The sequence below is a fragment of the Dermacentor andersoni genome, chromosome 5 (genome assembly GCF_023375885.2).
Source record: "Dermacentor andersoni chromosome 5, qqDerAnde1_hic_scaffold, whole genome shotgun sequence".
In the NCBI taxonomy this organism is placed as follows: Eukaryota; Metazoa; Arthropoda; class Arachnida; order Ixodida; family Ixodidae; genus Dermacentor; species Dermacentor andersoni.
This window is the reverse complement of record NC_092818.1, coordinates 158,387,571-158,530,926: the sequence shown is the minus strand read 5'-3', so window position 1 is coordinate 158,530,926 and position 143,356 is coordinate 158,387,571. Positions and strand designations below refer to the sequence as shown.

The 143,356-nt window shown below is 45.6% G+C and overlaps 5 protein-coding genes and 2 long non-coding RNA genes across 20 annotated transcripts in view; 5 read left to right on the top strand and 2 right to left on the bottom strand.

Moving 5' to 3' along the window:
- Ube4A (Ubiquitination factor E4A) overlaps nt 1–19,158 on the bottom strand; it is a 35,595-nt gene extending 16,437 nt beyond the window's left edge. Inside the window, exons 1-10 of the mRNA XM_050179002.3 lie at nt 19,005–19,158; nt 18,290–18,570; nt 15,661–15,758; nt 13,374–13,529; nt 12,461–12,596; nt 10,807–11,024; nt 8,712–8,897; nt 7,541–7,658; nt 4,299–4,514; nt 1–17 (exon numbers count right to left, since the gene is read on the bottom strand). The exon at nt 1–17 is cut by the window's left edge and continues 164 nt beyond it. Coding sequence (XP_050034959.1) covers nt 1–17; nt 4,299–4,514; nt 7,541–7,658; nt 8,712–8,897; nt 10,807–11,024; nt 12,461–12,596; nt 13,374–13,529; nt 15,661–15,758; nt 18,290–18,566 — 1,422 coding nt within the window. The 5' untranslated portion in view covers nt 18,567–18,570; nt 19,005–19,158. The remainder of the gene's footprint in view (nt 18–4,298; nt 4,515–7,540; nt 7,659–8,711; nt 8,898–10,806; nt 11,025–12,460; nt 12,597–13,373; nt 13,530–15,660; nt 15,759–18,289; nt 18,571–19,004) is intronic.
- A 391-nt stretch (nt 19,159–19,549) lies between these two features.
- U2af38 (U2 small nuclear riboprotein auxiliary factor 38) lies at nt 19,550–45,100 on the top strand. Of its 2 annotated transcripts, XM_050178992.3 has the most exons (9): nt 19,550–19,654; nt 20,044–20,131; nt 20,236–20,302; nt 23,306–23,385; nt 23,770–23,841; nt 26,884–27,017; nt 37,208–37,246; nt 40,766–40,861; nt 44,736–45,100. In XM_050178992.3, the coding sequence occupies exons 1-9, from the start codon at nt 19,611–19,613 to the stop codon at nt 44,875–44,877; spliced, it is 762 nt and encodes a 253-aa protein (XP_050034949.1). In that variant the 5' UTR covers nt 19,550–19,610; the 3' UTR covers nt 44,878–45,100. The 2 variants fall into 2 exon arrangements, with proteins under 2 accessions (XP_050034949.1, XP_050034950.1); XM_050178993.3 differs by lacking the exon at nt 37,208–37,246.
- An 8,695-nt stretch (nt 45,101–53,795) lies between these two features.
- On the bottom strand, nt 53,796–112,599 carry LOC126531457 (uncharacterized). 8 transcript variants are annotated; one of them, XM_055071187.2, is made up of 9 exons: nt 112,523–112,599; nt 82,711–82,855; nt 80,483–80,668; nt 59,570–59,731; nt 58,762–58,947; nt 57,523–57,615; nt 55,756–55,845; nt 54,951–55,067; nt 53,796–54,131 (listed from the first exon to the last, which is right to left on the bottom strand). In XM_055071187.2, exons 1-9 carry the CDS (start codon nt 112,535–112,537, stop codon nt 54,076–54,078), a joined length of 1,050 nt encoding a protein of 349 aa, XP_054927162.2. In that variant the 5' UTR covers nt 112,538–112,599; the 3' UTR covers nt 53,796–54,075. The 8 variants fall into 8 exon arrangements, 7 of the variants coding, with proteins under 7 accessions (XP_054927162.2, XP_072144542.1, XP_054927166.2 ...); XM_072288441.1 differs by lacking the exon at nt 112,523–112,599 and adding an exon at nt 84,930–85,189; XR_008612691.2 differs by lacking the exons at nt 53,796–54,131; nt 54,951–55,067; nt 55,756–55,845; ... (1 more) ...; nt 58,762–58,947; nt 112,523–112,599 and adding exons at nt 74,663–74,783; nt 76,249–76,365; nt 77,240–77,329; nt 78,701–78,793; nt 84,930–85,092 and having other exon boundaries at nt 59,709–59,731.
- On the top strand, nt 61,281–80,537 carry LOC129385119 (uncharacterized). Of its 5 annotated transcripts, XR_011894823.1 has the most exons (6): nt 61,281–63,777; nt 72,157–72,310; nt 75,263–75,374; nt 75,891–75,948; nt 79,210–79,367; nt 80,448–80,537. It is a non-coding gene; the product is annotated as an uncharacterized lncRNA (long non-coding RNA). The 5 variants fall into 5 exon arrangements; XR_008612694.2 differs by lacking the exon at nt 75,891–75,948 and having other exon boundaries at nt 61,281–62,722; XR_008612692.2 differs by lacking the exon at nt 75,891–75,948.
- Nucleotides 80,569–132,091, top strand: LOC126531471 (uncharacterized). Its single transcript, XR_008612684.2, has 3 exons — nt 80,569–80,657; nt 92,272–95,348; nt 131,891–132,091. It is a non-coding gene; the product is annotated as an uncharacterized lncRNA (long non-coding RNA).
- LOC140218618 (uncharacterized) lies at nt 100,171–104,228 on the top strand. The gene is made up of 3 exons (XM_072288440.1): nt 100,171–100,492; nt 101,300–101,393; nt 101,588–104,228. The coding sequence occupies exons 1-3, from the start codon at nt 100,340–100,342 to the stop codon at nt 103,999–104,001; spliced, it is 2,661 nt and encodes an 886-aa protein (XP_072144541.1). The 5' UTR covers nt 100,171–100,339; the 3' UTR covers nt 104,002–104,228.
- Nucleotides 132,092–140,268: 8,177 nt separating the features above from the next.
- LOC126531456 (uncharacterized) overlaps nt 140,269–143,356 on the top strand; it is a 227,145-nt gene continuing 224,057 nt past the window's right edge. The window contains exon 1 of one of the 2 annotated variants that reach the window (XM_072288438.1): nt 140,269–140,582. In XM_072288438.1, the coding sequence (XP_072144539.1) occupies nt 140,409–140,582 (174 nt within the window). In that variant the 5' untranslated portion in view covers nt 140,269–140,408. The remainder of the gene's footprint in view (nt 140,583–143,356) is intronic. The other variant, XM_072288439.1, reaches the window with a different exon arrangement.

The following is a 143,356-nucleotide window of genomic DNA, read 5'->3' as shown; positions in this document are numbered from 1 at the left end:
TGTTTCTTTGGTAAGCCCTGCATCATCCAGGCTGCTGTTATCATAACACTGCAAGCTTTTGTAACAGTTCTTCGGCATATAACTATGTAATCATCATTTGCAAGACAAGAGATAAGGTGTACAGTTGGCATCAAAATTTTACGGACTGCAGGACCTTATGAAATGCTGAATTTCCAAGCAGTCTGGTAGTTACATAGCCAGTAAAGCAGTGCAACAGTGTGTTGCTTGCATACACTATATTTGCGAGCAACATTCTTGAGCTGATAAAAGGAAAGCTATGGAGACAAAGCACTAACAAGAGGGCTCCTGAACATAGTCCAACATCTTCATGCACATTAGTTTAAGTGGGGAAGAGAAAAAAATTAAAAAAGCTTTTACAACAGAGGAAAAAAAAATTGACCACAGGGTATTAAATTTAACTTGTTCTTTTGCTTTTCTCTTCTAGGTTTAGGGAAATGGGAGGTTGTCGCATGTGGAAGCTAAGCTGATTGAGTTTTTTTAAGAAACCAAAAGCTAAGTAAAATATAAACCCCATGTAAGTGATTTTGCACACGACGGTAACAAACGACGCAATGGACGACTTTGAGTGACAGCTCTCCATAGTTGCTGGTATCAGGGCAGCAAACAGGCACCAAAAGTGGCGTGATGCTTGATCCCATAATTTCAGTTGATTTCGTTTGCTGTGCAGTGCAGCATAAAATATTTCTGAAGGTCTTGCAGCAGGCTCTTTATCTTTTCACATAAAAAAATTCGGTTGCTTACTCATTCTGTACGACAACTGGTATAGTACTTAACTGATGTACAGGCTCGTCCACTCTTAGGGTGAACACGGCTCACCGTGGCCGCGCTCCGCGGGGCGCCAGTGAGTCCGGCGCGGCGGCGCATCGAAGCGAAGCGACGCAGGCGCACACGGACCTAGGGGAGGCGCTTCGCGTCGTCTGCTACAGCGCTGGAGCGCGCCGCTCTGGCTTTGCTGTAAAGTACACTTCGCTAGACCCAGGTGACTGAGCGACCGAGGCGGCGTTGCGGGAAGGCGCACTTCACTAACTTGAGCATTTTCCAGCTGGTTCGGTCTACAGCTTGTGAACAGCCTGCTTAATCAATATACATAAACAGAAACAAGCTTTTCACCACATAAATCACTTAGCATGTTTTTATAAGTGATGAGGGTAAAAATACGGTCATTTTCTTGCACTCTTTATTAGGCTGGGGCGTAGAGGCGACGGTTGATAGTCGTGTCAGAGACGTCACCCAGCCTGAGGCTGTTCTTAATTTCCTGAACGGTGGAGGTTGGGCTTGCAGCAGCCGCCGCAACAATGGTCATGTATTCAGCTTCAGTGGTCGCTCTTTACGAGGAGCATTTTTCAGTTTTCAGTGGCCTTTTTGTCATCTCCGATATAACGCGTTGAGAATAGTTTTGTAGGCACAGATCTACAATGCGTCGTCTTTTTTTTTTTTTTCGGTACCCGCGACATGGCTAGTTTCCGAAAGTGCACCGGGGAAATAAAATTGTCCTGCAATGTTACAGCGTTTTTATCGCCGAAGTACCATGGCAACCAGCAACCGAACAAAATGCAATTCATCATGCAAGTCGACAGAAATGCGTCTAATGGAGACACCTCTGGTGTCTTTCGATTTGACGAGTCATCCCAGAATGTTTAACTCATGAGCGGCCAGTCACTCACTTGAGCAGCCGTTGGCTGCACCGCATCCCCATATTAAGCTAAGATGGGGTAGCATGACCTAAGCAAACAAAAAAAAAAGCGGGGGGGGCGGCTCGGCGGTAGACTGGCCCGACCACAGCAATCTGGCTTGGGTCGGACTTGGCTTTTACAAATGTCGAGCCCATTGGCCGACCACCGGCATGCTGTCCGCGGACGACACCGGGCCGGCCTCACGACCGCCGGTTTAATTACCGTGGCCGCGTTCGTCCAACACACGGACCGGCCACTTCCCCACGACTTCAAAAGCATCGCTTGTTCGCGGCAAGGGTTCCTGTGCCGTATTCATATTTGGGTTTTACCCACTCAGCCTCGCCGCCCACCCCTAACCTCTTTTAAAAAAAAAAAAAAAAAAAAAAAAAAAAAAAAAAAAAAAAGAGAGAGAGAGAGAGAGAGAGAGAAATCAATTTTTTCTTTTCTCCAAATTTATCCGATGCTCACCCATATTTGAGCAACGCAGAGGCCACGTGTCGCTTCGGGACGTATACTGCACAATTAACAAATTATTATATGCTAGTATGCATATGACCTATTCCGAGGAAGTACTGAAATGAAATAGAAGCGAATAACGACCTAATTACCCGGCAAGACGTAATTTAAGCTAGAAAACAGACATGTAGATTATAGATTTTCCACTCCAATTACCTATTCACAACGTACAGAAAAAGCGTTCGCATGCGGCGTGCATTAACTCCAAGGAGAAAAAAAAAACAAAAAAAACTACGGCGCCACATGTTTTACTTCACCTAATCAATGTAATCAAATAATCGACCGACGATTCATCTAAATGAGAATGTTACTTCTCGCATCAGGTAGCCGTCAAAGGACTGGCACCGCTTCGGTGATTTTACCCAAACTGTGACAACAAAAATGAATTTAGTTTTTTTATAGGATGTAGAAAGCTGAAACGGGGGAGTAAAATTGCCGCCAAATTAGTTGCTATGCCGGGGAGAGTGCTTTCCTACATCGCGTAAGCGCTTCATGCACCCCTACCAGAGACCTTAACGCGTCAATAAGAGTCGCGAAGTAGCGGATGTCTCTTCTTGGTTGCTGTCGAAGTAATATTATTGCCCTCCTTAATGGTAAAATCGATGGCAAACATGATGATGCGTGATTGAACAATCGCTCTGTAAGTAACTTTCTGTGGAATTTATTGCGGGTTTCGATCGCTTTCTTAGGTCAATTAGGCAAATTTATTCTAGCATCAAGACATGCGCGAAACGGCGCGCTGGGCTCATCACATGATGACTCCAACGAAGACGAGCGCGCCTAATAGGTTTCTCGGTATGCACTACACCAAGTGCTGTGAGAGTAAAATAAAATGGCCCCATCCTAATAAAGAGCGCGAAAAAATGACTATTTTTACCCTCATCACTTATTAAAAACATGCTAAGTGATTTATGTGGTGAGAAGCTTGTTTCTGTTTATGTATATTGATTAAGCAGGCTGTTCACAAGCTGTAGACCGAACCAGATGGAAAATGCTCTAGTTAGTGAAGTGCGCCTTCCCGCAACGCCGCCTCGGTCGCTCAGTCACCTGGGTCTAGCGAAGTGTACTTTGCAGCAAAGCCAGAGCGGCGCGCTCCAGCGCTGTAGCAGAAGATGCGAAGCGCCACCCCTGGGTCCGTGTGCGCCGCGCCACTTCGCTTCCATGCGCCGCCGCGCCGCACGCACTGGCGCCCCGTGGAGCGCGGCCACGGTGCGCCGTGTTCACCCTAAGAGTGGACGAGCCTGTACATTCTATTCCGGCCTTGCGCTATTGGCTAGTCACACATAGCACTTCCAGACAAGGAAAACTTCTAGATTTCCATAACCGAGTGACAAGAACGAAACATGTGCTTGAGCAACGGTCTGTTTCATCACTCGAAGGCATTGCTCTAGTACAGGCTGGAAATCCATATACTGGGTCGTATGCATAGACTGTGTAAATGTTCAGCTTTGTTGCAGATCTCAGTCTGTAAACTTTCGATGCTGACTGTACTTACCGGCTCAGTGAAACCATCACACAGCTGAGGTTATGGAATAAGTCACAAGCAGCAGAGCAGGATCTTCCTAAGTGGAACAAAAGGAAACATGTGCTGTCCTGTTCTTGCAGCAATCACTTGCACACATTACATTAAGGCAGCAATTTCTGGCATGTTGGAAATGTGGCAAAGACATCAGCAACATGATTATTGTAACAGGAATATGTAACAGGTTAGTGTTTGACAAATACTTGCATGAATGCTTCATACCGTCACACTACTGAACTGTTGTTTGAAGTACTTAGTAGGTTTTTGCAGTTATGATGCTGACATTCTGAAATTTTAAGGTAGTCAATGTCAATGAATGGCCCTTACTACATTATACTGGGTAAATACTTGTTAGAATACCGAACAAAAGAGAACATGGAAAGTACATCAACAGCAACGGTAGCATAAGCACTACAAAGGAAACACATTTGAGAATGACACCGTGTATTTGCTAATACATACTACCAGCCATTTTAGCCCTTCAACCACCAAGCCCGCACTATTCCAGTCATAAGATTCCAGTATGTGGAGGTCCCAGTTCATGCTTTTGAAGTGCAAGAGCTTACCACGAAGATGTAGGCTAAGGCTTGAAGCTTGTTCCTCTGATTGCGGCTCGACAGAGCAGTACCGGTAATCGACCTTGAGCAGCTTGGGCGAGCAAGGCTCGGAAAATGGCCGCGCTAGCCGCAGCAGCACAGCGCCCAGGTTCAGGGCAAAGCCGTCACCTCTCTGCATCGTCAGGAACAGTTCCGACACCTGACTGTTCCACAGCTTGCCTCGATCTGTGTGCAGGAGGTAGTTGGGATCAAAATGTCAGACGGCAGACATACGTGGCAACACACTTAGGCACAAGTCTGTCACCTTTGAACATGATCGATTGATTATTGGTTCATGAGGTTTAACATCTGAAAGCGACACTGCGGCCATGAGAGACGCTATTGCGGATGGCTCCAGATTAATTTTGACCACCTAGGTTTCCCTAATGTGAACCTAACTCTAACTACATGAGTGTTTTTGCCTTTCATGCCCATTGAAGTGCAGCCACTACAGCCGGGAATTGAACACGCAACCCCAAGGTTAGCAGCAGGCTGTCATAGCTACTGCGCCACCACTGCGGGTTGAACATAAAAGCTTCATACTAAGACTACTATAGGGAAATATGGCACTAGTCGTCGCATGCAGTTGTAAGAATGGCTCTGCAAGTTTTGCAAGACATGGGAAGATGTGCCAGTGCATGGTGTTAAGCGTCACCCATCTGGCTTTCAACGACCTTGTGCATATTTGTTAACCTTCTTGATGCTCATTTTTCATTGCAAAAGCATTGTGCGGCAATCATTAGTCTCATTTAGGCTGTAATTATGATTCAGTGCTTCTAAGACATAAAAAAGAAGAGTAACTGCTTAGAATATAAAATAAATCTGTATGCATTGTGAGCATTACTAACCGAATATCAGCTAGATTTAGTGACACATATAGCTCAAGCTGTGTGATTTATGCACTAGAAATTACATAATGAAGCGAGTAAAATTTAAAGCACTTCACTGGTAGCATTCAGCACAAGTGAACTACAAAGGCAAATAAAAGATGTTGCAATGTACAATGGATCCATGACAAGTTGTGGACGAACCTCTGTATTACTAGTACTAAGTAGGACACCGATTGTGGATGAATGATTATAGTGCCAGAGCTCCCTTCTTTTAACAATTGTAGTATAAAGCTTTATGCTCTTAAAAACTAACAAATTGGCATTCAGTTCTATGTCACAAATATAACTTCGTGGCACATAAGGAAAAATGACACTTCTTACTCCCTCAAACTTACACATTTATCCACCTTAGATAAAAGAGATGCCAAGTAAGACCTCCCCATTTTTTGTTTCAACTGAAACAGAATTTTTACTTAAATAAAGAATAGCCATCCACAGTTCTAGTCCACTTTGTTACACCTCGTAATTTACTGCGTCGGGCTTTGTTAAATACTATAGGTTAAACTTCAGGTATGCTGACAAAGTGATTACTACGGCCTATAAGGTACACAGGCTTCCAGCAAAAGCAAGCATGCTATGCAGCAATGTATGTCTAGATATCAAATGGTAAGCTGGGCCATCTGGGAAGCAATGATAATTCAAAGTGTGGAAAAGATGAGGGTAGAGACAAAAACAAACAACATGCTAACAAGTACTGAAAAGTATGTGTTTTTCTAATGCTGTTATTTTCTTCTTTCTTCATGCTGCAAATATACAGCCTGTGCCATGACTCAACACAAGGTGGACTTTTTCTGGGAAAATTCACTAAGTTAAGGCATACCCACTAGAATCGAGTATAAAACCAAAACTGCAATAGGTGGAGTTGAAATATCACCTTCCAATCTTGAAGGCCATACTGCAAGGTCTATAAGGAGTTCAATGAATGCATACTATTCCACAAGTCGAACCAAACGTGACGTCCTCTGGGCAGTTGATAGTGAAAAGGAGGCCTTGAATAGTGACAAGTAGTGCACGGTCTAATGTGGCTCGGATGGAAAACGTCTTTTTCCAAGTGCCAACAAATTGCTAGTTCTCTCTCTTACCATGAATTTCTGGAAGGGAATAATCAATAACTAACTCTGCATTTCTTTAAATATAAAAAATTAATATATAAAAATATAAATATAGTGAATAATAATGAAACAATACAGTAATTCATTTTGCATTTTATAAAATATAGAAACTGGAGTATGCATTTCAATCATGGGAATCGCATTGTCCCTTTCTAGCCATCAAAAATTGGCTGCATATTACAACAGAGGGTGTGTTAGAATAGAGTAATTGAGGTGAGCATCATATGTTTCCATCTGTTAAGCTGGATAAAAAAATTGAATGCGAATACAGCACTCACGGAATGAAATGAAAGAGTCAAACAGCTGTGACAGTTGGGTCTGTGGTGAACTACATAGGTACCCGCTTGCTGGCAAATAGAAGCAGTCATTTTGTTCCAGAAACGCTCTTGCCCTAGCAACAGACCACAACAAAACATCCTCCTTCCAGAGGCATCCACGGGCATCACTGCATGTGATGGAAGCCACATGCTCCACCTGTTGTGTTTTATTGTGCAAGTCATAGGCATATTAGTACCCTTAAATGCAGTTTTGCAGCAATGCACTTCAACACGAAGCAACAGCAAAAGTGGGTATGGCTGGACATATGAAAAGCGATTGTTTCTACCATTTTACCTTGCACAAAAAATTGTCTCAAGTAGCTTTTGTAAAGATCTAAATGGCGTATGCAGTTATCTGTACGGGTCATGCTGGCCAATTTATTTCCCCAATTATGAAATATCAAATTATGGGGTTTAATATCCCAAAGCGACTCAGTGACTCTCAGTGAATTATAATTTCCTGGTTTTTTTTAATGTGCACTTCAAGCTGAGTACATGGGCATTTTTGCAGTTTGTCCATACCCCAGTGTGGTCGCTGTGTCCAGGAATCAAGCCTGCAGCCTTGCGATCAGCAGCAGAGCACCATAGCCACTGCACCACCGTGGCAGGTGGTTTCCGTGCTTCGAGCAATGACCATTAAAGGTATGGGTTAAATGTTTAAATGTGGGGGAAGGCTACATGTGCGGAAATATGGTACTATGAGTACCAGTTTGGAGAAATGAACAGAAACTTGTGAAGCATTTACAAAATACTGGCCCATACTGTATATTCCTTAGTGTTGCTGACAGTGCTGAGGCAATGTTAAAGCAAAGCATGATCAAAGAGCACAGGTATGGCCTTTGCAAATTGTGCATTTCGTTTCAATAAGTAGATAGTAAACTGTTGGCATTCACCTGCACAGGATTCGATGCACCGACCAAGCCACGTCAGCGTCTTGTTGCGGGTCTCTGCAGACAGTCGCAATAGGGTGTAGAAGATGTTGTGCATGTCTGCAGCGAGCCCTTTCAGCGGCTGCAAGCATAAAATTTGTTGCCATAGCCTCTTTGACACCTCTTGATGACAGAGACACAAAAACACACAAAAAAATGCAAGATTTGCCATAACTGCTATTTCTCTAAGTACTGTACAAAAAAATGTGGCTTTGCCCAGTTGCATGTCAAAACAACACTAGTTTTTCTACAGGCTCTTACCAGTGATTGACACCGCGTAAGGCATCCTAGAAATCTCACTGGGAAAAAGATAGTTGCTTAGGAAGATGAGAAGGTGTTACCCGAGAACTTGAGGGTACAAGTCAAACACTCTACCTCAGAGATATGAGTTACCATAGAGCATCGCAAGAAACCACTTGCAGTTTGTGCAACAGAATTTTACCCCCATGAAGCTTGCCACCACGTGACAAGATAACAACTCTGTTGCTGAAGCACGTGTCGCTTCAAGTACAGAGTGCTGCTGTAGTCTTCAACAAATGCAAATGTATAAAAACGATGCTCTTTCTACAAGGGGTTGTTAGCATGGTCTCCAGTACAAGTTCTTTTCGTGTCTAAAATGGTATTGTCATGGAGTTTACAGACTGTCAAAAAGGACGTGGAGCACAAACAAAAGGGAAGAATCGCAAGATGGTGGTTCTGCACAGTTGTTAGCAGTTGATGTCACTTCTTCGCACTTAGGGTGAAACTGCTGACATTTTGTTTCTAACATGAAGGCAGCCATGAAGCCTTGCTCAGGCTCGATATTCTGGTTTGATATTTATTTTTCTCTTGTACGGAGTCATTGCCAAACAAGATAATGATCAAGACAGGTGCATGCAGGCAAAAGTTATAATGCTGTTTCCCACCTCAGAAAAGATTCAAGCATCTCTGCACAATGCCATAAAAAGTGCAGTGGACCATTCAAGCATAGTGGCCTGAAGAAATTACCTTTTTGGCTCTTTTTTGTTTAAGCTTTAGTTTTCTTAGTCAAGCCCTCGTTATAATGTTTCAATTTTCCTGCAAGAGCATTATTCTATGCACAAAACACTTTACACCAAGAACGTCCCGACTATGCCATATAAAAAGGACTACTTACCAGCCAGAGGTTACTTTCTGTGATGGAATGTTCCTGCATGGTGGACTGAGAAGGTGTCTCAAAGAACTCAAAGGGGTCTGTTTCCCTGCGTGGCAGGCACGACACGCAGAGCGGTGAGCCCAGCAAGCTTTCTTGGAAGCTCCGAAGGTCACCTGTGCCCGACGGGGTGCTGAAGTCCAGCATTGCCTGTGAAATGTTGAGCACAGCCCACTTCACAGGAATGCACCAAGCCAACAAAAAATTTGGTACTGGGAAGGATGACAATGCACTTGTAACACTTATGATCATTATTATAATTAGTAGAAAGGCCTTTCTTACTGCTATCCAATTCTTACACCAGTGGTCTGAAGTCTAAAGATAAACCTCCTAAACCAAACAGCAAACATTTTAGTTCGGCAATAGCTATCTCATACAACCTTAAAACACTGTAAACCGGTTACTGAAACCAAAAAATTAGGAAACTATAAGCAACATGCCAAATTCAGGTTCTGATTTCTATCATGTGAATATTCACAATAAAATGAAAAAAGAAAGAAAGCCACAACCAAGGAACTGAAGCAAACACTACAGTGCAATAACATTGACTAAGACAATAAATGCTGCTTTTTCATAAACCACAACTTTTATTTCTGCTAGATTAGTGCTGTTTGTTCAACCATTATTTACAAGGTAGCTATTTTTGTTATTCAATTACAATTTAATACACAGCCTTGTAAAGTTCGTCAAACATAATCAACAATACCCAACCAGAAGTGCGTCTGGCACAAATGAGTAACGGCATACCTCTATATTTACAAACAGTGACCATGTCAATTCAGTGGACAGGCAACGTGCTAAGCTGGAAAGAGTTACATGCACTGACCTGCCACATCGTCTTATTAAAACTCAATGAACCCTGTACAGCGTGTTTTTTCCTCCTCCTGTTATCTTTAAGCGGCACTGCTGGACACATGCCAGTTCTAGTGACCTTCAAGGCCATTGACACTCAGCAAGCTGCAGAAGTGAGCCGAATAAGAATGTTAACAACCTAAGGCAAAGACCTGATCTAAATCACTCATATTTTTGCTGATAGTGCTGGCACATAGGAAAAAACGAGAGGCCAGACGTTTTACTGACGAGGACCAGCATGGCGACAATATCAGATGACCAAACAAGTGAGATCAAAACTGTGAGAGCAAAACAAGTGAGAGCAAAATCCATGCAACCAGCTTGCTTTACTGTTGTAAAATGGACTGCTAACAAGGCACGGTTTGATCATGCTGAAGCAGCTGAACACTCACCAGTCATTAGGCACTATGACATTTCAGTAATACACTGATTTAATTTAGAACATACCTGCTAGACCTAAAGGAATAAAGCACTGTTCTGTAAACTGCATGAGGTAACACTGAATGGCAACATGCAACAAGTCATCAATGGCAGAAAATGAAAATAGCTTATTACTTTAATACACAGATGATACTGCTGTACATGACTGCATATTCAAAAAGGCCACAGTTATTTAAACAAAATAAATTTTCTCTTAAGAACTAGCATTTTTCATTCAAGGCCCCCCCCCACCCCCCTTCTCATTGTTGTTGATTTGCTCAATATTCCACAGAGTGTTGCAAAGGTGAATTGGCTTGGATGCATGACTGAAGCAAGCAGCATTAAACATGGACGCTAGAATGAACAAAAGATGTGACAGGACACGCGCAGTACTCTCAAATGAACCTCTCACCCTAGGCAATGGTTTAAGCATGTAGATTAGAAGATGAAAAGTAACAAATTCATATAAACTAATAATTAAAAAGCCAATTGGCTACCATCATCTTCAACATAAGGTTTAGTTTATAGTACAGCAAGTGCTTTGGCAGCTTTCATTCTTTATGGTATATGTCGTAAGGTATATTTTAATTACAAATCCTACACTTTTACTACAGAGCAATTACAGAAAATAGTCCTTCAACAGTAGATCAGGAGCCTCAGTACACGAGTAGAAAAAGCAAATAAGTTCTATCTTCAGGCAGCTCTGACTAACTATATATATAGCGTGCACCAAAAGCTAGATATGCCCCAGTAACAAAGATTGCTGAATAGCTGCAGCAAAACTCACTGTTGCCATGGATGTGGACTGGGTGAAGTATTTGAGTATGTTGAGCAGCACAAAGAGATCACGACTGGCGATGGACACCCTTGCAAAGCGTGCCCGGAGAATGTCGAATGAGTGCGACAGCACCTCCAGAAGAGACACCTGTTCCTCCCCAGCGTCAAAACGCTGCTTTATGCAGTCGGCACACTTCCGCAAAAAGCTCTCCAGATGTTCCTGATGCCCTGAGGATTAAAGCCGCATTTGCGTTTGTTAAATTTTAGTACTGAAAGTCCATGAAAAAAAAAGCACTTTTGTATTTTAAACCAGCTCACACTGAACCAGCCCTAAAGGGGGCTATTGGATGCATCTTTTGTTTTTATTCAAAAGCCTTTACAGTTTACTGTATATTGCTATGATGACATCGCATCAGGCTGTAAAAACAACATACAGAGTGTCCCACATAACCTTAGCCACACATTAAAAATATGCAAATACGACGTAGCTGGACAGAGCCAAGGTAATGTTGTTTGCCATCGCCTGGAGATATTCAGATTACTTTTTGCATTTATACTTATTACATAATTAGTCTTAATTAATAAACTTTTCAAATATTATAATTAGATGAAAAGTGTCAATGAGAAAATTGTAGAGCAGCATGAAAAACTCCCGATACAGCTTTCTGTTACGTGCAGCATAAGAATGTTTTTCTGAGCATGAGAGAAGCCTGTGAATACACGGGCTTGCAAACGGCCAGTCACGTAGAAACCTGTCATACAACTCCTCCTTTTGCTCAGAATGTGCATGGGGGTCTGATTCATTCATATCCACAATGAAGCACTTGACAACTGGCTGCCTCCCACCAGTGGCAAGTGACCTCTTCGGCCACTTTCTTATCCCATTTTCTGGTTATTTCTACATTTTAAGTACGTATAAGGAGAGTTAATTTTCCCTATTATTTCCTGGGCTTAATTGTCTGTTTGCTTCATGCAGTTGTAAGTAACAAAAGACCGAGTCCCTCGATTCTGCTTGTCCTTCGTGCTTAGAGTTCTGGAAGGATGCCACATTTACCTCTGCTAGAAAAATACAAAATGTGCTATAAGTGTGCCTGATAGGGCTTATGTTGCTCTTTGCTTAAAAGAAAATAAACAGTATAGGTAACACATATTTAAAAAGCTTTCCAACTTAAAAAAATTATGCACGAAAATGATAGGTGCATAAGTGCTCGTGAGGCACCATTAGAAGTGGATCTGCCTTTTTCTTCCGATGTCAGATGACAAGGCTACTAGTGACCACAAAGGTTTAAGTCTTTGTTAGCCACATTAGTTTTAGCTCACTTGTATTTTATGCTATAAGGACTACTACTGATCATGAAGGGTGAAGTCTTCAATTAGTCTTGCACATTTGAGCTGTGCCATAAAAGTACAAGCTAGCCACCTAGTCAGCCTGCATTTTCTTAACCCAAAATACTGCAGCATATCCATCCTTCTAGAAGGCAATTATGATTAGCTGGCAACACACTTTCCCAAAGTTATTGTACTCATGTATTGTATGTGACGTGAAGGTGTAATGACAGCTTTTGCTCTCACATTATTATATGTAAGCCAATGCACATACAAACTAAAGGAAACCTTTCAACCTACATTTAGTTAAAAAAGAAAAAAATCATCCAGCTACTTGCCTGAGCTATCATGGTACTCTTCCAAAAGGTAGAACACTTGCTCCTGTATCTTTTTGCCAGGGTAAATGTCACAGTGGCAAAGGCATGTTGAAGCTTGGCAAACAATTGTTTTCTCAATGGTTCTGAAATCTTCATTCTGTAAGCAAATATTAAAAACTAGGTTGGCCAAATGATTTGGAACTGTAATGAGCAATGTGTCACTTTAAATGCATCACAAGCCGATCTTGTGAAAAAGACCGAAACAACATTAGACAAAGTGCAAATAATACCGCAAAAATTAGATCTGCTCAATAAGAAACAAAAGGAAAACAATGTTCTTGGCTAACAGGCATGTATCCAAAATAAAAAGCATTTAAACTGGAAGTTGGTTATGAAGGCAGCTAAGCCATGCTAAAATGAATTTGCTGCTGCAAAAGACAAAGAAGTGGACCTGGAAGACAAACACATTGGTACTAGTACTTTTTGCCATTCATTATATTGTGCCTACTGTTGTTCTGTTTTCATCTTTACCACATTCAAACAAGCCTGAGTTATTACATTTTAGCACCAGTGTCACATGTTCACACAGTGGTCATAGAAGGCCATTGAAATTGCCGAGCTTGTTCACGAAGATCTAAATAGATAAAGTAACCAGGGCACAACTGAGTAAATTACTTGTTCTACAAAGTCTTCATTGACATTATTTCACATCTGTGTATGATTGTGCCTGCTAGTCGAATGGTACACCCCTGAGTATTTCAACATAATGTGTTTGCACAAGCTGTATCCTACAGGTACAGTATTTACAAACAGTATTAACAAAAAATTTCACATAGTATGTGCAGCACAGTTGCTATAATAATAATAATAATAATAATAATAATAATAATAATAATAATAATAATAATAATAATAATAATAATAAAAAACGCACCTTTAGTTTGGACACTGCTTTTTGAAGCCTGAAGTAGCATTGGTACAGGTAGAAGAAAACCCTGTGCTCTGATGCATCAGCAGTTTCACTCGCAATTGTGCTTTTGCGTACGATGTGGTGCTGGGGATCGTCTAGGACAAGCCTCTCGAACACCACCTGAAAAAGGTCAGTTTATGTCACATAAACCTCCTGTCATACGAAACATTGTTAGAAATTTTACTCACAAAACCATGGCATGACCATCACGCAGAAAGAAATGCAACGACTTCTTTTTTTGGCAGACTTATTAGCAAAACGAAACTATTGTGAGGAGTCATAGGATGACACTGTCACTACACCAGCTAGTACAAAACACACCGACGCACTACTGTGGGAAGAGTTGCATGAGTAAAATGATGGGCTTGTCATATTTGTGAGAGGAAGATTCCTATTTTCACTTACCAAGATTAGGTGGTGCAGCTTATGAAGAAGTAAAATTTTAATATAAATTCCTTGACATTTTCAAATTTAGACTTCAATGGGGCTGTTGTAAGGTTACGGCCATTACACAAGCATATACAGGAGCACAAGGTTGCCAGGGGAGTGCCACAAGGCTCAAACAAAGCTCTGGTCACACATAGTAGCCCGTATGCTTTTGATAGACAATGCATTTGTATGAACTGCAGTAGCTGTACAAGAGCTGTTGATTGAGAACCAGTGCCACAAGTTTTACCAACATTTTAGTAAACAGGAGGAATGAAATTATGAATGCAGTATTAAAGAAAAAACTTGAATGGTTGGCGAGTAAACAATTCGCTGATACTAGGAGCACAAAAATTAACTGCTATCTTTTGTTCTCAGTTTGTGCATGTTTTATTTCGTCACAATGTGCCATATATTAAAAAAAAAAAAATTCAAGGGGCCCTTAGTTATCACTGGATGAATGCGAAGGCATTGCGGCCATGTCAGCAGAAGCACGGCGACATCCGGTGGTGCCACTGATGGAGTCATGTGACTCGAGCGGCCATGTCAGAAGTGCGGCGACGTGCGGTGGCGCCACTGGCGGTTTCGCGTGACTCAAGTGGCCATGCCAGTGAAAGCACCATGACGTGACCAACAGTGTTCATCACAACGTGTGCACAACGCAAGGTCGTAGGTTGGACTCCCACCAAATGTCGTGGGTTCGTATTCCTTAATTACCTTGGCCTTCATTAACACTGAAGGTCATGGGTTTGACTCCCACCAAAGGTTGTGGGTTCGTATTCCTTCATTAACACTAAAGGTCGAACTTTGCCTTCATTTACACCAAAGGCCATGGGTTTGACTCCCACCTAAGGTCATAGATTTGAGTGCCTTAATTAGCACTATCTTAACCGTGCCTTAATTAACATCACCTTCAATGACACCAAAGGTCGTGGGATCGATTCCAACCAAAGGTGAAGGGTTCATAGCATATTTGTACTATCATGTGATCATGCCCACAATGCCAGGTTTTCCGCCTCATGAGCCATTTAATGCTACCGCATTAATAATCTTGCTGCCATAAGCATGGACTTTGTTATTACTTGTAATGATTAAAGGAGCATTGCAACACTCTTTCAAACATATAAGGAAGTGTTTGCAATACGTAGACAATACGGCAATGAACACGCGAGCCAAATATTATTCCACTGTGTGTAGCAAGGAAGCCACAATCTCTTATAAAAGATGTCTGACTCACTTCTGCAGTTTTCAAGGCACCCTCTATTATGCCCCATGTGTGATGTCGTAGACTCATGCGACAGCACACGGCCATTGAGCGATTGCTCATGATCATGAGTCACTCCTGAGAGAAAGCTTGCACATGCATGCGCACCCTTCCAATCTTCTAGCAAACAGGAAAGCAGCGGCTGTTAACGTCTGTCCTGTCAATGCTCCTCTGTTGCCCCCGGGCACTCTCACAGATGCCAACATTGAAGGGTTATCATTAGTGCATTGCAGAGAGAAGAAAAAGTAAGGAAGGAGCAACAGGCAGGGCACTGCTATCAGCACTGTCCCAGCTGAGAAGAAACACCATGTTGAAAAGAAATAAGGAATGTAAACACTGCACTCTTCATACCTGCATTATGATTGGGTCCTTTTAAATTTTTTTTAATATGTTATATATGATATATTAATAGAAAGGCATCACACTCAATTCAATGCATTCTAATTTTTGAGAGAAAGGAGTTGGAAGGCAAACTTCCATATGCACCTCGAATGTCTACCTAAGCACCTAAAGTGGCAGCGACACAAATACACATGACTGGTACAAATCACCAATTCTTACCTCGTCAAGAATATCAAGTTCAAGGCACTTCTTGGAATCCCTAAATGCCTCTAGGAGAACGCAGCAGGGACCCTTGCTAGGCCTGGAACCGATGTCACCTGAAATAAGTTTGTGTGAATGTGCAAAGCAAAGCACAATCTTTTATGCCACACATTAGCAAGGAGACAGAAACAGAACTCAGGTGATTGTGATTCTATGAGAAGAGAAGTAAGACTGATAATTTACTAAAGCATAAATTCTGCCAAATACTTTTGTGTTTCCGGGTAATAAAATGACAACAATGCAAGTACGAAACACACATGCCTGATTAAAGAACAAAAATGTGAAAGTATATACTCTATCCCGCAAGTAATTTGCGGTGCTGCCGAAGGCACGAGGCATACACGGGCAATACACTTCCACAGTGGAATATAGTTTACAAGCATAACTATAATTGTAATTATTTGCAATTGTAGATGTAATTCATTGTAATGTAATTGTAATATCTAATTAGTGGGTTTCGTTTTTGCTTGGTACATGACATGCAAGGACCTTGGCCCATGCATGTTGCATGCTGCGAATTCAGCAACCACTCAGCAGGCATCGCAGTCCAAGTGAACACGTCTCGAGGGGCATTGAGCCTTCCTATTTTACAAGGAGTCCTGCAGCTTCAACAGTGCTGCGAATGACTTGCGAGATGGAATACAGGTGTACAGTGCGGCAACATCAAATTAAAAAAAAACTGACTCGCTATTCCGGCCCGGCAAAGCTGTTCAAATCCACCACTAGAACTGCTGAGGGAGGTATGCAATGCTTTATTGCTTTAGAGTAATAGGACTAATGGTAATTTTTGCAGAACACTGCCGCTGCTCGTATTGCCATTTCTTTTCCCTTTGCCGCTCCTCGGGAGTCTTAACTATGCGTTGCCTACCTATAGCAGCGCTGCAACAACAATGAAATCAGTTGCTAGGTTGGGTCTTTTATATATGAAAGGCTGGTGATGTCACTCCTCACATCACAAGCTGCCATTGCCACGGCAAGTTGCACAACAGTAATCTTTACCGAGAAATGTATGCGGGGTGCACTACATGCTTCACATTAACAGGAGCGCCTTATCATCAAAGATGTGTTTTGGATGCTTGTTTTGTGCTTGTACTTCACTGGAATGAATGCAGTGTTGTATGTTGTATGCATGATGCTATATAATGTATGCACTTATTGCTTCAATTGCTGACGGTATTTTTTTTCCGCGAGCATGCGCCGAGAAAAATTCCGACCAACCAGAGGCTAAAAGCTTCACTGTAAAGTGTATTTCTCATTTTCCACACAAATGGCCTTTCACTTTTGCTAATCATATTGTTTTTTTTCCATTCATAACCACACTTGCTAAGCTGCTGGTAGATGTGTGATTAAATAAACAGCTTTCATGTGGATTTTGGTTACTGTGGAAATCCATGGTTAACCGTAAGCAACATGGTATGTGTCAAGTGAGACAATAACAAATGCAATCTGGCACCGTGAGCAGCCTAAAGACATGTACAAAACTTTGCCTAAATGGCCACAAGCAAGCTTTGACTTTTGTACTCAGATAAGAACCTAATAAAGATATTCAATGAAGACTAGGCAACTCCTCACAGACATACAAAAGAGGGTATGTACAAGCTCTGACTTGGGAAATATCATGTTTAGAAAAAGTGCCATAACTCAAACAGCTTAAATTGTTCAACATCAAAACATTTTATGCAGTGAATATTTCAGCCATATCTAGGCTGAGAGAATAAATGAGTGTATTGGGAATATGTAAAAAAAGAAAAGAATATCCTTACTTTCTGTGGGTCACAAACATGGCGCAAGTAGAGGCTAGCCCCCATATAAAGTGCAAGTGATGTGTGTGTGTGTACACGTGTCAAACAAGACTTGATAGGTCGCCAATTTCATGAGCAGATTTAAGGCAGGTTTATTTATTGATATATACAGAGTGATAAGTGATAGTTGTGCTCACGGGTTGGTCACGATTAAACGCGTGATGATCCCATTTATATTCGCACCAAACGTAAACTCTGATTTATGAAGCTGGAATGGAGAAAACCGCACTGTTATATGACAAAATATGAATTACAACACTTGCGTCATAAAAAACGCTTTGTAGTTGCTGTGCAAGCGGAGCACAGCAAAACAAACTGCGCAGCAAATCTCGTTTTTCATGTTACTCGCTCACCTCGTAATGCGTCACAAACGCGAGGAGTATCCTGAACTGAAACGCTTCCCTGGCAGCGCTGTTTTGCAACTTGACTGAACAATGTTAAATGAACCGTGCGTTACGCAATTTGTTCTGCCCGCCATAACTTTCTTCGCGGGTGTTATGGGTCAATGCCACAGCACGCGTCGCAAGCGTTCTGCCGTCGAGGGTTGTTTAAAGCACAGCATCGCATTTGGCCATATCCACTGGCGTGCTTTCGTGATTAAAATCTGGTTCCGGAGTTTCGCAATGGACCTGCTGACGCTGAAGGCAAGCGACAATCGCGCAGTCTGACGCCTGCACCGCGGCTAGTTCCGATACGATCGCGCACTTCCGCAACGCTCCCGTACAAGAAAAAAAGAAAGGAGAAGGACAAATACAATGTTGAGCTTAAATACGTGGGCTCCATACCTGACACGACGACCCTGAATATATCCTCGAGTGCGGCCGACAACAATTGCTGTTCGTCGGGCACGATGCCGCTGGTTACGTGGCTTCCCGACGTGATAATTTCAGGTGGCGAGCTCTCGCTGGACTCCATCCGACGAGTAGCGAGGTCCTTCTCGGTGACTGCAAGTGGGAAATCCCGGGAGGACACCTCGGCGGAGTTCTGGACAAAGGCCTGCACGTCCACCATGGACGGGAAGAGGGCCGCGAACGGGTTCCGAGCCATGTCCGAGTCCGACATGGTGCTGCGGGAACGCAGGAACGGTCAAGGAAGGCGGCTCGACGGCAATTCCGTACATCCAACCGCGGCTACTTTCACTCCTACACTTTCTCTCAACGAGGCCACTGAACTCAATGACCTAGAAGCAACTGGGAAATCCTGCGCGCACAGGTGTTGTTTTGAGAGGAGTCTAGCGACCGCCAGCGTATTGTAGGACACCGGGGCCAAGGTAGGAAGTGAATGAGCGAATATGGGTCAGCCACTGCCGCCTTGCCTTGACGGCAGACTTGGTCTTCCGTGCCTCGGTAGCTGATTTCGCACAGTGAAATTCGTGTGCGCACTACTCGCGATATCTGCAAACAGCAGCTCAAGCTGCGTTCTACATGTTCGCGGTAGTTCTGAAGAAACAGACGATGCGTTAAGCGGCGATCAGTGCCTTTCTCGCTGACGTGTACTTACTTAGTTTGTCAGTAGAGGTTACAGAAACTCCCGCTAAAGTCTCCCAAGGACAGACGATGAAACAGGTGTTTACGCACCAGCTCAACTGCCAAATCCTACCCCACTGCCATTCCTGTGAATCCACGCACTGGTGGCGAGGAGAAGCAGCAGAGTGAAAGCTATTGAAAGAGAGAGTTTGATGAATCAGCCGCCACTCGTGTAAATGCGTGTGAAACGGTTTCGTATTTCGGGTCGGTCTCTCTCTCTCTCTCTCTCTCTCTCTGCGCATTTGTACACTTTGCACTTACAAATGCAATAACGCAACAATTTGTATATTTTCTTGCAGTAATTAACTTTTTTATTGGAGTTTGTTTATCTAGGCTCATTTTGTTGTTCGTCATGCAAGGTGATTTTTGCGTCTTTGCTAAGATGTTATGTAATGTCAGTTTGTAATTTAAAATTTGAAGGCGGTTGTTACGTCTTACTAAACACAAAAACAAAAATGTTCTTGCTCTATCTTTTATTTATTTTTAAATAATATAAAGTTTGTGGCGTTCTCTATAAATCAGTATAAACGCAACATGACCGGTAAGAGCCGTCCTGAGTGAAGAGAATTGCGAGTTCAAGATGGCGGAGTATCTGGCTTCGATTTTCGGCACTGAAAAAGATAAGTAAGTTACTAATTTCATGCCCTTGCTTGCGTGCTTCGCAAGCACAACTCGCCTTTTTTAACCAAGCAACACGCCCGTGTTCATGCTTGGTGCTGCTGTTGTTATTTATTGGAGAACATAGGCAAACAAACTGTCTACGTTTCAGCAATGCCTCTGTTCATGGCTTCATCTAGCGCTTTCCTTTTTCTTGAGGGTAATACTCGCAAATCTGCAGAGCATTATGAATATTTACTTTTTTTGCATTGGTTAAAAAGCACAATGGGTCGCGCTCTAGTTTGCTTACCGCATTGTTTGCTCATTGCAGTATATCGCCTACTGTGTATATGCTCGTTGCGTGAATAAACCTACTTGTCGCCTTGGTTAACTCGTACGACGCTTTCTTTTTGTAGAGTCAACTGCTCCTTCTACTTCAAGATTGGAGCCTGTCGACATGGCGACAGATGTTCGAGGATTCACAACAAACCTACATTTAGTCAGGTAAGTTTCCTACACTGTCGCGGATGCCGGTGACGCGCCCGCCTTTGCGATTCAAGCGCGAAGGCATTCGGTTTATCGATGGCTAATCTTCTCCTTTGTCGCAGACTGTTCTGCTGCAAAACCTGTACCACAATCCTCAGAACTCGGCGCAGACAGCTGATGGATCTCATTGTAAGTGTCATTTACCCTACATATCCATCGCAAGGCGCTTTGCGTATTTAACTAAACAGCCTGGGCCAGTCAGCACGCACGCCATAAATGCAGGCGCCTGGGTGTCGCCGTTGTGCGTAGTTCACTGAAGTGCAGTCGTTGTGCACTTTGATACTGTTTCGCTATCGCTTACTGAAATGGGATGTGGTAGTGTTTGTATGTTTTATAAAATTTAACTATTCTATAACTATAGCTACTTTATAAGTTTAACTATTCTAATGATTCATGCACTTTCCAACGCATGTTGTATGTCTTGCTTCCGTGGGTTTTGAATATGAGAATATGCTCGCTGTGCAACACAGTTGCAGCCAGCCCTTGCAGTGTCTTAATAGTGAGCGAGTGTCGACCGCATGTCATGTCAGCACCTTATGATGGTGAGATTGGCGGCAGTGTGCACAAGTGTGCAAATTTCCAGCTCGAATGCTGCCTGCTACGCACATGCCTTGCCTTTTGTTACTGTTGGTTCCAGTAATACAAAGAAAAAAAAATGGAAAGCGCGTCGCAGATGTGATGTCTTAAACTACACCTATTCTCAAACCTTCTTGCTAACAGCATTGTACAGATAATCCTAGCAGGGCTTGTGTCCTCCCGATGTGAACACTGTAACAGATAATGCTCACACTGGAGAGTGCTTTCTGTGCTTGTGCATGCTGTTGCAATTGTAAGGTGGCATGCCGCACAATTGACGCTATAAATGTGCCAAGCTGTTTGCGGTCACATATTCAGTAAGAGTGGTTTGGATCAGAGACAAACGGGTATAGCTGATATTCTAATTGACATTAAGAGGAAAAAATAGAGCTGGGCAGGTCATGTAATGTGTAGGTTATGGTGAACCATTAGGGTTATAGAATAGGTGCCAAGGGAAGTGCAGTCTAGGACAGCAGAGGACTAGGTGGGGCAATGAAATTGGGAAATTTGTGGGTGTTAGAATCAGTTGGCGCAGGACAGGGGTAATTGGAGGTTGCAGGGAGAGGCCTTCAGCCTGCAGTGAACATAAACTAGGTTGCTGCTGCTGATAATTCAATAAAACATTTATTTTGTTGTTGCAAGGGTGTACCCAGGCAAAAGCAGCCTTGTCTAGAATGCACCACTGGGGCTCTGCTGAGCAAGGTAGTGCTGTATAACATTAACCACTGGATTCAAGATAAGTGTCCACTGTGCATGCACGGCAGAAAGATTGCTTCCTGCCACCAGAGCTGTGCTGCAAGCCTATGTGGCTTTAATATGACGTTCCCAGTGCAGCCCTGTGCTGCCGTGTTTTATTAGTGTAACAAGGCGGCCAGGCAAGCAAGTGCGAGTGATAGCAGGTGACCGCGCATTTTAATGTACGCACCATGCTCGCCAGACGTGTTGTCTGTCTGCTTGCCTTAGTGCTGCGTGTTCAGCAACAATGGATGACATGTTTTGTAACCGTAAAGAACATCGAGCTTGGCCAACTCTCCGAATGAGTGCGCAGGCGCGCGGATGATTATGTTGATGAGGCTACAGGAAATTAAATGACTGCAGCGAGACTGCTTGAGCACCGCCTTTGAACGCATCTTCTCGGAAATGGTGGAGAGAATGCCAGCACACACTTAAAAAAAATGGCACATTTATTTAAGCGATACAACTGTGCCAGTGTATGACTGAAACATAACGAGACAGATCAGGGACAAAGCGGCAGAATGGGCCATATATGCAACAGTTCAGTAGCAACACAAAAAGGGAGGACGATTGATGAAATGCATTAACGAATGAAATAATTATTGCATGAAAAAAAAAAGAACTAGTGCAGGACAGGGATGAAGCAAGGCACGAACAGGACATGGTTAAGGAGTCGGGAGGAGGTTTCCCTACAGGAGTTCTAGAAGTATCACTGAGTGGCTGAGTGATCGCACAGTGCTCCGCTCAGTATGCAATTGGATTCCCCGGAGCTGCTTTAATGTTATCAATTTTGCTTGGCAAGGAATTGTAGAAGGCGAAGACAAAGTTGGGCACGACCCGCTGGCGATTTCACTCTCCCTCAATTGCTTGCCCGGCCACCTGGCTATATGTGTAAGAAACACAGTGGCATGGTGCTGCGCTGGCCGCCGTGGCAGCATCATATTAAAGCCACATGGGCTGCAGCAGTACCCTATGGCGGGATTGCACAAGGTGGAAACTGGAACAAGGAAGCGATGAGCAATAGAAACCTGTCTCGAACTCGGTGGCACGTTCTAGACGAGGCTGCTCACCTCTGTACATGATTACAATATGCAGGAGGGATCATTTGTAATTTTCAAGGTATTAATACAAAGTATGTTGATATTACACCATGTTAAGTTGGAATTTACGTCGCATACAAAAAAATGTGAAGTGGTCAGTGTTGAATGAAAAAAAAAAGCAGTTTTGTCTGCAAGTAAAGTGAGAAAGGTAACAAGGCAGAACATTAGTATGCAATAAAGGTAATGCTAATGTAGCACTTTGAAACACAGTGATGTTAGCACTCATGGTTGAGAGTAGACATTCGAAGTAGGAGCAACCCAAACACGGTTTCATAGGTGGGTTTCTAGTAGCAAATGAATTTTACTGTACATGTTAATTCATTGCCTCAAGTTCACCAAAAGAGATGCTCCTAATTAATAAACTCAAAGGACATTACTACAACAATAAAAATTGCTGCTTTAATTTGTGCAGCAGGCTTGTAAGTGCGAGCTGTGTGCAGTGCTCTTAATGAAATTCAAGTTGGCATGGCGAAAGGATGTTAAATTTCAAGGTGTGTACTGTTAAGTAAGCTTCATTTAGTTTTCAGTAAACATGCGGGACAGGGGCAGTATACATGTGAGCAAATAAGCGCCCACTCGTGATAGAACATTTCCCGACTTGCAATTCTGAGTGTTAGAAAAAACATGTGATCCCTTCTTGATTCTTAGTCTATTTGAAGATTGTTTCGCGTCAAATTTTCTGCAAATAGTGTTTCACGCCAACACGTTTGTTTCGTTCCAGTGGCCAACATGACTGAAGAAGAAATGCAGGAGCACTTTGACAACTTTTTTGAAGACGTCTTTGTTGAGCTAGAAGACAAGGTATGCCATATTCTGTGGCGTGCATTTCCATTCATTTTTGGTGGTTCTGTCACTTTTGTAAATTTGATTTGAACTGAAAAGTGCTCGTGCTCAAACTGTGAGCCTATGCTTGGACTAGCTGTCGAAGGTTCCTTCAAAATATTATCTGCTGCTTAGTCGCAATTTAAAGAATAGAAAAACAAGGGGAGCTCAGAAACAAGACAATTTACAAGTGTATAATCAGTAGTGCTCACATATACATGATACAAAAGCAAAGATCTGTCCATATTAAAGTTCTTGTTCTGTGCATACATCAGAAGTGCGTTCTGCCGATTACTGGTGCTGCTTGTTTTTTTAGTATCTGGTACTCTGGCCTTCATTTTATTTATTTGTTTGTCGTTACAGTATGGAGAGATTGAAGAGATGAATGTGTGTGATAACCTTGGTGACCATCTTGTGGGCAACGTTTATGTCAAGGTGAGTGAAGTCGGTTTATTGTGTCTGTGCAGTTCAATCAGACCTATTTACAACAAATTGCAGAATGCACAAAAGTTAGTCATGAAATATCCCTTATCTCAATATACAGTTAAACCTCAATTTAACAAAGTATATTGAACTTTTTATCACTTCTTGTCCATAGAACACTATGTATTTTGAACCTCAATATAATTGTTCATTTATGCACCAGTTCAGTATAACGGCATTCACTGTTGCTGCGAAGGTATACTGAGGCAACAAATGGAAATTGTCACAGACACAGATGATCACTACGAGCCACTATCAAAGAACGCCATCAGCTGTGGCAGCTGAGTGGACACAAAAGCTTCACAGGCTTTGCTTCACACCACCGATGCGAAAATATTGTCGACACAGCATGAAACCATATCTCTGGTTGCCGACTCTCAAGTTCAAGAAAATGGAATTTTTTTTTTTCCATTTGCCAGATAATCGGAAAATTTTAATGCCCTTTCCTTGCAAGGTGATTGTAGTTACAGCTTAAAAAGCCAAATTTATATGCAGTCGCTGACTGATCTTCCGGACCTTGTAGGGCCTGAAAAATAGTCGGAAAGATCGAACAGTCCTAAAAACTCTCTCAGCCAAAAATATAAAATTTATTAGGTGTAGAATGACGCCGTGCCTCATACTATGTTTCGAGGTGATCAGATCCCGCATTAAGTGATTATGACGATAGGGTTGACCGAAAAAAGGAAACAAGAAAAAGTGCCTTCCCCTAGAGCATTTCTTCAGCAAAGGAGCAGCGGGCATGACCTGCGATACTGGAGGATATCGTGTGTTCTCTATTGAAAGCACGCACGTCCCTATCTGGGAGGCTATAGAGTGGGCCACTGGAAGCCAAGCCAGCGGAAATCCAACGTGGTGGCTTGGTATGAGCGATTTAGTGTGGTGCCTAGGATATACTGGCTAATGTGCCGAAAACACACACCCGCATGGTCACCACGGTGATGCCTTCCCCCAGCCACCGCACAGCGGTGCTGCCAATCCCTAAGTTGTAAAGCCTGTGAACTAAGGTGCAGCTGCGTGCGTTTGCAGCATAAACCTGCATAGGTAGTACAGATGCACTGCGCTCTTCACTGCAAAAACTGTCCTTCTGCTTGCCTTGGCAGCCCTTTGTCTAAATGCTTTACTGGTGGGAGACATAAACTTACCCACCTAGCCCTATGAAAAAAATCCTGAACCCAACAGCACGACGAAGCACACGAAACTTGGAACACCTACTACCACCGGGCTAGCTGGCTAATCTTTATTTTGTCTGTTAAATAAGATTGAATTTGGAGCATTCACCGAAAGACACAACTTGAAACAAACACTGAAGGTTTGTTTACACATTGAACACAATAAGTCATTGTGGATGAACATGCTTTACGGCAATTTGGATTGCGGTCCGGTCACTGCAGTCATGCTTGTCAATCCCGGGTGTAGCATACACAGTCCTTGCTGATTGAACTCAATCACCTGTATCCTGGCTACCATTGTTAATGGCCAGTGGCATTTAACTAATTCTTAATGGCCCGATTGACACTAGTATAAAAAAAATTTTTTTTTCTTTTAGGACATTATGTGTTTTGTTCGCTTTCTTGTTAAATATCAAGGGATCTCAGTGCTGCAGTCCAGTGATGAAGATAGCAATATGGGTCTCATATTCTGGATAGGTATATCGACGTTTTGGTCGATGTAATACTGTGCTTGCTGATTCAAAACGTTAATATATCTCTAAGTAGATATTAAATAGTGTAACATATATGCAAAAAGAAAGCAAGGACACCTTTGCTCTTTCCGAACATGTCACTGTCTTCGATGATTGTATCTGGTAATTAACACAAGTCAGAATAAGACTCATTATTCATGCATTTTATTTAGAAGGCACAACCTGCGTTACATAGTGCCGATTTTACCTACTTTGTTATACCGAGGTTTAATTGTATTTGATACAGATCATTATGGATTTTCGTTCATATGTTGTGAGTTCATTTCCTGTGGGCTCATCAGAATAGAAAATCCAGAGAAAAGTGCCCACGTAATTACTCAAAATAAACCCGGATGTTCATCGTGCAATGATTGCTGTTAAGTGCACTCACTATAGTGGCAACAATATTATGCTACTAACCTTTCGAGAGTCAGACATAAATATAAAGCACCATCTGTATGTTTGAGAAACAGGGCAATTTTTCATATCTGTTGCCCAGCAAGTGCTGCCACTCCGTAGTCTCTTAGTTTTAATTCGAAGCCGTCCTTACGCTGGCATTTCAGCAACCACTTTCATGGGCGTGCGGTGGTTAGTGTTGGTTTCATCTTGCAGGCTGTTTCCGTTCTTTGCGCTCACACAAGCTGATGTCTGTCTCGTTTCTAATCTCTGAAAGGGTCACTGCTAGATGCTTGCTCGTTTATAGCTAACGATTTCCCCGTATACTTACGATGCTTCCATGCTTGTGTTTATTTTCTCAAGGCTCACGAAACTGATTGTCTCTTGTTGGCATTGCGATGAAAGATTATTACAACTTTCCAACCCTTTTGGTTTTTCTGACGGGTGCACAACCATAGTTTTCTTGTGTGCTCTCACGTACACAGTTCGACTACGCTATGCGCGTGCGTGCTGGTTGCTCCTCTGCAAGTGGGTCGAGTGGTGATTCCTCCGATGCGGTCTGCTGCCCAAGTGCCTAATCGGAACATATCTATTTCAGCATGTCTATCTTTTTATTCTTATAAGTATTTATGCAAGCCAATCCGCATTCATGAATACACAATGCATGTTTATCTACAGAAAATATTTTTTGTCACATTAATGGTGACTCTAAAAAAAATGCAGTAACATTTTTTTTTAGATAGGTCAGTGTGAAGATCTTAAATCTGTAATAAAAAAAAATCAAACCTGATGTGTTGCATTTGGAAAAGAGAAATTGTCCTTCAAAGGGCTAAGCTCTTCAGTGAAACCGGTCTGGCAGCTTCAAAAATAGGTTATTGTAGCACTAGTCAAAGCTTCTGCTTTTCCTATTTGCCTAGTTTCGCAGGGAAGAAGATGCTGAGAAGGCTGTGGCAGACCTGAACAATCGGTGGTTTGCCGGTCACCCAATCTATTCAGAGCTGTCACCAGTCACCGACTTTCGTGAGGCCTGCTGTCGCCAGTATGAGATGGGGTAAGTGACCTGTTACATGCTGAGCTCGCTTAAAACAAACTGTAAAATGTGCAGTGTTTTTTTACATACTCGGGGCTCCTTATAGCTGAGCTCATACATAATGACCTTAGGAATTGTTTGTTGTATGCTTATTTGTCTGTAAGAATATCAAAACCAGAAATCAGAATGTGCACACTTGCAGGTTTTCCCCTGTTTTCACATATAATATTGAAAGAATGATGGCACTATACTTTTGGTTGCAGTTAAGTAGTTTCGTGAAAATTTTAAAGTGGGTACTGTAACCTCATCTTAGCAAATAAACTTGCAGGAACATCTAGTGCTGCCAAAAATAGAGATAGCTCACTGCACCTTGCATTTCCTTGCTTTTGTTTAACTCTTTCGTTACCAGGGGAGGATTACCATTTTGAGAAAAATATTGTTGCCACATACCATGCTTTAGCGTATAGTTTGCATTAATAATTTGTCAAAATATAATTGGTGTTTCTAAGGACCTAAGTTGCAAGGAAGAAAGCTTTAACAGATAATAGACAAAACTTTGTGAAGCCTTTATTGTAATGTTCCAAGAACCCTTTTCTATTATGAAGACTAGCACTCATTTATTTGGATACAATTGCAAAAAAGTAAAAAAGAAATTGTGAAGATGCCCAGTTCTTTGTATAGGGCAAGTGGAAGACCTTTTTGAATGCGCTTAAGAGGAATAAAGCTGCTCAGGGTCGAAACTTAAGCTTACCAGCGGACAGCTGCCAATTTCTTTTTCCAGTCATCACTATGCAGCACTGCGAGATCGTAAATCCAGCAACGTAATGTTGTCTTTTGACTTACTGCTGGAGCTCTGATCACAAAGTTTCTGTGTTGATGTGCCGTAATCATGAGCAATGTGCTTTCTTTCGAATACAATGAAGGCAAAGGCCATGCAAACTGTCGCCACACTGCACACGCTTCAGTTTACCAAAAGTTGCGCCTAAAATCACAGTTCTGCCACAGAAACAAAATTAAAACTGATTCTGAAAGCCCTTTTCCTGGACTACCAGCTGGGTAGTGTTATGTATCGGAGCACAGCTCTTAGGTGCTTGTTCCTGCGGCAAGTGTCAGCGTTGTCCCTCGTAACTGAGCGAACGAACACAGCAAAGAATGAAAAGGAACGCGGAACGCAACAGAAGATGAAAGATGCCGACAGCAGATAGTGTGGAGGAAAGCGGAGGAGGGCATGGCAATAGTGGGAGAAGAAAAGTGTAGTGCCGCGCAAGAAGGATATTTGCAGCAACAATGGCTACGAGATGCACCAGAGTAGCGCACGCCGTCTGTGTGGAAACAAAGCGCTGCATGAACAGAGGTCTGCGGCGGCTGCTGTTAATCTCGCCCACACATTACCCGTGCGCCACCTCTCACGATCTCCCAATTAGCGAGGCAGTCGCGCCACACTTTGATCCATTTACAACATGGCGCATGAGACAGATTGTCCGTACAAGCCAATATATTGCGAAATGAAAACACCTATGCAGCTGCGCTCAAATTTAGCATTGGGGAGTATTGTAAACGTCGGTTAATTTTTTGTAAGACAGCTTGAACGTGCTAAAATCGGCACTTAATATCAGATCACTGGTGATCAATTTCAATATGCATGGCAATGGAAGAGTTAATCACTGCACATGCTTGGTTGAGGGTAGACGCAGGTAGCTTTCATAAAACAGTGTCACACATGAAGCAAGGGGTACTGCATCTTGTACTAGGGCAAACGGCATGATGCGACATCGCAACTGCAGCCCTGTAACAGGCATAGTGCAAGACTCGTGAACACAGCTGTGCTCAACACGTGCAGTTCTTTTTGTGGTGCATCGAAGCAGCTGGCACGGTTCTGTGTTACACTCTAAAGACTGTACTCTCTTCAAGGTGCAATTTTTTCACAGAAAAATCTGCATCAGTCATGTGCACAATCAATATTTACTATTTTCTGGCCAGGAACAAACACCTTGCACCTCTCGTCATTTGTTTGCATTCCTGACAGCAAAGTAGCATGCATGCAGCATGGGGAAAGAAGGCATGATTGATAATGATTAATGTGTGGCGAATTGCACCTTAAACAGTGTATGATTTTTAAAAGTGCAGCATGGCCACTTCATTGCTGCACCTTGTGTTGAATCCTGAGAAAACTCAGGTTCTTTGGATTTTCCTTCTCAAGCATTCAGCAGTATTGATGACAACTGCTGACAACGTAATTTCAAGTCATGGGAAGAACCCTCAACAGTTGTCACTTTGAAAGTCTGTATGTAATGTAAGCCACAGCCATCTTCAGCCCTCAGCCACAAGGTTGGTGCGGCCCATTTGTTGAGCTTATGTACCCGTGAAAGTGTACCTATGCATAAAAGCTGATGAGAACTGGGGCCAGTCTCTGGCGTCCCTTTGCTTAGATCGAGATCACAAATGCCATTGTGGCCATGATGACTGCATTTCAATGGAGGCGAAATGCGAAAATGCTTGTGGGTACTTAGATTTAGGCACACTTTAAAGAACCCTAAGTGGTCAAAATTAATCTGGAGTCTCCCATTACTGGGTGCCTTGTAATCACATTGTGCTTCTCTCACATAAAACCCCAGAACTTATTATTATTATTACTATTATTATAGTCAGTGACAAATCAAGAATGCAGGATAGGCTCCTTTCAGGCAAGTGTGCGGCACATACCATTTATCCCTCAACACTTCAAGAAATAGTTCTCTTGAAAATACCATCAGCACAAAGAGGAGCTGTAGCTGTTCAGCAGCAGTGGGCACACCAGGTCATGTACCCCATTTACAAGGAGACCAAATCATCCAGTGGTGGAACAGCTGCGCCAGTTGTGCCAAACTATGCCAAGCAAACCTTTGGGCCATCCTGGACCAAAACGACGACATTTTGGTGGAAAATTTCACCGAGCCTGCACCAAAGCAAGCATAAAAGCGAAACCCTCCTTTCATCGATGCTTTGCAGCTAGCAAAACCAGCAGCATGCTATCATCATCATCATCATCATCATATAAGGAAGCAGACAGGTATCCGTCCAAGAAGTTTTTCAATCTATATTGAGAAACTATGGGCTGTTGGCTGGTTAGTCATTCGTGCATTTTTCTCTGACGGATGTACAACGTAGTGCACGACACTTTATTTCGGTCTTCGTCGAACCTGTGTGGTACCGCAGAGTTTGCTGAAGGAGGATGTCATATTCTAGGATTAACGGTAAACTTTTTCAATGTTTATGGGTGATAGCGGAGCTTTGCAAAAGAGCCACTGAGATGAGAATTGTGCATGGTGCATAATTAAAGGGACACTAAAGGCAAATATTAAGTCAAGCTGAAGTGATAGATTAGTGCTCGAGAATCTCTAAGACGTCAATATTATTGCGAACAGAGCCCTAATAATCGAGAAATTGAGGTAAATGCAGGACATTAGAGACACTCCCGGGACATTCATGTGCTTACCCGATGATGAAAGCACTCAGTTGAATTCTGTGACTAGTACTCAACCACTCGTTGCAAAAAACATCCTTGTATTGTATTATAATATGAAATAAAATGCTACTTGTCCAGCTCTATTTCACTTTTAGAAAGAACTCATTGAAGTTACCCTTGACGACGACGTGGGCTGTCGAGAGGTTTCATTTTCACTTGACTCCGCACCGCCCATGCATTCGCGTTTCAGTAGTTTCATTACCGCGTAGCACTGCATTGCGCTGGTTTTTCTGGCTTGCGAAACTCGCACAAACTGCATGTAGCAGAGAATTCAACTTCCATGTGATGTTGCGGGATGCCCGAAGGGTCTGCGCCGCTTGACCAAAAAGCAGCTGCAGCGGCAAACTCACCACTCCATCTTGGCTCGGTATCGCAGTCTGTTGGGCGGTGTTTTACTCACCGACGACAGCAAAGGGTGCTGATGGCGTATGCAACGTCACCACTCCCCCGGTTGGGTGGCGGGAGATTTGAATTTCAAAGAAGGTATTCGGATGCTTCAGATGCAATTTTCTCGTAAACTAAGTATTTTATTGGCACGAAACAAGCGTTGCGAGGTTTCTGGAATGGTATTTAAACAGTTCACGTCGACTTATATTTGCGTTTAGTGTCCCCTTTAAGAATTGCATTAGCAAATGTGGTACACGGTGAGAGCCGCCACTTCGATGGATGCCACCATGTACGTTAGTGCAATGCTTTTGCATCGAGTTTGTGTTGCTGTGCTATTTCGGTCAAATATCATCGCTGACGCAAATGCAAACCTGTATTTGCATCTCGCTCAGTGTGCAGGGGCGCTGACTCTATATTTTGCGGCCGCTATTTGAAAATTCCCTAATGTGCATGGCATGACATATTGCATGATGTCATGTTCAGTGTAGGCATGCGTACTCGTTCAGTCTTGTGGTGAGCCTTTGCCCACAAGCCATGACTTTCGCACTGTGTTGCATCCTAAATAATAAACACGCATTTGTTCACGATCTGTCTGTGGTGCCTTCTCCGCACCATATCAACAAACCCGGCAGTAGCACCCTTTGTGCATCGCAATGGGGAGTAGCGTCGAGTGCTTTCCTGACCGCGCTTGTAGGGTAAGCCTTGCACAAACCCGTCTCCACAACATATTGACTCTATCAATTCATATTTCCATGGTATTTGGTAAGCACATGTGCATTGGACCACGTGCCAAAAGTCCTTGCTACTGCGCCAGGACCTGCGCCGAAAGGTGAAATTAGCTGTTCCACCACTGAATCACCAAGTTTAAGGTCAAATAAGAGTGCACAAGCAGGTTGCTTGTACTGTTATTTGTTTGAAAAGGGAGTAAGAAGGATTACATTTACCTCGTGTACAACTACCTCCTTGCTGACAACTCTTCCTTCCTTCCACTCCATTAGCTTTGTGTGGGTGCAAGCACCACTGCCAAGATGTACCAGGAAATGCTGAATCGACCGATTGATCCATTCCCTTCATAGATTTGCTACTCACTTCTGACACACAATAAGCTCTGCAGCAGGGCTAGAACTTGTTCCGTGCTACATGGAAGCACCCAAGACAGTGAAAACGAGGCGATGTATGCATGTACTATGAGGAAGGAGCAGAAAATCTGGACAACAGATTTACTGGCACATGTTCCCTTTTGAGGGTTGCTTGCCGCTAAATTCTTAGCCTGCCACTGACTGTAGCTCAGTGTCGTGCCAAAGACAAGGAGGGCTTGTCACTTGCTTAGGCAGGCAGATGCTGGCAGAAATTGAAAGCAGGCAGGTTTTGGTGGTTGCAATACACATTCCAAACATATTGTTATAAACTTTGTTATAGGTAGGTTTCACTGCACATGCTTAGGTGGCTGACACGATCAAGCTGATAGAATAGGCTGGTTTGGCCCTGTTTTCTGCAATTATGCCTTGTCTGCCTTCCATGCAAAGCTGTCGTCCCAAGTCCCTTGTCTTCATTGTGCCTAGCAGTGAAGTTACAGTGAATCACTGCAAATTTTCAGCTGCAGCTTTTATTGTATGCTTTTTATTGCAAGCTGGTAGCCTCTGGGGACAGAACTTGAGGCTGGTTGAATGTGTGAATGTGTGAAGTGCAGTGGCTGTTCGTGTTGCATTGTGTATACTTTCTTTTTGTATGTAGCTGCTTTAGACAGAGAACATAACCAAGGTCACATTTAATGACCCTGGCAAAGGCTGTATTGGTTAGTAGTGTAGATGAGGGTGTTTGTCATGTCTAGAATCGGGGCGGTGTCGGAAGATTGTCTTGAGCGTATACAGGGTGTTTCAGTTAACTTTAGCCAGAGTTCAAAAATATGCCGATGCACTATAAGACCACGCGACCAAAAGCATGTTGCTCACTTTTGTACGTAGTGCGTCGCACTATATGTTGTATTTTGCTGAATTAGATAATTAGTCAAGATTAATTAACCAACTTCTGAAGCATCGAAGCTGTGAAAAAAATTCCAATTAGAAAGTTGCAGATTGGTTCGCAAAACATCCAAAATAAACAGTTTCTGTCTTTCTATCTATTAATAAGTATTAGTGCCTTTCAGCTTACTGTGGATGTCTGCGAAATACAAAAAGAACACCACGTGACTGCTCCCAAGCGTTCCACACGCAAACAAACATAGCATTTAGCCGGGTGTGCTGCTGCTATGTCTGCTTATTGCTGTCATGCACCGCCACGAGGCAAGCACTTGGCTGGCGTAAATCGCACAGTCAACGGCTTTGTCACTGCCCTGTTGCCTTTTAAGCGGCGGCACACCCTGCTAAATGCTATGTTCGTTTGTACGCGGACAGTTTGGGAGCACTGAAATCGCGGCATGCAAGTGGTTATGTCACATATCTTTTGGTATCGTATTTACTCGCATAATGATCATACTCACGTAATGATCGCACCCCTGAATTTTGTCGTCAAAATACAATTTTTTTCCTTTCCCATATAATAATCACACCCCGAACTTGTCGCAGCGATATGTTGTGTGCCAAGTCTAGCTAATGATGATAGCATTTACCATCTGTTGAATGCTGTCAAATGATACGCGAACGACTCTTGAAGACATACCAAGCAGTCTGCACGCACCAAACATTCTTAAGCAGATGTCCAATTTCATTCCTTTCATCATTTTCTGCACTCCCATGAAAAAAAAAAAAAGCTACAACCAAACTTTCCTTGACTTTATTACTTGTAGGCTTCATAATGGTTTAGGCCAACAACAAAAAGGCACCTTTCGATTCTTCTTGTCTGCACTCGCGAGCACGCAACAAATCGCGAGCGGCAACTATAGTGGCCACGTTTACACTAATACATTAGAAGTGTACTCTGTTCATACGCCGACGCTTGTAACACAGCTAAGATATTCGCCCACCCTTAGCGGAAACGTGCCGTATTAGGATAGTAGTGAAGACAAATGCCGCAGTCTCCGCAGCATGCCCGCCATGTGTTTCTATGTCACTGGCAGCTACGCGCGCCCATCTCTGTTTCTGTCCCCTCAAAGTGGACATGGCTGCGGTATTGTCGCAAACTTGCCAATATTAACGGTATTATTCATTACTGATACGGAAGAAACTGTTTCAATGCACGTAATGTACTCACGAGAACAAAAATCGCGTTCGGCTTGCTCCGCCGGCCGCCATATTTGTTTTGTTGTCCCGCACTGTTACAGCAGCAACCGCCTGCTTGTTGACCTGTTGTCATCCCGCAGCAAACGCAGGATGAAAAAAAAAATCATTTTCGCGGGAAATTTAACCCGCGTAATGATAGCACCCCTGAATTTGCATCAATTTTTTTTTACAAAACAGTGTGATCATTATGCGAGTAAATACGGTATTTCGCGGGCAACCACAGTAAGCTGAAAAACACTAATACCGAATAGATAGAAAGTTGGAAATTGTCTAATCGGACGTTTTGCAAAGCGTTTTTCAACTTTCTAATTGGAATTTTTTGCCTAACTTCGTTGCTTCGGAAGTTGGTTAATTAATCTTGATTAATTATCTTTTTAAGCAAAATACAAAAGATAGCGTAACACTACATACAAAAGTGAGCAACATCCATTTGGTCACATCATCTTAGAGTGCATCAGCATATTTTTAAACTCTGGCTAAAATTGGCTGAAACACCCTGTATATTCATTGCCCAGCTGTGTCCTTGTGCAGCTGAAAAAAGCGGCACTTTCAGCATTGACAAAGAACGTTTTATGAGAGACACTGATTCAAAATTTACGGGTAAGCACATTTCAGACTCCTTTACTCAGGTTTTTGCAGCTTTTGCTACAAGACATGTGTGCTCAGCCCTACAAATTAGTACACCAGATTTCAGTGACACCTAATCTACCTAGCTGCCCGACATGGCCTCATTGCTTTCTTGTCATTGCCAGCCTTGGTCATTAACTAATTAGTGGCTGCAGTTGTTTCTATAAGAATTCATTAACATAAGGTAAATGCCATTGGGGATTAGCAGTTGAGTGTTTTTCAGGTAAGTAGCCACAGTCCTAGCTTATGTATTGCACAGGAAAGCACAAGAATGCTTTGCAGTCGTGAGTTTAATGCATGGAACTTCTTACTTTAAAATGCAGTGTAACATGGCATGATACATGGCATATGTTGCCATGTATCATTCACCTTGTGCAGCAGAGATAAAAATCTGTGAGGTTTAAGTGTTTCATTGAGGAATCTCCAGTTTGTTCATGCCTGATGTGCAGTCCAAGACATCCGCACAAATTCTGAGGTTTATTTCCAATTGAGGAAGTGGTTCTAGCGTAGCTTTCTTTAGCTTGGTCTTTACACTAACATAACATGCTTTATTCTGATAAAATACCAAGCACTAGGAAAATTGCCACAATACCAGCTTGTCTTTAGAATGTAAGCTGAAAGTGTGGTCTGTAATTTGCCAAGTGTTTTCTGTTATTCAAGAAGTTCTGCTACCTTCTGTTGCTGTCAGGCTTATGAATGGTCCACTTCCAATCGACAGAGAAGTATTCATTCAAGCTCAAAACACAATATGAGTAGTGTAACAACTGAAGCTGTGACTCTTACACACCTTCATATTAGCGATAACTGTAGCTGTTTCTTATCCATACTTCATTTTGTATTGTTATCCTGCTTGATATGTCCTGGTGGTCTCAAGCTTTCAAAGGTTTTATTCAAAGGATTTTTGTGTTTCCTGATATGTGGCATGTTGACGTATAGATGTGATGCCACTGGTTGAGTTGAGATGTAATGCAAATAGCAGGATTGGGGAATTGGTGGGTTGGTCCTCTGTCAGGTTTCTTTGACGCATCGTTTGCTGATAGTGGGGTCTATCAATGAACTTTTATGCAGTTTTCTGTGGCATGCCTGGCTAAGGTAACCCTTGTCGGTTATTTCCTGCGTGCACACCCTAACCCCTTACCTACCTTAAACCTTAGTATTTCTCCACTTCTTTTTTTATGACTCTGCTACTGAACACAAGTGTCAATGTGAAGAATTATGTTCATCTATAGATGGTCCCAAAAGCAATAAAACTTCTGCTAGGAATTAACTCTGAGACAGAGGGAAATCACATTTATCGTTGTTGGCTGTTTCCCATACTGTAAACATTGTACAAAAATGGTCTAAAATATTGACTGTGAGGACGTTCTTCACAGTCTGAGCAGGTATTAGAGTACAATTTGATTGGTGTTGTATGACAATTGGGAATAGCCTCATGAGCGTGCTGGCAATTGCTTCACCTGACCAATGTATTCAGGATTGAGCATACTTCACCTATATGGTTTGAGTGTCCTGGAGGAGACGAAGTAGCCAACTAAACATCACTTGTTGCAGGTGATAAGATCTTTGAAAAAAAGAGCAGATTGTTAAGCTCTTTACACATGGCATTGTGACTGCTTTACTGAATCGGTTCAGTATGTGCTTCAGAAACCGCTACAGCAGATGGTGTATAACTCTCGTAAGCAGGGAACAGAGATAAGCATCTTGACCAGTCCTGAGGAGCCTTACTGGGGCTATTATGGTATCTCTGTGATAGAGCTGCCATAGTAGTTTTCAGTTATAGAGCTGTTTGATGATTGTGTGATGGACTGTCACTGTGTGTCATTCTGAAAGTCATTTTAAAAATATTTGGGCTTCCAACATTAGTGGCTCTATCTAATATGGCAATTGGTTTACTACATCATGCGCACTAAAGTCTGTTTTTCAGTGTTCTAGTGTGCACTTTTTAAAAGTAAGCTTGCTTCAAAGACAGTTGAAGTACATGACTAGTTTTGAAGGAAAGCCAGATTGTTGTTGCCAAAACTTTTCACAGTGTGTTATAATGCGAGAGGCATGTAAAAAGAATAATTTCTGGGAATTTTATGTTTGTTGCATCTGTCAACCTGATAACGAAAAGATAGTAGTTTGAGAATGCTTTTCTGAAGCCAACATAGTAGGTGAAGGGTTAAAAAATCGCTTGTAGCATTTTCTGATCAGCTGCAGCAGCAGCTTTCATCATTTACGACCGTTTCCCCCTTTTCTCAGACAATGCTAGTTTCATTCAGCCACACATTCCCTGGCATTATTAGCCGTATGTTCAGATTCCTTGCCGCTCGTGCATTGGCAGTGAAAGTTTCTGCTAGAATCAAGTCATATCTGGAACGATGTGCAGATAATTTTTTTATTTACAATAAATTCGAGAACACGGAAGCCATTAAAAAAAGCTCGCTGCCCCGTTTCAAAGCTCTGAGGAGTAACCCTGTGCTCTGTCTTTTTAGCTTGAAAGCAAAGACTTGGCGTTCCACGGCAGCTACTGAGTAAGTGGCATTTCCTTGGGTGGGTGCGTCAGGTTGTTGCGGCAGTTGTAGCCGTGGTCAGCTTCAGCTCTTCACATGTGGGGTCACCAAGAAAAACTCTCAGCCATTGCAGAATTGCACCTTTGCCTGCTAGGTTTTGCCAGAAACTCCTTGCGGTTGCTAAGAAAAGCTGGCTTTAATTAATGAAGTAATGGCTGCCCCTGGCTTGTCTTTTTCCTGCAGCATTTTGTTCCAGCTTTCTTTTTCCTAGGTGAAAGAGCACTGGGATCCCTCTAGGTGCCTCCTAGTGAAAACCGTCAGTTTCGTTTCAGCTTGCGAGTGTCGCATGCGACTAATTTCTTTTTTTTTTTTTCCCCTTTGCCGCACTGTATAGCACAGTCATCAGTTGGCGCGGAAGGCACCAAAACATACCACCATTTCTGACGCCGTCTTTTCCATTTCAGTCTTCGTCTTGAGGTCATCTCTCAATTTAGTTGGTCAACGTTTGAGCTCTCCCCCGATACATTCCCTCCCCTCCTGCATTCAGCTTTGTTTTTCAGCTCCAGCTGCAACATGAAAGTTGTTGGCTTTACTTTTCAGCTCTGGGACCTTCTTTTTCAGCTCTCTCGTTTTTATTTCCTTGCGGTCAAGATTTCTTGATTCAGGGGTAGCCACAGAGCAAAGGCGATTTCGCTACCTGTCACTTGTCCATCGTTGAGCCGATAATGACATTTGTTTCGTCTTTTATGTATAGTTGTGTCTCTTGACAGCATAAAACCATTTGACGTGACAAAATTTGTAAGGTAATCTAAGTATTGTTGGCTGTAGGGTACCTGGCAATGCAGTGTGGGCTCTGGAAGCCCAACGCTCGTGCTAGTATGCAGTTATGAAGTGCCCGTATATATTTAACAACTCTTTAGAGCGGCTCAGTCTGCTTGCAAAGAAATGCAATTCATAGTGTCCTTACATTGTAAACAAACGGAAGTGTTATTTAAAGTGTTTTACTATTTCCTGAAGTGTGCAAGCAGTGCAGAGTGTGCTTTCCATCATGTGGTATGAAAATAAAATGGGTATCAAATAAAGGCTCATAACATGCTTTTAATGCAACAAAAGGTGCAGTCATGTAAGGGCTTAAGAATCGCAAATATTTTGATCCGATGGAAGCAGGAAAGCTACTCGACATACGGGCTTTGCTATAGCAAATGATACATTTTCACAAGGATTGTTGTAACAGGAAGGGCTTCTAAGGCCTAGTGCTTTATTTGGGGGTGCTGTTGCCTGATTTGCTTGTTTAAGACACCGGATGTGTTGCACATTACAATCAAGCACTTCTTAGTTTCGAATTGAAACTTTTATTGCGCGGTCCAATGTTTTTGTGATGAGGGTGATATATCTAAAGCAATCAGTGCAAGCTCACTGCTCCAGACTGCTTACAAAACTTACTTTAATAGTTAGCCACCAAGGTATAACTGTTAGAAGAGGTCCTGCAACACTTTTTTCAATATTGTAAATAAACTTGTCTAGTAGGTTCACAATGCTCTTAAGGAGCCAATATTACTTTACACAACAAGGAGCATAAAATTTCACCAAAAAGACTGCCTGCCTTTTTCTCTTACTTCTTAAGATCGTTGCCATTTTTCTTTCTACTATGGTACGCAAATACACGTAGTGGTTATTATTTCTACCTTACCTGCCATGGTTGCTTAGTGGCTATGGTGTTGGGCTGCTAAGCACAAGGCCGCGAGATCGAAGCCTGGCCACGGTGGCCGCATTTTCATGGGGGTCAAAATGTAGAAACACCCCTGTACTTAGATTTAGGTGCACTTTAAAGAATCCCAGATGGTCCAAATTTCCGGGTCTCCCCACCGTGGCGTGCCTTGTAATCAGGTCGTGATTTTGGCACGTAAAACCCTATAATTTAATTTTTAATTTTAGGGTATGTTTACACCATAGAATTTGTGAACATGCCTGAGCAGCATGTCTATACTTAATAGCACCCACTAGAAATGCCCATGTGTGTGCAGTTTCCTCTGTATTTCTTTGCTACATTCTTCATGCTGTGTTGTTCCAAATGTGCTTTTCTAAGCAACTGCAAGGGTGTTTCATCTACTGTATTGATGCCACTCAGGTTTTTGCTGACTGGCTCTTTGCTTAAAATTTTATGTTTTAGAAGTAACAGTTTTAACAAGAACAGTGTGTGCATATAATTAGCCTGCTCCAGCATATCGAAACTAACTCGTTTTTCTTTTCTTCTGAAGAAATTTTGTGAGTAGTGCTGTTATGTTGTCTTAATATTGCAGCTTTGAGATTGTTTATGAATGTTGTCCGCTGTTATGGCTGGTAACCGTAGCTGTTTGAGAGTCCAGAGATTTTATCACAATGCACAAGTGCAACTGCTGATTGTATCCTTGTGGCTTACTATCTCTACACTGATGTAAGCTAATTGCATAGGTACTGTAAACAGACACATGTGATTATTGACAATTAATTTAATAACTAAGGGGGAACGCTAATGCTCAAAGTGATACTTGGGCTGCCACCCTGACTGAGCTGAAGGTTCTTCATTTGTGGGTAATGTTTGCATGAGGTAGCACAGATAATACCACATCAGCAGGAACCACAAGTTTCTTTGCGAAATGTGCTGTAGCTTCGTTTCACTGCAAGCTCATATAGTAATATTACACCCTAATTCTTTCAGTTGTAGAAAACAAGGGTTATCTGTCCATAAAACCTCCACAACATAGCATTGGTGTCAGTCAGGAAGGCATTTACAACCTGTTATTAAGAAAGTGAGGCTTGAGTGCAGTTTCTGTATACTGCCTAAAGGAGCAGAAACGAACATTTTTATTGCGTTTTCCATCTTGAAGTAGGCCACGTTCACAGGACATGATTCATGACTCACTCGTAACTGTCAGCAGTGTGGCATTGCAAAGTGTGTGCAAGCACACTGTGCGAGGAATGCACAGTTGGCTTTTGTCACCTGCACTGGAGATCAAGTGCGCACATTGTGGCTTGCAGTGAGCGTGGATTACACGTTGAAATATCTGTTTAACACCATGTTATTGACACTAGGCCTTCTACCATTCTCAGACATACTGTAGGAGCTTGGCACCACAGTTTCTGGAAACGGCATACTGTAAGAAATGTTCCAATATCCTGAATGTCTGGCTCATTCTCTTACTTAGTCATGGTGCTCCATGTCCTGCAGTTAGCTAAATTTTATTTTTCCTTCCAAAGGGAAAGGTTATAAAACGTTTGAAGCTGTGCAGTCCCTACTTAAGAATTAAGTGCTTTCTTTTGCCTGTAAGAAAGCCACTTTTGTTGGAGTTGGATCCCACCAGCCTCTATGGAATCCTGTGTTCCGGTTTAAGCGCTTGCTTTGACCTTGCCGAAGTGCAGTTCTACAGTGGTGGCCCGAGTACTTCAATAGTGGCATGCATAGCTATTGGTGTGTCGAGCATTGCCTGGCCTTGTGTCTGGGGCTGGGGGGGGGATGTGCATTTTCATCCGGGACTGCCTTCTTTTCCATGTTGTATCTAGGGAGTGCACTCGCAGTGGCTTTTGCAACTTCATGCACCTCAAGCCCATCTCGAGAGAGCTGCGTAGGGAACTGTACGGCCGCAAGCGCCGCAGGAGGTGAGCCATGTCCTTTGTGTGCAGCTGGAAAGCACGGATCGGTTGCCTGATTCATTAGTGAGAGCATGTGTTCTCTTCTTGAGTTTTGCACAACTAGGCAGTTAGCAACAGCAATCATCTCTTTACTCATTGCAAAATTTAGGGTGAGGAGGCAAATAAGGCAAGAACTTCAAAGCAGACTTGCAAGGTCTCTGTTTGCTTACACGTACATGCCAAACAAGCATGGGGTTTTATTTGAATGTACATGTTTCTAGATTTTTGGCTGCAAAATAGTATCCTGAGTATGCTACAGTGTACTATGCCCCATCCAGTTATTCTTTTTCTTTATGATTATGATTGAAGGGGTTCTGATATCTGCAAAATGTACAAAAACCTTTTTGACATGTAAAACAGAAATTGCACTCAATGCTAAGAAGGCCAATGCATGAAGAAAAGCCTACATGTCTACAGAAAAAGCATGAAGCTCCTTTTTTTTTTTTTTTTCAATGTAAAGTGAGGCTGCCTGTGATTCATCAAACTAATAATGTTTTTAAAAAAAAAGCTAGTGCTCCAGAATCTTGGCTGTGTGTGTGAGTGGTGATCACATTTAAGTTTTCCAGAATTTTCAAAGGTCACCTGTTACAGATAACATAATTCTAATCTTTGAGCTGAATTATTCAAAGAGGTGGACATTACTTGCTTGAGAAATCGAAACACATATTCAAGAAGTTAAAAAAAGACAAATCACGAATTAACTTTTTTGCAGCGCATATTGCAATTTACTAATTGTAGCCACTGAGTTTGCGAGGTGTATCCACTTGGAATGAATTTCCAAATTGGCACCAGTTTGGAGATATGCACCATCAAACTCGCCATAAGAATGCATTGTTGTTCCACTTAATTTTTTAAACAAAGCTGTTTCTTATGCATTGAAGCACAAAAGTAACTGGAACACCCATGCATTTCATCTTACACTTTGGGAAATATGTTGAAACTGGTATCATCCTGGAGGTTCATTTCATGTATCTATCTCTTGCAAACTCGCTGGCTGTATAAAAAGGAAAAATTGTCATCCACCTGAATGTAGCACAAAAGAAAACTGGTATAGGTTTCCTTTATAGCTTGAAGAGGGGACGTGGCAACGAAAACTTTTTTATTTACGGGAATAAATTGATAAAATTTGGCATCCAGGTATGATTTGTTATGCTATCATAACTGAAATCAGTTTTGTACTATCTCTTATAGTTTTCGAGTTACAACACTTGACAGCCTCTAATGGTCATCCCCAAATTAATTACACATAAGTTCACCAAGATTTTCACATCAGCATGTTCACAAAGGCCTATTCTGTGCAATAAAGCTATTAGTTTATTTTTTAAATGCTGAAATGAGCAAAATTTTTTTAGCTTTTTTATGCATATTTATCGTCTTATTAACGACTTTTGCAAAAACCCCATTATCAATATTTTTATGAAGTGCAGATAAAAATGGACAGCTTTATTGCACTCAGCAGTGTTTCAGGATCTAAGTGCAAAAGACAGAATGATTTTCTGTTCATTCGTTGTGAAATGGCACTGGGATGACTGGAAGCAACTGCATAAAAAATGAAAGCTGACAAAACGGAGCTCAAAGTTTCATTTGTTGTAAACATTAAAATTTTTACTTTGAACACCTAAAACCCGCCTGGGATGTAGTCCTTTGCCTGTGAGGACACATTTTCTTTACGTTTCATGTAGTTTTTCGCTTCCTTGCAGCAGTTTCGTGCACCTTAGTAGCCTTTTTGATGCGTCGTGCATTCATGCGTCATGCATAGGTGGATGATAGAGCTTGCAAAATGTCCGCTCTTGTCTCCTCTCCCTGCGCAACTTGTTCATTAGTGAGAGTGGGAGCTCAAACCCGCAGCTAAATATTTGATGCGAAAACTTCTGCTCTCGCTGATGTCATGTTGCCATCACAACCACACGTGGATGCACCGCCACCATAGCCCACGGTCGCATAGTCAGCACCTCACGCGGACTTGTTTCTAAGCAGCTATGAGGAACATTCTACATTTACAGTCTGTGGCAATGAAGGAAACATGCAGTGAGAACACATGTGGCAGCATCCTGAAGATAATCCCACAGTCTCATTTGCTTTTGTTTAGGCTGGGCAGCAAGAACACAGCAATTTTATTTAGTGCAGTACTTGTAATGAGGCATAAAATACACCGCACAATGTTAAATCAACGTTTTGACAAACGCAGTCATTACAAGTATATTGAACCTTGGTATAAAAAACAGATATAACCAGTTATCGGATGCAACGAAGTAAATTAACGAATTTGGTTGACAGTGCTTTATTTCAGTGGGTTAACCTATGGCTATAATGAAATCGAAAGTACAAGGTCCAATGCAATATCAGATATAGCGAAGCGAATATTTGCTCACTTGCAGTTCAAAACATGTTTCTTGGTAGGCAGGCATTCCGGAGCAGTATTCTCGATCAGTAATTTTTGTGGATATGATCAGGGTGTCGAACCAAACCAACTGAACCCCGTACCCAGACTACAATTTTTGGTGGAACCCAAACCGATATTTTTGGAACGTGCCTGAACCGAAACCCAAGCCAAAAGTAACAGCAGTTACCGGTTCGGCACAAAACAGTTCAAGTATATAAGCCGACAACGGGTGCTCAACAGTTCGCACGATTCTTCGAATAACTACTTCTTCACTTGGCACACCCTACTAGCAGATTGTTACGACTCAAGAGTTGCCTTGTGTGCGAGAATCACGATAGACAATGGGTATGTGATGGTTACTACGGCCACCTCAGCAGGGGCGCTTGCACTCCTGAAATCGGCTATGCCGGTTGTGTTCTGTGGGCGAAAAGTTGTTTCAGGACTCTGTGAAGTAAGCATTTCTCATGGCGCTCCCAATTCAGCCAAACCGGTTTGCGAACCATTATAAATTTTGATTTCTTCAAACCAGAACTAAAATGGAGCGCATTGAGCCTAAACCCAAACCGCTATTTTAATTTTTTTCACTTCGACACCCTGGATACAATCACTTTCACCTTATTGGGCACTCTACCTGTTGGGCGAGCATCTACAAATAGCAGCTTTCCTGGCAGAGTGCGAAGATAGCGTACCCAGCACTGAGCAAGAAGCGCCATCACCCATAGACACTGATGCTTCCGGTGCCAAGTCCCGAAATCTGTTGCAAGTGGTCATATCACCGACCGACATGCACTGCATATTATTGCTTGTGTCATGGGAAGCAGTGTTCATAACAACAGCGTTGTCACTACTAGCAAACTAGAGCTCCAGCCACGACCAGTCTGGAGCGAGTGTCTGGCATCTGACCAGACGCATGCTGTGGACTGGACATGTGACGCACCGTCAATAGTCAGTGATCGCAATTGATCAATGTCAGTTTTGCTGGGCTCAGCTGCACAGTAACAAGTAGCAAATAATGTTGGTGCAACGACTTGTCAGTCATGTCGGACAGCATGCGTCGCACAGTGCGAGGAAGATTCTGTCCCCTGTCCACACCGATGAGTCATTTGCTAGTCGCATGAAATGTTGTGAAAGTGAATTTATCTCCGAAAGTGAATGACCGACAGTATCGCCCTTGATGGGTGGCTTGAAATTCTGACACACGGTGTCATGAATGCATTTCTCTAACATTGTGCTTTTATAATGAATGTTGCATACAACAAAGTAATTGTAGCTGTTGCTGGGACTTCATAATAACAAGGTTTGGCTATAGTAAATTATGCTGATAAGCCACTTGGTGCAGTAACGCATGAAGAAGCCCTGCCTGTATATCTTTCCTTCATTGCCACAGAAAATTGTGGATGTAGCATTAACATCAAAGTTGGTTTGGCCACTGTTCATGGAAACAATTGTGTTGGGCAGGTCTCGGTCCGGATCACGAAGTCCCAAGGGACCCCGGCGCCGCAGTCGAAGCCGTGAACGCAGGCGTCGCAGCCGCAGCCGTGAGCGCAGGTCCCGATCCCGAGACAAGAAGGACCGAGAGGAGCGTGCTGGTCGCTTCTGAACCTCCATACATTTCTCTGAAAGGGCATCTGTGTGCCCCTCTTTTCTCAAGTTCATTTCCTTTTCCTGCTTTTTCATTCACTGTCCGCATTTGATTTCTGACCACCTTTTATTTCTCTCCCTTCATCTCACTTAGCAGCCTGGTAAACATTGATGTACTTTCTCCCTCCCCTATCCACCTCCGGCAGAGAGAGCTTGAATAAAAACATGCTGTCAAGGTCGTACCTTTTAGCCTTGCTGCTTTCACTTTCGCAAAATTGACATCAGCCTACACATATTCAGTCTACTGCAGGACAGAGGCCTCTCCTCTTGAAGCTTCAGTTGCCCCCGTCTGTCAGTTTCTACTCTTATCAACCCCTGTCACCCTCGACTATGTTTCACTTCCAGTGGCACCTATATTGTTACTCTATATATAGACCACCTGCTATCTCTTTCATGCATTACGTGACGTGCGCAACTCCACCTCCTATTCTCAGTTGTAATATTAGCTGCCCAGCAACCTGTGTTAACTCAAATTACTGAAGAAAGCAGTTGCTGAGGAATACTGTATTCAGTCTGACAGCCACTCTAGGAAAATCAAATTGGTTTTCGCTATCAGCAGTATTGTGTACTGGCAGAATTTTTTATATTATGCATATTGTTTCTTAAAGGAAGCACTTCAGTACAGTAATACAGTATAAAGCCTCAATTTTTCAAGATTGCAACAAATGATTATGTCGCCTGTCAGTATGACCAGTTCGAAATGCATGTTGTGAGGTGAAGCTCTCCTTCAGAAGAGTTAGATGCACTACATAAAACAGAAGTAGTCGCATGGTGCCTTACACTGCCACTTATGCCTGCCATGACTCTGCTGCCAAAAGCGGGGTCTGTTGAGCATCGGAACATGTGTGCCCTATTTTTCAATGTAGCTTCAATGAAATATAAACAATTCTCGCAAACTTCTTTATGTGGCTACGTTTCCATGCCTCATAAGAATGAGCAACTCTTAGTCCACTTTCATGTTAAGTCATTATAGAGAACACTTCCACCAATTGTTTACTTTTTCTGTGTTCAGCTGCATTCTACTGTCTCCGCAAATAGTATTTAAAGCTACCACAGAAATAGGGTCTCACTTGAATAAATTTCCTCCTTTTGCACAAAAATGACAATCGGTGAATTTATAAAATCTGACACTTTGAAGGGGCATCCGCTGCTACAAATCCCCCTCTTTAAACAATTGTGCAGTAGCATTTGGTGCTGCTTTACTCTCCAATCCTGTGTAATCCATGTTGGAAGCTAAATGTACTATGTCCTAGCATGCTACCATTTGTGGCAGATGTGGTGAGAGGCTAACCATACTCCATGTCTTGGAGTATCGGAAAGCGGAAGCTGAATGAAAAAAGCACTTTTCTGTAGCTTACTATAAGCATATCCCCCCCCATCCAACCATGTTTCTTGGTGTGGAACCATTTTTCGAAACCAATGCTGTTCTAAATTTTTTAAGTAATATTGTGCTACATGTAATTATACCTTAAAGGGCCCCTGAAACGGTTCAAATTTTGTAGACTCGTAGGGTAGAGCTAAAATTAATCATTCGCACCACAATTTGTGTGAAACGTCTCATATTAAGAGAGCTGCGGACAATTACAAGTTACCCTCCTCCATAGTCATGCATTTTCAGCTTAACTCGTTCGCCGAGTGACCGGGGCTAAGCTCCGCCTTCACTTGCTCTGCGTCATGATGGCACGTCGTGTCGTCTACTTCCGATTCTCTAGGAGCGCACACGCGAAACCTCTGCAAACTTTCCGCCAGCTGCTTGGCAGTCAACCCCAAGCGGGAGCAATCGAAGCAGCATGCGTTGGGAGCATTCTGTTGCAGCGACCGCAGGCGAACTGGGCATTTCGACGAATGCCTGGAGACATAAACTCAAGCCGATGAAGGAACTTTAACGTAGACATACGTGAGCGTCCTGATCGGTCTGCACGGTCCAGCCGCCCATTGGTGCAGAGCTTAACCAGCCAAACAAAGCGTTAATATTTCTCTAACCAAGTGTAAAACATCTTAAACATTTACCAAAACAACGTGTTTACAATTACACTCCTGCCAAAAATTTACACCAGCAGCAAAGAAGAATACTTCTCGTTACTGCTACTGTGTGTGGTTGAGCTCTGTGCCACCAGGTGGCTGCACCATGCAGACCTTTCACATTTGCGCTTCTGCTCATCCCTTGTAACGACACAGTCGAACGGCCAGGCCCTGTCTCCTTGCGCTTGCGTTTACCCTAATACCGGACTCTCAAACGCTGTTGCGTTAGTGATCTTGCGGTGTAAAGTTACGGCCTCAAACGCGCAAATCCTGCCGCCGATCGGATAGCAGCAGTCCGATGCGCTGCAGCCAGTCCGCTCGTCTGCTGTCTTGCAGAGGGACACGATTTCACAGCTTGACATATTGCCAGTCGCTATCTTTACTGTCCGCAGCGCAAAAAAGTAGAATCATAGTGCTCGTGAAGAGACAGACCGACTCTGACCACGGAGCTCTCATCAAAATGGAGCACGTTGTAACACAAGCAGACGACGCTTTCCGTGTGCTGGAAGTGCTTAATTGTAGTGAGAAATTGTTCTTGTGCATTCTCTTCCTGTTAATTTCTTTTTATAGAAACAAATTAAATAACATTCCAACTATTACGAACATCATTCGTTCACCATAAAGGTGGAAAATTTTAGGATGACGTGCCCTGGGCAGCCAATCGGATAGCTCGCCCTAGTGACGTCAGTTGGGTGATTTACGTCATATGGGTAGGGGAGCTGAAAATTCCGCCGAGCAGTGTGCTGCGATCGGCAGCGATGTACATTTTTAAAACCTTATAATAAATTACACGCTTTACGCGGAGCACTTCGATGCATCAATTAATGATCAGAAGGACCTACTCTAATGACTCTGTACGTTAGTACAAAATCATCAAAATCGTTTCAGGGTCCCTTTAAGATTTGTAGCACATTCTCTTACTAGCGGCTCCTGCTGCAATAATAGCATTTTGTACAAGCACATGCTTCCAGGCCTTTGCATTTAACAGGGCATCTAGAAACCTGGAAAAGTCTGGGAAATTGAGCACCTGGAAAAGCCATGTAATTGTCAGGGAATTCATTTTAATGAGTAAGGTTGTGGAAAATAAGATTAAGCTACCCAAGTCTCAATTCATGCAAATTGGTTCCCCACAAAGTTATTAGGCTCTTTGCAGTGCCGCAATCAGCTTTACTGCAGAATACATAACTCTGCATTCAATTGACATAATAAAGGGATTTATAAAATACAAGCAGTGCTGGCTTCAACACGAGCGCACGTTTAGACCCTGCATTCACTTGCAAGGCAGCTGGCCTTCTACCACCTGCCATAAGGTTGCTTACGTGCAGGGCTTGCCGTGCGTGAAGAATCTTGCTTGTGGTGAAGGATATCCATAGCGCCAGGTGCAAACCTGGCATGTGGAGTACCAGGGTGTCTACCAACCGGGAAAACCGGGAATTCTCGGGGATTTTGAGTAGTCTGGAAAAACTCGGGGAATTTATGCCTCTATCAGGGAAAATTAGCGGTAATTTTGTTGAAAAGGTCGAAAGTCGCGGTAATGCTAGCTCGAGTAACAGACAGGAAACATAATGGATCGTCTTTGATGCCTTGTCGTTGACTGGAGGAGTTTCCAGTGTACAGTCAACGACCGACTTTCCGGATGCCCGATAATTTGGACGGCTTCGTGGCACCACCACGTACCCCATAGAGTCAATGTATCAGAACATCTGAAATTTTGGACGCAGGAACCCTTTGCCGTCCGATTCTAAAAAATTTTTGCCATGACCGCAGGTCCAAAACGGCACTTCTCAAAGCCACCACCGCTGCCCTTTTGATTACCTCGCTGCCTCGAACCGGCGCTCACACGCAGATCTGCTGGCAGCCATAGCCACCACTGCGGCAACGCTATACCTAGCTGCTTCGACGTCCGCTATTAAGCTTCTTGCCGTTGGGTGCCGTGTTTTTCATTGAAAGAATTCGCTGCTGTCAGCAATGGTACCGACTGCACCTTTGTGGTCCTCGCGATTGGCTTAGAAGCTTGGAAAGCACGGTGTGTTGCATAATGCCGGTTCCCAAAATTCAGCTTCGCCTCTTTACAGAAATGTTACTTGGAAACGTTACTTGCATATGCAAAAGTATTGCAGTGAAGCGTAACAAGACTGGAAAGGGGGTTATTGCCACGGGACACAGTATGCATTCCTTAATTGTGCACGCATGCATCCGGTATCTCCTGTTACAGTACGGACACCGATATGCCTAATACGTGTACCAACAGGCCTTCAGAGGGTTTTCGAATGTGCCTGTGGCAGTTTGAGCCCTTGAGGGCAGTAAATAACATGCATTTATTTTTTTTCCAACTGGTTGATTTTTCTGACGTTTTCGCGGCCCCTAGGGAGTTCAAAAAATTGGACTTGGACTGTGCAACTGACCAAGAAGATGCTTCAAATGGTCCGTGGGGCGAACAAGTGGCGGAAGGAGGACAAGAACAGAAAGAACCTACCTATTGATGAATGAACAGAAAAGGAAGCATGCTGCCGCCGTTTTGAAGGAGCTTGAGCTCAAAAAGAAAGTGTTGGCTGATGCCGAGATGCGGGTGTCCCTCGTCCAAACCAAAATAAACTCTTCAAAGCAGTGAAACACAACACTGAGGCGTCATGCGTGGGCTGAGAGTTTGTCAGGACAGTTGAGGTTGACTTACGAGCTGTTGAGAGAGAATCTCAATTGTGACAAAGCTCGGGCCTCATACCACTGAGCTTGCCATCAGTTGATGGAAATAACTCATATTCGAAAATATTTGCTTTTGTATGCATATCCTTTTTATTCATATTTGAGGATGTCTGACTTGATTTGCAATTTTTTTCGAAGACATCTTATTTGCTGTGCATTTTACTAACCCCTCCTTTCTATTCTCTTTTTGAATAACATAAACACTACTCCTTAGTGTTCAAACTGAATTAAGTCGGGTTTTTTTTTCATATGCTTACTTGAGTGACAGCATGAGCGACGTGGTTTCAACCCGTCTTGACATAAAACATTACCCGCCGTGGTTGCTCAGTGGCTATGGTGTTGGGCTGCTGAGCACGAGGTTGCGGGATCGAATCCCGGCCACGGTGGCCGCATTCCGATGGGGGCGAAATGCGAAAACATCTGTGTGCTTAGATTTAGGTGCACGTTAAAGAACCCCAGGTGGTCGAAATTTCTGGAGTCCTCCACTGCGGCGTGCCTCATAATCAGAAAGTGGTTTTGGCGTGTAAAACCCCATAATTTAAATAAAACATATTTCTGTGTCACTCAGGGAATTTTGCAAAGGCACTCAGGGAAAACCTGGAAAACAATGGAAATTTGGAAATGTCAACTTGGTAGACACCCTAAGGACACACCAATGAAGAACTGAATACTAGTTCACCACAAAGCAATATATTTTTTGACTGTGTAGACACTGCATAGCTATTAAATTTTGGCAGTAGAAACACATGGATATTCCAGTTTTTGTTAGTGTAACATATGCAGTGGGTTGCACTGTTACACATGGGGCGCCAACATGTGGAGACCATAAATAGAAGGGCCTGTGACTGACTTCAAACGCAGAGCTGCATTAATGCATTTTGTTATGTTATTAAAACCTTCTTGTATTAAAGACTTCATTGGCTACTACATGGCCAAGAGATGTAAGAGCCAGGAAAAAAGCAGAACTATTGGGGGGAAGTAACTGCTTTTTCATTATTTTCAGCAAAGAGAAAGTGGGAAGAAGAAAAAAATAATTCTCCATACAGTTGCAGTTGCCATTCTCTGCTGTGCAGTATACGATTCTAGAAGCAACAAGGACAAGAAAATGGCAGCACAGCTTTCAAGTGTCTTCATTATATGCTGCCTTTTCCATTTTGAAAACGTAGTCTAGCTTTTAAACATAGTGGAATACAGGAGGGCTATTCTGTAAGGGTCCATTTAGTGGACTGTCCATTTCGGCCACTGTTGATGTTCTGATTGGATGGAGCTGTGAGAAGGAGGAGGGGATGAGCGGCGCCAGCCAATCAGCGGCATTTGAAATGGACAGTCCACTAGGTGGACTCTTACAGAATACCCCCGCAGGACACCCTCTGGGTTTTGGTCGATGACTGGCATTTGGGACCCGCAATGCACATGAAACCGTCAACCTTGGTGGCCAGGGTTTCGCACTTATCTGCCGTTGACTCCTATAGCTTCTAGGCTGCTACAGATACCTTCACCATCCGCCAGCTGTGAACAAAATGTGCATGTACAAAAAAATTTGAATGTGGAAGCGGCCGCAGTCGATTCTAATGAGAGTTGTCCAGTGAAAATTACTTTGACATTTAGTTGCCTTCATCTCAGCTATCATATCGGCAATCTTTCATGGAAGAGAACAAGACGTTCGTTCCATTGTCATTGCATTCTTTTTCTGAAATTTAAAGTGTCCTCAAAATTTCTATATAAAAAAAAATTTCATTTGCAACATATCCTGCAGCGCCGAAGCATTATAGCAGGAGAGTGTGTACAAAAATATGGTAGGCGACCCTAATTATTGATTTGGGTGTCTCCTAGTGGCACACGTACCTCGGTGTGGGTGTTCTTTAGGTTAAGCGAGCGAATGTCTTTCCCCTCGTACGATATGCAGGCAAGGAGCGAGGGAGGGCAAGGAGGAAGCGCAGCGCGCACCACCTGGCTGGCAATAGCCCCCTAGCGAGCAGTGCACAATGCGCATGTTACACGCCCTCTCTGGTGTTGACATTAGAGCATGTAATGAGATGCACCTGCTCACTCGCAACAGCTGCGTGCTGGGAGAGAAGTGAGAGCGGAGTGAGTGACGCCATACCCGCTCTTCTAGGCATATGTTCAGTCTATGCCAGGCAACTGTTTTCCATTAATTGGCCAGTTAAATATGCCACGTTCTTGTGTGTGACGTCACTAGTGATGTTATTACTTCCGGGTTTCAATAATTTTGCCAAAGTCGTGCTCACGTGGCAGGTCTCCAAAGTCGACGATTCTGTGCTTTCGTGTGTGGTAGTCAGTGATGTCCAATTCTAATTGTTCCAGACACTTCAGTAGCTTAACTTGTTACTAAACTTATGCTCTGATATCATATCTATAATGAAACCCATGAATTTTGTACTGTACTATGTTTTTTAAGACATTTTCTGATTTATTTTGAATTCATCCCCGATCATCTTGGGGTGAACTGGAAGTGCTGTGCAAGAAACAAGTGTCACTCGCTGCTCGTGCCACTAATAATAAAAACAATACAAGCAAACAAACAAACAGTTGAAGATATGATTATAAAATGAGGCATTCTCTATTTCAGAATATGCTATACAAGCCATAAGAGCACAATGCAAGAAAAACTAATAAATTATTGACCACTTGAGTGAAGTGGACACTGTCAGCTGTGACCACCTCTGCTGGTAGTGTTCCATTCTGATAGTGTTTTTGCAAAAAAAAAGAAAATTTAGTGTAATTTGTATTGCATTTTTATTTCTCAAATTTTACATCTGTAAACCCTGCTGCTCGAGAGATAGTGGAGAAGGGGGGGGGGCTTGATATATTTAAATTTGTCCATACAAGTTGCGCTATTATAAATGTGTGCATTAGTTTCAGTCTGTTTTCCTTGTGTCTTCTGTCGGGAGATTAGATTCTAATGCTAGCCTTCATATGTGTGAAACCAGCTTCCCGGGGTGTTGATTTAATATAAACCTCACAGCATGGTTCTGTATACCTTCAATTTTATCATTGAGGCATCTTTTATGGGGGTCCCCCAAGCTGGATGCGCATTCTAAGTGCGGTCTTGCTAGTGATCGGTACACCGCCATTTTCAGTACTTAAGCTCTGCGAAGATTCTGAATAACGAGGCTTAAGCATGCTGGCAGATTTTTTTGTGGCGTTATTAATATGCCGATTAAATGAAATATCTGAAAGAAGCATGTCTAGATATTTGACTTCTGGGACTTTTCGGAGTACTTTATTACTGTATACGTTGCGTTCGGTATGCACTTCACTTTGCTAAATGTTACGTGGTGACTTTTATCTGTGTTTAGATCTAGTGATTGCATGTCACTATCAGAACTGACTGCCCTTTATATTATGACATTGGCAAAAATATATGCAATGTTATTGATGAAAAGTAAGAATAATAATGACCCTCAATACCGAGCCCTGTGACACAACCAAAGTTATTTCCACAAATCCAGATTATTTGCCCCCTCCCGCTGGACAATGCGTTGTTCCATTATTAAGGTAATCTGCAATCCATTTCAAAAATATTTTGATCGGTGTTGTCAGCAGGCAGTTTATGCTTTAATAATTCGTGTGAAACAGGATCAAATGCTTTTCTTAAGTCCACGAATATTGCATCAGAGCGCAATCTACTGTCACACGCAGTGGTAAGGTCATAAAGAAGCTTATTAATTGGGTTTAATTGAAATGAACAGTCTAAAAAAACTTTTCTTTCTCCCGCTCAAAATTTCAGGAAATTTTACACCCCTAAAGGGCATCTGTGGAGCATACGCAGAATCTGTCGTGATGAAAATGTCTTCTTCGGCTGGATCACAGGAAAAGGTCTATTCTTTTGAAGACTCGTCTGTCTACAGCATATAAATTTCTACCCAAACTTTGCAGTGCTTAGTTTGAAAGTGACTGAGTGAGTGAATGAGTGAAAGCTGAGTGACTGTTTTTAGGTCTCTGTATAGCCACGTTACATATGCCCTTTGCAATTGACCATACCAGCGACTACATTATACCATTGCTTGGCGCTCTGGCCATCATTGGCCCTCGCGCCATAAAACCCCCATCTATCATCACAAATACCATGTGATGTCTTCAAGTAGTTTGCACATTTAGAGCAGTTGAAATAATGCAACACACAGGCAATTCTTATACTGAGTTCTTAACAAAATACTTTTATTGCAATTTCAATAAATCTGGATGCCACAGTGCTCGCACGTTACATCTTGTGTCTGAAGCGTGATGTGGGAAAGATTTAACCAGCATACTATGGAATGCTGTCAGACAACAACAGTGAACGAAGCAACTGTGGCTAAAATATGCGCTATTTTATCATGTGTATAACATATAATTACCGACACCCTGAAAGCTGTTTCTTGTAGGCATCAGTAACGTGTGTATTGCTGTGCTCTTGTAACTGGGTTCATTACGTCTCGGCAAAATCGTGAAGTCCACACACCATGTTGGCTGGAACGGCCTTGTCTGGAAAGCAATATATACTTAACCTGTTAGAATACATCACATTTTAAGTGAAAACACCTTTAGATCTTGTACTAGTTATGTTGGTAGAGGATAATGCCTCTGTCAAGAGCTTGTCAATGCCTTTGCTCAGAGAGTTGTCATGCTATACAAGCAGCTACACTAAAACACTGGTGATCAAAATCGATTGATTTTGATCACTAGTGCCAGGACAACTTCTTTCATGTCCATGAAGGCAAAGTTATGTCATTGGACGTGCATGTTGTATAAGCCCTGCTAGAAAAGCCTGCAAATTTATAAAAATGTGGAGAATAGGCAACATAATTGTTTTATTTCTTAGCAATAAAGATATGTAAGTTTTGTTTAATTTGCATACAATGGAGCTGCACATTTATGCAGCTAAAGAAAATATGGTAATTTATGTGCTATTTGGTTTTTCAGTTCAAATCAGAAATTTGACACTCTTCAAGAAGAAATTATTGTCAAAAGAGATCAAGCAAATGCCATGTGGCATTTATACCAGGTTAATTGTGGCTGTTTTTGTAGAAGTGAATAAGTTGCATTAAATATAGAAGTCCTTTTTAAGCAGCCTGCAAGTTGCAAGAACAGTGTCTTGTAGACTATCAAAGCTAAATAAACTGTGACCAAAAAATGGTGCATGTGATCATTATGAGAATAGTTTGGCACAAGCATGCGGCTTATGGAGGGACTGACTTTTTGTTCTGCACTTATTATGAAAGTGCATATGAAGGGTTGTGTAAAGACGCGAGTACAGGTGAGCACATGGTAGGTACAAAACAAGTTTGCAGTGGTCTTTCATACCTATCATCTTGGGATAGCTGAGGTTGAGATTGTTCATAATATCAACAAATTCTTCCTTAGATTTTGTCAGTCGAGGGTTGTACTTGAGCTCTTCTCCAACTGTAGTGGTAGTCTGACCTGGAATTGAAGTCAAAATGTACACTACAGCACTGGCATGGAAGGAGAATTGCCCCCTTATGCACATGCCTACAATGTCAAGGGAGATTCAAACACAAGAACCCAAGAACATTGAAAGGTACCTCGGCTGATAGTTTCATTACGAATATTCTAGATTAATCAGGTGCAGAGTTTAGGGATTAACTGCCACAAGGCCGAAACACATGCTGTTGTTTTTCCACAAGTGTTTACATGGCCCTGTTGACTCGCGGATAGTGCCTGCACAACCGCCATGATAACGCAAATTGTGTAATGTTGAGAAGCTGTGTCTCAAAGACTTTGTGAGGTGAATGGGAATTGTCGGTGAGGTCAACAGCATTGTAGCACTGTTGGCAGACTTGTCTCTGTTAATTTAGGTACGTGCTTATTCACTAAGTGAATTTAGATTATTGTTGAAAGACTAGCCCATTGTTCAATGGTGTACTATTACCTAGGCATGAATGGACACAATAAATAACAAGGTCAAGCGAAGGGAACTCTCCAAGGCAGTGACTATATATAGAGATGTAATGGAGCTGGCAAAGGAAAGCAATGCTTCAGGGATTTTGCAAGACACGATGACTATATGCAAGTATCCTCATGGATTTGATATCCTGCAATGACACCTAGCTTGCATTAAATACAACAGAGAGACAGTATGAGCACTTACCTTTGTAGTCATGGGCAGGGTACAAGTTGTAGTCTATAGGCAAGCTGAGTATCTGTGAATGTACTGAGTCATAAAGGCGCTCTGGGTTTCCTGTGAAATGAGGTTCAGTTTTTACTAAGCAAGTAGTGTCGTGGCACAGGCAATATGTTTACATGCAACAACTTGCGCAATAGTAGACAATACAATGACCAATAACAACCAAAGAAAGCATGAAGTGCGAAGGCTGTTCTAATATATCATGTAATCGTAAGACAATCACAACACTAATATGTAGACTTCCGACCTTGATGCATGCCAACAGAAGAGATGCAGTACGGTCACCTCCTTGAAACTATCTTAGACATACTGTACACTTTCCTCACAACCTATCAAAGGGCTCGTCAGTCTTGCTGATCGTGGCATGGCATGCAGCCTGTGCTCTGTGTTTTACATCTTATGTTCATCATCAGCCTATTTATGTCCACTGCAGCACAAAGGCCTTCACCATCGATTTCCAATTACCTTTGTCTTGTGCCAGCTGGCTCCATTCTGTGCCGGCACTTTTCCTAATTTCATTACACCATCTAGTTTTCTGCCGTCCTTGTCTGTGCTTCCTTTCCCTTAACAACTGCTCAGTAACTACGAGGGTGAATCAAAGTCTGTCCCTATTTTTTTAGCCAAGTTATGGCTGTATATGTGAAGTCAACATATCCATTTCCAGCGGTGGACCTTTCTTGGACTGGCCTGGCCTTATCTGCCGGCAGCTCCACGGTACGGCACTGCTGTCAGTTGTTGAAGATGGCGGTTGTGCTTCACATGTCCATGGCGTATGAGCAACAAAGTGGGATCCGTTTTATATGGAGCAAGAGACGAATGCCCATTGAAATCCACAGAGAAATGCAGCCCACATACAGGGAGCGGTGTCTCGGTTTGAGAAGTTCAAGGTGGTGGTGGGAGTTCACAAAAGGCCATGAAGTCTTGCATGACAACGAGCATTCGGGGAGACCGCGTGCCTCGCTGGCTGACGATAACATGGCACAGGGGCATCTCAAATTTAGAGCTGCAAGGTACACAGGTACATTTGCAAGGTACATTTAGAGCGTAAGGTACACAGAATAGTATGTATATTTGTAATTGCCTGTATGTACCTTATTTTACCTAATAAAAAATTGGGGCAATGACTTTATAATTCACCCTTGTGTAATAGACAATCGTTTACCTGCGCTATGCATTAGTGCATGGCTTGCTGAACTCTATTTGTTCCTGTTAACGTCAACTTGAATGTCAGCTACCCCCATTTGCTCTCCAATCCACACGGCTGTCTTCCTGTTCCAACACTCGTTGCGCAGTCCTTAGCTTCTCAAATTTCTGCCCCATATTTTAGTACAAGTAGAATGCTATGATTGAACAATTGAATGTATAGTTAAGAAGTAGCAAATTAGGCATATAGTTAAGGCCTTAACTACTGAATGCTATTATCTGTGCCCATGTGACACGGGTATAACTTTCACTTTTTTCTTTGTTATATCAGAGCGGGGTGGAAGACTAGTGGCCATGTAAAAAGTTGAGTGTCTTCTGCAAGCTGTTAAATTTTTTTTACTTACACATAATAATACATGCCTGAAATAAAGGCACAATTTTCTTATGTCCTTGCTACTCAAGGCACAATACTTTAGATTTTATTACTCAATCAGTTTGGTAAGTACAAAGTTGCCTCAGTGTGATTTCAATATATTTGGGAATATGTTTGTGTCATGTAATATGATCAATTTAAGTCGGCGCACACACCTTCTTGAAAGTCTGTTCTTCCACAACCACGAATGAGCAGTGCATCACCTGTGAAGGCTTTTCTTTGGTCGTGCCACACATAGGTCATGCAGCCTGAAAACAACCATCCAATATGAGAAAATGAGCCTCATGTGCCTTCATGTTGTCTGCTATAACTTGACAGAAAAATCTGTTCTCATTTGAAGCATTTGGCAAGTTTTCTTGCATAGCGAAAGTCACGCTAAGGTATTACAGATGTGAATTATTTATATGTAGGCTTCCAACCCAATTGAAAGTACATATGTGTTGTGCGTCTTAAAGGCAAGAGAGGGGCCGTAGCTGACATGCCATACATTTTTCTGGCTGTCACATCAATATACACTTTATATCCTTCGGCCGTGTTCCTCTTGCTTACACACACACACTTTTCAGAGTTCATTTCACCCACAGGGGTGGCCTGGTGGCTTTGGCACTGTGCTTCTAAGCCCAAAGGCGCAGGAGTGAATCCCAGCCACATTGGCCACATTTCGATGGGGGCGAAATGCAAAAACGCCCGTGTACTGCGCATTGGGTCCATGTTGAAGAACCCCAGATGGCCAAATTATTTCGCAGTCCCCCACTAGCTACAGCATGCCTTATAATCATATCGTGGTTTTGACACGTAAAACATAATAATTTAATTCAGAGTTCATTTTCTTAACTGTTCTCTGTGCTGTGGTGTGACAAAGTAAAGCAATTATACATGAGAAAAATTTGGAACAATATGTGCTTAATGAAGGACAGGGATGGATATTGTGCAAGATTGTGCACATTCATGTGAATATCTTCCAATGACATGTTCATAGTTGCTTATAGTAAATGCATTGACAAGCTGAACTTTGTCATCAAGCACCCAGAGATGCAACATGTTCCTTCCCTCAGTAAGAAGTGTACAAATGCAGAGATTAAGCACTTTTGCTTAGTCTTGGTTAAGCTTTCATCTTTTCACACGTGAAAAGACTTTAAGCCTTTGCAGAGAATGCCCATTATAAAGAAGTCATTTTGATGACAAAAGTTTAATTGCCATGTTGCATCAAGGGACAGGTCAAACTTGAGCACACTTATTGTTACTGCTTCTCCATCTAGACCTGATGATTTTCTCGACTTAACTATCCTTGGTATTTCACTGTTATAAAATCAGCCATTAAAATGACTGAGAATGTAACATTTACATGAATTGTACCTTATATGGTCTACTGACATGTGCGAGGCGATGCATACCATTCGTATGGCCAGGAGTGGCCCTGGCTTCCAGCTTAACGCAACCAACTCCAAACATATCTCCTGGATTGAGGTAATCGTCGGCTTTTGCCTTGGATGCAGCAGAGATGATGCTGCGGCAGTTATCCAGAATATCTTTCAGTTTCCCAGAGCCAGTTATGTGGTCAGCATGAACATGAGTATTCACTGCAAGGAAAGGTTACAATATATGCTCATGTTGGCACCCAATAAATACTTGAGTACCTTAAATATACTATATATATATGTATATATATATATATATATATATATATTAAATATACTTAATGTATATACCTTGAGTATACTTAAGTACCAGCAACAATGAATACTTGAAGTGCTCTGAAAGGTATCCTATGTTGCCTGCAGTATTTTTCCCTAACATTTTTTGAAGGAACACTTTATAATCTACATTCCATTAAGTAGCTGATAATTGAAGAAATTACTTGCTACTGGTGCAGACTGCACAATAGTAGATCGGAACTGGTACCTGAAAATAATGTTTCCTCTTTTCCTTCCTGTGGAATAGTATAATTTTTAATAATGTGCTCCATTTGTCTGTGTACAGTGTGCTCTTAGCAGCACACAAGCACCACATGGTATCACAAGTTGAATGCATAATGGTAATCAGTTCCATTAGACACATATACAGCTATACATGCTAAAAAGCTTTTTCCCGCCCACCGTCACTTACTTTAAACACCAAGGATGAACAGTGGTGTAATTGTAGAGCACGTCTAAAGGGTAGACATACAGTGGATTAGTTTTATATTTATTTTAGCCCTCGTACCGTTAGTGAACCCACACCTGCATATGCTAAGCGAAGACCAAGTTCGTTGATCAGCTTGGCATCTCTCTCCACCTGCTCGAGTACCGGGTCGATCAGGAGGGCTTCCTTCGTGTTCAGGTCGGCCAAAAGGTAGCTGTAGGTGCAGCTCTTCTGGTCGAAGAGCTACAAGGACACACGAAACCATTAGCATTTGTGCCAAGGCGAAACGACGCGCAACGCGATAGCGGCGCTGCTTGTGCAACTCTGCCTAATATAGCGGACCGGAACTTAGAACAAGAAAAGGGATGTACCAAATGGAGAACTTGGAAGCAATTAGAAAGTATGTTGTTCAACGTACGCAGGGTCAGTAGCGCGATATCAGGCTTTTCGCGTATGATGCCTTCAAACAGCACCGCCTTTGTTTTCGTATGAGTCAGTGCAAGTAGAGAAGGAAAAAAAATTGGGCCACTGCGAAGTCAACTTTAGAGGGCACACGTGGGAGTTATGTTTGTTTATCGTAAAATAATGTGCCGTTATCATCAAACAACGCTATCATCCGTTAGACAGGCTTTATAGTGGCCGAAAAGAAACTGAAATGAAGGTCGTCACGCTTGCGCAATGTGACAATATGCACTCTCGCGTTCAAATGTGGCGACGATGCGCATGATCGCGGGCAAGGTTTTGACTGGTGTTGCAGAAGTCGCGGACGCTTTTTTTGGTTGCCGGGTGTACGTCGGAGTTATGCCGGAATAAATCTTTCTCGCGCCTTACGGCGCTCTAACTTCAATATAACATCACTGATTTCCCCGGGGGAGCAGTACAGTCCGTAGTAGAGACCGCGCCTGCTTTCCTGGAGAGGTATCTTCACTCGTGCCAGGCTTTTCGTATGCTGCTCTCTGCGACCTTTCGAAAGCATTTTTAATGATCCACTTTCAGTTAAATAAACGTCCTTCTGCAAAAAATATGGAAAAATCAGTAGGCGTGAGCCATCGAGTTAGCGAAACGGAAGCAAAGCACCCATCTTTAGCGACATACCTTTAGACACAGCGTTATCATAATCTCAGTTGTTTTCCTGAGGCCTCCGTTTGCCGGTTACATGTGCCCTCCTGGAGATTCGTCGCGACGAGAAAAGCACCTAGCAACGAAAAAAGCTCCCTGCGACTTCTACAACAGCACTCACAACCTTGCACCGACAGCAGCAACAGCTGACCGTAAATGCGGCGCACATGCCGCGCATGTCGGAATCCAGGAAAACTATGTAAGCTCAACAATCTTGTTTCGTCCGTACAACTATTGAAAGCTTATCCAATTGATAAACACGCAAAAGGAGCTATATGTACCGAACTTTCACACGTTGCTCTGCTACATAAACACAAACTTACCTGCCTGAACAGGACGTTGCTTTTCATGCTCGCGTTAGCTGAGAGCAGTCGCACGAATCGATGCACCACGTTCACGGTAAGAACCTTCGCGCACCGGTCTCGCGAGTGTCCAGGTAAAGACGGTCGAAGAGTGGGCGAGTGTGCTACTACCTGTCGAAGTTTCTCTACAAGTAAAGTCCGGTACCTCAATGACATCGCAGACTTTCTTGGTTTTTACTCTTAAACGCCGACGCGCTTGTGTAAATACTTACAAGATGGAGCCACCAGTTCCAGGGAGGGAGGGGGGGTGCTATAAGAGGCGTTTATTTGGGGAATCGCCAGCCGTTTGTGCGCAGGCGCGAGCACAAGCGGATGCGAGAGAGAAAATTTGGGGGCTTTTGCGTCTCACTTTGCCTAGATAGCACGGAGAAGTTTCTTCGCTCGTTTTGCACACGTTTCTCCTTAGCCGTGCCGGCATTGCAGGCGCGAGTAAGAGCGGGTGCGAGGGAGAAAATCTGGGGTCTTTTCGTGGGTCTTTTGCTCGGACGTCGGACACTTTCAGGTACGTCGGACAGACTTTCTCGCGCTTGCGGCGCTGGTGCTGAGTCAGTCATGCCGGATTAAACCTCTCTTGCCCCTTACGACGCTATATATTAAAAAAAAGAGAGAAACTGATTTTTCCGGGGGTGCAGTATGGGCCGAAGTAGAGGCCCGGCCTGCTCTCCTGGTGCAGTATCTTCGCTCTTGGCAAGCTTTTCGTATGCTGCTGTCCGCGACTTTTCAGAAGAATTTTTAGTCCTCTTTGTGTGAAATAAACGCACAGCGCCTTATCAACCGCGGTTGAACGCCACCGCCTGGTGTCACGCCGTGAGAATTATTGGCTTTGCGTCTCGCCCACGTTGTTAGGTAAGGTTAGCTTAGGTTCTTAGTTAGGTTAGCGTAAATTTAAGGCGTTACGGTGGCGCCGCGTACTCTCACAGCGGTTAAGCCGCGCGGATTATTGTCTTTGTGTATCGGCGAAGTTAGCTTAGGTTAACGTTAGGTTACGTTTTTTTAGGTTAGCTAAAAGGCGTCAGGGTGGCGCGGCGCATTCACACCGGTTTCGCCGTGACGATTATTCTCTTTTCGTCTCGGCCACGTTTGGTTACGTTACCATTAGGTTATGTTTGGTTAGGTTAGCGTATGAGGCGTTAGGGTAGCACGACGTATTCTCGTAGCGGTTGCAGGGGCGTCGAGCGTCACCGGCGACCTTTGCGCCGCTTGCGTTCAACCGCGGTTGCTAAGGCGCTCTGCTCTGCCTTCTAGATTTTCAATATATGCGGCCCGAGCTCTACTACGGTCCCCACTGCTCCCACGGGAACATCTGTGGTGTTATTTTCATGGTACATCGTCGTAAGGCGCGAGAAAGGTATGATCCGGCACGACTGACTTAGCACGAGCACCGCAGGTGCGAGACAGACTGCCCGACACAGCGGTCGCCAAATGGGGCGTCCAGTACCCGCTGCTTCACCTATTTTACCGCGCCGGCAGCCAGCGTCCGAGCGTAAGCAAACTCGACTCCACTCAGCAATGCCGGCACGCCTAGGGACAAACGCATACAACACGCGCTAAGAAGCCTCCTGCGTAGTGCCTAGGCAGAGTCATATATATATTCAAGGAGCAAAAGCCCCCACATTATCTCTCTCGCGCCCGCTCTTACTCGCGTCTGCGCACAAACGTCGGGCGATCCCTCAAATGAACGTCTCGTGGGTGCTATTTGGAGGTTTAAAAAAAAAAAATGTATCCACCGAGTTGGAGTACACTTAATAAAATGGTAGGTGACCCTAATCTTTGGCTTAGGTGTCTCTTTGTGGCACTGGCACCTCGGCACCTCGGTGTTCTAGGTAAACTTTCGGTGTCCACGAAAGGCCCTCACCCCGCCCTTTACCTGGCAGCCTGAGCGAAGAAGAAAGGGGGGTGGGCAACGACGAACTAGGTGTCGCCAGTTGATTTCTTTCCACAGATTCCAAACCAGTTCCGGAGGTGGAGTTACTGCGGGTTATTGCGAGCATGGGCGTGGTGTCGCAATGGAGTGTACGATGGTGATTTGCTGCTGGATAGTCTTCAGGTTCCCTAGTAGACTCGCGTAGGGAAAACGACGGGATCAAAAGCAGATACTTTTCGAGAGTGAGGACAGAGGGTCCTGAAGAACTGAGATTTTAACTGCTCCTGCATGGAGCGTACTTCCTCACTGGAGCCGTGTAACTAAGCTAAATAAACCCTTTTTCGTTCATTTTCTACAACTTGACGTAGTAGTCGATGGGCTTGGTGGATTCCATGCCCTGAACGCCATCCTAGCCGCAATAAACTGGTTGTCAGTAGTGAGATCAAGAAGAAAGTCCTTACGATCTGGAATCGGCGGACTGTGTACGTGGTTCCGGGAGACAAGAACTTCGCAAGGTCGAGGGAAACTAGGGACGGAAGAGCGACTTCTGCGGATCCGGGATCAGCAGACCTCTTCGTGGCTCAGAGAGGCACAACCGTCGCAGTAACGGCGTAGAGTTTTGGACGACTCGAGGAATTTGGAAGGAAGAGATCAAGAAGGCACTCCTCACGATCTGGGATCGGCGGACCTGTGCACGTGGCTCCGGGAGACACGAAGTTCGAAGATCGAGGGAAACTACGACGGAAGAGCGACTTCTGCGGATCCGGGATCAGCAGACCTTCTCTTCGTCACTCAGGGAGACACAACCGTCGCAGTAACTGCGTGGAGTCTTGGACGACTCGAGGAAACTGGAACGAAGAGCAGCTGAAGGCAGTTCCACCATCTGGGATCGGCGACCTGCGAACGTGGCTCCGGGAGACACGACCTTCGCAAGCTCGACGTTGGTGAGTGCTTGAACCACTACGTTTTGCCGGACGACAAGGACAGGTTTCTATCGGGCAATTAGCTGTGAATGATCGCCACCGGGTGTGCGGGCAATACAGGGGAAGTTTTAGTCAGCTCTCGAAAAGCAGCAGAGCTCGGTATTGAGGTTAACCATAGGTTGAGAAGCCCGAAATTCGTACGGCGATTGACAAAGTGTGTTTGGATGAGGGCGAGCTCAGAGAGGCCTGGGAAAAGATATGGCTAGAAAAGGAAGAAAATGAGCGCGAGGGGAAAGAAAGGAAGGAAGAGAAGGAGCGCGAGAGGAAACGAAGGCAGGAAGGAATTGAGCTTGAGAGGGAACGAAGGCAGCATGAAATTGAGCTCACGGAAATCAGACTAGGCATCGCGAGGTTATGGCGCGGGGCGCCGTCACAAACAGAAAGCATGAAATTGACAAAACAGGCGCAAATAATAGGCGTACGAAACAGGCAATGACACCGGTCTCCACCCGATTAATTTCGAGTGGATTTGTGAGAGGCGATCATTTCACCAGGAAACATGGCCGGAGCGGTTGTTTGAGTTGATGCCGGGAGAAGTCGCGCAGGTCGCATTCCGACTGAGTGAGGCCGAGGCAGGCAAGTACAGTTTAGTGAAGGCGGGTTTTCTCCCCAAATACAAGCTCTCCGCAGAGGAATTTCGGGAGAAACCGATTTTCTCTATCAAAATTCAGAAAGAGGAGCAGGCGCTGTGTTGCGACGCGGAACAGTGCAGAGAAGGATGTTGAAGTAACTAGCTCGGGAGACGTGATTCAGCCGGAGGGGGAAATCATTCCGATTTCCCCTTCCTAAATTCAGGAAGAAGGTCAGGAGCTGAACTGCGATGAAGAACTCAGTACGAAGGAGGAAGATGAAACAGCTAGCTCTGAAGACATAGTCAAGTCGGAAGAGGACATCTTTCTGAATTCCCCGAGCGAAATTTAAGAAGTTGGTCAGGCCGAGGAGCCGCCAACGGAAAGAAAAGAAAGGCACTCGGAACGGCGCATCAGAAACAGTGCCAAGAGAAAGAGGCGTCGCAAATTCAGAATAGCGGTAGAGAAGACAACGCGGCCGAGTAAAACCAAAGCCACTAAACCCTCTGGGGAGCGCAGAGAAAGATTTAGAAAGGCACATTTGTCAGTTGCAATGTTCCGAGTCAGAGCGCGTCTGAGTCGTCAGACGAGGTTGAAAAGAAAGCGACGTTCGTAGCGGAGGAGGACAAAAAGCCAGGAGGCAATTGTGTTTCCCTCGTTTAGCTCTTTTCGAGGTGTAGCCTGTGATACAATCTCGACCGTGCGAGGTGGGTCTTCACCGCAAAAACCAGGAAACGACGACGAAGGTGATCATGAAAAAAGTAGAAAATATTTTATTCACTTCATTGTCACATGGATGCGACTCTCATCTGAGTCTCGAGCAGTTATGATTAACACGGGGGCTGGGACGGCCTTAAATAACCTCTGGCGCGTTCCTGCGGTTGTCGACGTCTTCGTGGGGAGCCTGTGGAAGTCGGTTCTACCGTCGACCCAGCCCTTCGGGTTTTCTTTCCTTCGTCGGTCCGTTTGTGTCAGCTCGGGGAAAAAGGGATTGACGCTGTTTCGGAGATGCGGGCAATTATGTCGACATGGGGACGCCTGCTTGAACGCTTCTCACATTTGACAGGTCAATCATACGGGGGCTAAGACGGCCTTAATTACCCCTTTCGGTCTCGTGGTTGTGGACCGATCCCGGAGATAGCACAATGCCAGGCCGACCCGCGGCGGAGGCGAAGCAGGCGTTAAGCACTCCGCATACGTGGGCCGATCCCGAAGACAGCGCAATGTCGGGCCGACCCGCGGTGGAGGTGAAGCAAGTGTTAAGCATTAAGCACTCCGCATACGTGGACCGATCCCGAAGACAGCGCAATGCCGGGCCAACCCGCGGCGGAGGTGAAGCAGGTGTTAAGCATTCCCCATACGTGGGCCGATACCGAAGATAGCGCAAAGCCGGGCCGACCCGCGGCGGATGTGAAGCAGGCGTTAAGCACTCCCCATACATGGGCCGATCCTGAACATAGCCATTCGCCGGGGCAACCCGCGGCGGAGGTGAAGCAAGCGTTATAAGCACTCCCCATACGTGGGCCGATCCCGAAGTTATCGCAATGCCGGGCCGACCCGCGGCGGAGGTGAAGCAGGTGTTAAGCACTCCCCATACGTGGGCCGATCCCGAAGATAGCGCAATGCCGGGTGTTACGTTTCGCCTACGACGCGCGGGTATAGCCGGCGCGGATGCAACGGACGCCGGGGCTTCGTTCCAAGCAGCGGACATTTTGGCCCGTTCAGCGCCGCAGACACGCCTCCCCGCCAAGCGCGTCCAGGCGTGTTTCAGTGCCACGTGTCTTCGTGTGTGCGTGTGTGTGTGTGTGCCACGCTTGTCAAAGCGCAGCAGCCGGGGAGAGGAGCTCCCCAAGTGTGAAGCGAGGAGGTCTGTCCGGCGCCCGGCCGGCGGTTGAGTCACTACACTCGTCTCAACATGCATCTCAGCTCGTCCGTCCCCCGCCGTCACGTGGTCACATCCCGTGACCTTCCTTCTTGCCCTCAACTGCGAAAGTATAAGAGCAGCTGCCCCCGGACGCCAAGAGGGAGGCTCCGATTTCTTCTGTCGAGTTACGTGCTCTCCCGTCTCTCACTTCGGTCGACCTGACCGCCCGCTCTTTTGCGATGTTAGAATAAACCAGTTGTTCTGTTACCAGTCGACTCATGCTTTGCCGGGACCTTCGGATGCTTCCAGTGCCCCAGGCCGCCAGGCCAACGCTACCCTTGGGGCTTGCGACCCGTTTGCAATAACGGGCGTCAGCGCTGAGTTTGCAACAACTCGTGCCAGCACTGAGATATCCAACAGCTGGTTGCCAGCGGTGAGATCGCGACAACGGAGGCCAGCAGCGAAGAGATGCGGTTGACTGTATGCTGAGCAGCACAACGACCATCCGGGAGCAGTGCAACGAGCCCTGTGTGATGACTGGTTGCCTGCAGCGGAACGACTGCGCTGAATTCTTGGCTGCGAGGTTTGGTGAGTGCGGGACTTTCTTCTACTGAGTTTTGCCAGGCTTTTGTTAGTGTCAGAAACAGAGCTGGTAATTGTGGTTGTCGTTGCTGCCGGGTTAGTTTGCGGCAAGACAATAGTAGGCAGTAGAGAAAGCAGCGTTCAGAGCAGCCATGGATTTGAAGTCGTTGCGCAAACCGAAATTGCTGGAGCTTGCAAGAGAGTTGGGTCTGGATGTCTCAGACAAACTCAGAAAACCAGAACTGCTGAGGGCTATTCTTGAGTTAGAAGCTGAGGATGACGAGCTGTCGGAATGCCTTGAGACCATTGAGGAGCGGGCAAAAAGACAGGAGCGCGAACTTAAAGAACAGAAAGAGAGACAGGAGCGTGAACTTAAAGAACAGAAAGAGAAAGATGAGCGTGAACGAAAAGAACAGAAAGAAAAAGAAGAGCGTGAACGTAAAGAACAGATAGAACGAGAGCAACAAGAGAAAGAAAGAGAGCGCGACCGTCAACACGCTTTGGAAATGAAGCGTCTCGAGTTAGAGATGGAACGCGCTCGTAATGGAAGTCAGGCACACGGTGCAGGAGAACGAGTATTGTTCAAAATGACTGACCTGATGCGGCCGTTTAAGCTTGGAGAGGACATTGGTTTGTTCCTGGTTAACTTTGAGCGAACGTGCGAGAAGCAGGGGTTCTCTCGGGAAACGTGGCCACAGCGCTTGCTCACTTTGTTACCCGGCGAGGCGGCCGACGTAGTCGCTCGCTTGGAGAGAGAGGAGGCAGAGGATTTCGAGAAAGTGAAATCGAGTCTGCTAAAAAAGTACAGGCTGTCAGCGGAGGCGTTCCGTCGGAAGTTCCGGGAAAATGAGAAAGGCAGAAGTGAGTCGTATACAGAGTTTGCCTACAGGCTAATGTCAAACATGCAGGAGTGGCTCAAAGAAGAGAAAGCGTTTGGTGACCACGAGAAAGTTCTGCAGTGTTTCGGGCTAGAACAGTTTTATAGTCGGTTACCTGAGAACGTGCGGTACTGGGTCTTGGATAGGCCAGACGTTAGTACGGTGGCTAGAGCCGCCGAGCTAGCCGAGGAGTTTGTGACGCGTCGGGCTCGCGGAGCTAAGGACGGTCAAAAGGGTGAATTTGGCTCCAAGTTTGAGAGGCCGAAGTTCACACCCATGAGAGCAAAGGGGGACACACGTAGTTCGGATGCGAGTGAAAGCAGTCCGACCGAACGTAAGGAGACGGCGGCAGCCGAAGCCGAACGCAGAAAACGGTTCGAGACGAGGCAAGCGCGCGTTTGTTATACGTGCCAGAAGCCGGGTCACTTTTCGGCGCAGTGTCCAGAAACAAAAACAAAAGTCGTGTTTTTGTCCTTATGCAGCACTGACGAGAACATGAAGCTTCTCGAGCCTTACATGCGAGACCTCCTCGTGAACGGGAAAGAGTGCCGAGTGCTTCGCGATTCCGCAGCTACGATGGATGTAGTTCACCCCTCTTACGTAGAACCCGATATGTTCACGGGCGAGTGCGCATGGATCAAGCAAGCCGTGGAAGCTCATAGCGTGTGTCTGCCCGTAGCAAAAGTGCTTATTGAAGGACCTTTCGGAGCGCTTGAGACGGAGGCCGCAGTGTCATCTATGCTGCCCCCCCAGTACCCGTACCTATTTTCGAACAGGTCCGATCACCTCCTGCGCGAGAAGGGGCTTTTGTTTGGTGAGGCTAGCGTTCAGGCCTTAACCAGATCGAAGGTTCGGGAGCTCGCTGCAAAGGCGGTAGTTGCAGGACCGACGTTGTCAAACAATGAGAAAGGGTCAGAGGTGCAGCAAGCTGATATTCAGAGCACGCCCGAACTGAATAAAATTGCGCCTGTAGCGTTAAAGGCAGCAGATACTGGAGAGGAAATTCCCGACACGGGAAAGTTAGAAGAGCTATCTGCAGATTTGCTCATCGCGCCTACGTCAGATGGACTTAACAGGTTGCTAAAAGTCAGCCGGTCGGCTTTGATAGCCGAGCAAAAGAAGGATGGCAGCCTAGAAAACATACGCTGCATTGTCAAGGAAGGTATCGCCAAGAAAAATGCTCGCTTTGTGGAAAGAGGTGGGGTCCTGTACCGGAAGTATCTAGACCGCAGAGGAGTGGAGTTCGATCAGCTGATCGTGCCTCAGTGCTACCGTCAGGATCTGTTGCGCTTGTCGCATGGGGGTTCGTGGTCCGGACACCTAGGAGTTAAGAAAACTAAGGACCGTCTCTTGCAGGAGTACTATTGGCCAGGGTGTTTTCGGGACGCAGACCACTTTGTGAAGACATGCGACACCTGTCAGCGGGTGGGCAAACCAGGGGACAAATCGAGGGCGCCGTTGAAGTTGGTACCTATCATTACGGAGCCTTTCAGACGGCTCGTTATTGATACAGTGGGACCTCTGCCGGTAACAGCCACGGGGTACAGACACATTTTGACTGTGATCTGCCCAGCGACAAAGTTCCCTGAAGCAGTGCCGCTTAAAGAACTAAGCTCAGTTGAGATAGTCAATGCACTACTGTCCATATTTGCGCGAGTTGGTTTTCCTGCGGAAATCCAATCAGATCAGGGCACAGTGTTTACTAGCGCTTTGACGACAGCCTTTCTTGAAAGGTGCGGAGTAAAGCTGTTACACAGCTCAGTGCACCACCCCCAGTCGAATTCCGTTGAGAAGCTCCACTCCGTCATGAAGCGCGTGTTGAGAGCATTGTGGTTTGAACAACAAACTGACTGGAAGCTGTGTCTGCCTGGGGTGATGTTGGCATTAAAGACCGCGCCGCATGCGGCTACGGGGTTTTCGCCAGCTGAGCTAGTGTACGGTCGCTCGCTGCGTTCTCCGCTTCGCATGCTTCGAGACGGATCACTGCCCTCTCCAATGGCTGCAGACTATCTCTTCCACAAATGGCCGCCTCCTGCGCTGGAGCCTAGCTTTGCAACAACATTCCTTTGAGGTGCGTTACAAAAAGGGGAGTCTCAACGGTAACGCCGATGGCTTAAGTCGAAGCCCCTAACGTGGGAATCAGCCTCAAAATTGTTTGTTACTGATGTTTTTCTTCCTGAGGCAGGATTTTTTTAACATATTGCTTTTGTGTAGTGTTTCAAAGTGATGATGTGCTTTCTAGTGCAATTTTCCGATTTGTGGACGCGTTCTGAGTGCTGCTAAACTACTGTAAGGAACTAGGCAGTAGTATAAAAGGGGAAAGAGCCTGGCAGGGCTTAGTGAGGGTTGTGCCGTGCTTGCTGACTGAGCGGTTGACTTTCGGCGTAGTTCTAACGCTTGCCGGGAACGAGAACAAAAATGTCAACTCTCCCGAAGTCACTTTGCAGTGTCCTGTGTGAACCTGAACGAGAGAACGAGGCCTTCTCTGTGCGCTGCGCTCAAGAAACGCCGAAGGACGCCCGACTTCGGTTATGAGCATCATCGAGCGACATCCCTCCGGACAGCGGATGCAGTCCCCTGACCATCGGGATCTCCTTCCCCCGGCGGGGCGGTCTGTTACGTTTCGCCTACGACGCGCGGGTATAGCCGGCGCGGATGCAACGGACGCCGGGGCTTCGTTCCAAGCAGCGGACATTTTGGCCCGTTCAGCGCCGCAGACACGCCTCCCCGCCAAGCGCGTCCAGGCGTGTTTCAGTGCCACGTGTCTTCGTGTGTGCGTGTGTGTGTGTGTGCCACGCTTGTCAAAGCGCAGCAGCCGGGGAGAGGAGCTCCCCAAGTGTGAAGCGAGGAGGTCTGTCCGGCGCCCGGCCGGCGGTTGAGTCACTACACTCGTCTCAACATGCATCTCAGCTCGTCCGTCCCCCGCCGTCACGTGGTCACATCCCGTGACCTTCCTTCTTGCCCTCAACTGCGAAAGTATAAGAGCAGCTGCCCCCGGACGCCAAGAGGGAGGCTCCGATTTCTTCTGTCGAGTTACGTGCTCTCCCGTCTCTCACTTCGGTCGACCTGACCGCCCGCTCTTTTGCGATGTTAGAATAAACCAGTTGTTCTGTTACCAGTCGACTCATGCTTTGCCGGGACCTTCGGATGCTTCCAGTGCCCCAGGCCGCCAGGCCAACGCTACCCTTGGGGCTTGCGACCCGTTTGCAATAACGGGCGTCAGCGCTGAGTTTGCAACAACTCGTGCCAGCACTGAGATATCCAACACGGGCCAACCCGCGGCGGAGGTGAAGCAGGTGTTAAGCATTCCCCATACGTGGGCCGATCCTGAAGATAGCGCAATGCCGGGCCGACCCGCGACGGAGGTGAAGCAGGCGTTAAGCACTCCCCATACATGGGCCGATCCTGAACATAGCGATTCGCCGGGGCAACCCGCGGCGGAGGTGAAGCAAGCGTTATAAGCACTCCCCATACGTGGGCCGATCCCGAAGATAGCGCAATGCCGGGCCAACCCGCGGCGGAGGTGAAGCAGGTGTTAAGCACTCCCCATACGTGGGCCGATCCCGAAGATAGCGCAATGCCGGGCCGACCTGCGACGGAGGTGAAGCAGGCGTTAAGCACTCCCCATACGTCGGCCGATCCCAAAGATATCGCAATGCCGGGCCGACCCGCGGCGGAAGTGAAACAGGCTTAAGCACTCCCCATACGTGGGCTGATCACGAAGATAGTGAAATGCCGGGCCGACCCGCGGCGTAGGTACAGTTCACCATTAAGGGGCCCACATGCACAGCTTCGCTGGTCATCCTTCTTCACAGAGTGGGAGGGCACTGAGTTAATTTTTTTTTTCAATTTTTTTTCTCATTTATTTTGGATTTCCTCCCCGGTCATCTCAGGAAGTGAACCGGAAGTGCTGCGCAAGAAACGAGACTGCCACTCGATGCCCGTGCCACTAAAGAAGTTTGCATCCTTTGGGGCTCGTGTCCCACAACGATAATGGTCATCTATCTTGCCCGCATTTCCTTTCTTTAAAGTTGCGAGCCCGGTAGTTCTAGGTAACGAACGACATGCGCGTTATCAGCGTGACATATCATTCTCGAAAGAAAGGTAGCAAGCGCGGAGTTTTCCAGAAAGGAAACGCAAACAAGACCGACGACGATTATCGTTGCGTGACAAGCGCGAAATGGTGCAAACTTTTTTTTTAAGAGTCTAGGGTGTATAATATTAATTTTCTAGTGCGGGTGCGGAACGTGCAACACCTACGGGTGGCGCAACAATTCAGTGCACAAGCGCCACGAACGGCCATTTCAGTTTCCACCCGCGTGCTACGAACTGACGCGTCTCTCCGTCTGGTATACGCCGGCATCGCATGGACGTGCGTGTGCGCGATGGTAACATGTGTGATAAAACAGGTAGGTTTCAAGAAAGTTAACAGTGCAGTATTTTTTAGGGCCTCAAACGAAGAGAAGGGACATAAATTATACCGAAGCAATCATGTTGTCGACGTGACCGAAGAAAGCGCGGACGTGCAACTGAGTGTTTTGAAACGACGATGCGTGCGACAGGCCAATGCACGCCTGGAGGTATGCGCCGTCACAATCGCGGTTAGTACGCATTCTTATTTTTTCTTCTTATTACTGAGTAAACGATGACACCTTCGTCCGACATGCGGTGTAGCGTGATCTTAAACGTATCTGACAACTGAGTGCGATAGCTGCAAGTAAAACCTACGATCTCCGAACGGTGTTGCAATTAATGATGTCGCAACAGTTGCGCCAAGCTTTCTGTGCTGTAGTTTAGTTCCGTTTGTAGACGTTGCTCGGGCGGCGTGAGTGCTTGAGTAAAAAAGGTGAAGCATGCAGTTTCCGATTTTCTGTTTAGTTCTCGGCCTGGCCCCCTGAAGCATCATCTGTGCCTGCCGAACGGATTCGACACGCGTCTGGCTGTGTAGCAGCTGAAACCGTAGAGAGCTTTAGCAGAGCGTTTACGGTCCGCTCCGCTCAGACCGGCCTATCACAACAATTGGCAGGCAGCCGCTCAGCAAAACGCTACTGGGAACACTGACGCGCGTGCGCACAGCACACATAGCGGCAGCGGAACGTGAGACGCTGACCACGTTCCGCTAGGAACCTGATTTAGCGGTGCGTCAGGGAGCGTGTAGTTGCTTTCGTAATCGTTTTACCGCCAAGCTGAGAGCACGTCAGTGGCATCTCTGGAAGGCGCTCTTGTTAGATAAGCGAAATCAATGCATTCTGTGCAGCCACCGGCGCGCGTGAAACGTGTGTGGAGCGGAGCGCAAGCAAGCGCTCTGCTAAAACTGTCTCGTAACGTTACGCCGATATTTTTTAGCGCACGGCTACCATTGCGTTGATGTTACGTGCCAATTTTGCACGTGGTATCTAAGCCGTCCCGTAGCGCAACTCAAGCGTTGTGCGCCTTCGCGTGCACGCGCAGAGCTGTCAAGGGGCCATAGCTGTAGTGGTGGAGTAAATGCTAAAATTCGCGCGGTCCCTGATGCGTTGTGCCACGCTTCCGGGGCCCCTTCCTTACTGTTCGCCTTTACAAACTGTGCGGTCTGCTAATACGTAGCGCGTAGCATACTTTTAAAGCGAAAGCTTTACTGGCCGCAAACTTGCGATTTCGCCGTGGCGGAGCTCCGAGGAGGCACATGACGTCACAACGCGCGCCTCGCCTCGGATATTTCTCTCTCTCGCTACCTAGTCACTACTGCGCATGCGCCACTAGTAGCACCGAGCCTTTCCGCTGCCGCCGTTTGGTATGACGTCACACCGCGTTCCTCGTCCTTGCGCTCGCCTCCGCTCGCTTCGCCAGCTGCGTCGCATGCCTGATGACATGTCGGAGGATTGAAAAGGAGAGCTCGCGTGCGGCGCAACCACAGTTGAGGCGGCAGTATGGACGGCGACAATTCTGATAAGCAGGAGGAGGCCTGGAATCGACATCGGAACGAGATGAAGAGGAAACGAATCGCCCAGGAAACAGACGAACAGCGCGCCGAACGACTGGCTAAACGCCGCAACATACCTAGATAACCAGACTAACCTGGACTTGCAATCAAGATTAACCAAGGCTAACCATGCTATGCCTTAGCTTTCGCTACGTATATCCTGGCATAGCCGAGCTAAGCCACTGCCATTTTTTTCCCTGAGTCGCGCCCAACTGACTGATACCTCCTTTTGTGTTCCTGTCAACTAGTCAGTTTTCACTAGGGTACCCATAAGTAGTCATTGGTCTATGCGTAACAACACACGTGCAGTTTTGCGGTAGGTCGGGGGAAAAACAGCAGGAGCGTAGGCGGGAGAAGCTAGACCCGTCGATGCCGTGACCACTTTGCCGGCTGCCATTCGGTTCCGTCTGCACTGTAAATATATGGATTAACTTGCGTGGAGCGTAAATTCACAGCGAACTAGCGACAGCATGCAGTTTGTAGATGTGCGCGATCACTTCGCACGGCGTACACTGCGAATCCAGCTTTCCCGCTGGTCTCTGAAGCATGGTCGCGCCGGAAAACTGAAAACTTCATTCCAGGTGGGCAGCTCTTGTAGCTATTAGCACAGTTTACGACGCAGAAATTCATATGCAACATTGCAAAGCTCCAGAAACAACCTGACACGGCTCGACTCATGGGCCGGCTGCTGCACTGAGCACGCGACACGCGTTCGCTTTTCCGCACTGCGGCGCCACCGGTTCATTGCACGTTCCCATTCGGATTCGAAAGCAGTCCTACAAAGTATGTGGAACAGGCACAAGTGACGCGATCGCAAATGCCAATTACAGAATTAAACGAACGAACTTGTGAGCATATGTCCGCACAATCTTATGCAGTCAAATGCGAGTGTAAACCATGACAAACAGACGTGAAAACAACGTGAAATATAAATATTTAATAAAATATGTCATTGCGCCTTTCTGGGATGTACTCGCGTACTGAATTTCACCTGACTTGTAGCTTCTTAGCGGAGCCCACTGATGAGGATGTTCCTTAGAATAGAGCAAGGTGGGCTCAGTTGGAGGAAGCGTAATCCAGTCCGCATATCAGGTTGGCTGGAACTGCTTTGTCTGGAAATAGAGCGATCAACTAGTCAAAACACTAGCAACAGCTGAAAAATTTACTGCGGACTTGGTGAAGGTAAAAAATAATTTTTGGTGTTGCTATGTGAACCAATGACGAAACCAATGACGAAGTTATAACTGTGAAGGAAGTTACTCAATGCTTAAACGGGAAAAATTGACACGAGCTCAATTAGACGGGACGCAAGGAGTAGAAACAGACACACAACGCTTGCGGTGTCTGCATGTCTCTACTCCCTGCGAAGTAGAATTTCAAGATTCAAGGTCGTTGCTCCCAAACAGCGCTATAGTCGCGTGTCGGCCTGCCAGGGATGAACGCCCTCTCTGTAGCCTGGCTGTCTCGGACGCCCTGGTGCACACGTTATACCGATCCTAGGCTACTCATTCACCGAGACGAGATGCAGAGATTCGACAGGGGGAGGGGACACAAGGTGTATGTGCCCAGCCCCCGTTCCTTCCTTCGCCAGATTCCTGTGAACCAAGATGCCTGCCATAAAACGACGTGTGACAACTCTCTTCACCGGTTGGCTTCTACATTTCTGAGTTTGGATCACTGTGCATCCGCAAGTAGGCATAAATGTAAGTATAACAATGAATACCTTTGGGCTAAGTTTTATGCTGGAAATAAAACTGACTGCTGTACTGAAACTGTCCGTCGAGCGATTATATTTCGCGCATGTAATTAACATATTTTCTTTGTTAGACGCTGAGAATATTTCTTCATTCTTTTAATCTCATTTGCTATAATATATCGATACGTTTGCTTTTTTTTCTATTGTAGAGCCTAAACTCATTTTACTGCTTTCAGTCACCACAATTTTACTTATACAGATGGTCCTGGGTTCCACACTCGGCCGCGGCGACCGCATTCCTACGGATAGGGAGCGAAACGAAAAAAGGAAAAAAAAAATGCTCGTGTGCCGTGTTTTGTCTTCACGCTGATTAAGTCGAGGTGGTCAAAGTTTATCCACAGCCCTCGACTATGGCGTTCTTTATAACCCGCTGTTCAGTTTCTGGCCATTAAACATCACAATTTATAGAACAGTGTCGGCTCAAAGCCAAGAAAGGTTTATCACTCGCTGAAGTCAACTGCAGATGCAGCTGCCAAGCCACTGTGCAAGCAAGCCAGATGCGAGCAGGAATTGAAAGCATGGTGCGTGGAAGTCTGCACGATGTGCAGATTAGGGGCATTTATTAATTTTTACGTGATTCATGGGGTTTAGCGTTTCAAAGCAACAGTGCGGCTATGAGAGACGCCCTAGAGGAGGGCATCGGATTAATTTTGACCACCTATATAGGGTTCTTTAGCGTGCACCACAATCTAAGCACACGAGTGTTCTGGCATTTCAACCCCCCCCCCCCCCCCTGCCAGTCGATCAGGGCTTTAAACCCTGCCACTTCATTTACTGATACGTATAGCAAAAGTCAGTGAAATATACAATCAGTTGTATACCTATCATCTTGGGATAGCTCAGATTGAGGTTTTTCATTATTTCCACAAACTCGGCCTTGGTTTTCGTGAGGCGAGGATTGTGTTTGAGCTCTTCGGCCACTGTAGTAACGGTCATACCTGCATACAGACCAAAGAGACAATGTTTCGACTCTCGAGTATATTTAAAAACAGTGCCCTGGATGGACGTAACTTAGTCTTACCGCGTTACATTCATTACTTACAGAAGCCGAAGTGATCATAAAAAGAGAAACGATGTGTAGAAATGCCTTCAAGTTAGCGCGATGTTTTACAATGCCATCTCTTTAAGATTTTTATTGCTGCGTGAATTGCGAAAGTTTCAGGTCTTTGTATTGGCTGACTAAAATGCCCTTCTTTCCTTGAATTTAAAACGCGCTGAAATAAAAGCGCATCGTTTTTCTATACACTACTGAACAACGTGCGATACATACGTGCGCGCAGCACTTCCAATGTAAGCCTTAAGCGCATTTGAAAAGACTATAATTCCACAGTCATGGACTGTATAGATACAAGCTTGTAATGAAAAAAAAGAAAAGAACAATAATTGAAGAATGAGGCACTTGCGCCATTGATTTCGGACTGACAGTTTCGGTGGATTTTTACCAGCGATATGCGTCAGCGCTGCTTCTCAAACAGCAATGCCTCTTTTCTGCAGGTTCTACAAATATATTATCTATTTATTTAACTGCAGTCACCAGTGTGTACGGGAAAAAAAATGCAGAGGAAAGCGAGCTCATTTTATATGAGTGAAGCTTGTTTGGTATGATAACGCTGGCAAGTATTAGTTCTATCGGCGACCCTTTCAGAGAACACGTCAAAGCTGGGAAATAAGAGCTCCCCCTAGAAACTTTCCTCACGATGAACGATGCTTGTGGTCGGTAAAAGGTATTGGCACAGCTGCTTATGTGAATGCACAATATTCTGTGATAGGTATATTGACTATGGCGCTAACAGGGCAGTCGTTGGAGTATACCTTTGTAGTCATGAGCAGGATACAAATTGTAGTCGCCTGGCAGACTGAGTATCTGGGAATGCACCGAATCGAATAGACGCTCTGGGCTCCCTGTGGACGAAGTAGAAAGCACCCTGGTATGAATGGTGTCCCAACTATTGTGCACCCAGATTTAAATATATGCAAATGCCACGTAGCTGGACAGAACAAAGGTAATGTTCTTTGCCGTCGCTTGAAGATACTCGTAATACTTTTCTTACATTCCGCCTAATTACATAAGCAGCATTAATTAATTAATTAATTAATTAATTAATCAGGTTCTCAAGTATTAGATGAAAAGTGCCAATGTGAAAATTGTAGAGTAAGACGAAAAACTCCCGATACAGCTTTCTGTTGCTCAATACGTGCTACACAAAAGCGTTTTTCCGAGCGTGAAAGAAGCCCACGAATACACGCAAAATTACCGCGCAACTGGCCGCTTCAAGGCACTTTGCGTATATACAGGGTGCTTCAGCTAACTTGGGCCAAGTATTTAAAAAAGAAACACAGGCAGTACGAGTGTAGAACTGCCGCAGTATTGTTCTGAGTCTTATGGAGCACGTCATGATATTTCCAAACCGCCAAGCTGGGTAATAAACAAAGTTTGCTTAATTAACTTTTCAAATATTAACTCCAGCGAAAGATCTTCATTACAAAAGTTGTAGCGCTTGTTCTGAAACATCGGATTATTTCCTCTATGAGATTACTTCCCAGTTTAATTTTTTTTTCTAGCCTTTCTTAAAGTGTGCGAAATTAAAAAAAAAAAAAAAAAAACACGTGATTGCCGGCTAACGCGCCGCTCTTTTAGTGCCCTCAAATGTATGTTAAACGAATTAGCAATGGCTGCTCCGCGCACAGAGATCGATTCACCAGGCTGTCGGTGACTGCGGTTGACTGCGATGGGTCGGAGGCAGCATGGTTTTTATCTGTCACACTGTCAGCCTCACCCCCTCCATCGTGTTCTTTCATTGGTCCGAAAAGAAAAAGAAATGCCTGCACTGCGTCAAATGCTGCCTCCGGTCCCTTATCGCGTACCCATGTGGCCGCCGCTTTTTCGTTGAAAAATTTCTTTCTTAAACCGGTACGCCCCTTTTGTGATTTAACGTCCATGGGTAAAGCATATTTATAAGGCTGGCCTATCATCGCGGGTGCTTACAGTTACTGTACCAGGTTCTGCCACATGCGCTAGAAATAATCATTATCATAATCATCATCAAGAAAAGTTCGCAAGCTATGCGATGGGTCTAAAGGAGACGAAATAATACATTTAGAAACATGCACTTTAATCCGGATAGCGGAAAATTTTCAGCGAAATAAATGCAACAACTAAAATAAAGCGAAACAAGAAACACGGCTGCCAGGCGGCCCCTTTACATCTCCGGGTTCACGCGTAGCCGTTGCAGAATATCCATGTGATGAGGTTAAAGTTGATTATAGTCATACCTTCCTGAAAATCCGTTCGTCCACAGCCGCGAATAAGCAGTGCGTCACCAGTGAAGGCTTTCCTTTGGTCATGCCACACGTACGTCATGCAACCTGAAAATGAACAGTCACCTTTAAGAAAGAAATAATATAAACAGACGGCAACGGCTAGTATCTCATACTCATCTGACAATACAAGCATTCCGTTTCGTATAGATCCTCCTGTGGATGAATTGGCAGCGCTGACCAGTATACGGTAAGGTCGACGACAAAATAATCTAAAGTCACGAGCTGCCACGCGCGTGACCAGAGATGTAACAACGCCGTGCATGTGTTTTAGAGCTGCTGTAGCCATCCCTGGCTCTTTGAACCTCTGGTAGCTACCACAAGAGCATCTCTTTACTTTTCAGAGTTGTGGCTTCGGGGATGCAACAGAAATTTCGCCCCACGCGACCAGGATTCATTTGTTGTCACAAGCGTTTTGGCGTGCTCAAATTTTACTGTTTGGCCCACTCATTCCTTTCCTTCAGAGTGCGGAGCTAGCTGAAGGCATGCAGGCGTATCTCAACGTTGCGGAAGAGTGCAACAAGCTGATATCGCGAGACAGGCCCTCTCGATGGACGGAGGCCAAGATGTGCGAGCGGGAAGACCCAACCAACCGAGAACAAGAAACTGGCGAGCAGGCAATGTGAGATTCAAGCACGCAGCGTTGTTTGATGTACGCATTGAGGTTAACGGATAACTAAAACTAAATCAGTTTCTACACTGGTGAAGTACATGTTGCAAAACTCAGTTTACATTTACATGACGGGAAGCGATGGATCGCTAGCAGAGAATTGAAGCTAATATTCATCCTTCAATTTCTCGCCCTAACCGTAGCGCCAGCACGTTAGTGTGACGTCACGGATTTCAAAGTGTTTTTCCGCACATCTAGGTCGTTCTCGCGTAGAAAAAGTAAAATCCAGACTGGGTTGAATGCTCGGTTTCATTACAATTAAATGGATTCAATATTTATTAATGCGTTAGCATGATGAGTGCCAAAGTAAAAAGTGTGTGAAGTGTGGGAAGCCGGTCACGTGGTAGAGGTAGAGAGGGGATGTAAGAGGGTACGGAGGGTGGTCTAGAGTGCCACCGTCAGTTACACTTCGCTCCCCAAAGAGCCAAGACATGTGTCGAGTGAGGTCCTGAGCAACATCTTGCAACGTGGTGAACGCGGTTTAAACCATGGACCCGGGCTGTCGATGTGGTGCGACGTAATGCTAACGAATTTTCCCCCTCGCATTTACTGCTAAATCGCCACTGAATTTTCGATCAGAGATTAACGAGACCCGAGCAGGCGTTGCCCAAATTGATGACGTCACGGAGAGCTGGTGCGGAAACTTCAACTGGGTGGCATCGGCGCTTATTTTTCGTTTTTGCGCTTTCTCGTGTCTAATAGGCCTTCGCTCACACTAAGACTGAACTATTATTGTTGGAAGTCCAACTGCAAAATAAACTTCATATTGGCTAAAATGTTTATAAGTCGTGCATACTGTTGAAGCGATCTTGCAAAACAACAGAGCTGGCAATTGTCTATTTTTTTTTTATGAACAACCTTTAAAAGCACCTAAGCAGATGACGCGTGCACTATGGGTGGTTAGTGGATGTGACGCAAATATTCAGTGATGTTGCAGCAAGGATGAATAAGGTATTTGAAATACAAAAGGCTGCTGCCTGTACCTTCTTTCCGAAGTTATGCGAAGAACGGCGATATTTTTTTTTTTTTTAGATTCTACGTATATAAAAAGAGGCACGAGCACGTACCGTTTGTGTGACCAGGTGTGGCCCTGGCTTCCAGCTTAATGCTTCCAACTCCGATCGTGTCTCCTGGATTGAGGTGCTCATCTGCCCGTGCCCTTGATGCGGTTGCAATGACGCTGCGACAACTTTTGAACAACCCCTTCAGCTTCCCAGAACCAGTGATGTGGTCAGCGTGCGCGTGAGTATTCACTGCAGAACATGGTTGGCGACGTGCGTCATGTCAGTCGTGTAGACCTCTTTGTAATTTCTTTTTCTACTCTATCTGGCTTTTTCCAATGTCTAAAGAGGGCAGATTACTTAAGAGACATATTCTCCGACGAGTCCTCGGCCCTTTTCAGGCATTCACGAAGCATGGTTACGTTTTACAGGCATGGCAAACATCTTGAAAGTAACGGACAAGAGCAATATGCATGTAACCGTAATGCGCAATGATGCTAGACACCGTGGGCACCAAGTACATTCATATACAAATATCGTGAGCCAAAAGCCCAATAAAAACAGCAGTCATAGAGAGCAGACGTTTCTTAGCACAGAAGACATGGAAAGCAGTAATGACGTAATAAGCGCCATATTGACTCTTTTCGCGGAGCAGTTTGTTCTAAAGAAACGAGATGGCGCTTTCGGCGGCGCGCTGCACGTAGCCTCAGCGACAACGCACGAATACGAAACCACTACCGCTTCCACCTTGCTTCTGTGCGATCAGCTGTCGGAAATGCAACTGAGTTTTCGCTAACGCACTGTACTCCAATAATGCTGGATTGAATCATGTGGATTGAAGACGTGTGCAGTAGTTGGCTGCAAAAACAATGACTGGCATATTAAGGAATGGAATGAATCTGTGTGGCCAAGTTCGCGGACCGCTGCTGCATCTGTCCGTACGTGTTACCGGTACTTCGAGAGGTACAGCTTTTCTCGAGGATACGGAAATTTGCCCATCCGCCAGCGTTGTACCGCTAACCTTCAGAAATGTTTCAGCCCCAGAACGTCGGAAAGAGTGAGTACCACTCGTTAAACAATGACAAAGGGAGTAGCGCCGCTTCCTGTCATAGTAAGTTTCGCGCACAGAATCCACACACATCTACCCCAACTGGCACAGAAACTTACGCCCACCCTATCGCCAACGTGTCAATGAGTGAATGGGCGCACGCTTGAATATATGCGCACCATATACGCACAAGAAATGACGGACTACACCGATATAGCGCGCGAATGGTCGAAGCCGAATGTTTCGTGACGGTCCACAAGAGTAAGCGAGTACTAGCGCTAATAAGTCTCTGCTACAAGGTATTACAACGTACGAAACAGCTACGTTTCACGCCTTCCGCGCAGCAAGAACTAAGTTATCGGAAGTGAGCACACCCGCGAGCGATTAGGCAGAAAATAATCAGATAGTGGCCGCACTGAGGAAGTCAGAAATGTGACAAGCCGCTGCTTCAAGGTATTTGTCAAGTAAAGAACGAAGAACAAAACGCACTAATCCTGATTCAAATCATGAGCGGAAAGTTTGGATGGCTTGGAATACATACTTGGTCCCGCTTTTAGAACAAGCACGACATACACTGCTCGCGCGGTTTGGACATAGCTGAATCAGCTCTGAAAGCGCTTTTGCATGTTCTCCGAAGCTGTGGCTAAAGCTTCGTGTCGTCCACCATGTCACCGTCTACGATATCTCCCGAGACAGAGGTTTGCTAAGTCGCGCCGGCGTCATACAAACCCATTGTAAACGCGGAGGCAACGGAGGCAGTTGAGGTAAGCAATGGACGTGCAACCACGTGATCAAACATGGCAGCATCCACGGTATCACCGCGAAAAGGGTCAATACACAGATATGTTATTTTCCTTCTGAGGCTTCTTTGCGGCTTGAAGCCGTGGATGAAATGACCGTCCGTGCAATTCGAACAGCTACAAAGTTATGTTGCACAGCAAGGTCGCAGTACCGAATCCCACGAACTGGAGTTCGTTTGAGCCACTTCGCAGACTTTTGTTTAGTGTTCACAACTGCTATAAACTGAATAAATGTTTCGTGTTTCTTTACGGAAATATGGATAGATGACTACGTAGCAGTAAATACATTTGTCCCCAATACAACAGTTGAGCTCAGTGTCCTGTGATAGGCTCACTACACGGGTTGGTAAGGTCTACCTAATCCGCACAGAACGGTTCCACTTTTTTTTTAACGGGATATATGACATTCGTCTATGTTCCACGTCTTCCCTATTCTAAGCGAATACCTGCATAAATAAGGCGAAGTTCGAGTTCCTTGATGAGCTTGGCATCTCTCTCCACCTGCTCCAATACTGGGTCGATCAAGAGCGCTTCCTTCGTGTCCAGGTCAGCCAGTAGGTAGGTGTAGGTCCAGCTCTTCTCGTCAAATAGCTATACAGGAACAAGTAACTCGGTTATCATCCTAGTTACAAGGCAGAGAGCACACGCACATACGATTTTACGTGAGTACTCGTAGCTTTCCAGAAGAAAAAAAAAGGGCGAAGAACAAATATGCCACCACATTGCTAAATCTTTGTCCTCGAGGCTGTCTGAAAAAGCATTCCGAGTATTGGACCCCTTTCCCAACAGTGAAAGCTGATACCAACGTTTTCAATAATTATACCCCCATCAGAGCTTTTTGTGTTGTTACCTGGTGAGTGCTGATCAAGCAAGTGTTCACCGCGGAAGATTTCTTAGGTTACAAAGGAAAACGGGTAATCTTTAAACCGACCGGCCACATGAATGTCATGCCAAAACATGGCGCGCTTCAGCGTTTAAGTGCGTTGTTCGCAGCTGTCACGGTAGCACGCCGCGGCTGTTGAGCTCAAACGATCGCGCCTTCTCCTCTTCCGTTTTGTTAGCGCGTGTTTAAGTCTTCAGGGTTGAGAATATTGTTCTGGCCAACAGGAGTAATACTCCAAAGGTTGTTCTTAGTTTCGTAAACAAAATTTCAAGCACCTATAGCGGTTACATCGTTTGTTAATTCGTTATAACGTATATATACTGCCTGCCACGCAGGATCATCATGCACGAAATCTGGACCGGGGTATTTATTATTTACGATTCTATTCTATACTCGCGGACAACTTTTGTGGCTATGAAGGGAAAGCTACGGGTGCATGGCTGCTGCACATGTGTTATGGCGCCAAGTAGTCCGACAGCGTCGCTTTTGATTGCTCGGAGCAGACGCTGAATCGAGGCAGCTTCCACGTGCGACGGTTTCGCGTTTCCCCAGACGCGGATGGGAAAAGCACCAAAATAGGCAAACCTTTACACTCAGCGGTGTGTTCCGTCTTATTTAACTGTTGGTAGTAAGACGTTTACGTTTTCTCTTTCCCGGCCTAAACTGACGTGGATTAAAACGCGGGTACTGTTTTCAGAGGCGCTCTCACTTGTGCGCGCTTTGCCTCCATAGCTTTCCCTTCATAGCCACAGGTATAATGCCGATCTTTCCGTTTTAACGCGATAGCGTTAAGGAGCCCGCGTCGCAGAATATACGATGTCCGGCGTCCGGCGTTGGACGTCGCCTCGATACAAATAATTTCGAACGAAATTCCGTACCACGCATACCCAACCACTTCTCTACCACCAAAGTTTCTCATACCTTATCTTTCATTCTTTACTAAGTTATTCCTCGGAATTTTGAGCACGGCAGCCCACAAACAAATGCAATGAAAAAAAAAAAAAAAGACCGACAGCACATGACCTTTATGTTAGCTCTTCTCAGACTGAAATATTAAAAGTGCGAAAGAGTAACAGGACATTGAGCCGCGCAAGAGGCCGCGTTTCTACCAGAAGCTCGCCTTCGTGCATAGCGTTTGCAGCCAGCGTTTCCCGGTAGACGTTACGGTTACATAAGCTTCAGTCATATGCTTCAGTTGCCGGGAAGCATGAAAATCAGTAAGGGCGTAAGGGTCTCTGAACGATATCACGTTCCACTCATAAAAACGAAGCTTAACCGTCCTCCAAACTTTTTGTCGATGGTGCGAGCGGCGTTCCACCCACGTTATTAGCGGGATCGGCTAGCCGTAAACGGTGCATGGATAATAAGAAAGGAATAGAATTGGGCGAACGCAATCCTTACATTATACCGACCATGCTCGATGTCAGGTATTAATGCCTGATTAGTGTAGCATATACTATTTGTTCTCTTCGGGGTGCGAGATAAGTTTAGCGAGAAATGCGAAGATATGGCACGCCGGCAGAATCCGCAAGTTACGCTCCTTGCGGCTGCTTTGGTAATTCGTCGGCAATTCACGACAGGCTCTTACGGCGTAGACAACAGGTACAACACGTGTCGACTGCATCATTTCTACTGCGTTAGTTTGCACTGTAAAAGCTTACCTCAAGTGGTCACTGAAGAATTTCTGAATTAAGAAGCGCCGCGATAGTTGTGCCTATTTATTGACGAATTTTGCAATGTTATTTGCAGTGTTATCTGTGAGAAGACTTAAAGGCGGCTCACCTGTCTGAAGAGGACATTACTTCGCATACTTGTGCTAGCCGACAGGAGTCGTACGAATCTTGCCACGTTGTCGGAAGGATCCGCTGATCGTAGCCGCCCGTGACACAACGGTCGAAGACTTGGTGATTGCCACGCTGTTCGTAGGAGCTTCACTGACATTAGGCTGCGTATAATTACGAACCACAAGGTTGATTATTCTGCCTTAGAACTCGTTCCGCTTCTTCTTCCTCTGCAGCTACTGTTACTCTGAGAATTGCTACTGTTCAGAGGCCGTAAATGTACTTACCACGCGCAGTTGGACACGCCTTTCTTTGTTCTCCGCGTGAGTGGAACAAAGCTAGTAGTTTAGTTATTTAAGGTTTCCAGAGGTGGCGCCAGCTCCCGCTGATCTGGTCGGTAAAACAAGAAAGCGTCGGCGATAGATGCTTGCTGCGCTTTGTTCTCTTTATATATTTTTTTCTTTTCGTATCAGCTATCGCATTGCAGTGTGCAGCGTGGTGGGAAATCCCGGAATAACTTGGAGTGGCTGTTGTGCGTGTTGGAAGGAACAGTATAGGTATACGTTCCTCCCCATTAACGGCAGTGGAGAAAAGTGAATTAAAGTTTAATGTACAGCACATAACTAGCACGGAATGGGCATTTCCTCTTTGCTCACACACGCGCGCACGCATACCCCCCCCCCCCCCCCCACACACACACACATATAGACACTTCCCTGTTTACTTTCGAAAGTTATTAAGATTGTGGCGCCAGCATGTCCGTCTTTCTTTTCGATGTTATTTGTTGTAAAAATGTGTTTTAAGCGTAGTAAACGTCAATGTTTAAACATTGTCACCCGTTAGACTGCAGTCGTCACGGACAAGCAAAACAAAAGTAAGAACCTGCGTGCGGCTAGTTCTGGAAACGTTGCAGCGGATGAGTTGCCATGAAATGCGGAAATCAGTAACCTAATTTTAACCACAATCAGTAGCTCATTCGTCACCCGCATAATAAAAATACACTAAAAAGAAGAAAAGCACCCAGATTGGAGTTTTTTCGCTTGTCCTCAGCGCACTCCCACCTGCGACTATTCCATTGAATCGGTGTAAAATACAGCTTCCATTTAGTTGAACGTTTTTGCGATCTATAACAGGTGCACCAATTCACTCCAACACGAACTTTTCTGCGAAGCACAATGGGAATGTTATTTCCATTCGGGAGCATTTGCAGTGAAACTGAGGTGGTTGTTTAACAGGTCTGAGTATTTATTTGCGGAACCGCTGTTCTATACATTCTATACCCTTTCGAGGGTTTGTCAGGGCTCAATGAGAGAATTTCAATACTCCTCCGATGTTGTTTGTACAAATTTCAGATTTTATTTGCGGTTCTAACGGGCATTCTGGTTTACTCCTCCAAGGCGTTGTTGTGACAATAGACGGGATAAATTAATAAATCTGAAATGAGCTCCTACGATGATTGTGCTTGCCATGCATTCATGCACTTAATACTCAAATTCAGCCTCGCTAGAATGCAAACAAATATTGTCACTGCTCTCGACGCTAGGAAGCGCCTTGTGAGAGCAGTTGCTGTTTGCTTATATATATATATATATATATATATATATATATATAAGGAATACATGGCACGCGTACTGATAAAAAGAACATTCATTATGTACACTACATGCGACAAATATAATGAAGTCTTGCTGTTCACTTTCTAGCAATAAGCATTTTCTCATCAGTAGAAAACTTAGTAATGGTATCAAACACGCAGATGTTCAACCCAGTGTATGAGATCATTAAAGAACATTTATCCTCACCCCTGCATGTAATTTTGTAAATAATAGATGCCTGTGTGATACGCGCGTGCCTCTCAGATAATGAACCGAACCATTATAGCGCCGGGCTGGTTGGATCACTTTCATTTGACTCGCCCTCGGACATTAAAAATGCGAAGATGCAGCTTGATAAAGGACAGAAAAGTGTCACTGGAAACAAAGTTCACTGCACTTATACACAAAACCTCGCAACAAGATAAGTATACGTATAAGTCTCTACGTATCTAAGAAAAATTCACTGTATATAATGCATCAAATAAGGCAAATAAACATGTTGCGCAATCACAGATTCATGGAATCTTAGATCCCGCCCCCATTGCATCCACTCCCCTCAATGTATAGCGCGCGACTGAAGGCGGCGCGCTTCCTCCCCGCTTTTCTGCTTTGCGCGCACAAGACTGAGCCACCTTTGTCGCCTCCCTATGCCCCCCCCCCCCCCTACTCTTTCACTCGCACATAGAGTATGCGGCGCGCGGTCCCGATGTTATCGCCCTTGGGATTTATACGGAACATGAGGGCGACGGTAGGAATGCATCGGCAGTGTCCATATAATTGCTATCGCAATAATATAATTAGAGTATCCGGCAAGTGAAGCGTCCCGTGGCCCATTGCTTTCCTTTGCATAAAAAAAAAGAAGTAACAAAATCGAACTTTCACCATGCGACAATTCGCTGTGCCACAACAATGTCTTTTTCTTTTTCCTTTTGTGGGGCGGGGGCACCGAAATGAAAAAAAAAAAACGCAAAGCAAAGTATCTCTTTAATCGAATGCCTACTTTGGGCCCATAATGTGGCTACGGAAGGAATATCGAAGCAAACGTGAGACGTTTGGTCCACCGAGAACCATACGCATACTGATCGGTATCCTACACCGGCTAGACAAGACTTTCCGGAGATGTTGCTCTCAAGCGAACGCGGTGCAATCCGTCGAGTCCCCACAATGATGGCGGCAAGCAACCATTGTTCCTTTTTCTAATCTGCTACCAAGAAAAAGACAAACTTTACCAGGCAAAAATCCGCTCGGCCAGAGAAAACCGAACGCGCACTGAATTGCGCCGCGCGGTGGTCGGGGCAACACGAGAAAAACGCATGCGCTCTGGCTGGCTCTGGCAGCCCGCGGGTAGGGTAGCGAGAACAAAAAAATTGAAGAGGGTCAATGTTTTCTCGTGAATAAAAGTCAAAGTAGAAAAAATAAGAACGTAGCTACCTTTGATGGCTTCAGTGTCTTGACATGGATGCTTTGGAGTAGGTGAAAAAACAATGTTGATATTTTTTTTGAGTAAGATGGGGGGGGGGCGGGGGGGGGCGGGCACAAATAAATCATCACAACGCTTCGTCTCATCGGACCTCGCTGCGTGCTTTGTCAACTTGCCGGTAGTGTGTTGATTTGGTTGCCTTGTTGTATGTTCCGATGTGCGACTTTAGAATGTTTATAACAGCATTAAACCAATAAAGTTCCGCAATTGAAGATCTAAAGCACAACTTTGGAAATGCCAGTGCATGTTTCACATCAAAAGTTTATGAGAACTTTATACCCATAAAGTTTCGGAATTGACATTCATGCGCTCCGTAGATTCCGCAGCCTCCGCGAGGTGCCACGGCGAGCCCGTTCGCCATCAAGACGCCCTTGAAACTTTGTGCTCGGATGGGGCTGCTCGCGTTATGCGACTCCCGGTGCATGGACGCTGTCGCAAAATCACGCCCCAATTCGCAATGCACGCGCTGAAATGTTTTTTCGAGCGTGGAAAAGACATTCTAGGCAAAATCCAGAATGATTCCCAGCGCCGGGGGTTGCTTTGGTCCGCGGTGCATGGACGGCACGAAAAAATTTCAGGGGGGGGGGGGGGGCTGAAGCCCCATAAGCCCCCCCCCCCCCCCCCCCCCTGGCTACGCCCCTGATGGATATGTATGCGTAACCGCATGTAAGTTGTTTTCTGCGTGGCCTAAAGCAACAAGTAAAAACGAAGGAAAAAAAATCAATGTTTTCGAGCTATAACTTAGAACAAGCCCTTGGACTACAGACGCTCTTAAAACCAAGCTCTCTCAAGGTTCACTCATGCCAATAATACGACCACAAACACATCATTAAAATCATTACTTTGTATTTGGTTCGTCGTTTTTATCAATCTGAATTTTAACATGTTTACAGCGCAAAACTAACATACTATCTGAGCTATAGTAGATATCTTCGTCAAGTGTGCGTTGCAGAAAATACAGCCTGACAGTTTCCAGAAGGGTAACTGCAATATGTATGAGAAATTTGCACAAAACGCCAATAACTTGTGTAATAAGGAGTGAAATGTGTGTGAAGCAGCCAAGAGAAGCAAGAGCCCAACATTTGATCATAGCTACCGATTTTCGTCGCACATGATGCGAGCAGTGACTTTTCATTGGGCCAAGCGCAAGAATATTTAGCCTCCATAGGAACACGAGGCAAATTGAAGCAGAAATGAGCAACCTTTCCTGAACATCGCAGCCAAAAGTATCCTCTTTAGGCGAAATAAGTCATCGTCCCTCATATTTATCATACATGAAATTTCGTTGTAAGCGTTCGACTGTATTTCCCATGTCCATGCGTACGCCTCCTAGAAACGGAAACCGAAACTACACAGCCGAGAAGCTAGTATAGTCTGTTATTTATTGGGCTCAAAGGTGTGCCAGTGTATTTTTCAAGAGTTGCAAGGTCTAGGATTTTCAGTTAACGTAAAAAAAAATGAGTAGTTGGAATAGTCATGTCAGTAGTCCTTTAATCATCCTAATTTTTCCGCGGCAAATGGCAAAACATGTTTGTTTAATCAACTCATCAGTTAAATACTTCAATGACTCCGTTAACGGATGACTACTGACCTAGTGAAAATTTGCAGTTGATGCAGTCGATGGCCAGCATTGCTTTTCAAATGAGGCGCCTTTTGGTGTCATCATCTGCATACAGTAAAAATTTGGGCGAATTGGTTCATGGCTATTCAAAAGGCGTAGCACAACTGGGACGGAGTCAAAGAAACACAAACCACATCACAAGCGCTGACTAACGACTGGCTTTTATTTGCACCGAAACCGGCCTATTTATGCGCTAAATGCCTGCCATGTAATACCGCAGTTAGCACAGATATGCCCACATATCGTGCCCTTTTGTCTTCGTCCAAGTCGCGCTGCTCCTTTCGAATCTGCATACAGACAGATTACGGCACGGATACCTTATTTCGTTGTGTAGATTATCTCACTGCGGCTGCATCACGCTCCGGTGTTAGTGGAACGACCAGCACAGACAACCTTTGTTCGCGAGGCTCGTCACCGATGTCGCAGCCTGCAAATGCATGTGATCGCAAGGTGACGCAAAAGACAGAGAAGCGAAATTTGTTCGTACTGTTGAACAAACACATAAGTGCGCTTCAACGAAGGCATAGCGGCGCGCTGGTTTTAAAATACGCGCCGCAGTGGCCTTCGCTCTCCTTCGTTGGAGCATGCATAGGTGGCGCGCTCGCATCACTACTGTCTGAGCTTCTGTGAAATAGTCGAGAGAATCGCAATACTGGAGCCCACATTTCGTGCTATTTCATCGTTATTGCCATTATTCAATTGCAGCCACTTGTTGTTGGCAATTAGCTTCAACAACGCTAGAAATGTGAAATTACTCGACATTTTACCTGTCATTTACTTTTAACTGCAATTTCTTATATTTATTTATATATCACATACATACATACATACATACATACATACATACATACATACATACATACATACACACACACATACACACACACATACATACATACATACATACATACATACATACATACATACATACATACATACATACATACATTTATACATTTCATGTCCTCCCGTTGATTCATTCAACAATTACAGTTAGTAGCTGCCAAAATTTCTAAGTTCATCTTCAAAAATAGGTCATTCAGTCAGTAAAATACGCAGGAGATTGGAAAACGAAGTCCATGCTTCTCATAAATGAAGACCAATGATTTGTAGGAAAACTGTCGAATTCATAGAAATCAAGAAATCAACTTCAAACATCATAAACTGCTTTACAATTTTCAGTGTGACGTTTTCAAAGCTTTCGCTCTTTTGTGTACAAATTAAGAATGATTATTTTCGAGGCTAAGGGATATCATTCACGAAGTTATCCAAGTGCTTAGGGCGAACAGCCTTAACCACTGGTTACAACGAAACGGTGGAACTAAATGGTGCAGAGGAAACGTGGAAGTTGTTAAACGTTATTTCACACGTAGCTCAAAAGTCACCTAACTTGACTGTCCCAAACAGAAAATTTGGGACAGCGCTGCTTTGTCATGGTCTTCGTGAGCCCTTACTGTATGCAATGCTCTCTACTGATTTGCAGCGGCCCTCAGCATGCGTTTCGACAAATGCAGCTTCGCTGCAGCACAGAATCGTCATTGGGGAAAAGTTAACTAAAGGTGACTATGCAAAAGCATTAATCCTGTAGTCCAGTAACACTGATTAGAAGAAACGAATGGAGGCCATTTGAACAGAGTTGTCTGCAGGGTAAACTAATAAAGCACTGTTATAGTGCTAGCGCTAAGATAAAGCCAGTCAGAAAAAGAAAGCGAGCCGCATATGCTCTTGCCGTCTGGGTGCTCATTTTCTTTTTGCCCCGTGTCGCTTTCGCGCTACAACTACGAGGAGCCAATTGGATGGGAAAGCGTTGCAAAATATAGAAAAAAATGGCATTAAGAGCCACCACATGAGCCGTGGCCACAGTCAGTCAGGGAATTGAAGTCCATCAGTGCCAATGAGAAAGGCAACGAGAACGCCAAGCCTGGATATCCGATTTTCTCTCTCTCGCTTCCTTTTTTTTTTTTTCCTTATGCAGCGCTCACGCACACACACTTGTGTGCCGCTCATATAATGTCAAGGTTCCTGCTGGCCTTGCCATTTCCACACGACGCCCTTGCTATTCTTCCGTTGTTGTTTCTCTTCGCGTCTTCCAGGGTTCGAGTCTTCGTGACAATGTCGTCCGTTTATTGGGGTTTATCTATACGTAGCAGGCTCATAAACGCCATCACCATACAGTAAAAAGAAAAAAAAAAATTATGTTCATGCAGCTATAGCGTGTGAGGCCATGGAATGGTTTTGTGTTAGTGAACAGTATATACGACATCGTTCTCAAGTCCCTAGACAATCTTCAGTAAATAATGATAAACAGCTTCGGCCACAAAAATGAAATGCGTTAGAAAAGAAAATTGCGCACCTTATGCGTAAAAGAGTGACCAAAACCCACGGGAATGAAAGTGTGCATTTGTACACAATGATGTCGCCTGGGACCAGTAGCAGGGTGGAGCATTTACTCCCAGGAGAAACAAAGTAGCACCTAATGTCGTGCGTCTTTCTACGGGTAAGAAGATGATAAGAAGATGATTGTGCGCAACCATTGTTGGAATGCGTATGGACTATAGTTTGGCGATGTTGAACGAGCGCGCGCAGCTGCGCCTTTCCGTCCCGTCACAACACACGAGAGAGCATTCTTTTCAACCCTTTGTTGCAGGAAGCCTGACGTCGCCTGCCTCCGTCTTGTCCGACCGTGATTAGTTCGCTGCGCGTATAATGATCACATTGACCATGAGGACGCCGCTGCAGCTCTGGCATAGGTAGGGCGTCGCGCGACACAATGGACTTCCGGGGTGTAAGCAGCGTACGCCTTCAAAACCACCTCCACCACCAGCAACAACAGCAACGACGAGAAATAAATGAATAAATAAATAAATAAATAGACGTAGGAGATACGCAGGACGCATCCAAACGAATTACTTCTTGCTTACATGTTTCTTCGCTGTCTATCTGGCTGGCTGTTTGTGTAGGCTGAAGGACTCGCACGTGATTGTGACCTTGGATGCATCACTTTTAGATGGAGGCTGCTTGTTTGCCTGGTGCCTATAGGGCACCGTGTATACGGGAAGCGTCTTTTTTGGCTGTAACATAAAAGCGCGCAGCGCGCCGGCGTTATTTATAAACGACACAGACTTGCCGTTTTCTTTGGACTCCGCCCTTCAGAGTTCTCACGTGCTTGCCTCGTCTAAGCTGGGCAGACTTGTTCACTTCGCAGTTACCTTTTTTTTTAAATTATTTTCTTTCTCAACCCCATAATTCACGCGTCTTGACTCTTCGTCACTTTGATTTTGTTGCATCTTTAGGAACTCGTGTGTTGCTCTTTACTTTGTGGCCTGACTCAGAGACCTGTTTTTAGAGCCCGGCTTATTTTTACTCGCGCGCGTCGTCCAGGTCGGTACATTTTGCTGCTTACGTTTCGTCGCCATGCCTAAGCGGTAATATCATCACCGAACGCTTCTGAAGGGCAATAAACTCTCAGGACTCACTGCGCCGTGGACAGTGTTTCTTGTACGTGTTACGTGTGGAGCGCGCTTCGGTGCAAATCACTTGTCTCTAATTTTGCACAACTGCAAACAGTATACAAGAAACGAAGGCCATTCAGACAATTAAGAAACTGCGCTAATTTAATTTTATTTCTGTGCATTATCATCGAACGTGCTAAAAACTGACGGTACAGAAAAAAAAAATAGCACCGAAAGTCAGTTTGGAGCGAGTCACTGTAAGGATTCACGAGACGTATGTGTTGCGTACAGAGAGCGAGAGATTTCAAACATAGTAAAGCCATACTGAGACGCTGGCATCTCTTGAAGGTGACACAAGCTGCTCCATTTACTTTTGCGAAGTAGAAGGCAGTAGCAGTAGCAAATCGCACGAAAGAGATGCCCCCTGAATAACTGCGATTGTTCGCATTCATAGTCGTGCCATGGCGACTTTTGGTGTCATAATTATTCAGTGCCTGCAGTTTTATTTTTGACTTAGTATTGTTCCACAGAAAAGCTTTAGCAACACCGATAATCACGAAAAAAGAGGAAGTAAGATAAGCAGCATAACATATAGAAACGTTTGTACGTTTGTCTCGCTCCTCGTTGACCTGACAAATTTGATCCCTTCGTGTAAACCGTGGCTCGGGCTAGGCTCCTACGCTCGTCGAACGTCCGCGTTGCCGTGGCACGATCTCCATCGGGCCTTTTGTTTTCACGGTCACGGCTGTTTCGGTCGACCTGTGCGACTCGGGACTCCTGCCAAGCATCGTCACGTAGTCTGCGCAATGGACTACTAATCTTGGCGTGCGCCAATTTGACGGGCCTCCCATGCGCCGGCGCGCTTGCAGTGAAGGAAGGCGTCAAGATAATCAGAGCCCACACCTTCCCCCGCCACTATCTTAGAGGTCCTTAGATATTCAACATTTTTGCCCTCTTTATTTTTGAATAACCAGTTGACAAGCAGCATGCTTTTAAACAAACGAAAGACTGAGGTGTATGCTTTGTTCCCGACAAAGAATATGCCATACCACTGGTCTGGCAGACGAAGAGAAACGCGTGCGCGCACACACACACGCACACACACAAACACAGAGAAAGAACGCTCGCTCTATCATCACAGTTTCAAACAACACAATAATAAGCATAATAAGACGAAGAAAACACGCCAAGTCAATACATCGTTCTGCTCGTCCCTCTCATTGCGAGTGGTGACGCAAAGCTCGGGTGCTGACGTTACTGCACACTTTTGTGCCCTCGGGTGCGGACCGCTCGATAGGCCGCTGCCTCCTCAAGGCCGTCCCGCGCCGGAAGCATTGTCCGACAAGGAAGCGGCGACGGCGGCCAAGCGCATCGACCGCGGCCTCCCTCGCCACCACCACCTACCACTACCACGCTCGCGCCCGATTGCGTGCCGCGCAGGCAACGCGCCCTCGCTAGCGGAGGCGTACGCGCTCGGCGGTAGATGTCGCTCCTGAGCGCGGCGCTGTCGGCGCTGTACGACGCTGCTCGCCTCCGGCCGTGTTGTGCAGTGGCGCCATCTGTCGCTAGAGTAATGCGGACCGTTCGATATTGAGGCTGCGCGTCTGGGGCGGTGCCCTACGCGTCGCCACACCATCCTACTACGCAATTCCCGCCTGGGGGTGCGACTTTAGCGTCGCCTTCATCGCCTCTGTGGCTGCCAACTATCTGTTATAGAGTTACTTCGGCACGTTGGCACTGTGGTCGACAGTTCGGCGGCAACGTGCCTGGTCGGGAAGATAACTTTGACTTGAATCACTTTCACTAAATTCTTAAACGTTAATATATTCAAGGTTAATGTCAAATATAACTGACGCTGGCCCTTTAGGTTGAAGCACGTGATTATTTTTTCTTTATATTGGCGTGGGTGGTGGTGTAGTTCTGCGACAAGAGCGACAGACAACGAAGCTCACACATTCACTCGCTCACTCATTCAGTCACAACATAGCATGTTTAAGGATAACACAAAAGAAGACAACGAAGAAGCACCAGAGGAATTAAACAGTGGCTTTAAACATGTGGTGCAAATGAGTGATCAAAGCCATGCGGCCTTTCTCGGTACAGCACGTCATGCGATAAAACATTCGGTGGTACCTTCTAAGAGCAAAATAAAAGAACGCAGTATTGAGTGCAGTGGCACACCCATAACATTCTACTTGGGCGGGATGGAAGGCAGATAAGACTCGGGAAACGTCCTGATGGGTGCACCGGATGCAGGTTTACGCTCGACTGGGTAAGTTATGACTTCCGTCACGTTTTTGCCTTATCGTAGGTAAATGTGTAACGCAGTTCAGCCTTTATGTGTGTTTCCGCAATCAGTCACATTAATCTCTTTGGCAGTAAAAAAATAATAAGGTACGGGGGGAATGCTTTTTTGTCGCCTGCTCCGGTGTATCACAGCGTGTTCTCAAGGAAAATTGGTAACAATAACCAACTTACGCAGTTACAACAGTAAAATGTTATCTCGTAAGCGGTGATCCCTTTTAGAGTGTGTTATATGGGTGTCACACGGCGCACTTTTGATCGCGATCAAGGCCGACCCTGATCGAATTTCACGGTCGTGATTGGCTCCTTTGCGCAAGCAGAACGAGGGAGCCAATCACAGTCGATAATTTCGATCCGGATCGGGCTTAATCGCAATCAAAAGTGGTCGTGTAACACCAGGTATCAGAGATAAACTTCCGAAAGAGCGCCTGGCTTGAAAGCCACGGGACAGGTGGAGTTGGAAAATGCCGCGCGGATAACAAATCAGCTCCTCGACACAGCACCGTCAAAGGTCAGACGACACACGTTCGCCACGCATCGCGACCCAAAAAGGTTTCGGTATTTGTGTCGGCGCTCTTTTGGCTTTCCACCTCTAGGTCGTGGCGCCTATCACGGTGTTTGCGTACTCTATAACGCAAGACTGAGGAAACGGCCGAGTCCGACAGATATTACGATACGATGAGGGAAAGTTTCAAAGGAACGGTAACTCATTCATTCATTACTGCTTATATTAAAATAGCGCTGGATTGCTGCACAGGTGCGTGACTATTTTACACAGATACGGATAAGGGTGGTCTTGAAGGATTTCCAGTTTAATTAAGAAGTAGGAAATTCGAAATAAGTTCATCTGTACAGAGGAATGCTATTCGCACGAATTCCAGCTGTTGACCGGTGCTATACTTAAAGTAAGCAATGCATGACAATAGGAAACAACACAAACGTAGAAAATAAAGACACTTGCGCGAACGTTTTCATGCATTCTAGGCAGTGCCGGTCGAGAGCCATCATATCTCTATAACTACACACGGTATGCGTAAGTTTTCCATTTGATGAAGATGAAATTATTTGTGCGTTCACAATGGGAATACACACGTGTCGTTTAGCTTTCAGGAGACGATTGCCAGCTGGTTTCTCTTTGTACGTTTCATGAAATGGTTTCTGCCCTTACAAGTAACGATGTTTATTATGACTACAACTAACATATGCAAAAACGGCACTCAAAACAGGAGACACGTCCATCTGTGCCGCTATTGCGCGTTCTCAGCGATCGCAGTGCCTCGCTAGCACATGTTTTCTGATGCCGGTGCCGTGCGCAGGAACAAATGGGGAAAATGAAGCAATCGCTCACTCGGCCTAGCTTCCGACCTGCGCCACGAATAGCAGCCGACCTTTGTAAGCAGCCAAAACACAATGAAGGGACGAGGAGGAGAATGCAGGTAGGCTGCGAGCATGACCTTGCAGAAACCGACCGCATTTATATCTGGTGTGTTCCTATTAAACACTAGCGGCGCCCTCACTAATGAGTGGGTCACATGGTAGGGGGCGTGGCAGAGTGCGAACTTCACAAACCTCCTTTACAAGAATAAAAATTGGGTGTATGGATTGTCTATAGCCTTTAAGTAGTCTAGACAATCCTTGCTTTCTTATAGACTCGCACATTTGGCTATAGAACGTATGCGGAAAGTTTGTAGACAAAAGCCGTTGACGAGTAACCATTTCCTTTAGTGTGGTTGTGCTTGTGCAAAGTCTGTATAGTTATTAACCAACGAAATATGTAGCACCATGTTTCTACAGGCTGTCTGTACGCACTCTATTTACTCAGTAGAAAAAGAAAGGATTGGGAACTTTTAAATAATGGGATTTAACGTGCCAAAACCACTTTCTGATTATGAGGCACGCCGTAGTGGAGGACTCCGGAAATTTCGACCACCTGGGGTTCTTTAACGTGCACCTAAATCTAAGTACACGGGTGTTTTCGCATTTCGCCCCCATCGAAATGCGGCCGCCGCGGCCGGGATTCGATCCCGCGACCTCGTGCTCAGCAGCCCAACACCATAGCCACTGAGCAACCACAGCGGGTGTTTGTAGACTTCCTAACTGCTTGTCTGCATAAAATTTTGTAGGCAGCTGAACACGCCAAAGAGGAGCCAGCGTACAAGAATCGCGCAAAACCAAGAAACCAAATTACGGTCGACTAGCTGATCCCAGCTTCCCTCTATACTCTTAAATATTATACTTTGTTCATGGCCACGTTCCATTAAGTTCTCCAACGAAACCGCACATGCCGCGCAAAGTTCTTTAATGTTCTCACGGCACTTGCGTCGCAGAGCAAGGAGGCTGGCAGGCGAGCCATTGTATTTCCCCTATGCTCGTTTTGTGTCCCGCCAAGACGCCACATGCACTCGCGGCGAGTGTGCACACATGTGCGCCCTACAAAACACAGCTGCAACTAAACGAGTGAAAGGCACAAAAACAGCTTTGCGCAAAGGGCGGCTGTGCAAACCGGTTGAAACTGGTTTCTCTCTCTCTCGCTCTCGCTCGCTGTCTTTCTTCCTTCTTCCCAGATAATGCACTACTGCCTATTTCTAGGACAGCGTTTTGCCGTCGCACGAAGAATTCCACGACGTGTTTTAACATGTGCGATGAGCGCGCGTCAGGTGCGCGTACTCCGCGCCACAACAAACACATTACTGCGCGTACATTTCACATCCGCGTGCAATCTTGAGTCGCCAGTGTCTTACGAGGGCGAAGTTACTCACACTCGCGAAGGAAGCGAGTCTGAAGTTGGACACCGCAGTTAATCAGAAGAAGAGCGGAAGTCAACGTTGCTTGTCACGGCCATGATAAGTCTGAGTCACATGCGGCTTTAGAGAGTTATCTCTTCGGCGGTCTCCAATATGTGTCCCGTGGCGCGGAGGCAGTCCCACTCTCGTGCACATCTCGCGGGATGCGAATCTTGCCCCCCCCCCCCCCCCCCCCCCCCCCCCCCCGAAATCAACGAACCGGGCGTGCGGGGGAATATTTTTCATCCGGAGCAGTGGGAGAGTCGGCTCGCCAGCTAGGACCGAGTCTCCCTTTATATTGCATCTCAATGTGGGTTCGTCACCGTCGCTTGATTCACTAAAACGCACTAAAGCTTTCGCACTCCTTTGCCCTCTGGAACGCGCCACGTGCTTCGGAATATGCACAGCTCTCCAGAACACACGCTGGTGTTGACAAGCTGTGCCTGGTGGTTATCATGCTTGGTTCGGTATCGATAGGCCTTATAGGTTAGACTTTCAACATAGTCGGAGATGCAGTTTCCTTTGCTTTGCTACCCAATAACCGTTTACAAACGGTGATTGGAGAGACTTTGCGATGGAGTGAGACATTACAAGAGGTCGGTGAGACTCGAGATAATCAAGAGTCTGAAAGTGTCTGTTTCACAACTGAATGGCCACTGCGGGGCTTACGTATTGAGTGAAAACGGCTTAAGCACTTTCCACACATTCCTTAGTATATACGGTGTGTGCCCGGATTGTTTGTGGTGTGGGAATTTCGGGGACGGGAAAAGGGTGGGCGAGCTCGAGCTCCGGACGCTCATAGCTGTTTATCCGGCCCTGTGTGAGTGACGTTTGTGATTGTTCTGCGCTTTCACTGTTGTCTCGCGTAGCTACTTCTGTGGCTGTCACGGTTGCCTGGCGCGCGTGGCTAAGCGATAAGCTCTTTCGCGTAATGAATTTTGAAATCATGGCCTGAGGTGCACAGGCAGTGATTTTTCTGCTGACTCAAGTTACTGGAGGTTGTGCCGTTACAGTAGCCTGCCGCACCACTTCTACCTATCGCGCTGTGTTGTTCAAAGCCTTGTGTGTTGACCCCACGAACTTAAGCTAGAGCCGGCTCCATTTCGAGCTTCCTTCCCTGCGGTACTTCTTTCATTCTTGTCCGTCCCTTGCCTTCGATCTTCTTACAAGTCGCTGCTCCACGTTTTGCGACCGTGGTTGTGCAACGCGGAAACAGATGCACCCTTGAGCACGAGCAATTTTTCGCAAGCAGCCTTATGAATGCACAGGGGGGATCGATATGAAAGAGGACACATTATTTGCGTTTCTCGCGAACATTTGGGAAACATACTTATTAATCAGCACGAGAACATCGGGAGAGTTAGAAGGACACAGGACAGCGCTCGTCCTGTCTCCCACTGTGTCCTCCATTGATTTTTTGCGCTAATTAATAAGTATGCATCCTTTCCAACTCGCCCATCTTTCTACCTTGCTGCCATTTGGGAAAGCACCACAAGGCACATTTTGAACACGAGAAAGCGTCGGCAAGTATTAGCAAGTGCGGTCTGAACGCTCGCTTTTGCAGTAATCGTTGCATACCGATCAGATGCCTCGTTTCACAGCGGAGCGTCCTGTATGTTTCAGCCAGGGCTTGTCATGACGAAAGTGAAGATCGATAACGAAAACAAACGTTCTTAAACGCTGACGAAAAATACCACGGACAAGAAGACCTGGACTTGGTCAGTGATCGAAACTTCATCATCATCATGTCACCTGACCAGACCAATTTTCGTCAAACCCTCGAGTGCATTTCTTTCACGCTGTGCTCATCCACATTGGCACACATTATCCCTGTCCTCGCTCTATTTCAGTCAATGCGCGAGCTGCTCGCGCCACGAAAACACAGCACACGCGGTCGCGTTCCCGCGTCGCAAACGCGACCGCGTGCTCGCCACGTTCGCGAACGTTCCAGTACGTTCGGCGGACACCAGGCGACGCTGCAGTTCGACTTTGGATAGGGTGCCTCGATGCGCGCGCCCCCGCTTAGGGTGAGGTCACCCTTTGAACCAGCCGGCGCCGCCTAAACCTGTTTTCGCGCGCTCCCTCCGCCATTGCGTTGCCCGCGTCGACTTCGCCGCGCTGCTGTGCGGGCGTCCTCGAAACGCTGCTGCGTTCGCGCGGCTTTCATCGGCGTAGAATGCCTGGATGTTGTGTTCCTCAGTGCTCCAACCATTCGAGAAATGGTTGGAGGATGTTCCATTTTCCAAGGGACCCAAAAAGGCGGCTTCTGTGGCTGGTGCGAGTCAAGCGTGACAAGTGGCAACCGACGAACTCCTCGTGTGTCTGCAGCGTAAGTGCCACATGTTGGTTCAGTGCTGTTTTTGTTGCGATTTATTTGTATTTTGTTGCGTTTGGGCAGCTAAGTGTCGTTCAATATTCTTCTTGCTCGGCTTAAAAAAGCTGCGTGAAACACTAAAACAAAGTAAATGAGTTTCACTACAGCGCGGTACAGGCCATTGTCTGCCGCTTGCTTGTTCGCATCCGAAATTGCACGACACGTGTCCGCTGGGGAATACGTACCACGCGTGCTTTCGCCGCTTCTTTTCATTCAAAGGTAATTGCCTTTACTAGGCGCTTGCCAGCGAATTGCGGTCTGGGCCCAAACATTGCATCAAGGCACAGAGCATGAGGACAAGCAAGGGCACATAAGCTGTGGCAATTACTGTGCAAATGGATGGCCCAGGAACCAATTTTGATTAATTCACTCACGATTTCTGAAGTTGTTTTTGACATGTGTGCGGCGTTGGGTAGCTTCCGCTGCCTATTAACCGGACGCTTCGTCCTACGACGCCGCATTATGTCAGTAAATGAGATTAACAGAGATCGTTGTTATGTGCAGATTGAGGCGCTCATTCGAGTAATTCGCCTGATATTTCGACTAATTTGTTCTTTGGCCTGTTAACCCGACGCTTCGTTCTGCGATGGCGGATTAAGTCAGTGAATGAGATAGACAGGATATGTTATGTGCAGATTGAGGCTCTCATTCGAGTAATTCGACTGATATTTGGACTACTGTGTTCTCTTGCGTGCTGCCTTCATTGTTTTCATTATCGAGCCGGAAATGCGCCGCTAATTTCAATATCAAATTCATCTGCAGGCTCATTTCGAAGCCAGCAGCTTCGAACAGAACCGCGCGGATGGGTGGAAGAAGCTCAAGCCTAATGCTGTACCAACGGTGTTCCCATTCAAAGGTGAGATGCCTCCTGACCCTGGTATTTGTTACCACGTTGCTTATCGGCTCATTATCTACATTTGAAAAAGTTATGTGAGGAAACGATTCATGCGCATACATATTAAATTTTCTGGCGCGCCTTCTATTCTGCTTTTAGTTAACACAATCTTAAATATATGTAATGGGCATTTTTTCTTATTTATCTGTTTCCAGAACTTCCTAAAGAGCGAAGGCCACCAAGGGAACGAAATGCACACGTGCCTGCATTATTCAGTGACGACGCAGCCGCACACAATTCTTCACGAGAAGTGAGAAACGTTCTTCCCTCAACTACGCAGGAATTTTCTCCCGCTGATTCTTCGTCAGACGGGGAGATAAATGAGAGATTGGCGGCTACGGAAACCAACAATGCTAATGGGCAACTTACTTCGACCCCCAGGGATGCACGGCTTCAAGAAACTGCAATAGTTACTGCGACCCAACCCCTCGATTCTGAGGCAGCTGAGCTTAGGAAGAAGATTGCAGATCTCACAGCAGCCAATAATAAGCTTAGACAACATCATAACGAATCTAAGAACACTGTCAAAAAACTACAGATGCAGGTACGCAAGCTGCAGAAAGAGGCAACTAATTTCTCACGAAATACGAAGTTTTTAAATGAAGACCAAATTCGTGCTCTTTCTCGGAACAACAATCATGGTAATTCGTGGTCAGCGCAAACAGTAAAGCAAGGTCTAAAAATTAAATTTGCTTGTGGAACCACCGGGTATGAAACACTCAGAAAGATTGGCTACCCTCTTCCATCCAGCAGAACGTTAGCAAGAAGAATTCAGGGCCTGAAGTTTCTGCCAGGTATCCTGCATGAAGTGATCGACGTCATGAGGTCGAAAGCAGAGGGAATGGAGGACGTGGAGAAAGACTGCGTTCTCTTTTTAGATGAAATGGAGATAGCACCCGGATTTGAACTCGACCGTGGCGAAGACGTGCTTCTGGGAGGAACGACGTTGCCCTCAAAGCCTGAAGAGCCAGCCAATCATGCTTTGGTGTTTATGCTAGGTGGGGTAAACCAGAGATGGAAGCAAGTGATAGCCTATGAATTCACTGGTAGGCACGTGGACGGCTCTGTACTCAAGGCATATGTCCTGGAAATAGTGCAGATATGCAGCCAGATTTCTCTAAGAGTCCGTGTTATCACATGTGACATGGGTGCAGCAAACCGCGCTATGTGGAGAGAATTTGGCTTTTCGAGCCACCGCCATTCGACAACTTCGTGCTCAATACCTCACCCAACCTTAAAAGGGAAGGAACTTTTTTTCATCTCGGACCCGGCACATGTCCTTAAGAACCTGAAAGGACAGCTTCTAAGCTCAAAAGTTTTCACACTCAGTGATACTACAGTAAGCAGGAACGGACTGACGGCCTCGAAGGTGAAATTGGAGCATGTACAGGCCGTCTTGGATTATGACGCAGCCAACGAACTTAAGGTAGCACCAAATTTGTCAGAAACCCACATTAGTTGTGGGCACTTCACCAAAATGAAAGTAGGAGTCGCTGTCCAGCTCTTCCGTGAAGCCCCACCAGCTATTCGGTTCCTAATAAAAGAAGGAGTGATTGAGCCAGAGGCCGAAACAACAGCGTGGTTTATGGACCTCGTTTCTAGGTGGTATGCCCTCATGTCATCGCGTCATCCCACCATGGCGCTAAGCCGCAGGAACATTACTAAATATCATGCCGCCTTGGACACACTACGCACGGCAACAGACACCATCAGAGAACTGAAAATGGGCACTGGATCTCAGTGGAAGCCATCGCAAGCAGGGGTCCTAATTGCGACAACGGCTGTCCTTCGCCTTCAAGAAGTGCTTCTTGGCAGTGAAGGGTATGAATTCCTCCTCACGAGCAGGCTGTTGCAAGACTGCCTAGAAAACCTTTTTTCTGTGGTGCGGCTCATGAAGCCAGTGCCCACTGCGTATGACTTGAAGTGTGCACTCCGACTCGTCAGCGTCAGCCACTTTCTTCACACTCCGAGATCAACAAGCTACGAACTTGACGACCGCGAATACCTTGTCGATCTGCTTGCACATAGCAAGAAGGAATGTGCAGAAAGCGAAGTCGATGAAATCAACGACACGGAAATTCTGTTCATTGAAGAGCTCACGTCAACCGAGTGCCGCATCTTGTTTTACCTTGGCGGTTTTATTTTGAAAGGAATTTTGAAATCTATAACTTGTCCGCAGTGCAAGGCTGCTCTCCTTGGCAAGCCTGACGATCAGTATGCTTCCCTGACTGCACTCAAGGAATACGTCAGGGATGGGCAAAACCTCGTATATCCAAGCGCTGATGTCATGAAAACTTTAAAAAACTACGAGGAACATTTCACCGCTGTCAACTCATGGTGCACAGGCAAATTTTTCACCATGAAGTCGCCACTTCGTTCTCTGATAGCCTATCTCGAAGGCATAGACAAACCCTCAGTGAACACATGCATGGCTCACAAAGAACGAATAAGCAAAATGCTGACTGCTGCATATGCCAGAGTGAGGCTCCGAATTCATCTCCGACAAATTCCGAGCACTCATCCTAGTGGCCACGGAAGCAAGACTTGTGCAGGGGTCAGCCTTGCGTAAGCAAGCTGGAATCTGCAGTTCTGCGAGCCTTTTCCTTCAAAGTCTGAAGTCTGCATCTATATATATAGTGATCACAACTATTTTATCAATTACGGTCTATTTAACATAAATGTCGACTTTTAAAAAGTGCAATAATGTTCAGTGTTCACGTTCCCATTAAACACAAATCTCTAACTTTGTGTGTTTTCATAAGCACTGAATAAATGATTTCATGTTTGCTTGGGTAACAGCTTTTGTATTCATCTGGCTGTTACCAGACGAAAAGGGGACTTTATATTTTATTACCGTTGCTGATGCTGTTTCTTCAAAGCGTGCAGAACCAAGACGTTGTTGCATTGACCGCGTCGGCTGAATTTTCTTACCGATCAAATTCACTCACTTGCATTGGGACATCAGTGAGGTTTCCCATGCAATCCTGTTTACCGCGCCTCCGTTCACGAAGAAAAATGCCCATTCAGCCTTTTAACGCCCTCCGCATAACAGCGCGGGAGAAAGGGGGTTAACCCCAGTCGCTGCCGAGCGTGAGATAGGGAGCCGGAAAGCGGAGGAGTCCGTTCTCCGCGAGAACGAGCATGCAGTGGGAACGAGAATGGCGGCCGCCGTAGCAGACGACGCAGATGTCCTCACCCTAAGCGGGGGCGCGCGCATCGAGGCACCCTAACTTTGGAGCTCGAGGCGCGCGCATAGATGTTCTCTGGCGCGCGTGCCACGTCCTCCCGCTAGCGTCGTTGTCAGCGGCGCCGTTCTGTCGCGACACGCGCCCAGCTGCACTGCGCCGCCAAGTCCCATGACCAAAGTGTCGCGAGCGCGCCCGCGCCCGCGCGCCAGCGCTATTTTAGAGCGCCTGGCGTCGCTGCTGCAGCGGGTTTTTGCGCCCAACGCCAGCTATCGCCGGCTCTTGCAGGCGTTTCAGGCGCCGACGCCAGCGACGCCGTCACGTGGCCACAGTGAGAACGCAGAAAGAAAGAATAACGCCATTCAGCGCCACAAATATAGGCGTGGGTCGCCGGGCCGCGACGGGTTTCCTGGTCGAGCGTGCCAGTGTATGAGACGGAAAGGGCTACTGCTTTGTTGCTGCAAGTGCCACGGCCAGGGCACGGCTACAGTATCGCGAAGCGATGCGGCAAACTAATGCGAAAAGTACACAACCCACTATGAGTTCGAGGTGTTTCCACTGTTGGTGCATCACAGGCAGAACAGTCCACATATTCTCTTGAAACGAGTAAATCTAGAACATAACGTGCCGAATCTGTGCTTGCCGAGACCATAAGCAGGGATGTTTTTTTTTAGGTCCTGATATTAAACATACGGTAAGAGAGAGAGAGAGAGAGAGAGAGAGAGACAACAACAGGATGCAACTAAGTCATTGTTTGAATAGCATAGGGCACATAGGAAGGTAGTAGCGCTATACTGAAACCATGGAAAATCCGTGATGTGCATTGTAGCGCCAGCTTCACTGCGCAAATGGCCTTTCCGCCGTTCGATTACAATTACTCGCAGTTCACGAAAGCATTCGCAGCAAACATGGTATATAATTACGAGTGTGCGAATAGTAATTTTTGAGACCGAATCGAATTATATCGAATATTTTTCGACTAGTATGCAATTAATGAACAACCGTTATCACAATTACTATAAAACGATGTTCACATCCCAGTATTCTTCAGGTTAGCAAGTTTCTGCCATCACATAGTACGTTATGAAGCGTTATTTATTAAAATCACGAATGGAGCGTTAGAAGCAAACTAGTTTCTTCGCATGCACAGGGTTCTTAAGAGAGTGAGAATTATCACTGTACAGCCTGCAAATTATGGCTATAGTTGAGTGACGCAGCCTGCTTCACTATACGAGAGTTCTCGTGTTTCATGTCTATACTGTGCCCGAGAGGGTGAAAACCTCCCATACTTTTGCTCCAATTTTATGCTTATTTGGGTGCAGTTGACGTTCTGAAATATTTCGAAATGTATTCGAAAAATATTCGCATTTACGAATAGTGACTATTCTATGCGAAGACCGAATCGAACGGGACACTATTTGATTCGTTACTCGAAAGTTTCGAACATTCGCACACCCCTACTGAAATAACAAATCTTCTTCCTCTCCCTCAGATCTCGTCCAAAAGTGATCTACTACCTCTTTCCCATGCTTGTGCTCAGATTTCCATGTTTGCTGCCGTCGGCGATGACCTTCGTCTGCGTTCATGCAGGAGCACAATGTACGTCTTTGCGGCAATGTTTTCCACTCCAGCGTGACGTCGACGCTCCGTCGTGACGCAATACGATTTTCTCGCTGCGGCAGTTGGTGAGAAGTCCACGGGCGAATAATTATGAGACGCTGTACGAAGATTCAGATGGTCAAAACATCTACGAGCTGGCACAAATTAATACTACAACACTCATATTATCAGATACGTCAGCGTACGAAATTATTCCGCGAAGAGGAAAGAGAAACGTACAAGGTCCTTGTGTATATACATCAGTTCAAGTCTTTATTGCGGGCCGTTGAAGAAGGGAGTTATATTTCGGGGGACATAGAGAACAGCGGACGTATAGCCTGGATTTTGCAAGTGACAAATGGAGCTATCGGCCATACCATGCTGAGGACACAAAACGGCCGAAGGAAAGTTTCTGGTGCGGCACCATGTTTACTATGTATCAGAACTACGCACACGGAGCGGCGTGCGTGAAGGTACAGACAGCTGCGCAGCTGCATTCTGCATACCTTCCGTTAGTGTGCCACGAGCTGACCGGGTGACGTTTATTTTTGTCTACAACTGTAGAAATTGCTGCAGTCGCCGCTGCTCTGCGAAAACCGAAGATCTATACTGCACAAGGTGCCGTGATACTCACGCGCTCAAACTCATCCCTACAGCGACTATATCGTGGCCTGCTTCGTGACGAGTTTACGAAACAATCTCTAGTGCTGGTTGAAGACCTCAGGAGCAGGTTTCTGTGGGTTGATGAGAAAGTCGGAGATCTGGCACGCGAAGGGCTGTCATATTCTGCGTGACTGAGAACCCCGAAGAATCTGCAACGCACAAGGAATGCAATCCGCGACCATTTTTGGACGCTCCACAAAACTCCACATCAACCCTGTGTTGTCAAATTATTTACTCGGAGGCTACCCTCCAGTATCGAGTTTGGACTGGCTCCGCAAACACACAGGTGCGGTTATTCAAGATACGCTTCCCCGCTTTGTGCTCTATGTGGTGAGATTGGTCACGTGGAACACTTCGTCTAGTGGCGCGCTCAGTTCGAAGAGGAGAAAGAAAAGGGTTACTTCACGCTGTACAGAAGAGGGCCGGGTCTTCCGCACGCGGACTTTCAAGACGTAGTGTTGCCGGAGGGGCCGGGAGGAATAAAAAGGTTCTACGCTTGTTCGTCGCCTCCTCCGAGACACCGAGTTGAACCTTTGGTGAAACACTCGTGCTCTAGTAGTGTAAGAGATGTTCAGGCGGAACAATTTCCGGCCAAACACGCCAAGCTAACTCCGCCTGTTACAACACCACTGCCTACATCAGTTCATGTTGGATAATCGAAGCTGAGCCACATTAAACTCAGTCAGTCGTTCTTGAGATAGAGATTACGTGGACACGCCGCGGGCTCAAGTGGCGGAATTGTTCAGGAGTGCGATTTGACAGTTGCACATATATCTTGTTATTGGATGTTAGGTCTTCTTTCTTCTCATTTTCAACGCAGCACTTATGGAATAAAAGAAAGAGGAATAAACATGATGTAAGTCATATGTATGATGAGGATTATAAGTCGCGGGATCGAATCCCGGCCACGGCGGCCGCATTTCGATGGGGGCGAGATGCGAAAACGCCCGTGTACTTAGATTTAGGTGCACATTAAAGTACCGCAGGTGGTCGAAATTTCCGGAGTCCTCCACTACGGCGTGCCTCATAATCAGAAAGTGGTTTTGGCACGTAAAACCCAATAATTATGATGATTATAATGCGCAGGTAAGGAAGAAGTGCATAATAAATGCCCAAAATATTGTGTGCCAGACTTCCTTGCTTTCGTCGGCCCCATTGTTCGAAAAAGAAGGAGCCTTTTGATAGCCATTTACCACATTCTTATAGCACCAAAACGACAAACGCAAATCTGCATGAACGTGCTCTATCAAACGACATTAACTTCCAGGGTTCGTGTGTCGCTCACTAAGCTTACCATAGCAACGCTTACGTAGACAACATCCGAGTCTTCTCGTGCAAATATTTATTCGCTTTTATACTCAGCAGATGTCGGCAGCCACTTGCAAGGCGGTGAGGAGAACAGAACAACGCGTAACAGGACTTGAAGGCACCTAAAAAAATGAATCCATGTTCCCTGTTTAGGCTTTTTCAAGGTGCAGTGGACACGACCACATACGTGTATGAATAAGGTATGCACTGCCACATTCCCTCACATCAGGGTGCAGCTGGCACATTCAAAGAGAATTCTCATCGGCGCACCTACTTCTACATCCTGTTGGGCGTGGCGTTTTTTCATCGTGATGACACTATAGACAACAGGCGAGGGATAAAACTACAAAGACCACCTTATACGTGTCTGTGACAGCTTCTATAAGTTCGCGTTGCGCAAGCGTTCGTGCCGCGCCGTAATTACTTTGTGAATCTAAGATTAGTCTTGAAAAGTAATTTACAACCCTTATGAGAGCTGATAGCACAGCGAGGGACATTGGTAAACGACAGCGAGTAAGTCACGAATAAGCTGCCGCAAGCAGGAAACATGTTACGCCACGTAACGCTCCTTGCATTGGGCATGCAGTCTCTCAAAAGTGTGAGGGCCATCAGTCGTCGCCGGAGCGTGCCAGTGACGCCGGGGGAAACGCATTGTCGATGTATTAGAGTTTACTAGTATATTCTAGACACTACGATGTATGGACTATAGTCTTCGTTGGCCATGACCTCCGAGAACGGCAGCGCGCTCGTGTTGAAGACCTTAGAGGTGATGCGTTCGTTGCGCAATTAGCAGAATTAGACGTCGTTATGGTTATAGGCTAGATAGGACGGGTGCAGCTTACATTTTACAGCATTTTACAGCACCATGGAATGAACTAAAAACGACGATGACGTTATTACTGCTGAGTTTTATGCATAAAAAGAGCCCTATACATACGCGTTTGCAAGACCGGTCGTAACAGTGAGAGGAAGGTTCGTGTTTCAGGTCAACATGATGGCGCCCGTCGTTAAGGTATATCATGTGTAGCATTTGTGACCGTTTGTGTTTGCTTTAAATGATGTGAAATCGCACCGAGACGACTGACGAGCTACCGGGTAACCGTTTAAAATGTCTGGCCTGCAAGTGAATCAGCCCCATTCATGTACTATGTCGCTGTGTTACTGCTCGCTTTTGCCAAATATTAGCTGCATTCACCGGAAATGGCTCTCACGGACTGGTAGTCGGAAACAATGCCACATTGATTCATTGTAAATAGTGTAACGATTACACAGCGATGCAGACGTGATGAGCTGCTGCAATCTCTCACTGGAAACAAGTGGAACGGTTGATTGCCACACAATAACGCGACATGGCGCATACCAACAGCACATCCAGAACGGACGGGTGTTCTTCTTTGCCGTCGAACAATCAGTCTTCGCACTGCTTTCCGCTACTTTCGCTTTTTAGGCGCGTTCTGTTGGTATATACAGCGCAGAAGAACCCACGCTCACCCATAAGCGGTACGCATGTCAATGAGACGGATATAGCTTGAAGGAGACTAATTTCCTGGCCAACACCTCGCCATGTGAGTTTTCATGGTGCAGCGGAATGTTTGCACAACTTCTTTGTGAACGTCTTAGTTTTAACGAGCAAGGAACACTGCTCTCCTCAAATTAAAGTCAGCTGGATAATCGTACGCTAACACAAATCAGCATCATTCGACACCGGCTTGCACAGACATCAGCGCGAGTGACTGTAAAGCGAGGCCGAGCTACGTAACACAGACCGGAACGCGTGACAGACTTTGCCTGCGTGACACTCTCCACTGCGTGACACTGCATGTATTCCTCCGTATTAGAGGTGGGGGAATATTAACTTTTTCTAATGCGAATCGAATACGAATATAGTCAAACGCAACGCACATATTTACTGCAGGAATATTTATTTTGGTGTAATTAGGTGCCACGTCTGTGCTGACTAGCACAAAAGAAGAGACAGCTAACTATCAGGGACAAAAGATCACTTGTGACCACAATATCAGTAAGTGTCATTTAAGAGAGCATGACGAATAGTTTGCGAACATCTTTAGAGCCTGTTTGCAGACAATATTTCCTAGAATGAATGGCTGCTGTGTGACAATATACCCCAAAAACCCTAAATAAATGGTTACCGAAAAACGATCAGAAGGTGTGGAAAAAGGGGAAAAATAAAAAGAAGGCTGAGGAAGTATTTGCGTGCCGCGGTCAACACTTGTAAAAGAGCCCGTTGCAAGGAAAATGTCACATGTTGCAGTGAAAAAAATAAAATTGCTTCTTGACTAGACTGCCACACTAAATGGCAGACTACAAGCAATAATCACAAGCTGCCATGTCGGCTTCCGCCGCCAAACCGAAAACAAAGCTTGCATTATTCATTTTGTTTCTGCATTAATACGAAAACTTTTGGCGTTGTCTCGCTTCTGATATTCTTGCGATAATTTGCTTGACAGACTGAGAAAAGTAAGAAGACTTTAACAGTTGATTGTTGCGAAATATTGGGTTAGTTTCAAATATTCGAAAATACCAAACAGTTCGTATTCCAATACGAATGAAAATAGCATGTAACATTCGATTCATATTCAAAACCTCTAATTTTCGCCCATCCTAACTATGTATTTTCATGCAAGTACCTCAGGGATCGCACATGTACTTGGATCATGGACTTATGGAACAGCCTGTGTATCGCGCGCTGCGACTGCGGACTTTTACGCGAGACATGCACTGGTCTCAATGAGATGCTTTAATATACTATGTAGTTTGTGTGTGCTGTGTTCTTCGTGTGCATTACGTGTCAGTCGTATATCCCGGGTGCATCATTTCGTTTACGATCGCGTTCACCCGGAGTAGCATGGCGTAGGCGTGCCGCCAGGCGAACCTCTCCAATTTTCATTAAAGAGCCTCTCTCTCTGCACGCGACTGCGTGGCACCTCAACGGTTTGGGTGAGGCAGCGCCTACACAGATCTCCGTGAACAGTTTCTTCGTCCCTTCCATTGTTATTCTCTCTCATTCGAGAAAATAGCCAAACGGAGGTATCCTCCGGTTAACCTTACTGCATTTCCTTGCCTTTTACTTATTTTTCTTTCTTTCCTGGCCTTGAAACTTTGGTTCAACGTCAGGTCACCGGCCGCGGGCGCGAATTCCCCCCCCCCCCCCCCCCCCTCCCAGTCGAGAGAAACACAATAACCCCGTTCATACGCGCGGTTTTTTGCGCACGCCAGTAGCGTCGGCGCTTGCCTCGGTGCTGGTCGGGCTACGTGTCGCGTGCACGCGGCAGCGCGGCGGCGTCCGACAGTGCGCGGAAACTTTCCAGAGGAAGCCGCCGGGGCGTGCCGAGTGCGCTTGAGTCAGGCCGGCATCACGAGCAAGAGCATCGGTGGCGAGGCGGTCGGGTGGCGGGGCTCTCGCGTTGCCATCTCCGGTTGCCTGCCCTCGCCCGGCACGCGCTATGCGTGCACTCGGGTACAGACACTGCATGCCGCACCTGTCTGCACGGCGCCAGGAGTCTTCGCGCCGCAGTGGCGGGACGGTCACCGCCTCCGCGTTATTCGGTAAAGCGCAGTGCAGAATCAGAGAAGTAGAAACCCGCACTGGGTCGACGTCAATGCAGAGTGCGGGGTCCCTAATAGCCCGGAGGAAGCTTTGAGACTTGAAAGACAGCCATGCAATCGTACTAATCCAGCCCAAAAGAAGAGAGTTAGAGAGAGAGAGAGAGAGAGAGAGAGAGAGAGAGAGTAGTTAACTTACAAAAGGGGCACAGAGGTCGGGCGGCCTGATCTAAAGCTTGCCCAGACCTGGTGCTCTTTACGCTGGGGGAGGGTGACGGTGAAGAAACGCAATGCCCAGTTGATGAAGAAGAGCTAGAAGGAATTGCATACACTACACGAGTCCACCACGTCGCGGCATCCCTAAAGTCACGCGTGTAGCCGAGAGGCTTGTGAAATGCTAGAGTTGCTCTTAGAATCACCGACGAGGCAGTCGACCAGTCAAAGGCGGTATTTGCTTAGTTCTGCTTGGAAGCCTTCAATGTTACGTACACACCCGAACGCCGGATGCTTGCGTGCTTATTTGCAATATAAAATAAAGAAAAGGAGGGCTGCTTCTATTGCATGCGAGGAAGAGGATGAAAAGATACTCATAAACAAAAAGTTGCCACCTTGGTATACGGTTACGTATACGGATCAGACACAAAACACTGCGTTGTCATCAGTGCGTTGCTGGACAAACGCCGAAAACGTGATTGTGTTACACACATGTAGTCTAGCGCGAAATTTATAAAGCACGCGAAAGAAACGGATAATAGGCTATTTCGATCTCACCGAACGCTCCACCATGGCCGGGACTCTTCGATCGTTGAGCACTTACGTAAACTGGCCACCGAAGTTTAAGATTTCTACCCCTTGTATAGAACCGCGCTGACAGCACGTTTGACGAAGCACGCTTTCCTAGAAACCGTACAATGATGCGCTTTTCGCTGGGAACCTTTTCTTTTTCTACGCACTAAAGGACGCGTGAAAAAAAGGGAATTTCGAAAAAATATTTGAAAGTGCGCATCAGCCAAAGACTCGTGTCCAAAGAACTGACATGCTGCTGTTAACGCTGCGAATCGAATTTAGTCGCTTTGAGCAAATTTCTTTGAATACAGAATTGCGAACCCTGAAGGAGGACCTAACTCTCATACCACTGAACAACAAGCGCGGAAGCAAGCTTGTCTTACAAATCACATATCGCCGAACAGATTCATATCTTTCCCTAAGTGACGCATGATGAAGTCTTTCGGTAGGACTGCCCAACTACCTGCAGCTATATTTAATGCGTGTTATTTAGTGTCATTGTCTACTGAGGCGCGTTTTGTTTTTTTCCAGAAAAGTGAAAGGATGTGGTCGGAAGTGTCCTGCTTCCAACCGCTCCTCGTATTCCTCTCCTTTAGTTGAACGTAGTACATTTCTGCCTAGCGGGGAGTCGTTATCGCGGCATACGCCCGTTCCATCATTCTGCCTGCAACGCGGAACTAACGGCAACGATATCGCTGTAGAAACGGAACACCGAGCAAGCCGTTACTTGGCTGCACATACACTGAGCGTCATGTTTAGCAACATTGTACAGCACTGCTTGGTACACTCGGTGTCCGTCGCATGCGTACGTATTGTACGACAGGCTTTCATAATAGATACTGCAAATGAAATTCTGTAGCTTCCTCTGTGTCACAAGTACAACGCGTGATCGTAACGTTTTATGTAGGTCAGTCGCACAAAAAAAAAGGGGGGGGGGAGAGAGACAGGAACCCTGTTTTCTTAAAGAAGGGGAGCGCACAAATATGTTGAGCGCCTGAAGAATGCTAAGAATGCGAGAAATAGAAGCGCAGAAAATATCAAATACATCTGCTTACTTTACTGTCACTTCCTAAACTAATCAGCTTCACGTTTACCAAAAATAGAAGAAAGTAACGTCCCTGCTCGTCCGTCAGCAGGTGGCGACTTCGAAAAAGAAAACGAGTTTGCGACGCACCGCACACAATGGAAGATTGATTGTCTCCTCTGATCTCCAGGAGCGCGCAAGGCGCCGTTACCGCGGCGAGCACACGGACGAGCCTTTTTTACACGACGGCGGGCCGCAGCCTGTCGCATCCAGTGGCAGCCGGCAGCTGCTTGTCGCGGCGCGCATTCCTAATGCGCCAGACAATTCAAGTTCATCCTGGGCACGCCCCCACGTCCTTGATGCGTGACTTGGCGCACGTATGGTGTAGCGTGCATGCATACGTTCCATCGGCACGTATGCGAAGGCACTGTGCTCGTACGGATCATTCGGACACGTCATTCTTTTATTGACGCTGGTTTCTTAATTGGTTGTGTCAGTGTACTTTGAATAAGTATACACTGCAGAACATTTCTGTCGTCGCTCATTTAGGAAGCTTTTTAGCGGGAGAACTTGAACACTTGAAACTGCTCTTAAAGTGCATGTATGTAATAAGCACACATGAATAATGAATGGTCGAAGGACGAGAAGTATTCAGGGAAGCGATTCTCCTGTGTCCTCGTCTTTCGCCCGTTGTTGTGCTGTGTAGCATCCGTAATCGTATCAAACCGATTAGCCTGCGGGCATATTCTTATGAAGCCTAAAAGTATACCGTCGCAGCAAGGGTTGTCACACGTCTCGAAGGCACATGTATTCTGGGCCAGTGCGCAACCTTGCAAGAGCACTTTTAAACTAGGTGTGTAGGTCGGGTTACCTGCCGTCCATGTGTAGAAGTATAGGAAATATGCATCCAGCCACTCAATTTCACTTGCGAAGGGAACGGTTATAAATTCTCCAGTGAAAAAAGAGGTAGTCGCACATGTAGCCTATATACAACGCCGATCACTTCTCCTGAATTGGTGTTTGGGGAAACAAAATTAAATTATGGGATTTTACATTCCTAAACCTCGATTTAATTATGGGGAACGCCGAAGGGGGGGGGGGGGGGGGGGGACTGCGGAATAATTTGGACCGCCAGGGGTTCTTTAACGTGCACTTAAATCTATGTACACGGATGTTTCCGCCACCATCGAAATGCAACCGCCGTGGCCAGGATTCGATCCCGCGACCTCGTGCTTAGCAGCCCAACACCATAGTCACAAAGCAACCACGGCGAGTGGGGAAACAAAAGTCAAGATGAGGGTAGAGCAATAGGTACGCCCGCGAACAGTGAACAGTTTGTCTGATTTTTAAGAATCAATGTTACTCCTTAATCACGATGGAAGGTGTCCGGCACAGTCCAAGATTATGGGACATATGCGAAATACGGTACGCATGCAGGCTTCCCAAACCGCTTACGTTGCCCTATAGATAAGATGGCCTACGTCAAATGATCGATATTTAAGCAAAGGTTGCATAAAAAATTTAAAAGTTCCGCAAAAAAAAAAAAAAAGAAGGGCATAGGATGGGTAACGGAATTTTCGGCATGAACTCGTGCACTCACGCTGCCTCTACCTATACAGAGCAAGGTTGTGGCTCTGTGTGTAAAACAAGCAAAGGTCCGTGGTGAAGCGGCAAGATTTCGCCCACCTAGGCTGCTCGCGTGCCGTAATCGCTATCCGCGGTCGTTATTGAATTACGCCATACAGATCTCAATAGACGCAGCAGAACACCACATACATGTAACCTCTGAAAAAGCTGGAGAGAAACAGCAACCCAACGTGGTATCAGGTCCAGAAATTCGGAGGCCGAATTCTCGCAGCTTTTCCTCGTCAGAGCTGTTTGCCATTCGTCGGCCACCTTCGCCAACAGTATGTCTAAAATCACGATTTGCTTGCGCTTGTTCTCACGAACAGTCATAGTGTTAGGTCTACATAATATTTTATGAATGAGGCCCTGATTCCCTACAATGTGACCACTGAATCCAGAATATGAGTTTGTCTATGCTGCTGCCAATCACACATGCATATATATGGACCTTTCTCTTACAAGAACTGCAAGGTTTTATCATGGATATCCGCAAAACCCAAAACCAATTGTGTATCATCATCATCATCACCATCATCATCATCAGCAGCAGCAGCAGCCTGGTTACGCCCACTGCAGGGCAAAGGCCTCTGCCATACTTCTCCAACTACCCCGGTCATGTACTAATTGTGGCCATGTTGTCCCTGCAAACTTCTTAATCGCATCCGCCCACCTAACTTTCTGCCGCCCTCTGCTACGCTTCCCTTCCCTTGGAATCCCTTCTGTAACCCTTAATGACCATCGGTTATCTTGCCTCCTCATTACGTGTCCTGCCCATGCCCATTTCTTTTTCTTGATTTCAACTAAGATATCATTAACTCGCGTTTGTTCCTTCACCCAATCTGCTCTTTTCTTATCCCTTAACGTTACACCTATCATTCTTCTTTCCATAGGTCGTTGCGTCGTCCTCAACTTAAGTAGAACCCTTTTCGTAAGCCTCCAGGTTTCTGCCCCGTACGTGAGTAGTGGTAGGACACAGCTGTTATAAACTTTTCTCTTGAGGGATAATGGCAAGCTGCTGTTCATGATCTGAGAATGCCTGCCAAACGCACCCCAGCCCATTCTTATTCTTCTGATTATTTCACCCTCATGATCCGGATCCGCAGTCACTACCTGTCCTAAGTAGATGTATTCCCTTACCACTTCCAGTGCCTCACTACCTATCGTAAACTACTGTTCTCTTCCGAGACTGTTAAACATTACTTTAGTTTTATGCAGATTAATTTTTAGACCCACCCTTCGGCTTTGCCTCTCCAGGTCAGTGAGCATGCATTGCAGTTGGTCCCCTGAGTTACTAAGCAAGGCAATATCATCAGCGAATCGCAAGTTACTAAGGTATTCTCCATTAACTCTTATCCCCAATTCTCCCCAATCCAGGTCTCTGAATACTTCCTGTAAACACGCTGTGAATAGCATTGGAGAGATCGTATCCCCCTGCCTGACGCCTTTCTTTATTGGGATTTTGTTGCTTTCTTTATGGAGGACTACGGTGGCTGTGGAGCCGCTATAGATATCTTTCAGTATTTTTACATACGGCTCGTCTACACCCTGATTCCGCAGTGCTTCCATGACTGCCGAGGTTTCGACTGAATCAAACGCTTTCTCGTAATCAATGAAAGCTATATATAAAGGTTGGTTATATTCCGCACATTTTTCTATCACCTGATTGATAGTGTGAATATGGTCTATTGTTGAGTAGCCTTTACGGAATCCTGCCTGGTCCTTTGGTTGACGGAAGTCTAAGGTGTTCCTGATTCTATTTGCAATTACCTTAGTAAATACTTTGTAGGCAACGGACAGTAAGCTGATCGGTCTATAATTTTTCAAGTCTTTGGAGTCCCCCTTCTTATGGATTAGGATTATGTTAGCGTTTTTCCAAGATTCCGGTACGCTCGAAGTCATGAGGCATTGCGTATACAGGGTGGCCAGTTTCTCTAGAACAATCTGCCCACCATTCTTCAACAAATATGCTGTTACCTGATCCTCCCCAGCTGCCTTCCCCCTTTGCATAGCTCCCAAGGCTTTCTTTACTTCTTCCGGCGTTACTTGTGGGATGTCAAATTCCTCTAGACTATTCCCTCTTCCATTATCGTCGCTGGTGCCACTGGTACTGTATAAATCTCTATAGAACTCCTCAGCCACTTGAACTATCTCATCCATATTAGTAATGATATTGCCGGCTTTGTCTCTTAACGCATACATCTGATTCTTGCAAATTCCTAGTTTCTTCTTCACTGCTTTTAGGCTTCCTCCGTTCCTGAGAGCATGTTCAATTCTATCCATATTATACTTCCATATGTCAGCTGTCTTACGCTTGTTGATTAACTTCGAAAGTTCTGCCAGTTTTATTCTAGCTGTAGGGTTAGAGGCTTTCATACATTGGCGTTTCTTGATGAGATCTTTCGTCTCCTGCGATAGCTTACTGGTATCCTGTCTAACGGAGTTGCCACCGACTTCTATTGCACACTTCTTAATGATGCCCACAAGATTGTTGTTCATTGTTTCAACACTAAGGTCCTCTTCCTGAGTTAAAGCCGAATACCTGTTCTGTAGCTTGATCTGGAATTCCTCTATTTTCCCTCTTACCGCTAGCTCATTGATCGGCTTCTTAGTACCAGTTTCTTCCGTTCCTTCTTCAAGTCTAGGCTAATTCGAGTTCTTACCATCCTATGGTCACTGCAGCGCACCTTGCCGAGCACGTCCACATCTAGTATGATGTCAGGGTTAGCGCAGAGTATGAGGTCTATTTCATTTCTAGTCTCGCCGTTCGGGCTCCTCCATGTCCACTTTCGACTATCCCGCTTGCGGAAGAAGGTATTCATTATCCGCATATTATTTTGTTCCGCGAACTCTACTAATAACTCTCCCCTGCTATTCCTAGTGACTATGCCATATTCCCCCAATGCCTTGTCTCCAGCCTGCTTCTTGCCTACCTTGGCATTGAGGTCGCCCACCAGTATGGTGTATTTTGATTTGAGTTTACCCATCGCCGATTCCACGTCTTCATTGAAGCTTTCGACTTCCTGGTCATCATGACTGGATGTAGGGGCGTAGACCTGTACAACCTTCATTTTGTACCTCTTATTAAGTTTCACAACAAGACCTGCGACGCTCTCGTTAATGCTATATAATTCCTGTATGTTACCAGCTATATTCTTATGAATCAGGAATCCGACTCCTAGTTCTCGTCTCTCCGCTAAGCCCCGGTAGCACAGGACGTGCCCGCTTTTCAGCACTGTATATGCTTCTTTAGGCCTTCTAACTTCACTGAGCCCTATTATATCCCATTTACTGCCCTCTAGTTCCTCCAATAGCACTGCTAGACTCGCCTCACTAGATAACGTTCTAGCGTTAAACGTTGCCAGGTTCATATTCCAATGGCGGCCTGTCCGGAGCCAGAGATTCTTAGCACCCTCTGCTGTGTCGCAGGTCTGACCGCCGCCGTGGTCAGTTGCTTCGCAGCTGCTGGGGACTGAGGGCCGGGATTTGATTGTCGTGTTCATATAGGAGGTTGTGGCCAAGTACTGCACCAGGGTGGCCAATCCTGCTCTGTTGAGGGAGTGCGTTACCGGTTCTGGTCACCGGGATCAGGCCACACTCCAGGCCTGTTGATGCAATTTTATCAACACGCGGGTTTTTTTTTTAATCCGGTGGAAAATTGCGCGGCACCGGGATTCGAACCACGTGCCTCTTGCACGCGAGGCGGGTGTTCTACCTCTACGCCACCGCTGCATAACTTGCATAACTATACATAATTGTGTATAGATATTCGTAATTAAGTAGCGACTAAGTATTACATTAGACGCCCGTGAAATGTAAAAAAAAATACGATTCAGCGAAAACACACACACACACACACTCTCTCTCTCTCCTCGTGTTTCTCCACGTCAGTGCGTTGTCCGCACATTCTCCCGTAGTCTAGAGCGCAGCCCGATCGAGTCTCCAGACCCAGCCACTTCAGCTCCGCATTATTGTGAAACAAACTAGTGGTTTCGAAATGCAAGGGTGTGCGCGGTCAATCCACAGCCGCAAACCATAGTGGCTTCTGTGAAAGCAATGCTCCTAAAGGAAGCTTGACAAATTCGAGCAGATTCGAGCCGTCTGGGTAACCATTTAGGTTCAGACATGTTTTGCTCAAGAACGAGTAGGAGGGAGCGGGAGGAGAGGATACAGTCGGTGTCATGATTCGCAGTATACAGAGGCTGCGTCTCACACATTCAGTGCCTCTATACCCCGTATCTCAGTCTGAAAGAGAGAGAGAGACTAATTCCAGCTGCCGGCGTCCAAGTGCTTGGATCAGTGTGATTCGACCCTTTTCCTGTTACTTCTGTTTTTACAGCGCCCTTAATCGAACCGCGTAAATTAAGCTCGAGTAGATCGATCTGTCGGTTCTAGTTGGCCTGTAATCCCGTTCCGGAAAGGTGCAAGGGATAAGGAAAAAAAAAACAGAAAATAAAACAGTAAGTAAGAAACTGCGCACGGCATGGAAATATACATCGGCGCCACATGTGTCCAACTTAGGCGTGCTCGTGTTCAGCAACCAAAAACGCAAGGCGACTGGGAATGCGAAGACCGGTGACGTATTTCTGCGCCGGTCCGAACGTCCTGCCCGACAATATTACTTCTTCTTTTTTTCCTGCGCTTCGCTGCCGGTTAGCCCGAGAAGCTGACTGCTTTGGAAAGGGCACGCGCATTTGTGACTTTCGTTTTTTTTTATGTGCTGCGATATTCCCACGCTGCAGGCATTGGTTACGCTTTGAAGTGTACCGTCGCGACTGTCGAGTTTTCGTGGTCGCGTCATCGCCACCCATTTTTCATGCGCACTTATCGGCGGGAGGTTGTGGTGATGCGATGTGGTGTAGTACAGCCTTGCGAGTTACACTGAAACGTGAGCGCTGCTTTCAGGCGGTGCTTAACCCATTTTTTTTTAAACATCACATCGTAAGGTACAGTGGCGAGTCCTGCATTTTTCTGAGCGGTCTCGAGCCAGTTTTGTGGTCTCCCAAGCTTTCGCTGTCTGAACTCCCTTAGATATGCCGGTTTTGCATATCTCGCAGTCTCGTTAAGCAGCAGTCGTCACGAATAGCGAATCTTGCATTTGCATAAGCCGCCTCTTGGGGTGCATCCTAAGCGCAAACGGTTGAATCATTCAAGAGGAAAGAAAATGGAAGCCGAATTATTAAAGTCAAGAGAGAGAGAGTATGAAGATACGAAGGTAAGGAGGTTAATGGTAAAGGCGACCGGTTGGCTACGCTACATAATCAAAAGGGCACGAGGGAATAGAAAGATGAGAAAAATAATTATGGGGTTTTACGTGCCAGAACCACGATTTGGTTATGAGGCAGGCCGTAGCGGGGTATTCCGGAAATTTGGTCCTCCTGGAGTTATTTAACGTGCACCTAAATCTAAGTACAAGGGTGTTTTAATTCGCATGAAAGATGAGAAAGAGAAAGCTCTCCGAACACATCCGTTTTCGAGGAAGACGTCACGTGGTCGAAGGCGATCACACAGGCTGCAGTTGGTGTTTATAAAAGAACGCAATAGCGCCTTCACAGCCTTGTGCGCTTGGCAACGACCGCCCCCGGTCAGTGCCACAGCCTCCTGTCGGCGTAGACAAAGGCCGGTCAACCAGTCGTGCCAATGGCGATGGAGAGCGATTTTGTCTGCGCATAAAACTGAGGACAGTCACGCAATACGGGATCGATGATCTAGACGCAATCGCAGACAGCGCATGCCAACAGTATCAACCGTTTTGATGAGAACGGAGTAGGCTTTCGTAAGTGCAGTTCCGAACCACGGCCTACGCACGAGAGCTACATGCCTTACGTCGAGCGAGTCCGGCGAGAAAATACGGGTCTCGGCTCGATGGTTTACGAGGCTACATATAAAGGCTAAGCTATACAGTTGCATCGTGACATTTACTTTGTTCTTCAAGTTCTCATTCATGCGTCATTCTGGTTCCGGCTAAGCGAGATGGTTATTCTGCTGGAGTAGCATATCAACGTTGTGAAGAAGCTGTGCCATGTCCACTTTCCATAAAAGACGCCACCTCACCCTCCTCTCTCTCTCTATTATCTCGAGATACATGGTTTACCTTAGCAAAAGAGCAGTATAATGTAGCAAAGTTTCAGAAGAAAGAGAAGAGGGAAAAGCGTCTACAGGTACGTCAGTTCTGATCTTTCTTTCTTTCTTTCTTTCTTTCTTTCTTTCTTTCTTTCTCTTACTTTCTTTGTTTTGTTTGTCACATTACGGTGTGAAAGGAGGCGAGAGGAAAAGCCGTTCGCCTCCTGACGGCTTGAAGGGCTCCTCCCTTCCTTTCGAACAGTGGCAGAAGCCGGAAAACTGGTACACAAGCGGTGTATCAACGAACAACAAAAAAACAAAGGAATATATCTCGTACAAAAGTAAAATACACGGCCTCAACAATGGCCGTAAAAGATTACGCTGTACATTTTCTTGAATGAAATGAACATAATAATATTCTAGGCGAACATGGACATACTTATTCCTTCAACCTACACCGAAATAATATTGCTCAACTTGCTTAGTTTGCTTTTTGACGAATCGACGCCTCTTTCACAAGAGTTATTCAATTCTCGCACAAGGGTATTGTTAAGCATTTGCATATTATAGTTTGTGCGACAGTGAGAACTTTCCACTTTTATGTTTTTCTTGTAACATACACTTGTTCATTAAGGCAAAGGTTTGGTATCTCAACAAAAAATGGAACATGATGCAACAAATGCAATGTTCACGCAATAATTTAACATGATATGAATCATTGATTGTAATTTTATTTAATTTATTAAAAATCACGCTTGTGGGTCTGAGAAAGAAAGACGCTCAAGGTGCGAGATTTTAGTAACTGGGCATGTTAAGCTTCAGATTATTGTTGCCACTCGCTTCGAACCGCTGTTGCAGTTGCACCATTTTAATAGAGAACTCATGGAATACATGCGCATTTATAATATAAATTAATATACTAGTATAAGAGTGTTTCATTCATTAATTCACATAACATGCATACCACGGACTGCCAACGCCGCAAGGGTACTTGGGGGCAGTTCAATACAAAAGCATGCGGCCCTGTAAAGTACACGAATAGCGGTATAGTTTAGTTACATAAGCGTAGCTTGAATCGCCGTTCTTGCGTTCCTGCAGGTGAAACCGTATAAAGTTTCAATAAACTCTGTAGCCATGCCATTTATACATCCTTTCAACGAGCCTGTGATGATTCTTCTAATTTATAGTTCGTGACGAAACAGTGAAATTTGCTGAGGCCCACCACATTAATTCTTGTCGTCATTCTAGGTCTTTCGATGCCTTAATGAAAGAGCAACGAAAATGCAAATAGCACGCCTTCCTGCGCTTTCATCCCGGACGCCATTTTTGCACTGGTCGCCCTCTCATGTGACCACAAGTCGCTACGAGTTTAACTATGCGGGAGCGCGATTTTTAGTTGCGAGATAATGTATAGGGTGACCTTGTTGTGGCAGACAGCGCAAATACATTCCTCCAGCTGAGTCTCTCTGAGAGGCTGACATTTCTTTCGGGAGAAATCAAAATGCACACTCGACTAATTAGAAAACTTTCCGCAAAATAACATTTGAACTAATTCCTTTACGGCACGCATAGCAATTTACCACCGGCAGCCGGTGTGTTCGCAAGGCACGTCGACTTGTGACGAATTCTGAGGATTACACCAGAAAAGGGGTGTTGTTTAAGATGGAAGTGGAACAACGGTCCATTTTCGGTGCAAGTTTAATGGCGGTTATCTCAAAACTGGCACTAGTTTGAAAAATCATTCAAAGTGGATGTGCCTGGAGAACTGCACTGGCTGCAATTCCTAAATTCGAATGTATGCCCTAAAGCAATTATTTACAACTTTTTAAGTAACATTTCGTTAAACAGTAAATTATTTTTTGAAATTTCTTCTGCAATCGTGTCCGCCTCTTCGAGTAATCTAGCTCAGTGAGAAATGCCATAGTAATATTGTATAAATGGAACCCATTTTCGTACCTGCTACTTTTATGTTAACCATGTTAATCTTGTTTTGTTTTATTCTTTATTCGTTATAGCTAATCTTGTATAGATGTATTGAACCCATTTTTCAACGTGCTACTTTTATAATAACCATGTTAGTCATGCTTTATTCGTTAAGTTTCACATACCACTTATATAGATTACGGCATCTTTTGAAATATAGCCTGCATCATACATAGAACGAACCTACACCTTTTTTATTTATTTGGTTTACCCTTGGAGCCGAAGCATTACAGAGGGCAGCGAGGAAACAAGAAATACAAGGCTATATATATAGACGTTTACAAAGTTATTGCACGAACGCACCCACTTATAGTGATTTAGTCTGATAACGATATTCTATACTTCCATAAAACGAGCGCGTTTGGTTGACCTAAGTTCCTTTCGAAGAATTGGTGCATCCCGCGCAACCTCTCATAACTTGCTCGTTGCTGTCGAACTTCTCAAATACCATCGAAAGATATAGCTGGATTTTCCAGAACTCCAACAAAACGCCAGCTATAGCACAATCAATAATTTTCCAGGAAAATCGGACGCGTCTGTCAATCTACGAAAAACCGCGAAGTTTGAACGCTCGCTATTCAATTTCTGGTGCCCTCAATCCGCGAGCAACGCTCTGCGGGGAAGAAGACAGCACAGAGAAAGAAAGACAACATAGCACGAGAGGAAGCAGTACTGGCTTGCTAATCCAGCTTCCTGGCTATCCGTTTACGTGTGCTCTTAAATTGAAAGCGAATGCTGAAGCGTCCTCTTCGTTTCTTTTATTTTTGTTTGTATTTTCTGTCGTTCCAACCGATGGAGCGTTCTTCACTGAAGCCGAGGCCAAATATAGTCAGCTATAACGAACGTAAGAGAGCAGCAACCGGATAAAAAAAAAACACCAAAGAAAGAAAGAAAGAACGTTAGAACAACGTCAAAGCCAGCTAGGCTGCTACATGATTTTTTTTTAATCGCTATCTGGATTTGTGGTGCGAACGGAGAAGTAGGCTCATTTCTTGGCAGAGAACGTGAAAGCCAAAGCTCCACTCTCAAATTTCGCGAGGAAACAGCGGCCACGGTTACGTCATGTATTTCGCGGAAATGTACCGCACATTTGAGTCCCGTCCTTAGTGCGGGAAAAATGTTTACACAAGTTATCAGGTTCGGCTTGCCTTGTTTTAATAGTGCAATTTAGTCATTTTATTTTTCCAAGAGATAAAATCATAACCATCGCTTTGGCAAATCTCTCCAAAGCAGGATCTGCGTGCCAAATCCCCTGGTTGCATCCTTTTCCGCAGAATTAGTCAACATGCCGGCATATCAACCGGCGTCTTTGGCGAGTGTCTTGCGCTGTCGTAGGATTATAATAGGCGTGTCGGACATCTCCTAGCTCTGCAAGTGCTTGCGGGCAATCCGGGGGCGTATTCACGAATCACATCGTTCGCTAGAGGGGCCACTAAAGAATGGTACCGGAGAGTCATGACAGTGAACATATTCGTTAGGGGAGATAGCTGGCCAAATGCGAACAGTCATCAGGAACCAAACGTTTAAACGCATGGCGGAAACGTGCCATGCTGCTCTTCCGTGCTGCGTGTTCATGTGCGTGAAAAATAGGGACCATTGACGTAAACAGCGATGTTTTCGGTGATCGGTATGTGGGGCGGTTTTCTTTTGTGTGTTTAGCTGTGCCGAATTGTAACATAATTAACACAAAACAAAATTAATATAACGTAACAATTACATAATTAAGCTTGTAATTAACATTGTTTCAACAATTATTTCATTTAATAATTACTTCACGACACATATTTCAATCTAAGAATCATGGCTAGTGAGTTCGCAAGGCATATCCACTTGGAACGAATTCATAGAATGGCACGTACCCGTTTCGAGAAATGCGACGTCGAACTTATGGTAAAAATGCACTGATGTTCCGCTTACTCTTTAAAGAAAACGTTGCTTTGCACATTGAAGCACAAAAGTTATTGGAATGTTAATGCATTTTGTCGGACGCTTTCAATCTCGAAACAGATGTAGTCCTGAGAATTCATTCCAAGTGGATATTATATACTACTAAATATTGCTAATATATGCCGTAAAGTAACTATTTAAGAAGTTAATTAGTTTACCTTTGACTATTGTTTGCTTGACTATTAGTTTGCCTTTGACTATTGTTGCGCGTAACATCGCGTTACTGTGTGCATTGTTCTTGTTTTTTTTTTTCTTCTCTCTTCCTTCTCCTTTTATTCCCTTTACCCCTTTCCCCAGCACAGGGTAGCCAGCCGGTATTTACACTGGCTAACCTCCCTGTCTTTCCTTCCCTTTTGTCTCTCTCTTAATTAATCTGGATTATTCAATTACACATATTGATGATTTATCGTAGAAATAGTGGCCGCCTCGTGGATTAATTTAGCTCAAGGGTTAGAATTGTGCTATGTGCCATAGGCAATTTTTAAAGAATTGGGGCAGTTAAAAAATTGAGAAATATAGAAAAAGAGAACCTGGTGTTTGTTTTTCCACCAAGTTCCACGATGTGGAACTTCGTGGAAGCATTTCTGCAGCGTTGATGGGACGCATCCATAGAAAGCACGGATGAATACTCACGCGACGGCTTCGCTTGCTAACGAACCCGAATCCTATGCCTGCGTACGTATTCAAGTTATAAGCGGCACTCTGACAGTGTTCTCGCATTTATTTCACTTTCCCAGCCTGCAAGCCCAACCGCGTAGCATACGCAAGGAATAATAATAATAATAATAAGAAGAAAAAGCCCAACCGCACATAAAAAAAAATATATTGAAACTTGTTCAGCTCTTATAGTCGAGCAGATTGTTAATACCCTCCCGTCACGATGTCTGCCATAAAGCCGGCGCTTCTGTGTGCGAACAAAGGAGTGAGAAGCTGCTGTGTGCATACTCGCTGGCACCCAGTCCATAGCGGACAGTGGCCAACGAACGCAGTTCTCAGCTGCTAATGACTGCGCATGAAGCGTAAAATCATCACAATGCTTGTCACTTTTATGACACTTTCGATCGCGCATGAAAACAGCGAGGATAGCTCCTCTGCATCCTGAACATGCCATTGTCTCTCCATTCTATTGCTATGCTTTTTTTTTTCTCGTGAAAGTCAGTAAACAAGTAGAGTATACTTTTAACACGCTCTCTTTCTGTACGTCACTTAAAGGAACGTACAGAAAGAGAACATACTTAAAAGGAAGAGGTCCGAACAACGACCAAGATGGTTCAAAATATATATTTACGTCCACAGTCTGATTGTGAACATGGCTCCCGTGGGGGCGCCGAAACGTGAATATATATTTTAAACCATTTTGGTTGGTGTCCGGACCTCTTCCTTTTAAGTATGCATAATCCGCACCAGATGGGCTTCCGTCATACTCTCGACTTCAGAAAGAGGACATGTTAAAGGTAGCTTGAGTATCAAAAATACTGGGTAGACAGTTATAAAATTCGTTTGCTCCGAAAGCGAAGCTAGAGTTCGACAACTCATATCCACTCTGAGGAACAACAACAGAATGCTAGCAGAGTTTAGGCCCTAGCCATACACAGTTTCATCAAAGGGGATTTTAATTTCTGTTATTTATAGTGCTATTTTCATCTCTGTTTCTTCTCTTTTTTTCTTTATTTTTTTTCTTTCCTGAGTTGTGTTCGCGACTTGGCATAGCCGGCCCTAGGAGGCCTATCGTCCCATTTTTTTACTTAATAATAAACAAATAGCACCACTAACGATATTTCTTCAGTAGTATGCTCATTTCTGGACAAAATCTAATAAAAAAATTATGGGGTTTTACGTGCCAAAACCACTTTCTGATTATGAGGCACGCCGTAATGGAGGACTCCGGAAATTTCGACCATCTGGGGTTCTTTAACGTGCACCAGGACAAAATCTACTGCAGGACAAGCGGTGAAAAAAAAAAAAAAGAAGGCTTATGGGTGCATAGCTCAGCGGATGTAGAGTTGTAGGCAAGGATAATGTAACGACTTTAAACCAGTGTCATTACTTGTCTCGTTACGACAGTGGTGATCTTCCGATGGTCATTAAGGGTTACGGACTGGATTCCAAGGGAAGAGAAGCGTAGCAGGGGGCGGCAGAAAGTTAGGTGGGCAGATGAGATTAAGAAGTTTGCAGGGACGACATGGCCACAATTAGTACATGACCGGGGTTGTTGGGAGAAGTATGGGAGAGGCCTTTGTCCTGCAGTGGGCGTAGCCAGGTTGATGATGATGATGATGATGATGATGATGATGATGATGATGATGATGATGATACGACAGTGGTGAGAAATCGGTACATTATACAGGTCCTTGTTTGGTACTGTGGTTTGATACAAGTTTCATCCATATTGGTCGTACACATGGGGATCGTTAAGAAGCTACCATCAGCTACTTTTAGAGCGCAGCACTCAGGTGCCCGTTCTTGCGGCGAGCGTCGGTGTCGTCGTCCTCCTACCTCGTAACCAAGCGAACGAGCACAGCGAAAGATGAGAGCGAACGCGGAGCGCAGCAGCAGATGAAATACGGGGATAGCGAAGAGAGCGCGAGGCGGAAAGCGGAGGAGGAGGGTACAGCAAAAGCGTGAGAAGAAAAGCGTAGTGCCGCGCACGACGGGCTTTGCGGCCACTATGGCTATGAAATGGCGCCAAAGTAGCGCGGGTCGTCTGTATGGAAACAATGCGCTGCATCATGAGCGGTGGTCTGTCTGCGGCGGCTGCTGTGAATCGCTCCCACGCGTCACGACTAGCGAGGCAGTCGCGCCTCACTTCACTCCGTTTGCAACGTGCCGGACGAGACAGATTGTCCGCGCCAGCCAGTATATCGCGAAATGAAAACACGTATACAGCTGCGCTGCAATTTCGCATTAGGGAGTATCGTGAAGGCCACTTTATAGTCCGTTGTAGCTACGCCACGCCAGCGAAAGCGCAGCACTCTGTAGTCCGGCGTGAGGCGCGGCCGACGAATCCGTCATCCGTCGGCGCGGCCTGGTTGCAGCCGGCTATTTTCTTTCCTCCATGGCAGTCGGCGCTAGATGCGACATCATAGAGGAAAGCAAAAAAATAAGAGAGGACCTGACGTCACGTTTCTAAAGCCTCAAATGTAGCCATGTTGATGTGCCATCTCCCTTTGCGCCTCCAATCAGCTCGCTGGAGCACATAGGCGCGAGCTTTGCACTTGCATCACGGAACACCTTTCTTGTATTGGTACGAGCCGGCGGAACTGTGTATCGCAACGTTGATGTTTGGGGTAGCAGTCCCAGTGCTCCTTTGCGAAAAACAGCACGATACTTCCGCCATGCTTCCTCCAGCACGTCCATGCTGGCCGGGGCCACTCCTATAGGCTTTCTTTCCTCCATGTGCGACATGCTGTATTCCACGCCGGCCTCGTCACCCAGAATTCACCGTGTCCGCGTCTCGCCGCTGGTGGTGGCGCGTCCCCCTGCACATTTCAGCGAGCTGGCAGCTTCTTATCCTGAAATTCCTAGTTTCGTATAAAACACGCATGCGTCGAGGCGGCGCGGCGCGGCGCACGCGGTGGCATTTAGGGAGAACTTCAGAATGGCTTCAGAATAGCTAGGCGTTTAGATGATAACTTATTTGTTCTTACTCAGTGTATTGAAATATCAAAAGTAGAAAGCAGACCGTTATATGTGGCCTTTTTAGATATTACAGGAGCCTATGACAACGTAGACCGCAACATTTTCTGGGATATTCTGGAAGGGGGAAGGCTTAGGTAACGATTGTCTACAGCTTTTGAGAGATATTTACCTAGAAAATACCGTTTGCCTTGAATGGGAAGGCATGAAAAGCGAGGAGAAAGTTCATGTCAACAAGGGACTAAGACAGGGGTGCCCTTTATCCCCGCTGCTGTTTATGATGCACATGGTGAGGATGGAGAGGGCGCTAGAAGGAAGTAATATCGGGTGTAATCTCTCATACAAACAGACGGGTACAGTAGTTGAGCAGCAGCTCCCAGGTTTATTTTATGCGGATGACATTGTGTTGCGAGCTAACAAGCAAAGTGATTTGCAACGTCTGGCTAATATCTGTGGACAGGAAGGCAACAATTTAGGTTTTAAATTTAGTGTTAGAAAATCAGGTGTTATGGTATTCAATGAAAACAGTAAACAGACAGTGGAGATACAGGGCCAGGAAATACCTCGGGTAACAGAATATAAATACCTTGGTATATGGATAAATGAGGGTAATAGATATATGAAAACACAGGAAAAAACAATAACAGTGAAGGGGAAGATAAATGCAGCCATAATGAAGCACAGAGCGCTATGGGGATACAATAGGTACGAGGTTCTCCGAGGTATGTGGAAAGGTGTAATGGTTCCAGGACTTACTTTTGGAAATGCCGTTGTTTGCCTTAAATCAGGGGTACAATCAGGACTCGATGGGAACCAAAGGTCAGTGGGTCGCCTCGCATTGGACGCTCACGGGAAGACTACAAATGAAGCTGTGCAGGGTGATATGGGCTGGACTAGTTTTGAAGTGAGGGAAGCTCGCAGTAAAATTGAGTATGAAGAACGCCTGAGGAATATGGAAGAAAATAAATGGGCTGGGAGAGTGTTCAGGTATCTGTACAGGAAAAACATTTATTCACAGTGGAGGAAAAGAACTAGGAAGCTTACCAGCAAGTATGTGGCCTGTAGGGTGGGCAACACAGCAACCAAGACGGTCAAGCGAAAAGTCAGAGAGGCTGAAATAATCTCATGGGTGGCGGCAATGGAAAGGAAACCTGCCATGAGTGACTACTTAAGAGGAAAAAACAAAATCAGGAAAGAAACGATTTATGATAACTCAAAGGGAAGCTCATTACTTTTCGAAGCGAGATCGGGATGCCTTAGAATACGCACCTATAGAGCGAGATATAAGACGGAAGAAGAAGCATGTGCTTGCTGCGGTAAAGCTAGGAAGGCTATGGAGCATGTTTTATTAGAATGTGAAGACGTCTACCCAGCGGTCAATTTAGGCGCCACTGGCCTCCTTGAAGCACTTGGGTTCAGCGAGAGCAGTGGAAAAGTAAACATGTCCGCAGTAGGCATTAGTAAGAGGCGATTGGAAGATTGGTGGAACAAAAGTAGGGAAACGAAAAAAAAAAAAAAAACAACGAGACGTACAAAAGCACAGTTCGAAATAGAGGATCAGGAAATTTGGGTGGGGTAGTTCATGGTGTTATTTTCTTTCTCTTTTTCATTTTTTAACCTAGGTAGGACATTAGGCAGTATAATAGCAAGAGCTTGGTGGCGCAACCCACCGCCCCGTTGCAAAGGAGACGCTCATAACATCCATCCATCCATCCACTATAGGGGGTGGGGGGGGGGGGGGGGTCGGTATTCGCGCCCACGTAAAGGGGCCAACCTGGCGTCGCCAACCGCCACCGCCGCTGGCTGATGCGCACGCTGCGCCGGAGTATAAAGTGGCCTTAATCGTCGGGGATTTTTTTTTCAGTGCTTCAGTATTAAATGATACCAGGGCTTAAGTAGATAACTGGTACTCGCGGGAGCGAACTATACCGTGCTCCTGGTAATAAGCGGCTGTTTTAAGAGCCAGACACGACGACGCTGCCGCGTATGCGGAGACCGAAAGGCTTGCGTTTCGCGACGAGCATTAAGCGGCGAGCAGAAGGCAAAACAAACGGAAGGTCAAGGTCATACGGGAAAATAAAGAAACCGGGCAGCGTCGGCCCCGGTCCGCGTCACGCGTATGCCATGCCGTCATCTCGACGGGACGCGCGCATCATTTGTGCGCACAACGTAGTCCAAGGAAGCCACGGCTGAGTGGCGCGCGCGCATCCGGCAGGCTCGCGTGCGGCGGAGGACGGTGTTTACTTGGCGCCGGAGGAAAACACTTTAGCACCCGTTGGCACAACAAATGTGAGCCAGACGGGAGGAGGGGGGCTGCGGGGAGTGGTCGCGAGATAAAAAGGTGCGTCGAGAACGTACAGAACAACGAAGACGACGCCGCGGCGTCCTGATATGAAGATCTGAGGTGCGCGCTATTTTTGAGGCCGCGGCGCCCGTCTGCCCTCACCGCCGCGTTGGTTGAGAGTGAGCGGTGGTTCGGCCTTTTGGCAACCGCCCTCGGGTCAAGGCGTCGCGGGATTTGGCACGGGACTTCGCCAGGTGACAGCGGTAGCTCGCGCACAGCCACATTTCGGGCTTGGCGCGCTTTTGTCGAGCATCCATTCGTTCTTTGGGCGGTGAACGCAAGAAAAGCTGTATGTGCCTCACCGTTGGTGGGTGACGGGCCAGGTCAAGGAAGGAACGGTGAATTTTCTGATTGGGTGCGTGCTGCAATCGGTGTCGCACGCTGAACTGCAGTCACCTGAACCGTAGGCGGTACGGTCATGGCGTGAAACAACGTTTAATGAGAGAAGTGATTGGAAGCTAGCTAGTCAACGGACAGTTCTCGAATTCTCCCAGCGTTTGCTTGGCTTTACAGGGACGTCAAATTATAGTTGGAAATTGCAGTAGAAATCGAAACTATAGCTCTCGCGTGGATGTGCAAATCTATGAGGATGCATAAGTCTTCTTGCTTTTTTTTTCCCTACTTTTCCTAGGGCCTTTCTGTCACCGATCTAATTCCCTATGCAGAATAGCATCTAAGCGCGTACATATATGCCTGCAGTCTTCTTTAAAGATATTTCTCGCCCTCTCTCTAGATGACGTCCACGCAACCTGTGACATCACCGGCCATAGAAGCGGGAACCATGAACAGAGAAATCCGAATAAATTACTCACCATGAAGAGAGAAAGAGAGAGTACGAAAGGGAAGGACTTTGACTGCGCAGTAGTCACTACCCACGTACCAGCGGACGACGCACTTAGTCGTAAGGACAGAAAATAAAAACTTCTGAAGCCATCGCCTGCAGCTTCACGAATGACGGCATGTCAACGAGCGCCGGACGTATAACGAAAAAATAAAGAAAGAAAGGTTTACTGCACCGCGTCGGGGAGGAGGAAGTTTGATGGACTCGCACATTTACGTAATCTTGTCGCTTACTCTGCCGCGGACCGATTTCGCTGTTCGTCATCTGTTTCCTTTCTCCATGTACGTCCTGATGTTCTCATGTTTACCTCGGCTTCTATACCGTGTTGCCGACTTTTCTTAGGCCAACCACCTTGCTGGTGTACTTGTTCAATTATGTTTCCCTTTTCCCGCCTTTCTTGTTTGTATCTCTTCCACGGTGTCCTATATATAAAGGGCAATCACTAGTATATATTAATAATATATAAAGAGCACTCTAAAGCAGTCTAAACTGCTAGTCTTCCGAAAGTATATTTTATTTAATTTCGCGAGGAAAGGAATCATTACATATAGGGAAAAGAAAGCCAAAATTTTCCTTTTTGTATTTTGTATTTTGTGCCGGAGCATCAGCGGTGGTACCTCACTGTGACGTCACATGTTTTAATGTATTTTTTCGAAGGTGCAGTAACTTTTGCGTGACTAGCGGGGCTTGCTTATTTGAGTCTTTGGCTTATTTAGTATACAATCTAATCCTTCTTGAACGATCAGCAATTAAAGCTATGCCCGAGTATAGGCGCGGTCAATATCTGTGGCGTCACGGCAAGCTCGCGCGGAAACTTCAGGGCGGCGTCGCCACTCTTCTTTCTTTCTTGGTGTCGCTTTTTTGCCCGTAACCAAGCCTCTTTTGGGAAAAATAGTATCCACTTGTTATTACAGAAGCTTAATTTATTATAATATAGCTTAACATTCCTTATTAGCGTCCCTTTAAGTCCTGATGCACAATGATCTTCAAGTCTGCCCTAATTGATCATCTTGCGTAAAAATTGATTATGTATCATATCACTTTTTACGTCAACCCACTCCTGTCTGTGCCGCCTTAGTGGCCCTGAGTGTAACGAAATAAAATAAAATGAATTCATGCGCCGCTTTAAGCGAGTATTTTAGCCCCGTTGCTTCGGGGACCCGCCGCGGTGGCACAGATGGCTATATGGGGTTATGCTGCCGAGTCCGAGGGTTCCGTTTCCAGCATCGTCGGTCGTATTTAGATTGAGGCGAAATGCAAGAATACTTGTATATTTAGATTAAGTGCGCATTAGAGAACACCAGGGGTTCAAAATTAATCAGGAGACCACCACTATGGCGTCACGCATAGCCCCAGTGTTGCTTTGGGCTGTGAAACAGAATCAATCAATCAATCAATCAATCAATCAATCAATCAATCAATCAATCAATCAATCAATCAATCAATCAATCAATCAATCAATCAATCAATCAATCAATCAATCAATCAATGCTGCATTCAAAATGTTGCGCTCGGGCGGCGCGATTGCCGGAAGCATTTACAAAGATAGATACGCCGGCAGCCATCGACCCGTTCGCATCATGCTTTAGCCGGCGGCATGGTCCCACGCTCCTGGCCATGGCAAAGCGTGACCCACCCGCATTAATCTTCACTTGGCCCGTGCCTTCCCTGCCTCGTAGGGTCTGTACATTCGCGATGCGCCGTTGTTTTCTACCACGACAAGGATCATTTATTATGATGTCGCAAGAGGGGGAAGGAAGCTCTCAAAGGGGAGCTCGGCCCGCGAGGGGCACGTGACACGGCCGGTGAGGCGCAGCTGTCCCGCCACACACTTAGCGTCCTGAAGCGTGATGTACAAGTTGTTCTGGTTTGCGAGAGCGCCATTTTGACAGTGTTTTGCAACTTGGGGCTTCTAGCAACCCTTCCTAAAGCGTGTGCTGCTGTAACCATTCGTTCGCGCGCGTATTTTTGCAATTGCGCAATTTTCTGCGTAATTCCGTGCCAAAACCACGATTTGATTATGAGGCACGCCGTATTTGGGGACGCCGGATGAATTTTGACCACCAGGGGACCTTCAACGTGCCTCCTGTGCACGGGACACGGGCACTTTTGCATTTCGCCTCCATCGAAATGCGACCGCCGCGACCGGGATTTGATCCTGCCACCTGGTTCTAGCAGCGCAACACCATAACCACTAAGCCACGGCGGCGGGTAGAAGTTCCTTGTCTCGAGGCGACACAAGATCCACGCCGCGGAACTCGCGGACCGCTGGCGTTCAGCGCTCAGCGCCAAAAGATGACAAGGAAGTGTATGGCGTCCTGTATCTGCCTTTTGAACGTCGCTATTGGAAATGACGAATAAAATTTCATTGTAGTACAAGTTACAGCTTGTACAGCTATACAGCTATACAGTGATATAGTGGACAAACATTAGGAAGAGTTCGGAAGCAATATTTTTTGGAACTTGTTTGGACAGTAACTAGCGTATGTAATACGGTACTGTAATAAGGGTTGGGGGACCCGAGACCGCATTTTTTAACGTTTTGACTGGTTGTCTGGATGGTCTCGTTTTGTTCTCGCAACTTGCCCGGATAACGGATCTGGCGTTTGGCTCAAGGTCACTTGAAGGTCGCCGACAACGGGAGCTAAAAGCATTTCATGCTTAAAAGCGGCAGAACGTCATCTCACGTTCACGTTCATCTCAGTCATCTCATGATGGCTAACGATAATGCGTATTAGCATCGGATCTACATAGCGACAGAACGTATTGCCACCGTTGAAAGTAGTTATGTATGAAGCGTGTGCTGCAGCGGAGACTCCTCTTTCGCGCTTCCCTCGTAAGTATTCGGCACCACCTTCTTTTACCCCAAACTCGCCGGCAGTCTTACAACACGTTATTGCATTTCCCTCGTCAACTGCCAAGAGATACCTGATGCGGGGAACAGGTCAAGGCTGAACCTTAGTTAAGCGCCCAGCGAGAAAACGCAACGAAACGAAGATTGACACGAACAGAACAAAGAAACGTTAAGCAAACGCACAGGTGGGAAATTAAACGACTGGCGCCGCGGCGGCGAGGCTCGGTGTTCTGGCACTGGCCCCGTCGACCTACGGTCGCGCGGCGGCTCCGCCAGAGTGATCTCAGTGCTTCCTCCTCTCCCGGCCAAGGACGATCGCAGGGCTGCGACAGGGAACTGCATACACTGGCCGCGATGCGGGAAGCGACCGCAAATAGACGCACGGCACTACGTTCCTGGGGGCCAGCCTTAATTGCGCCCGGGTTCACGCACGGCGCACGTGAAGAGTGCGTGCTCTCTTGCCGCGCGGGCCAACGGCTGTCGCTTGTTTCGCTGACCCCTTGCCTTAATGCATGGGTTCCGACGTGCTCGACGAGTTGTGCCCACTACGAGAATATGTATGGCACATACTACGGCGTGCCCTTGTCGACGACGTTCCCCCTCGCCGTGATTGCATTTAGCTTTTCGTTCCAGTCCGCCTCGGGCCTTTGCGAAAGCTGCAGTGGTCAGGCTCGGTGCTAAAATTACTTCGGCTCGTTGCGGACGTTAGCGCGCTAAATTCTGTGCCGTTCGTGTTGGCGCATTTGGGTCGGCAAAGAAGAGAGGCCGCACGCACAAGCTGTAATGCTTGGCCGCGTATGCCGTGTATAGTAACTATAATGAATGAGGTTTCGGTACATCGCTGGTGGAACGCCAGGTCGACGAGATTAATAGGAACTGCTCGTGGTAATGTTTGCTTTCTTTTTGGCTTCATTCCTAAGTCACGTCAAGCAGAAAACAGGGAACCCTCGATGACTATTTATGCGCCGTATGCAGCGTGTTCCAGGTCTTTATAAAGTGTTGTAAACAGGGATCTGCTGCTTAGTTACCTATTCGGCTCACATAGAACGTTTTAATGTCTGGCAGGTAGTGGCGAGTGGCCGCCATCTTGAAAACAAGAGCCCGCTACAGTACGAGTACTCTTTGACTGTCGCTTGCTGAGGCACTAAGTTGACCAACTTTCGGAGCGTTTAAAGCTCGGGGTGGTTATTTTGGTTCTGCTTACGTAACGGCATGCGTCATACAGTATACACTTACGCAAGTGTTCTTCATTATGCGGTATGGTGAAACGCGAATGATCTAATTAAGATTCTCCGTGCATCACTCTTCCTCGAGACTTCAAGTGGAGCACAGTAAAGAAGAAAACTCAGCGTTAAAACACAGGCATATTTAAATTATTTTTTTACTGTCTGTAATTAATGTTATTTAAATCTTGCTAATACAGACCATTAAGTTTGCGGGAAGAAAGGAATTCTGCTGTTTCCATTGCGAACCTTGGCCAATCTCCCCAAGGCAACGACAACAACACGTTCCCGTAATCGCGCTATAATTAATATACGCAATGCAATATCAACGAATCGATCATTGTGTCCTTTCACACTTGAGGCTCGCTTTCACGAAGCTGCTCGTCCACAAGTTGGAATGGCTGCGTGTAACAACTTGCCCTAGCCAGTCATGATGGCGAATAGTGACTTAACTTCAAGGAGTTCTTGCGAATGGAAGCCTCCAGACTGGCTACGCCTTGTGTTTCCCGTCAGCGCAAAGATGGCTCTCACAATGACACTAGCACTAGAGCACAAGCACTGAATCCGTAGCACCAACACAGGTGTAGTGAGTAAGCAAGAGAACTATGCAGTAGAATAATAAGAATTCAACAACCGAACACTATGCGTACGATACTAACGAATTACGCCATGCTTTGTTCATTAATCTTTCGTTGAGCAAGGAACTGTTGTGCTTTCACCATGCAAAGGAGAAAGAAGCATTCACTTGAGGTGCCCATAATGCGAACCATGTCCGACGAATCGACCGCAAGTCGATCACTTTTGGTCGTTGGTCTGGTAACGCTGAGTCTGTATAGACCCATTGTCGTTTATCTGATTGAGACGCACGGAGAAAAAGCGAAATGCACTTAAGTACATGATTAATGATTCAGCTGACGTTATAGAATGAGTGGGCGCGTCCGTTCTCGCAATATACACGATGCCTGGTACTGTACGCTTGTGTGCCTTCACTCGCTGCATCAGACCTTCACCTCGACCTTTATGCGTTCATTATCCCAGCAGGCCGCCGCGCTTAGATATTCGGGAGCCGAGAAATAATAAATGCTTAAAAAAATGTTTCCTATGCGTGTGTTTTACTTATAGAGCAATGGTTGCATGAAGAAGACTTCATGGGGGGTTCTTTTCGCTGTTAGACGAGCGTAACAGATAGCTTCGCCCGATTTACGCAGAAAAGCAACTAAAGAAATCGACTGCCACGACGACCTGGACAAACTATGCATTCCGAGCCGCCGCTAGTGCCCTTTAGTCACTCGATGTGGCCGCGCAGAGGGAAAACTTGTGCACACATGTGGCATAGCTGTAAGAAAAAAAATCGGATTTTTGAACAAATACGTCTTATTGCCGGATGGATAGATGGATGGATCTCTTCTATATCACCGAAGAGAGACAAAGAAATAAAGACTGTGATTTGGCGGTTTGAACATCACCCATGTTGTCGTCTTCCCCTTTCGGTTCCATTTCTCCAGAAGCGTAGGTATCCAAACAAATGGGCCCCTAGTTAACCTACGTACATTAATTCATCGTTTCTGCCTCAACAATAAATTATTTGCGAGGCTTCAACATGAGAGAACGAGCTGCTCACTTATCGACCGACCATTCAAATTCTTAAAATAGTCTTCAACTGCAGGCAGGACTTCCATGTACTTTAGCAAAAATGACATGCTAACGCAAATACAATAACAGATCGAAGCACGGGCTGAAGTAAGTTGCCGCAAGTACAGTCCTGCAATCATTTTTTTTTTTTCAATAAACGGCTTCAGGTGGTTTACACGTCTGAAGAGGTCCTGTGACGGAGCTCGCTGTAGCACTCCCGTTATCAGTATGGGCGCCATGGAAAGAAAAGAAGAAGAAAGCTACGATTCTACTGAAGGCGTTCACGCAATGTGTTCGAGGTCTTTATCGGAAGCACGTGCCGTGTTTCGACATTGTTCTGGACCTGTTATTATACCCGGCTATGAAAAGCGAAAGCCGACAAAGCTGCCCCAAAGCCGTTGCTCTGTGAGACCGCAGTGATTCTCAGGAAGTCGTCTTTTCAAACGAGTATTCGATGTCACGCACATAACAAAACGTTCGAAAGTGAACCCTTTTGCACGGGTTTGCGTAATCTTGCTAATCTCGTTTATTTATTTTGTAGCAATTGTAAAAAAAAAAAAAAAAAGGTACGTCACGTACGTGTTATGGTTCAAGCTCCGGTTCAACTTCCCCTAAAAGGCATCCCTTTCCAATATAAAGGCTTTACTTTGATGGCTTAGTGACGTTAATCGGAGCTATGGTTATCTGTAACGTTTATTTTATGCAAGCAATAAGCAGGACGGTGCCGGGGTAGTCGTAGGTCAAGAGAGGAGACTCTTAATGTATGCACACGCCAGATATTACATAATGAGCAACGCGCGAGTTAGTAACATGAATTGTGTTTCTTAGAAGCCATAGCTCGGTGTTGAAACTTGGACAATTTTATTTCTCGTACCGCAACCGTCATCCTAGCGCGTTCATTAGGTGAATTTCAACACGCCTCTACACCTAACGCCATTATTATGTAACGATAATCCCCACCCAAAAGGATTTTCTGCTCCCGCCTATATACGAGGCAGTCGACGTCCCGAGTAGCAGTTCCGTGGAATTCTTCCGGAGCAGATATTGATGGGTCTATGAACTCCGTGTCGACGACCCAGCGGAATTTCTCGCCCCTGCGCCATTCACAACTCATAACGCTAACGTATAGGCTTTTGAATGATTTTTTTTTATTTCATTGACTTCGCAAATTCGATATTATTTTTTTTCTTCCTCAGCGATTTGGCGAAGTGCGGATACACGGATTCGAGCTACTCCGTTCTGTTTCGTAACCCACAGATCTCACGACGATTCTGTGGGATAAAATGAACGAACTTGCTTCAACGTATCCCGTAGCCATAGTAGTACTATACTACGGACAGAACTATCTCCCAGTGACACGACAAGCATAACCGTGTCGGGCCGTCACATTTGACCCCGAACGTTCTTCTCAATGCAAGGAAGTATAAGCCTAGGCGCGCGTAACAAACAGAAAGGAAAACATGAAATCTTAATTGTGTTTGTAGCAGCGGCGGTGGCTCAGTGGCTGTGGCGTCCAGCTTCTGTGCACGAGGTCGCAGGTTCGGTGCTCTGCAGTGGCTGCAGCGTTAATTTCGATTGGAGAGGAATGCAAAGACGCTATAAGCGTACCGAGCTTTCTGAGCTCCCTAAAGTACCAAGGTGGTCACATTTAATTTGGCGCCCAATTACGGCGTCCCTCAATCCATATTGCGGCTTTGGAGAGGGAAACCCCGTTATTCACGTTTTCAGTGCCAGTATCTATGCAATATAACAAGTGTGGGCTGCGCTGTCATGTCTGCAAATATTCGAATAATTCATGCATGCTGCTGTGAACTGAGATATGAACCCGCAGTTGTATTCTAGGTTGCGGCGGTCGCATGCATTCGGATGTAAGCGATGTTGCTTAGAAATTCCTAAATTCGAAATTTCCGCCATGACATTTACAGCTACGTACGTCACTGTGTTGATAAACTCGACAAATGTTTCAGAGCACTAGAGACGACTGTCTCTCGAGGAAACTGCATGGTCCACGAGGAGACCGAGTCGCCTTCGTCAATAAGACGCACCATCAAATTCAAGTTACCTGATGCTATAGATACACAACAAAAAATCCAAACGCGCTACTACTTCAGTTGCAGTTCAGGTATGGCGCAGTCAAAGCGGCAATACGTTGAAGAGCGTAAGTGTGGTGTGGACCAACCACAGCAGGTGGCATTCGCCACCTGCTGTGGTTGGTTTAAGGACGACGGCTATACTCGAGAGATGTTTCCGAGAGCTGTCAAGATACGAAAGAATCAAACAGACAGGTAAAGGCGTTGGGCCCATTGACGATAGGTTCGCAAAGCTACTACTACAATTTATACATGAGGAGGGCATATCCACGCTTTAACTGAAATACGCGTTTGTGCCAGGCAAGGCAGTGGAAAACAAGAAAAGGAAGAAAGATCATTATTCGAACACTCGGTGAATTTAAACAGCAACGTGGAGAGCAAATAACAGATCATTGTTGAAATATAACTTGCGTTCGCCTTATCACCGAACAACATCTGCGAGCGTGCAACCACGCGGTCACCTAGAATGTCCGTTTTTTTTCTTGGTGTCGATAAAATTTGGACGTCATTTCCTGTTGTCCGGCAGTTCGACAGTGCTCCAAGCTCGTTTCACTTGCTGCGTATTCGCTTTCAAAGCCGCTTCCCATAGTCGTCTTTCTAGTTTGTCATCGATGTGTGATTTACCGAAAGTTGAGTGTGCGATGCCGAACAATTGCTGTGTGCTAGGCTCTTGCGGACATCATCTAACGGGCAAGAAAGTGGTGGTATTTTCATTTCCTGAAAGTTGGGAGCGCTCGGAACAAATGGACCCGCGCCATTCCTTGCACCTACGTCGTACGCGGAAGGTAAGACTTGCTGCGCAGTCGAGTATTTTTTCCAGCCTATGCTTTCCAGGTGTTCGTGTGCTCTGTTTTAACGCGGTGTCTTAAGCACCATGCTTTTAAACGCAAACGTCTCTTTATGACCGTAACTGCAGTGACTACCGTGTTAACTGGCGACTCACTTGTACGCGAACAGATTTTCTATGCAGCGGGTTTCAGCTGCATGACAGGACGAGAACAAGAACAGTTTAGAAGCGGCGAAGTGTGATGTATGCAAAACGAAAAAGAAAAAAGAAAAGAAGAGCAGAAAAGATTGGCTCGCCATCCCGGCACTGCGAAAGTGGATGTGGAGCAAATCTGTTGAAAACAACCGCTGCAAACTGCTGAGGAGGTCATGCAATGCTTTATTGCGTTAGAGTAATGATAGTAAAGGAAACGTATGCAGGGAGTGCTGCGTGCTTCGCGTTGTTATCAGGAGCGCCTTATGACCAATAATGTGGTTCGGGTGCTTGTTCTGTGCTTGTTCTTTGAAACGTATGCTGTTCTGTACGTTGTATGCGTGATTACAAAGAATGCATGCACTGTTCGCTTCACTTTGCTGAATGGTTGAAGGCTGTGCTTTACGGGGGTGCCAGCCACTGCTCTTGGCCCTGGACTGCCGCCGAGATCGGCCCACATTCCTGCTAACGGACGCAGACACAAAAAACGACGACCAACTAGAGGCTACCAGCTTCACTCTAAATGAAATGGTTCTTGATAGAGTTGAGGCTGCGCTACACGATGGCGCTCAGTCTTAAAATACGCACCTTGTTTGTGGCGGTGCGCAATTTTTGTCCTCATTTGTTGTCACTGTGGCACGCGTGTTAGGCAGATGCGATTGTCGGGAAACTTGCTGCAAACAAGAACTGGGTGCGTTTCCTTGATGAGAAGTAGAACTTGCTACACAGGTAACACAGCATCGCCTGCTAGACTTCGAAGAACTGCCCAAATGTGTGAATTTCTCGCATACTGAAAAACTGCGCCACAAACACTTAACTGAATAACCTGAGCAAACTTAAGGGGCGACCGTGTGCACGTTGCACGGGGTACAGAGTTAGAGAGAAAAGTGAACGTGCTTGTTGAAAAATACTTTCTTACATGCATTCTTTGCTTTGAGTACATGCACGTTGTGCGCTATGTCTAACGCGACGGGAGATTAAGCTGAGTTAGTGTGCGTTTTCCTTAAGGCATCGTGTATCGCATTGTAATCCGTGTCAAATAATATATTGCGCGTATACTGTGCCTATTCTTAGCGGGGGCGCGTCTTGCTTGGAAAGTAGATGTAGATGAAGATCCTTTTTATTTAGTGGGACATACCCAATCTGAGTAATTGGCCAATAACTGGGTAGTTCAAAACAAAAGGTATTAAGGAACTGGATATGAAAATTTTAGAATAGGTAGGTTAGAATCAAGGGAAGTAGATTGGAGAAAATTATCTTATGAAAACATAAAAGTAAAACAATGCAAGATCAATTTGGTTGAAAGAAAAGGAAACTTCAAATTGTGTGTTTAGAGTTTAAATTTAGTTGATTCTACAAGAAAATCCTCTGTGTCAGCGCGAACCTTCCTGTCGTTGTGCTCCAGAGTCGAGACGTAAATGATCAAAACGTATTGTTGGACTAGTTGGTTCGAAAACAACCGTCGGAACAGGGTTCGAAACCAACCGTCAGACCACCTTGGGTGACTGGGTATGGGGCACAGGGTGTGCGGCACAGGGTGTGTGGCACAGGGTATGTGGCACAGGGTATGTGGCACAGGGCATGTGGCGCAGGGCATGTGGCACAGGGCATGTGGCACAGGGCATGTTGCACAGGGCATGTGGCACATGGTATGTGGCACATGGTATGTGGCACACTGGGTGTGCGACACTGAGTATGCGGCACTAAGCATCCGTCACAGAGTGACCGGCACTGGGTATGCGCCGCTGTTCAATAAAATTATTTGATGCCAACTTGGAGCACCGGTTATCTGCCATTTGGTCATTGCGCTCTTCAAAGAACGTCTCTGACGTCAACTTAGGCCTCTGGATATGTGCCACTAGGTATGGGCCACTATTCAGTGAATCTCATTGACGGCAACTTGAGTAAATGGGTACGTGTCACTGCGAACGTGCCGCTCTTCAGCGACAGAAAAGAGCCTTTAAATTTCTCCCGGTGCTCGGCGGAGTCGAACGTGAGCCACGCGCGGACTTCGTGGTGACACCGCTAGATGGCACAGCATGTGCAATGCGTGAGAGGAACCTGGCTTCATACACGTATCGGTGTTGGCGATACGATGTGTCTCTACATTTTTTTCAACGCCAATCGCATTAACGTCGACATTCGTAGTGACTTAGGTTCTGCCGGAATTTTGTCCCTCCGAGGCGCTGTCTCTTACATTAAGATGGCTGGCTAATCGGTGGGCAATATTGTGCGACTCAAAGGCGGCCCTACAGTGTCTTTTGTCAGCTATTTGTCGTGGGTCTTACGAACAACTGGTGTCGGGGATACGAGAAACACGCCACCGCGGGATCACGAAAGGACCCAACATCGTGTTTCAGCGGTTGCCAGGCCATTGCGGTATCTCCGGCAACGACCTCGTCAGCGAAGCAGCTAGAAAATCATACGAAGGAGCAAACCTTCTCTTCTATGCCCATACCGAGGGTTGACCTAGCCCGGCACCTAAACAAGCTAATACATGATTTGACTTTGCTGAAGTGGCGCATACCTGACCACTCACCATCGGTTGCATTCACTCGACCTTTCTGTACAACTGTGCTG

What these genes read in the sequence shown, in the direction of transcription:
- U2af38 (XM_050178992.3), top strand. Translation starts at nt 19,611, where the DNA reads ATGGCGGAGTATCTGGCTTCGATTTTCGGCACTGAAAAAGATAA. An exon ending in CGTTCCACGGCAGCTACTGA is followed by an intron (nt 37,247 to 40,765) that starts GTAAGTGGCATT and finishes TGTTGTATCTAG; the next exon opens with GGAGTGCACTCGCAGTGGCT. An exon ending in GGCCGCAAGCGCCGCAGGAG is followed by an intron (nt 40,862 to 44,735) that starts GTGAGCCATGTC and finishes TGTGTTGGGCAG; the next exon opens with GTCTCGGTCCGGATCACGAA.
- LOC126531457 (XM_072288441.1), bottom strand. Translation starts at nt 85,088, where the DNA reads ATGTCAGTGAAGCTCCTACGAACAGCGTGGCAATCACCAAGTCTTCGA. An exon ending in AAGAACAGACTTTCAAGAAG is followed by an intron (nt 55,846 to 57,522) that starts GTGTGTGCGCCG and finishes CTCATTTCACAG; the next exon opens with GAAACCCAGAGCGCCTTTAT. An exon ending in CCCTGCCCATGACTACAAAG is followed by an intron (nt 55,068 to 55,755) that starts GTAAGTGCTCAT and finishes CTTCAATTCCAG; the next exon opens with GTCAGACTACCACTACAGTT.
- LOC140218618 (XM_072288440.1), top strand. Translation starts at nt 100,340, where the DNA reads ATGCCTGGATGTTGTGTTCCTCAGTGCTCCAACCATTCGAGAAATGGT. An exon ending in ACTCCTCGTGTGTCTGCAGC is followed by an intron (nt 100,493 to 101,299) that starts GTAAGTGCCACA and finishes ATTCATCTGCAG; the next exon opens with GCTCATTTCGAAGCCAGCAG. An exon ending in AACGGTGTTCCCATTCAAAG is followed by an intron (nt 101,394 to 101,587) that starts GTGAGATGCCTC and finishes ATCTGTTTCCAG; the next exon opens with AACTTCCTAAAGAGCGAAGG.